Genomic DNA, 124287 nt, shown 5'->3' with positions numbered 1-124287 from the left:
ACCTTCAAGAGACAACTGGGTCTCAAACCTTAGCCACTCTTCATTATTTGCACATCAGTCATCCAAGGCAAATGTTCTTTCCCAGACTAGCTTCTTTGCTGGTTCCTCCCACTGTCCAGCTGGTGTGTGTTCATATAACTCAGACTTGGTCTAAAATTAAGGTGAGCAAAACATGATTAGAGAGGCGAATTTGTGGCAAAAAAAAAAAGTAAAACTGAACCAAAACTAAATATAAATACCTTTAGTTAGCTTCATTCAGAGTACCTGTTCCCTCAATCCATGTAGATACTTAAGAGTTGTCTTCACTCATATGTAGAAGAAACAAACCCAATGAACAAAGAAAAAAAAAGGCAAACCAAAAACCAGATTCTTTTTTTTTTAAGATTTTATTTATTTATTTGACAGAGAGAGACACAGCAAAAGAGGGAACACAAGCTGGGGGAGTGGGAGAGGGAGAAGCAGGCTTCCCGCGGAGCAGGAAGCCCGACGAGGGGCTTGATCCCAGGACCCTGGGATCGTGACCAGAGCCGAAGGCCGACACTTAACGACCGAGCCAGCCAGGTGCTCCCCAGATTCTTTTTTTAAGATTTTATTTTATTTTATTATTTAATTAATTTATTTATTTATAGAGAGAGAACGAGTGGGGGGAGGGGCAGAAGGAGAGAGAGACTCTCAAGCAGACTCCACGCTGAATGTGGAGCCCAAGGCGGGGCTCCATCCCATGACCCGGAGATCATGACATGAGCCAAAATCAAGAGTGGGATGCTCAACCGACTGAGCCACCTAGGTGCCCCCCAAAAACAGATTCTTAAATACAGAGAACAAACTGGTGGCTGCCAGAGGGGAGGCGGGGGGGGGGGGGCAGGAGGATGGAGGGAATAGATAAAGGGAATTAAGAGTACACTGATCATGACGAGCACCATGAAATGCAGACAATTGTTGAATCATATTGTACACCGGAAACTAATATAACACTGTGCGTTAACTCTATTTGAATTTTTTTAAAAAAAGAGTATATGTAAATCCTCCCTCACTCATTCCCCTCCCCGCCCGCCACACTTCCTTCTCCCCAAAGGCAAACAATGTTATTTTTTAAATATGTCCTTCCAGAAATGCACGTATAATCAGATATACACAAATACATACATATGTCATCTCCTTGATTCTGCATTTTGCTTTTATTTTTTTCAATTAGCATCATGTCTGCAAAGAGTTCTCCAAATCAGGGGCGTAAATGCTTTCTCACTCTTTGTTAGGGCTGCGTGGTTTTCCACTGTGTGGCCGCATCTGAGGTCATGGACTCAGTCCCCCACTGACAGGCACCTCATCTGTTTCCACTCTGTTGCTGTCATGTGATCTCAGCCTGAGAGCACTTGAGCGAGCACAGTGACGGATTCCAGAATTTGGCCCTGTGAATGGACGGGTGACAACGGTGGTTCTATTATATTCCGATTGGAGTCTTTGTCTTAGTTTGCAACCTTGCCACATTAAAAACAAACAGAAAATTCCATGAAGACATTCCACTTGGCCTGTGCCCAGCCATTTGGGGAACTTCATGTTCTCTGTGGCCTCCAGAGGAAGCCATATGGGATAGTGGGGAGCCAGGGAGTGAGCAGAATATGATTAAAAATACAGTCGACTCTGTTGCATTTTTAAAGGGCTGTTGAGAACTGTTGAAGGGGAATGCCAGTTTGTTCAAGAATCTCTCTGTGCTTAAGAGCTTTTCCACATTAGCGAGCTCTACTTTGCTCCCATCAGCACTTTCTGAGACGGAGGGCGAGTGGCAGGTGTGCAGGACCAGTGTCCTGAAAAACCTATATGGCCATGGTAAGTGGACACTTAGGGATCCCAGAACACTCCACGTCTTCTAAATGCTACACTTTAAGATTCAGGGAGGCCAAATGAGTTTGTATCTTAATTTGTCCAAAGCTGTGGTGTATACCAATTTTTTCCAAATGCCAACTCCTGCTGCCTCAGACTCACACAGTGCTGGGCCCCACCTCGTGACCCCAGGAACCAGCCTGTCTGGAATCTATAACGAGCTCCCTGGGTAACTCAGAAGCATCGTCAGGACTGGGAGCCCTACCAAGGCAACGGCGCAGATAAACATGCCTGCATTTAGAAACCAGGAAGCTCAGGCCTTACAGACTTGATATGTGGGACACACCAAATGTTCTGCACTCGATCAGCCTGATGCTCAGGCATGGAAAAGACTGAACACTCCCTCTGGCTTCAAAGGCTCCAGAGGGGAAGCTCTATTCCCTCCCAGCTCTTGGTCAGTCAGGTTTCTGACAGGGATCCTGAATGTGATTCTGCAAAGGCGAGCTACAGAGAAACATGTGATAGAGCAATGCTGCCCAGAGCACAAGTCCAATTCTCCCCTTCCGTCTTTTTTTTTTTAAGATTTATTTATTTGAGAAAGAGAGAGAGAGTGCACACGAGCAGGGGGAGGGGCAGAGGGAGAGGGAGAGAGAGAGAATCCTCAAGCAGACACTCTGCTGAGCATGGAGCCCAAAGTGGGGCTCGATCCCAGGACCTGAGCTGAAACCAAGAGTCAGACGCTTAACTGACAGAGCCACCCAGGCGCCCCCCTCCCGCTCTGTCTGATGTTGATGGACACAAGCCATTAGGGTGGGTGGGCAATGGTGCCCTGGGTAAGAGGTAGGAGGTTAGATCAGGCCCCAGGATCTGTCAGGCTGGCAAGAAAGCTAGTCTAAAGAAAGATTCTAGATATACGGCTGGGCCACAGTCCCAGGCAGGTAGGAATTGCTGATATGAGGTGGCCTTGCCCGAGGAAGAACAGCTCCTTTTTCAAGGAAGTTTACACACTTAGGCCATCGGGTAGTGTTAGTGGGAGGGGTGGGAGGTAGGTTCAGGTGCCCTGCACTCTAGGGAGAACTGTCTGGCCTTAAAGCCCAGAATCAATCTGGGCAGCTCTGCTTTTCCTAGGGGAAAACGAGGCCTCCTCACCCACTCAAGATCCTCAGCGTTGGTGGCTGTGGTTGCACCCACATACGTGGCCATGCAGAGGGTCTCAGGTAGGGCCTGTGACTGCAAAAGGAGCTGTTGATTCTGGGGCTGGATTGTCAGGGCTGGCTACTCTGCTCGACCTCACGTGCCCCTTTATGGAGTGAAGGTGGATTTTCCTACTTCTATGTAAGTGCATTGTTTAATTTCTGAGCTCCAACCGGGGTTCTAGAGAAACAGGCAATAACACTTTGCTATTTCAGGATGTAGCTGTGCAAATAAATCCTCTTTTAAAAGTCAAAATCTGTTTCTCAAAATCTTAACCATGCTTTGTACATAGTTGGTTCTCTAGTAAGGGTATAGATAATTATCATCCTGAAATTAAGTGATATCTACATTTAAAAAGATAGCCTCTTCTGTGATGGAAGGACGTGGTAATGTTCTTATATTTTCCGATGCCCTGAATGTACCCTAGAATATTTGCCCATAATGCCTTGCAATCATCCTTTATGCTTTGAAAGTATGCCACTTCCGGGAAGGAATAAATGGATAAAGGATTCACATGAAAATGCCTTCATGGATTAAGGAATTTTAGGTAAATACTTCAGAGAGAACAAAACCCCCTTTCTAAAGCCCCTTTCTCTAAGTATCAATCCACACTTAAACCCAAGGCAACTGGAAGCACCTCTACTCTGCAGTTCCTTATAGCTGACATCAAGCTTCCTCAACTCTTGGGAACTGAGGCTCAAAGCCCAGGCCTGAGCAGTAACTGGTGTAAAGATTTTGATTACTAACAAGCTCTGGTCTTCCCGAGGTGGATAGGAAAGGGATTTGGGGAGATGAGGAAGACAGGCAAAGGAGAGAAAAGACAAAGGAACCCAGAGGGAAGAGAGTTTGAGGGGCCCATGGGCCCCACGCTGCCATTGCCACCAGCAAGCACATCAAGGTTGTCTGGCACTAGGTCATAACAGAACAGAGAAGAAGAAAAAGAAAAACGGACCATTTTCTCCAGCTCCCCACCCGCCCCCCCCAAGCATTCGGATCCCCTTCCTCCTTGTAGAGCCAGAATTAGAGGGCTTCTAGAACTCTCTCTTCCAGTTTTTGGGTGGCTTTGAGTCCAAGCCAGGAAACGTCAAGAGAAAGAAGTGGAAGGTAGGGCATTCAAGCCTGGCTCTGTGGCACTTCGAATTCTGGTCTTTCCCAATCCACCTGCTATCACTTATTTTCCGGAGTCCTCAAATAGCTGCCCTACACATTCTTTTCAGTTTTTAAAGCTGCATTCACCAGGAGAGACTGATAGAGAGTGCTGTTTCATCTTTGCTTTGCAAGGATTCCATGTAGCTCTGCATAACAGACTGTAAACTGATAAACCAGGGTTTAAATTATCGCTTGCTTTCATTCTGAGATGAGTCCACAAAAGGAAAAATTACAAAAGGAGAAGTTTATCTACTAAGGAAAGTAATGTAAGTTTGGTTTCTTAATTTTAGATCACTTTGCTTCCTCCTTAAGATCATGGGCAAGAAAAATCAAAGTGAGAGCCTAATTACCGTGTAATGTGCACCTGCTGAGAAAAATGTCTGTGATGCCCTAAGGTGCTCAGAGCACAAAGTAAGTGTGATGACCTTGAGCTCAGAGTTGTAGTTTAATAGTCTATGGTCCCTTCAGAGGGGTCCTTAATACATGCCTCCAGATTTAACTCCAACTTGCAGAAAAACCCTAACAATCCTGCTCCCTCAGAGCTTTTTGCAAATACTCAGCGAGTTGCCAAGACCAGGATGTTCTTCATCAAGGACTTCCGAGGAGATAAGATTTAATTTGCACTTCTGTTGGCCTTGTTGGGGCGGATGAATTCCAGGGAGTGATGTATGTTTTCTGTAAACTCAGCAAGCCATTGTTGAACGGGATTTCTGCAGATATTGTCAGTGGGAATATAATTTGGGTCAATGAATCATAAATTCTATTTTGGTAATTTGCGAAGACAACATTGAGAACATAGCTATCCCAGTGGGGAAAACTGGAAAGAGACATTCATAACTTTAACAGCATGGCAGTAGGGCAGGGAAGGGGGGATGGGAGAAGGGAGACATTCTGCTCAACAGATTGCAGACTTATTTTCAAGCAATTAGTCACCAAGCGGGGTAAGGATATTCTTTTTCCTCCAAGTGCTGGGGGGTGATTATAAAGTAGTGACGACAGACTAGACAGCCACAAACAAACAGGAACATGACACTCGAGGCAGGTCCCCTAAGATTCTCAGATGGCTACCTCTGTTCAGTTTATCAACCACCCCATGAACTTGTCCCTTGGAACAAACCCAGAGACATTCAATGCAACAGCCTTGTGATGCTCTTGTCCTAGTTTCTGTAGGTTATAGAAAGGAGCTAGTTCATGTACTGGCTTTTCTCTCCTTCCTTTTGCTTCACAAAATTCAGGTGAAGCTATTGGTTCTAGGGGACTCAGCTGGGGCGGGGGGAGGAGGAGGAGAAATGAGTGCAAATAAGGCTGATTTTGTTCGTTAGATGTGGTCTTTCCTCAACACATTTTTATCTGCTTCACATGTGAAGAAATGGGAACAAGAACAAGAACGAAGAAGCCCAAGTCATCGGTATTCATCCCAGGAATTAAATCTAGGACCCTCAACTGCGATGCCCTTCTGATTCGCGCATGGGGTCCTGGAGGAAGAGAAGACTTGTACCTGAAGTTTGTTGTAAAACAAAGGTCAGACAAATCTGGATTTACCCTCTGCTGCCAGCCTCCTCCCCAATCAGTCCTCAGAGCTTTGTTCAAGTGAGAACAGCTGTCCTCTGTTTCTGACAAGGACAAACAAGAGAACTGTAGTCTGATTGCGGTAGGCAGGATTTGGATTAGATGTGACGAAGGATTGTGAGACTCCAAGTATTGTGAGGCAGAAGGATGAGTTATGAGGTGGGGGGGGGGGCGATCCTGCTAAAGGTTTTAGAGACAGCTCTCTTCCTGGGGTGATCGAAGACAGTTCTTCTGGGAGGACCAATACATGGAGAAGGGAAAGACAAACAACCTTCATTCGAAATGAGCCATGGCCTCCCCCTCTTTGGGGAAGACTACTTCAATCCCTCATGGAAGGGGGACAGAAAACCACCTCCCAAAGTTTAAAAGACTCTCTTAGCACCACAGCAACACCGATATCCTGTAGCTGGGCCTCCCAAACCTGGGTGCCCATTAGGATCTCTGGGGACTCTGCAGGCCATCCCAGTCCGATAAGATCAGAAACTTTGGGGGGCAGGGCACGGGCATTGAGATTATTAAAAAGCTTTCCAGGCGACTGGAAAGTGCATCCAGGGTTGAGAAGGGCCCTGTGAGAAGTAGAGTTGATATGTAATACCCTCCTTGGGGTCTTTCTAGTGGTTCCAGCGTTGGTTGGCTGGACCAGGGAAGTACAAAATGTCTACTCGAATGTGTTGTTGCAGTTTCCCCCGCCGTTTGATTGCTGTGTTAGAGGATTAGCACCCCAGGCATGATGCTGTGGAAACAGGAGGCCCGCTGGCTGGCAACCTGAAGGGGAGCCACTTCAATAGCCTGGTTTCGAGAGCCCAGGAAGACAGCACCTGTGACACAATGTCTTCAAGGCTCCCTCCAGAGAAAGGGAGGCTGTGATCTATTGCTTAGAGTCAGGGTCGGCACGCTGCTGATTACAAGCTGTGGATCTGTCTCCAACTATCCCAGGGCAGAATGTGTACAATTTCCCAAACACAGGGAAACAGTTGTCTGCAGTACAAAGCAGACCCATTGTGAAGCCTAGTAAACGCGAATAGAAAGGCAACCGAGCGCAGGGGTTAGGAATCACAGTCCTGCATTTGGACCGCCCTCGGTTCAAGTCCTCCTGTGGATTAGCTTCCGTGCTCAGAGGCATTTCACTTAATTTCGGTTTTGGTTTCCTTATCTGTAAAGTGAGGATAATAAGAGTAACTATCTCATGTGGTTGTGACGATCCAGGAGAAATGATCAATGTAATCGTTGGTATTGCGTTCAATTCGAGCGGCCTCCGTTTATTGTGTGGGGGTGGGCGTTGCAGCGGAGGCCGGGGTGCTAGTGAGGAGATGGGGTTTCCCCGACAGCAGTGCAGGGGCGTGGGGGGCCGAGGAGCAGGTGGGAGGGAAAGGCATCAGCCAGGACCCCAGGCTGGTGCTGAGAGCCGTTGTTTCAAGTCCCCGGGCACACTGTGCCCTTACAGCTCCCATACTTGGTGGGGAAGGAGGGCACCCCTACTCAGGGAAACCCCGTGTCTGCTCCACTTGAAGAGCACGTCAAGTCCTCACCTGGTCTTTGTCCTCGTCATCCCTGGAGATTCTGAGTAAGAAAAGTTGGGGTGGAGCCAAGGAATCTGTATTTTCTTAAGAGTTCTCCCGGTGATTTCACTGCACAGACAGGTTTGAGAACGTTCGTACAATCTTCCCAGGCCAATTAACAGGGGTCATGAAAGAGCCTCTGGCTGAGCCCGCTGGCTCAGTCTGGGTCTCGCTGCTGGAGATCAGCAGCTCAGGAGCCCCAGGAAACAGACAGCTGCGTGATCAAGCATCTTCTTCTAAAGAGCACTTGGGCCTTGATGTGAGATCACAGAGTCCTAGCACTGAAGATCAGATTCACAAGTGTACAGAATTCTTAAGAGGGAGTGAGGCAAGAGGTGATTTGGGGCCAGGGGTGATGGGGAGACAAGAAGGGGGCTTTGGGCAACATAAAAAGAGAGGCCATGTGGGAGTCAGGCAAAGGGAGTTGGTACACCAGGAGGTGGGAGGGAGGGCCCAGGATGAAGGGAGTGAGGATCCCAAAGACAGGCCTGCTTCCTTAACCAGCTAAATACAGCCTGGAAACTGCCGTTGACAGGGCATCTGCTGGTGAACAAGCATTGTGCCAAATATTTTAACACCTATTTGATTTTCCACAGCAGTCCTACAACAAAGGCACTGCTAGTACCCTCTGGCAAGTGCAGAGGTTGAAGTTCAATTACCTTGTCCAATGAGGTGATTGACGGGGGACGGGCATTACGGCCCTAAGGGAGGGTGAGGTTGGGCACGAGGGGCAGGAAGGAGCATCTTCGCAGAAAAGCTCCAGCTGGTGAAAGGGCTCCTGTTGTCTTTGGTCTTGTCTTCCTAGACCTGGCCCACTGCAGGCAGTTTCAGCCCAGCCCAGTCCTGAGGATGGAAGGAGGGAGCTAACCCACGTACTGAGCACTGCGTCTTGGGATATTTTAGAGCGAGGAGCTACCTAAATATTGTCCTCTGCTTCTAGCAATGGCATGTGGTTGTCACCAATGGGAAATCTATTGACTAACCAGCCTGGTCGGCACCACTGGGCTAGTTGCCGGTGATATTTGCGTGCTGTCTTGAGCCTTCCCAGACCCTGCTGGGGCCCTGATGCCATCCTACCTCGTCCCCATCAGCCATCCTCCCTGTAAGTTGGGCTCTGTGCCCTGCACTGCTGCCGCTCCAATAGAATGATGTCACCGCTCTTCTAGCTTTAAATCTGTGTTTCCTGGAACTTTATGCTGCTGTGCCCTGTCCACTGGATTTCATCACCCGGGTTTGCCAAGCTTCCCTAAATAGTACTGACAAGGCTGTAGACTCTTGGGAGACAATCCTACATTCAGTTCATTCATTCATTCATTCATTCATTCATTCCCTCACTCACTCATACATATTCACTGAGCTCTTTCTATGCTTAAGGTGCTAAACCAGCAGTTGGCTAGGACTTGGGAATACAATGGTAAATGAAACAGTCCCACATCCATGAAACTTAGAGTACAGTTGACCCTTGAACAATGTTGGGGTTAGGGACACCGACTTCCATGGAGTAGAAAATCTGCATATAACTTTTTTTTATTTTTAAAGGTTTATTTATTTATTTGAGAGAGAAAGCGAGCACGCGAGCAGGGGGAGGAGCAGAGGGAGAGAATCTCAAGCAGACTCCTCACTGAGTGCAGAGCCCCACATGGGGCTTGATCTCCTGACCCTGAGATCATGACCCAAGCTGAAATCAAGAGTCAGGCGCTTCACTGACTGAGCCACTCAGGTGCCCCGAAAACCTGCATATAACTTTTGGCCTCCCAAGAACATAACTACTAAGAGTCTACTGTTGACAGGAAGCCTACCAATAACATAAATAGGAAATTAACACATATTTTATATGTCATATATTCTATACTGTATTCTTACCATAAAGTCAGCTAGAGGAAAGAAAATGCTTTTAAGAAAATCACAAGGAAGAGAAAATACCTTTACAGTATTGCAGTGTATTTATTGGAAAAAAAGAAATCTGCATAGAAGTGGACCCACAAAGTTCAAACCTGTGTTGTTCAAAGGTCAACCGTATAAGCTCCTGGAGAAGGCGGCCGGGGTACCTAGTCCCATGGATAAGGGTAGATCTCTGCGGGAATGTATCTAAGCTGGGATGGGTTATCCAGACAGAGTTGGGGAGCAAGAGAATTGCAGGCCTAGGGAAGAATGGGAAGAGAATGCGTGATGACTAGAAATAAGATTTGGGGGTGGGGGGTCCACTGAAGAACCTGGAAGAGGAGAAGTGAGAGAGAGACATGGAGCCCAACCAGGGGCTCAATCTCATGACCCTTATATTATGACCTGAGCTGAAATCAAGGGTCAGATGCTTAACCGACTGAGCCACCCAGGCACCCCAATGTGTTACTATTTTTTTTTTAACACGTGTCGCATTTTGGCATGAGAATCTGGCTGCCCCTCTCTCCCCACCAGCCCACGAGTTCTGTGAAGTCCCTGTCTTTACATTTTCAGGGCCCAGCCCAGGACACAGCACGTAGTAAGTGCTCAATAAATGCTGCACTGAGCCCAGGGGAGCCAGGGCCCCTGCCTTGGCCTTGTCTGGTGCCTTAGTCTTCCCCAGCACTCTGGTTCCCAGCTTGTGTCTGGAACTGGCTTGAGTTATAGCAATAATACTCTTCTAGGTAAGAACAAGGCAGCAATACCCGTAAGTACCTCTGAGTGTCTTGATACACCGATCATTCAGACTTTGGTAGCCAAGAAGTGTATCTAGGCAACACTCTGAGGACAAGGTGAGAGTGTGTTGACATCAAAACCTGCTCCCTTTCTTTACTTGCCAGAAAAAACTCTGTAGGTCATCGGTTTTTTAGGTCCTGTGTCCCACGGGATCTAGATGCAATTCATTTTCTAATTGTTCTCTCCTTAAAAAAAAAAAAAAAAAATCTGAGAATTTTAAGACAGATCATCTTTATGAAGCTATTAAGAAAAACCACGTGCTTCATAACTAGCTTCTAAAAATCTGTTTCGGTGTAAGGTTCTCCTTGGCTTTCAGTGGATCCGAGAAAATCTGGGGCAAGGCTGTGTTCAGTGCATCTCGCTGCCCCTGCTACTCTGTAAGTGACGGCCCATGTCAGCTTTTGCTTCTTTAACTTTCCTGCCCTCCCCATGTTGGGGGATCCCCTTATTTTTGGACGGTCTCTGGCTTCAGTTGCCAATGGGCATGCTCAGCGTGTCATTCCGCCCTTCAGGAGAGACAGTCTTGGTCCATCCTTCCCCTTACTACTTTTCCCTTCAGGTGTCCTGTACTTCAGTCACATAAATGACTTACTATTTCACACGCTCGCAGATGGGATCACAATCCTCCTAGACCCCGTCTACCCTTCCCAACCTCCTGATGGACACACACAAAGGAAACTCAGCCTGCCAGGGCTGCCATTACCACCACGACCAGCGGACATTTAATTAGCACTGAGCCATGCAAATTCACTCCGTCTTCATCACCATCCTCCAAGGCAGGTACATCAGCCCTTACTTGAAAGACGAGGAAGCTGAGGCAGTCTGCTTCCAAACTGGGCCCTTAAGCATCCTGTTATGTTGCTTTCTGCAAACAGGCACTGGGCAGAGTGGAAAGAAGGTGACCTTTGAGGTTGGAAATTTCCTCGGCTTTGACATTTATTAGTGGAGTGATCGCAAGCAGTTTACTTGACCTCTCTGAGCCTCCGTTTTATTATCTATAAAATAAGTAGAATTTCTACCTCGTAGTAATGAAGAAATAAAACCAGAGGCTCTCTCATCTCTGTCTCTTGAGTCGGCTATGGGGATTTATTCCTGAATACCTAGGCCTGCGTCTTCTGAACCCTTGCTTGGCCCCATTTGTCTGAAGGTCCTTGGAGGCCCAAGGCCTTAGACTGCAAAGACCACAGATCTGAAAACCCCTGAAGGTTTCCGGAGGACCACTAAAGCCTTGGAACGTTAGTCCAGGGCCTCCAAGAAGGGGAGGTCCAAGGCAGGATTAAATGTGCAAGGACTTTGTTAAGGCAATGTCTGTATGAGAGAAAGGGGGCAGGAGCCTAAGAAGGACTAAGAAGAAGAGTTCTCAGATCACAGGTCAAGTCTGACCAGAGGTAGGAAAGTTGGGGAAGCCATCCTAGACTTCTGTGGACTCTAAGAAAGGTCTGGCAATGCGTCAGGGAGTCTTTGAGCCAACGCTGCTACCAAAGATGGTCAGCATCTCCCAGAAAGGGTCTGCCTTATTATCCTCATTTCACTCAGTCACTACCTGAGAACAAGCCCTGGGAGGCAAGTCCTCTTTGCCCCACTGGATTTCAGAATATGGTAGCTGGGCCCTGGGCAGTGATGCTCAGTGGCCCTCCTAAAGCAAAGTGAGGCAGTGATATAAAGGAAAAGAATATATTTCCTTGTCTTAAGGGTAGAGGATTATTCCACTACTTTTCTAGCAGCTGCGAAGTTTCTGTAAAATAAAAGATTGGGAATCGTTTGGTTTTATGGTGGAGCGGTCCCATCTTTAATGCTATAATACAATCCTCATTGTCGCAGAGAATTCTAGAATGTCAGAGCTGGCATCAGATCTTAGAATTTCCTCTACAATATCTCTGTTAAAGGGAGTCCAAGTGTCAAGAGTCCAATGCACATTTTCACTCTTTCTGGGAATGAAGAGTCGGGGCCACTGAAGCCCTAAATAAGTGGCCTTGGCTATGGTTCTGCCTTTGACTGTGAGCCTCAACTTCCTTCCTGATCACGTCCTACATCCAGTGTGATTCAACCTAGCTGTGGATTAGCTAGAATTTTCCAAGGAGCTTTTTAATAATACACATGCACAGAGCTCTTTAATCAGTGTCTCTGGGGGTGGGGCACAGAAATCCGCATTTTTCAATTCTCATGGTCAGCCAGGTATGCAAACCCTGATGAGGCAAATAAAACCTTCTGTTATGGAGGATGGTGAAGCCCGCAGGAAGAGATTTACTAGCTGCACTTGCATTCCAAACCAGGTTTTCTGCCTTGCTTGGGAACGGCGCTACCTCTTAGCAGCCACCTTCCTTATGTCTGTCCATGTGCCTTTCATGGCTCAGGCTTGTTTGCAGGTGTCATTGCCAGGCCCACGATTACAGAGCTAGATGGTTCCTTCTGCACAGACCTGACTCTTGGCACCCCCAGAGGAAGGCAGTCGAGATGTCTCTCCTGCATGTTTTCAGAGGAACTTTTACTAAAGATCCAAGCATTCGGAAAGCGTGCTACCCTCTCTCAGTAAATGAGACCCATCTTGGTCACAAGGTCAGTAGCGTGTCCAACCCAAACAGACAATCAAAGGAATCTGACACAGAAATGCGTATGGAAGAGGCACAGCTCACCCTCCACGTGCCTTCCTGTGGTTATACTTCCTCCTCTGACAGGTGCCCTGCTGACCTCAGAGAACGGACCCCAGCTCCCTGAGAGCTGGCGGCCTACTGCTAGTTACACAGAACTCTTTTCTGGAAGCCCTCATTCCCCAGGCCCCTTCGAAATCCTTGTAGGTCTGGCTTGGCACCCTCCCCAGCACAGCCCCCTGGACTCTCAGCCCTGTGGCCCTATCCACCTGAATTCTTCCCCTTCCTGGCTCCTCACCTTCCTTCTCAGATCCCCTGGTGGCCCTGTCTTCTCCCTGCCTCGTGGTCTGGAGAAGGTACTGGCCCAGTGAGTTTGGCAGCACGACTGCCTCACTGCTCTATTCCTCTCTTTCCCTGCTGTGGGCCTCATTTCTCTCCCATGTCACAAGCACCGTCAGTTGGTGACCGAGAAGAGAAAGGGCAGTCTTCTCATGGAGTTTAACTTTGTTATTACTCTTCCACTTAGTGACCTTGGAAAGTTCGTTTCTTACAATGCTGTCCTGTCCAAGTAGTAGTTACTGTAATAGAAAACTCTCTTTTTCTCCCTGCTTCCCCCAACTTTGCACAAGTTCCCTCAGGATGATCTGCAGGATCAGGAGATAATATAAACACCTTGTCCATCTCAACACTGAGCCTCTCCACTGGACCCGGTGGGGATCCCTGACTGGGCGGTACACTGTGATGAACTCCTGTCAGGGTGAACCTCCTTTGGTCTCTTAAGGATTGACGATGTCTCATTTCCCTTCTTTGAGAGAGTGTCAGCCCAACCGGAATGCCAGTTGCCTCCCTAGGTCAATCCTTAAGGTGTTGTCACCCAGAAAGTTAGAGAGAGCCAGCTCTCACGAAGGGTGGTGCCACCTGGCCCTCTGGATGAAGATTGAGTAGACAAGGCTGAAGTCCGAGGCCAAGGGCTCAGCTCTCATTGTGCTGGAGAAATGGCAGTGCTATGCCAGGAGGAGTCAGTAATTGTCAACAGGCTTTAGAAAACAGAATTATGGGTCTGGCCAGAGGAAGATGAGGTATTGTGTGCACTGCAGGCGCTGACATTCTGTTGCTGCTGTGCCCTGGACATGCGACCTATCAGTCATTCAGACATGCAGGACTTTGTAGAGATCTCTTCTAAGCCTGGGCAGCCCACCATGAAGGAGATATGCAGGGCCCTGGGCCTCATGGATCCAAGAGTCAGGGGACACTGACTGTCTCTGGGCCACTCTTTGCCCTCCTGAGAATGGTGTTGAATGACGAAAAGCCAAGTAAGTGGCTTTTTCTAAAATGTTTTGAGTATCTGGGAGATAAACTTTGATTTTGCTTTATCACTTATGCCCTCTAGTGCCCTGCAGGCTGGGACAGCACACTGTTGAGATGTGAACGGAGATGCAAAAGGAAAAGGTAAGTAGGTAAAGAGTAGGGCTGACTTGTCCCTGATGTGTTTAGATGGGATTGTTGACATAACCGCCCGGAGCTATGCCATCCTCAAGGTACACTCATTATTCATTCATTCAGTCAGTCATTTATTAAACATTCTCGGTATGCCTACTGTTTGCCAGGCACAGAGCTAAGTGCCAGGAGCTCAAAGTCAAAGAAGACATAAGGCTTGACAGCCTTGACCCCGATAAGCTTGCGTCCAGTAATTGAGCCCGCCATGTTAAAAATAAGCAAGTGCATAGGCAGAGGGAAGGCTGCTGTGATCAAGGCCTGTATAGGATATAGTAGGACACAAAAGAGAAGTTGGCCAGTTCTACCCAAAGAAGTCAGCATCTCTTGAACTGAGTTTTGAAGGGTAGGTACGAATTCACTAGGCAACCAAGAAGTAGGCACAGGGGGAAACCTGAGCAAAGAGCAAGACAGAGTAGAGAAATGACAAGTATGTTTGTGAAGCTGGAATATGAAGAGTGAAGAGAGAGTATGAAGCGTATGGAGTATGATGCAATAGATGTGAAGATAGTGTTTAGAGGCATAAAGATGGCACGAGAGGTAATGATTAATGGTGAGAATGGATGAATCGCCCGCAATCAGAATTTAAGAGACGAACACGCAATGATAAGGAGTTTGGAATTATCCTGTAGATCATGTTGAGTCACTGATATTTCTTAGATAAGGAAATGACACAATCAGGTTTGTATTTCATAAATATCTTATAAATCACAGTACGTTATGTGAAATTCCCTCTGGTAGCACCAAGAAGAGAGTGAAGGAAGTGAGGGTGAGACTAGAAACAGGGACACCGTCTAGAGATGTATTTGTCGATGTCTCCAGTTAACATTCACAAAAGCCCCGTTTAAAGTAGTTTAAGCTGAATATATAGATAAAGAGAGAAAAAGCTCTATAGTCGGTTGTAAAGGCTTCAGGCACAGCTGGATCCAGGAGTACAAACAAGGCCATTGGATTTCTCTCCACCTCTTTACTATGCCAGTTTTCTCTTTTCTTCATGTTATATTCTGTCACACTATAGACAGATTGTGTTCACGTGGCAGGAATGATGGTTGCTGGAACTCTCAAGACTGTATCTTGATTCAGAAGTGAAAGAGACACTCTTTCCCCCAGAATCCTTATATCAAATTTCATGGAAGCACTCTGATTGGCTCTGCATGGAACATATTCTCCCTGTGGGCGCCATGATTGTCCAGGCCCTAGTGATGCACCCCACCCCCATGGATTCAGAAGAAAAGCTGGTTCAGTTATCAAAAGAAGGAGGAACAGAGGGTATATAAGACAGATGAAATTACGTCTGCCACAATCAACTTCATTTAGGTAAAAACTAATGAAGAACTGGGCTTGTGGAGGAAGGGATAGATTCAATAACTTCTTTTTTTAAGATTTTATTTATTTATTTTAGAGAGAGAGAGCATGTGAGGGGAGGAGTAGAGGGGGAAGAAGAGGGAAAGGGAGAGAATCTCAAGCAGACTCCAAGCTGAGTGTCGAGCTGGAAGTGGGGCTCGATCTCACGACCCTGAGATCATGACCTGAGCCAAAACCAAGAGCCAGTTGCTTAACTGATGGAGCCACCCAGGCGCCCCAATAGCTTCCTAAGAACCGATGTTGAAAGAACGGTTTTTCCCGTACATGAGAGTTTCTGTGCAAAGGTGGCTACTTCTGGCCACCAGAGCTCAGGGGCTGGGTTCGCGGAGCCTGTCTGGACCCCTTGCAGCTCAGGCTGCCTGTCAGGTGACCAATTGCCCTGCTAGTAGGTTATTGGGAGGTGCCGATTTCTGGAGCGCAGCTTTCTTGCCAGGCTGGTTGGCAGAGGACATGAGGATGGTGGCAGTCCCCTTGGGCTTGGGGAAGGGCTGGTTGGCAAGGTTACAGGAGGCTCCCAGCTGCTAAAACTCTCTCAACTGGCTTCACGGACTGAGAGAGACTGTGGGGGCTGCCAAGGACATGGCATTTCTCATGCTAATTAGCGAGGGAGGCAACAACCACAGTGCCGCGGATTTATGTTTTTATGCTGAACATCAGGCTTTAGCTGAGGACAGGTGAGAGCAAGGACCTCTGCTTTTGGAATCACTCCCATAGTTTACGCTCCCAGAGCTTTGGTCTTGATCTTCGGTCTTCCAGTGGCTACAGGGTGCCTGACTACAGCCCCTTCTCATGCCGCCCCCAATGGGGTCTCCTGGCCCGTCCTTCCGCCTAGAGCGGCCCGGAGCTGAGACTGGGAGGACCCCGGGAGTCAGAGAAAAAAGGTCATCTTCCTGCTCTTATTAGTGAGTTAAACTCACCCCTGACCCTGAACATCTCGAAGTCTGTGGGCATCTTCCGCAGAAGGAATGTCTTCTATTTGCAAGAGATCCTGAGGCTGCACGTGTGTGTGCATGTGTGTAGGCATACATGAGTGCAGAAGGGTTTATATGGCCTTGGAAAGATGTTCACAACATATTGTTAAATGAAAAAGAAAGTTCCCAAACAGTATACTATGTACCTGATGTTGCAAAATGTGAGTACTTGCATGTGGGTATGTAGTTACATACAAAGTCTAGAAGAAAATACACTAAAAGGTTACTAGTGGTTTTCTCTGTATCGTAAGATTCCATGATGGTTTGTATAGGTAGATTTTGAATTTGGGCTTCTTTTATTTATTCTTTTTTTTTTAATTTTTCTTTAATACAATGTTATTTTTTTAAACACAGGTATTCTATTTTTTTTTCAAAGATTTTATTTATTTATTTGTCAGAGAGAGAGCGCACAAGCAGGGGGAGCGGCTGGCAGAGGGAGAAGCAGGCTCTCCGCTGAGCAGGGAGCCCAATGTGGGGCTCGATCCCTGGGCCCCAAGATCATGACCAGAGCCAAAAGCAGATTCCTTGATGAGCAGAAAGCCTGATGCTGGACTCGATCCCAGGATGCTAGGATCATGACCTGAGCCTAAGGCGGACGCTCAACTGACTGAGCCACCCAGGCGTCCTTTAATAAAATGTTATTATATGATAATAACAATACTACTACTAGTAACAAACACAATCTAGTATCAAATCCTATCCTGATACCTTTTTCAGCATGAGACCTGAAGAGCAGTCAAGATGGAACTAAGAGAAATCAAGACCCTTGCATTGGACTGAATGTTGATGTCCCCACAGAATGTTTATGTTGAAATCCTAACCCCCAGTGTGAAGGTATTAGGAAGCATGCCCTCTGTAGGTGATTCTGTCATGAGGCCATGAATGGGATTTAATGGGCCCTTATAAAAGAGGCCCCTGAGAGCTCTCTCATCCCGTCTGCCACAGTGAGAAGTTGGCCGTCCACGAACCAGGATGTGGGCTCTCACCAGACACTGAATCTGCCTTGATCTTGGACCTCCAGCCTCCAGAACTGTGAGTAAGGAATTTCTGTTGTTTATCAGCCCCTTAGTCTATGGTATTCTGTTATAGCAGCCTGGACAGACTGAGACAAACTTGAATCTAAAAAGATTCAAAGGACCCTGGCTCTCCATCCTACGTGAGCTCTTATGTATGTCTGTGTCTAAGGAGCAAGGAATTCCAAGTGGGTGGCCCCATCTTGAGGATCGGCATTCCCTGAGTCTCTCCATGCAGGGAGTGAGAGAGATAGGGGATACTAAACTGACATGGGGACTTGGGGTGAAGGTGGAGGTGGTTGGTATAGGGCGGTAAATACAAATATGAGAAGAACGTTTGCTGGCTGTGTTGGCTAACTGGAATGAACCCATGAACAATGTCCTTGTGATGGGGCTATGTCACTGGAATAAAATAAATGGAACTCATTCCATTAAAAAAAAATTGTTTTTTTAAGTTAGAAAAACCCTTCTTACACTATAATAGCCATCTACCACCCAACCCCTATTTCAGGATCATAAACCCGACCACAAGACTTTGAGTTGCTAAGTTTTTTGGAGTCTGACACAGTTGGAAGTGTGAAATGCAGCCATCTGGCAGGCCAGAAACCAAGTGGTTTTGAAATATTTATTTCCATGAAGCATTAGTTATGATTTTTAACCATGTATTGGGAGTTCTGAGCATACTCAAAGCTTGGGACTCTGGTCAGCCAGCCAGAAAACTTTGGCTGAGCCATTTTTCCCCTAAAAGAAAGCAGGTCTTAGGCTTAACGGCAAAATAATGGCTCCCCTTCTGCTTTATAGGCCTTTTTGTATTTTTTGTAGGAATCTTGGTTGAGAGAAAAGTGTGCCGACACTGAGATTAATAACCCAGGATACTCTCGTGGGCCGCAGGAGCTTTAAAAATGTTTTAGAGAGCTGGGTGATCAAGAGGAGGGGGGAAAAGTCCATCTTAACCTGTAGCATGAGTTTAAATTTGGGGATCCCTGGCAAAGTACCTACAAGGGCCATTACCTTTTATTAATTACACAATAAACAACTCTTCAGTGAAAAGGGCCCACTGGTTATGGGAGGCAGGCAAGGGAAGGCAGTACGGTACCCTCTGGACAACAGCCACATCCTGGACCCGGAGAGACGGCCTCCCCTTTTGCACCTGCTTGCAGAGATGCTCAGCTCTGAGTGGACCAGCCCCTTTCCCAGGGTGGGCCATGGGTCCGCTTATCTGTATCTGTTAGAGTCATTATGTGCTACTGTTGTTGGGAAAAAATGGAGCAACAAAGGCTGAAAGAACAAAGACTTTTTTTTTTTTTAATATTTCCAGCTGAAGCAGTGAATATTGGATCACTTACATGGGAGATGTTCTTGGGGCTTTTCCAGATCATTTCAAGAAGGGCAGGTGCTTTCTGAAAATGAGCATTCTGCTTCTGGGTTAATTTTTGAAGGCCATCTGTGATTGATTTACTAGAGTGCTAATAATATTTTGCTTTCCTCTGTTTTTTTCCCCAAAGCATCCTAAACTTCTTCCCTAATCCTGTCTACCCAGCTCAGCTGTAGAGAGGCCGAAGTCACAGGCTGCGTGGTATTTACAGTTTTATGGGAAGGTTAACTTATAGGCTGGTGGTTTTCCCCTAACCTTACTGTTGGGTGGGGAGGCAGATCTTCTGTTTAGAACAAAAGTGCACCTGAGATTTCAGGATTTGTATTAGGGGTCTTTTCTCCACCGTGGAAAATAAAATCACACAAGAAAAGAGTGGTAGGTTAGGGCTGCAGAGAAGGTAGTAAGAGGTAGTATGTCAAATACAGCTACAACATAATAGCTGCCAAGGAGTAGTCAGATCCTATGCTAAGCCCTTGTCATGGATGATCTCATTTAATCCACAGAGCTCTGTGAGGAAGCTACTTTTACAACCATACCTATGGTCTAAAAAAAGTTAAGTAACCTGCCCAGGTTTTTTTTTAATTTTAATTTTTTGTTTATTTTATTTATTTTTTAAGATTTATTTATTTTACAGGGGGGAGAGAGAGAGAGAGAGAATCCTCAAGCAGACAGCAGACTCCCCACTGAGTGTGGAGCCTGACTTGGGGCTCGATTCCAGGACCCCAAGATCATGACCTGAGGTGAAATCTAGAGTCAGGAGGCTTAACTGACTGAGCCACCCAGGTGCCCCTGTTTTAATTTTTTAAAGTGAGGTATGACTGACAAAATCGCACATATTTAAAGTATACAATGAGATGGTTTGACATATGTATATATAAATATATATATATATACACACACTGTGAAATGGACACCACAATCAAGTTAATTAACACATCTATCACATCACATGGTTATCTTTTTTTTTAGCAGGGGCAGGGGGGGCAATGCTTAAGATCTACACTCTTAGTAAATTTCAAGTCTACAATACGGTATTACTACCTATAGTCACCATGTATGTTAGATCTACAGAACTTATTCACCTTATAACTAAACATTTGTACCCTTTGACTAGTATCTCCCTGTTTCCCCATCCCCCAGCCTCTGGCCATTCTACTGTCTCTTTCTATGGGCTCTACTTTTTTTTTTTTTTTTTTAAAGATTCCCAATGTAGGTGATACCATATGGTATATGTCTTTGCCCAAGGCTAATGGTAATGTAACAGGTTAATGGTAACAGGATTTGAACCCAGATCATTCTATACAAGAACTTGTGTCCCTATATCCAACACTATATTCTCTAGAAGGAGGTGGGGAGAAGGCATTTGACAATTGACCCATCCTCTTAAGAAATTGTCCTCTGAGTTAAAAGAACCATTTCCTGTCTTTAATCCAACTCCTACCCCAGCTCTGGATCTAGAGTCCACACTCAGTGGTCTAGATGACCTTTGCACTTTGCAGTCTCTTTGCACTGTGGCTTATGGGTGTTCACAGAACTTATTTGCTTAAAGGACTGAGGAATCTCCTGCCAGAGAATTTATCCTGAAAGAAATGGCAGCCAGAGGTGGGGAAACTCTTCATGTGGTGCCAGCCACTGGGATTTGTCCCCTAATCCTATCTGAGTCCTACTGAGAACAAGGAAGGAGCTGATTATCTGATCTATTTCCAGTCTTCTGTTGACATTACTATTGTGTCCACGTGGCTTGTTAGAGAAACTTCTTAGAGCATCACAGAAGACACCTTTAGGGTTGTTTGCCCAACTAGCCCATTTTCCCTGACACTGCCATTTACAGCCACGGGGATGACTCTTGGCAGCCACGGTCTGGCGTTGTGATGGTGCCCACTCCTCGCCTCACCCCACCCCTGCTACCTTGGGAAGTGCAGACGTGGGCAGCTGACTGAAGCTGAACCAGTCAGACTCCCTTCCAGGAACTAGGAACTGGGACTGAGAGAAGGTTAACGGCTGGACCAGCAGCATGTAAACTTGGGAGTGATTTCCACCAAGTGGCTTGATGCACCAAGCAAGCTGGCTTCAGAAAGGGGAAAAAAAAAAAGGGGCAAATAAACTGGTTACAGAGAGAAGAGCAGAGGCAAAGGGAGAGAGCAAATACAGATGGCTTTCCTGTCTCTGCTTTCAGTCCCCTTCCTCTGGCCCTTGGCTCTGGACACACCCAGTTTTGTTTTGTTTTTTAATAATAAATGAATTTTTTAATAAAGATTTTTATTTATTTATTTGAGAGAGAGAGAGCACAAGCGAGGGGAGGGTCAGAGGGAGAGGGAGAAGCAGACTCCCCACTGAGCAGGGAGCCTGATGTGGGGCTCCTTCCCAGGACCCTGAGATCATGACCTGAGCTGAAACCAGTAGTCGCCACTTAACCAACTGAGTCACCCAGGCACCCCAATAAATGAACTTTTTAAAAAGATTTATTTATTATTTGAGAGAGAGCACGAGCAGGGGGAAGGAGCAGAGGCAGAGGGAGAGAGAGAATCCACAGACTTCTCCCTGAGCGTGAGCCCGACAAGAGGCTCGATCCCAGGACTCAGAGATCATGACCTGAGCTGAAACCAAAAGTCGCCGCTTAACCAACTGAGCCACCCAGGTGCCCCAAGAATGAATGAATTTTTTTTTTAAGATTTTATTTATTTATTTGAGAGAGCAAGAATGAGAGAGAGAGAGTACATGGGGGGGGGAGGGTCAGAGGGAGAAGCAGGCTCCCCGCCGAGCAGGGAGCCCAACACGGGACTCGATCCCGGGACTCCAGGATCATGACCCGAGCTGAAGGCAGTCGCCTAACCAACTGAGACACCCAGGAGCCCAAGAATGAATGAAATTTTATCTTAAACCATCTTGAGATGGTTTCTGAACGTGCAACAGAGAATTCAAACTTTTCTGAGTTTTAAGAGTTGGGACATAGTATAATCTATTCATTGAAGCCATGGTGATAACTTTGTTTCCTCTATAGGTACATTAATTTTGCTCAGTCCTGAGGCAACAGTTTATCTTCTTATCTCTTTCCATAAGGTGGGGAAGGAGGTTTGGGGTCAGCACCACTGGGAGAGAAACAGCTTAACAGCAAATGTACGTTTAATAGCGAGCCTGTATTATTCTGGAATATGATTGACAACACATTTTCTCACTCTTTTTTCCCCCTTTATCTAGCCTACAACCCCAAAGATCCTAGGAGAACAAATCTTGCCCACAAAAGCACTTACTTTCCTTTATGTCCCTAAAATGTGAGCCAAGAAGACTGAAGGTCTTTGCTTTCATCACAAATCAAACAGATAAGCAGAGAGTCCTCTGAGGGTCTCACAACAAGCCATGGCGAAGGGAGTGAGCACAAGTGAGGGCCAGGTCTGGGGATAAATAACCCAGCTGTAGGGTCAAAAAGGACTCAAGACTGATGCAAAGTTTCATGAGCCCCACTGCAGTCTCTCTCCTTCCTTCAAGTCCCCTGGAGGGATGGCCGAGAGAGTACCATCACATCTAAATTAGTTTTCTAGAGCTGTCATAGCAAACAACCAGAGACTGGGTGGTTTATAACAACAGAAATGTTTGGCTTCACAGTTCTGGAGGCCAGAAGTCCAAAATCAAAGTGTTGGCAGGACCAGGCTCCCTCTGAAGCCTCTAGGGGAGGATCTTTCCTTGCCTCTTCCAGCTTCCTTGGCTTATGGCTGCCCCATGTCATGTCTGCCTGTGTCAGCTCAGGGCATTCCCCCCGTGTGTCTTCACGATGTCTTTCATCTGCACCTTTGTATCCACTTTCCTTCTCCCTATCACGATATCAGTTGTATCCGATTAGGGGCCCACCGTACTCCAATATGACTTCATCCTAACTAATTATATCTGCGACAACCTTATTTCCAAATGTCACATTCTGAGGTATTGCGGATTAAGACTTTAACATATCATTTTCAGGTAGGGGGAACAATTCAAATCATGACATCATCCATGAGGGTTTGGCAAACTTGAGCTTGACTTGAGGCAGTAAATGTCCCAAGGGTCCTGACACAGTTGGTCTGTTAAGCTAGCTGATGAACCTCAGCAAATTTGGTGAATTGATTGGACAGCTTGTCAGAAGACAACTTTCATGAGGCCCCAAGGATGAGAATTTATCCTAACAGAGGAAATCACTGGGCATGGAGACTTATTTAGTAGTGCTTTTTTTCTTTGTTGTCTATAAAATAATACAGCATTCATAATAGATGGTGACTTAGATTCAGTGAAATACAATCATACAAACTTGCTTGCTTCCCCCTCTTTCTCAAAGTGGTTTATCCCAGTGACCTCAAATCAACTTCCTTAGGAAATGACTCTTCAACTTTCTTTGAATTTATTATAAACAAATGATAGTTTTTGTCAAACGCCTTGATGAAAGAAAAGATACAGCATTTCCAATATCTACCAGTCTAGTGACCGTGCTTTTTTAAAAAAAGGCATTAACGCAATCAGCAACTTTTCATTGAGCACCTATTATATACTAGTTATGGTTCTAAATGGGGATATGTATTTATAGTAAAAAACACAGATAAGGTCTTTGTTCTTAAGCCTCTTTCCCTAGGGCGTTGCTGTCCAATGGAAATAGAACAGAAGCCACATACGTAGTTTTATTTTTTGAGTAGCCACGTTATAAAAAGTAGAAGGAAACAGGTGAAATTAATCTTAATAATGTGTTGTACTTAACATTTGCAAAATATTTTATTAATGAGGCATTTTATATCCCTTTTGATACCAAGTCTTCAAAATCCAATGCATATGTTTACCTGCAGCACATCCCAGTTAGGACCTAGCACACATTCAAGCGCTCGATAACCACCGTGGCTAGTGGCTACTGTGTTGGTCAGCACAGGGGCAGGGAGTGGAGAGATAATAACAATACGTGGAGAGAGATAATGAATAATGAAAAGAAATAAACAAATAAGATTTTTAGATAGGGATATGATCTGTGAAGAAAATAAAATAAGGTCATGGGATCAAGAGTGACTGGATGGAGTTCTTTTATTTTTTATTTATTTATTTATTATTATTTTTTAAAGATTTATTTATTTTAGAGAGAGAGAGAGAGCGTGCCTGCAAGCAGGGGGAGGGGCAGATGGGGAGGGAGAGAGAGAATCTCAAGCAGACTCTCCATTGAGCACAGAGCCCAACCCAGGGCTCGATCTCATGAACCCCCACCCCCACCCCCTGACCTGAGCTGAAATTAAGAGTGCAATGCTTAACCGACTGAGCTACCCAGGCATCCCTGGATGGGGTTCTTTTAATAGAGTCTGTAATCAAATGCATGAGAAGGACCCTGCTATGCTACATTGAGGTGGAAGAGGGTGGGGATAATGAGAACAAAGTCTTCGCAGCAGGAAAGCATTTGGAACAGCGCAGGAACAGAATGAAGGTCAGTGTGGTAGGAGTAGGGTAAATGGGTGTGTGTGCAGTGGGAGGTAGGGGGTGGGAGGGTGAGGGTGGAGAAAGCAGGAGGGGTGGCATGATAAGAGACCGGGAAGGAGAGGTGAGCAGCCATCTTGTAAGCACTGTAAGGATTTTGGAAAAGATGTTGATTTAAACGCCTCGTTTCTATGTGAAATCACACTTGTTTCTGGTGACTATGTTCATTTTTTAAGTATTCACACCCATTTGTTTAATAATCAGCTCTGGAATTTTGCTGGGGTTTGAGATCTAGATTTTCCATGTGAAGTTTTCAAAAGCCATCCCTTTTCCCTTGTTGAACGTTGGGACTTTGTCCTTTGGTGTATCCCTTAATTTCCGTGATTTTCTATAGGTCTCTTGAGTCCACACCTGTAAGTTCCTCCAGTACTCAAGGATGTAATCCAAATAGGTCTGGAGATGTAAGCACGTTTTCACTGAGTTTACTCAGTTTTCTTTTCTTTACCAGACTGTCTCACATTTTTGCTTTCATTTCTCTTTTTAGAGTATTTATACTCTTCAGTTCAAAGATGTCACTTGATGGAGAAGGCAGAAGTACAATAGCAACTGAACTCATTCTGCTTTCTACTGGTTCTTAAAATTGTACCATTTTCCCTACCTTCTTTTTTTGCTCTGAACGTACCAATCTTGGTTGGAGTTTTTTGCATGAGTTTCAGCTCATAGAGCGTATTGCTCTCTAAATATTGGCGTTTTCATTACTTCTTTGTCTTGGTATTTACAATAGTTGATGGTGGTACACCTTCCTCCCATACCCCGACACACCAGGGCATTTTGACTCTTCAATTTTCCTCATGTCCAACATTTGGACAATCCTTACATTAGTGAGGACTGTCCATTGAAAGTTAGTAGAAATACAGCTCAATCAAATTAAGCCAAAAGAAAATGGACGAATTTGTATAATTGGGAAATTGACCAGTTTCAAGCACAGTAGGATCTCAGGTCTCAAAGATGTTAACAGGAGGGGCGCCTGGGTGGCTCAGTTGGTTGAGCGACTGCCTTCGGCTCAGGTCATGATCCTGGAGTCCCGGGATCGAGTCACGCATCGGGCTCCCTGCTCAGTGGGGAATCTGCTTCTCCCTCTGACCCTCTTCCCTCTCGTGCTATCTCTCATTCTCTCTCTCTCTCTCAAATAAATAAATAAAATCTTTAAAAAAAAGATGTTAACAGGACTCTGTTTCTGGCTTTGGTGCTTTTTTTTTTTTTCCTTTGGGTTTTCTATTTATTTTCATCCTCAGGAGGCTCTTCGGCTCTCCCACACCAACAGAAGGAAAAAAAAGTCTCATTTCTGATAGCACCAGCAAAAATCAGTCCACAGGGGGATATGGTGTTCTCATGGGCCAGGTTTGGGGTACAGGTCCCACTCAAGCCAGAAGGCCTGCAAATGGCAAAGGTGGTTCCTTAGGGAAAGATCTATCAGAGTTGTGTTGTGAGAAGAGAGCGTGGATATTATCTAAGCGCAAAATAACAAAGGGTCCCTACGGTCTGGTCACAGTGTGGCTGGTACTTGTTCTCTTCTCCCCATGCTCTTTGCCTGTTTACCTGAGCTACATTAGATTTTTGAAGAAAAGGCTCTTCACTAGCCTTCCTGCTTCTGCTGCTTCAATACAGCCAAATCACGCAATTTCATGGGGGCACACTTAGTAGGAAAATCTATGTGAACACACCACAACACCATGGACCTGACTCCTCCCAACTCCCCCTGCCCAGGTGGTGCCCCCCCAGGATAACACTCTAACGTGTAGTTCTCCATGGGCCAGAATCTGCAGAGCCCACCAGACCAGGAAGAAAGTCAGAAAGCTCATCATTTAGAAGGGGCAGAGAGATACCATATTGAACATGTGGGGGCCTGGAATCTGATAGAACAAGAAAGAAGATCTGCACTGTATTGGACTAACTGATGTGAGGAACACAAAGCGATACAAGAAACACGGGCTAACCACAATGAACTCGCAATATGGTAAAGGGAGAGAACCTCACAAGTATCTGTGATATACACGAGCATATAGGAAGGGCCACATGACAGTCCTGTTCATATGTCATAGATGACTTGTAGCTGGAAGGATGAGGGAGGGCACCATGATAGAGATGACAACTGAGCTGGCCCTTGAGAGATAGGTAGGGTTTTGTTGGCTAGGAGGAGGGGGGAAGGGAGGCGTGCCTGGCAAAGCGGGCGGCTCAAGCAAAGACATGGCAAGTTGATAGGAGGTCAGAGAATGGTGAGTTGCCCGGATTTGCGGTGTCCTGGGTGGCTGGAGACAGACGCTGAGACCAAGTTTAGGCGAGACTGTGGAGGGTGTTGAATGCATTGGATTTGGGGGATTATGGAAATGTGGCACGTGACAAAAAAGAAGCACAATTCAAGGGACAAGCAGATGTTCTCTGGTGGTCTGTAGAGCCTTTTGCCTTTTCTATGCTTTTTTTTTTTTAAAGATTTTATTTATTTGAGAGAGAGAGAGCGAGAGAGAGCATGAGCAGGGGTGGGGTGGGGAAAGCGAGAAGCAAGCTCCTCGCCAAGCAGGGAGCCTAACTTGGGACTCGATCCCAGGACCCTGGGACCATGACCTGAGCCAAAGGCAGACGCTCAACCGACTGAGCCACCCAGGCGTTCCCCTTCTAGGGTTTCAGGAGAGCGAGAAGGAGAGCTCTTGAGATCTGGCGTGGGGAGCCCATCTCCCGACTGCTGTGTGGCTGGTATTCTCCTGCCATCTACGAGAGGGAGCCCGCCTCTACCTTGGCAGCCAGGGCTCATGCCTCAGAACAGATTTGAGAGTCATCCTGATATTGAAGCCTTATTCTTGGCCCCATCTTTGCCCCCTCCAGCCAGGCTGTGTTTATTTGGGGTTTTCTGGTGAAACTGAGGCGGCCCCAGGGGCGAAGCAAGGTCCTGGGGCAGGCAGTGGAGACAGCGTGGGCCCTATTTGCATGCTCGGTGTGTGGTATAATTTCCCAGCTGGCCAGAAAGGTCAGCCAGGGGATCTTGGTTGTGAAAATAGAAAGGAGCATAAGTTGCTGACTATTTCTTTCTTAATCCGTTCTCTCTCCCTTCTACCCTGGGACTGGGAGTTGGGTTATGCTTCTTGCCAGGAGTGTTCCTTCCTTGTCAACTGACTGCCTCTCTTTCTTCCCTTCTCAAAAGGAAGGATGGGTTTCTTGGCTGTATTTCTGGTAGCTTCTGAAAGGCTTTCAATTCTCTGCTGACAGAGGCTAGCTTCAGTGTGACTCGTTCAGCATGACATGTTATGTGCGTCAGGACTTGGCCCCGAGGTGTCCCCAGAAGCACGCTTCAGCAAGGCGGTCCCTGCTGTCCCCCCAGGGGTTGCTGAAACGGGGCAGGGGGCGGGGGGCAAGCCAGGGCAGAGTTAAAATACATCTGCGTGGGGTGAACTGCGTGACCGGTGTGGGCGGCTTCTCATTCTCCGTGATCCCTGGACGTTTGGACGAGGTGACAGATGTCTCTTCTCAGTTCAGAAAGTGCTGGGCAGTGAACAGATGCCCAGATGTCCTGTGGGGAGGATTCATTCCTGTAAGACTTTCCAAGTCCCGGGCTGCAGTTCAAGAGCCTGCCCCTCCTCTTCCTCCTTTTGTTCTTTTGATGGAGTAGGATTCGGGGTCGATCTAAGAAACCAAAGGCAGATGCCTCTCCCCCAGCCCATCAGAAGAACAGGTACTGATCTGTGGGCTGGAAAGATGTCTGGACTTTGGTTGCAATATACTTGAGAAAGCCCCCTGCCCTGCGTGAAGGAAGCCCACCACTGATGTTTGTAAGAAGGAAGCCCACGCTGCCGGTGGAGAGAGCGCCTTACAGTCAGACAGACCCAGGCAAAAATCCCCAGCTCACCCACCGGCCTGTGAAACTGGCAAACCATGTTCAGAGCATCCGTTTCCATATTTGTTAGATAGGATACTAGCAATGCTCATGCCACGATGATAATGGGAGGAATAAACAAGATAAGGCATGTAAAAGGTTTAGCACAGTGCTTGGTGCTTAGTAAGCCCTCAGGAAGTGATAGGTACGGCTGATATGAAGGCAGTGGTTTTGCCTTTTTTGTTTGGCGGTGATTAACCGAAGAGGGGGGAATGGTCCCGAGGCGGGTCTCTGCATGCCCCAGACTACTCTGGCTCCCACAGTCCAGGCAGCTGTTACAAAATAGCATTAACATGGGAGCTAATTTAACACAGTATTAATTTTAAGATGCAGCTGGGTCATCCCCAGGCTCCAGTGCCTTCCCGATCACGTCTGGCACACTGCCCTGGAGAGACAGTCCTCTCTGTGACTTCCAGCTCGACCTCAGAAGGGTGTTGGTGGCTCAGCGATCAAAGGGTTGTTAATTTTATATGCATACCATATTAACACACATTTTAAATGGTCTCATTAGTTTTTCTGCTGATATCCAGCTTTGAAATGATTGCTTTGACTGCAGAGCCCCGGCAGACACGAGCTCTCATTATTTTTAGGGGTACCACCCCCACACACCCATAAATCTAGGACGGCTGCCGTTGGGGTTTTTCTCTGTGGTTTAACTGGTCTATTATATTGGAGAGGTGGGAAGTCAGAAACCACTGCTTTGATGTTTGGTTGGGATAAATGCAGGTAGAGCAAATCAATTGCACAAATGCAGGAAGTGAGCAGGGTGTGTAGGTGAAAAGAATTGGGTGCTACAGTGGACCACAAGCTTGAGAGCAATCGGCACGTAACTCACCTGTGACTAACACTGATTATGGTAAGTGTGTGGGTGTCTGTCCCTTATGCTCAGCCCAGTTAACCCCCCAAAGAAGCAACATTACACAAAGTAAAGACTCAGTACCTCTTACAGAATTTCAAAGGAGATTTTATTTAGGGCCAGCCCAGGGGAATATCTTTGCGACAACCCTTTTAGCTATGAGTGCCAGAATGTTACATTTTTAATTTCGTCTCTCTACAAGTCTTAGACCATTACTTCTCAGGGATTTCTTTTAAAATAAAAGTTAAAAATTACTTTATAAAGCCTTGATTGTTGAAATACCTAGCTGTGCATGGCGCTGTGCTGAGCCCCTTTCAAAAACAAAGGTGGGGGGGGCGGGGTACAAAGCACTTGCACAAGAAGATCCCATAGTTCTGGGGTGCTCTCCCCTATCTGCAGTCAGTGGTAGGCAGCAGCGGGGCTGGTAGTTAGCACTCTCTCTGTGGCTTCCCCCAACCCCTGCTCTAGAGGCACCCAGTCATGCAGGGGCACCCCCAGAACAGGCGTTTACGTTCCTCCGCCGCCGCAGAGCAGCCTGAAAAATGTTCATCTGCCTCTCTTTTGGACCGGTGCCTGGAACAGTGACCAGCTCCTTCGGGGGGCAGGGGAGGAGGCATGAGGGGTGGGAGCTGAGGACACGGGGCCCGCCATCAGAATCAGCCTCCTGTCAGAAACCGAGGCGATTCGAGGTCATTCTGCAAATTTACACAGCTGTCATCCTTGGTGTGGAACCCTTGCCAACGAAGCCACGGCTAACTGTAATCCGTCCTGCGGGCAGATGACCGTGCAAACCCTGCGTGTGTCTCAGGAGCACACCCGACGACAGTCCCGGGACCTTCCACGAGGAGCCCCCCAGCTGCTGAGGCAGAGTGGACACTAAGCCAGTAGGTGCAGGCGCTTTGCGGAGGCGGTTCCCTCTTCTGGGTATTATCTGATCCTCGCAGCAACTCTGTGAAGTCAGTGTCATTATTCCCATTTTACAGACGAGGAAACAATTTGAAAGGTGAAGAGAGCTGCTGTCCTGGGTCTACTCACTAGGTGCGGGGATCGGGATTCAAGCCCAGATTCTCTCCAAAGCAATTCCAAATTTTCTAGATTCGACCCAGGTAGAATCTGACCAGTGGAGAAGCAGATCTGGTGCCACCCTGCAAACTCAGTGTCAGTTGGGAAGTTGGGCCCGCTAGCAGTTTTATTAACAACCGTCTAATATACTCTGGCTTTTGATTTTTCTTCCTAACACGTGTAAACGTTTGATCAAAAAGAGTCATTAATAGCATCTGATTGTGTGTGTGTGTGTTTAAAGATTTATTTATTTATTTATTTGAGAGAGAGAGAGAGAGAGAGAGAGAGAGCGAGCGAGCCCAGAGGAACAGGGGGAGGGGGCAGAGGCAGAAGGAGAAGCAGACTCCCCACTGAGCACAGAGCCCAACGGGGGACTCGATCCCAGGACCCTGAGATCACGACCTGAGCCAAAACCAAGAGTGGGCCGCTTAACCGACTGAGCCACCCAGATGCCCCAAGATAATATGTCTTAAAGTATATCAATGTGTTTGAGGTATCTTATCACAGAAAATTTAAAAATACAAAAAGAAAAAATAAAAGAGAGAAAAAATTACCAGTTGCTTATAATCTTACCAAAATTTAGCATTCTGGTATTTTTTCATTGTATGTGCATATAAACACATGACAAAGTACAAATTAGACTATAAAAAAAATCTTGATTCCTACTATTCCTCTCAACTTTATATAATAAGCATTTTCCATATAATTAAGTGTTTTTTGAGAGTAATATTTCGAAAACTTTCCACAGGTTCTGGGACATAGTATATGTGTAGCTATTACTATTTATGACACAATATTCCTCTAGATGAGTGGACTATAATTTATTTGACTTTCTGATTTTGATGAACATTTAGGTTGCTACCTTCCCCCCACTATAATAAACATTTGTGTCAAGAACTTTTTGGGTATAAAATTGTGTTTAGGGGCGCCTGGGTGGCTCTGTTGGTTGGGTGTCTGACTCTTGGTTTTGGCTCAGGTCATGATCTCAGGGCCCTTTTTGGGCTCTGCACTCAGCTCAGTCTGCTTGAGATTCTCTCTCTCCCTCCCTCTCTCTCGTTCTCTAAAATAAATACATCGTTTAAAAAAAGAAAATATTAAAATTGTGTTTATCACTATGTTGTACACCTGAAACAAATGTAATTTTGCCAACTATACTCAAATAAAAATAAAAATAAAATAAAAATGTTTCTAAGTTAAGCTCCATTGATTTCTTAGGCTAGACCCCTGGTAAAGAATTACGGGGTCAAAGCTTAGGCACTTTTTAATTTATTTGGGACACACACTGCCAAACTACTTTCCTAGAAGGAGGATACCTGTTTAAAATCCCCCCCCTTTTTTTTTCCTTTAAGTAGACTCCACGCTGGGCCCTGAGATCAAGACCTGAGCCAAGATCAAGAGTCAGAAGCTTAACCGACTGAGTCCCCCAGGCGCTCCTACCTGTTTAAATTCTAACAGCATTGTGGGGGAGGGTCCGTTTGTTTCTCCATTTCCTTTCACACTGAAACTGGGTGAGAGTGTGACTTTGGGGGGAAGGGCTATATTTAAAAACAGCCTGACTGGTCCCACGCGCTTCTTACCCCTGGAGGGACTCAGCTAACAGGTGAGTTGACCTTGAGACAATGCCAGTGAGATCTGGGGATTTCCTCTTCAGGTAAACACTTTCAGTAGCTAACACATTTCTGCCCTAACCTGACCCTTGTTATGTATCCCGAGAACCCCTGTGCTTCTTTTTACGGAATGTTCGCCCCACCGGTAATTACTTGCTTAAAATCCATCCTCCCTGCTGGACTGCGAGCTCCACAAGCCCCGGTCTCCTTCAGCACACGGAGGTCCAGCACAGAGCCTGGTAGGCAGGGGGCACCCAGTGACCATTTGCAGTGGGAGAATCGCAGCTGTGTGTAAATATGCCCTCAGTTAAGAGCTTTGAGCTGAATCATCCTCTTGTGGCTGTGGGGGTTTAAAAATCGAAAAAGTATTTCTTATATATGATCAAACAAGATAAGCGAGTTACAGGACATTCTGTACTTTATGATCCCAGGTCTGCAAGAGGGAGGGAGCAAGACAGAGAAAGAGGTAGGGAGGGGTAGCCAGAGAGCCAGAGACCATCACAGAGGTGGGGAGACCCAGGGGAAGACTTAAACCTTGAAATCTTAACAGTGGTCATCACAGGGAGGGTGACAAGGTTTCCTTTTCTGAGTTTGTCTGCATCCAAAGACTTTATAATGCGCGTGAGTTGGAAACGTTTTTTTATCACAATTATTACCGGATCTCAAATACTTTGAAACCTGTGTGGTACGAATGGTGAGTCGGCAAATGTTACTTTATTTACTGAGCCCCTTGCATCAGCTGGAGCCACTTTATTTATGGGCCCTCTTTTCTTCCCAGGGCTGTGACTTTTACTTTTATGTGAAGACCCAGGTGGAGAGGGTACAGAAAAGCTCTCAACGTTCCTAGCCGTCTTCCAGGCTGGGTTTCCCCAAGCCAGCCAATCTCTTCAGGAAGGCGAGGGAATTATCTTACTGAATGAAGAGGGGATCTAAGGTCAGCATTAAATAGATGTGTTGCTTTTCCCAGAGTTGGCTGGAAAGATCAAGTGACTTCCTCTAGCGAGAAGTTACAATTCAATGATTAACAGAAATTCCTCACAGCTTTAAAGGCTCCAGTTCCTATTCCCCCAAGCGCTGGCCTCATTACCATCTCTCCTCTTCAGGGAACAGCAATCAGAGAGCCCAGTCCCCAGGGAAGAACAGCAGACTTGCAGTTTATATGACGACACAGGTACTGAGGGGAGGCGCAGGTGGGGAGGTGGGGGTAGGGGAGAGGAGAGAGGGCGGGAAGGGGAGAAGGGGAGAAATGACAGCCTCTATCTCTGAGGGGCTTCTATTCTGTCCAGTATTTCTTTTACTGCTTGAAAATTCCCCTCCTCCTACCTTCCTCTCCCGCCACCCACAGTGAATGTAGGATCCTATGGAGATAAAAACATAGTCCCTGGAAATACAGAATCCTGGCATTTTCTGAGCTCATATAGAAGAAAAGGTATAATTCTTTTCGTCAGACATGGTTTAGAACGTGTGTTTCTCTTTCTGCCTCAATTTCTGGGCCTGTGTGCATTAAACTCATCAAACACTGCTTCAATGCTCTGGCTAGTTGATCCTGGATCTTTTGCATACTGCCCTTGCTCCTGGTATATAATGACTTACTTACTTGGTTTTGTATGGTAATTCACCTCACAAATGATTATAATCCACCTTAGATGCCCTTTGGGACTAAAGTGTGGTATAGATTCATCTGTTCATTCAATTTTTTTTTTTCCTATGGGTCGGGTAAAGGGTAAGCTGCTCTGACGAAAGCCTAGCCCCTTTCTTTCTAATATACAACCCCCCCCCCCGACATAAAGTGCCACAGGCTGGCAGGTGAGCAGGGGGCTCTGCTCCAGGAGCTCCTTTGAAAAGCCAGTTTCCTGAGTGTTGTGGACCAGCCATCGAATGGGGTGATGTCACTGGGTGATCCAAAGAGGGCCAGAAGCATGTGCATTTCAACCAGGCAAAGTGAAAGAGTGAAACTCCAGAGCAAACTGGTTATCTTTAAAAAAAATAATAATAACTTTATTTTTTAGAGCAATTTTACGTTCACAGCAAAACCGAGCTGAGAGTACAGGAAGTACCCATATACCCCCTCCCCCAACATGTGCATAGATTTCCTACTACCAACACCCTCCGCCAGAGTGGGATATTTGTTACAATTCATGAGCCTACATTGACACGTCATTGTTATCCAAAGTCTATAATTTACATTACAGTTCACTCTTGCTGTCGCACATTCTATGGGTTTGGACAAATGTATAATGACATGTATCCACCATTGTAGTATCATAACAGTCTCACTGGTCCTAACAATCCTCTGTGCTCTGCCTATTCATCCCTCCCTCCCCTCTAATCCCTGGCAACCACTGATCTTTTTACTGTCTCCATAGTTTTGCCTTTTCCAGAATGTAATAAACTGGATCATACACTATCGAGCCTTTTCAGATTGGCTTCTTTCATTTAGTAATAGGCATTCAAGTTTCTCCCTGTCTCCATGAGTCTCCACCTTGCAGATGGTACGTCATGAGACTTCTCAGCTCTCTATAATTGTGTGAGCCAATTCCTCATAATAAATCTCTTTATATACATGTCTTATTTATTCTCTTTCTCTGAAGAACCCTGACTAGTATATCCCGAAATACAAAATTCTCTGTAGAATCCTAGAAATGCAGTATCCCCATTTTGAGCTCCTTTTCTGGACTCTAAGCTCCTTGAGGGTGGGAATTGTACCTTTATTTATTGCTGAATTCATTCAACTACACATTTTTTCCAAATAACATATAATTTACCAATAAGGATAGCAATAAAATAATACTTCTCATTTATTTAGTTTGCATGCTATGCCAAGGACTAATGAGCTATGTAATTTATTTATCTTATTCAATTATCATACCACAAAAGATGAATGGATAATGAAGATGTGGTTCATATACACAATGGAATATTACTCAGCCATCAGAAAGGATGAACACCCACCATTTATGTTGACGTGGACGGAACTCGAGGGTATTATGCTAAGTGAAATAAATTAGAGAAAGACAATTATCATATGGAACCTAAGAAATAGCACAGAGAATCATAGCGGAAGGGAGGGAAAACTGAATGGGAGAAATCAGAGAGGGAGACAAACCATGAGAGACTCTGGACTCTGGGAAACAAACTGAGGGTTGCTGGAGGGGTGGTGGGTGGGGGGATGGGGTAACTGGGTGCTGTGATGAGCACTGGGTGTTATATGCAACTAATGAATCACTGAACACTACATCAAAAACTAATGGTGTACTATATGTTGCTAATTCAATTTAAATTAAAAAAAGAAAAAAGAATAATATCAGACCGAACTGGTGAGAAAGGTAGTAGTATTCTCATTTTGCAGATTAGGAAAAGACAAGTTATTTGAGTAAAGATACACAGCTATAAGTGGTAGATCTAGAATCAGAAACCAAATCTGCCTGACTCCAAGTCTTACTCTTTTTTTATTTTTTTGCTACTAATACCCTCCGTATACAAAACGCAGCTTTTAAAGGTCAATTATCAAACGAAGAGGCTTGTGTAGATGATCTCAGCCAGTGCATCAAGCATTTGTTAAGTACCTACTGTGTATCAGACGATGTGGCGGGCGCTGGGAACACAAGGTTGAAAGGCATGATGTTTCCCTTAAGGGAAGGAGGCCGATTAGTAGACATTAACTGCACTCAGGTGAATGCCCTGGGAGAGACATGGGAGTACACAGGAGGGGCCCCTCCTGGCAATTCATGGAGGGTGTCTGAACAAGGTCCCATCTGACTTGAGTCTTGGAGGAGGAGTAGAAGGTAGATGGGTGGCAAATGTGAGGAGGACACTCTAGGGAGTCCAAGCAGCACGAGGAAGGGCACGCAGACATGAGGGGACGTGGAGGGGACCCTCCTCCTTTCCCGTGGCTTATGTCCATGTGGAGGAAGCTCCCCTATCAATTCCTTCCCTTTCTCTCCCTTTACTAATCAGAGTGGCTTCTGATTAGTAAATCTGAGAAGAGTGATTTGAATATGCCTGAATCAGCTCTCTTGTCTTGTTAATGGTAGTGAGCTCCTTCCTGGGAGCTCATGTTTGCGTCCTTCTGGGGTCCACAAAGAGAAAGCGCCCTTGTTTGCAAATAAAAGCCACTTTCTCTAGGGTAGACTTTATCTGCAATAAAGGGGGTATGTTGGTTTTTCACATGTGGTCTCCTTGTCATTTTACTTAATTGATTCAGAACTCCGGCAGGGAAGAAAGGTGCTATGTAGTGGGCCTTCTGGAACACATGTAACGGGAATGTAAGGTGTAAAGTGAGAAGGGCAGGAGAAGATAGGTTTCAACAGATTTGGAAGAGCCAGCTCATGGACTGCCTTTGTCTTCAAGGCCATGGGTGGGACCCCTCTGACTTTGGTTGTCAGGTGGGGAGTAACCCACTCAGAATTGCATTCTATAGATTAGTCTCTCCGGCAACAGTGTAGAACATGGATGTTGGCAGGACGACAGAAACAAAGTCAAAGGTGGGGAGACCAATCTGTAAGTTACTACAGCTGTGTGTATCAGGGAAGGTGAGTTACGTCAGGGGACAAAGCATAGAGGATGATCCAGTAGATGGCTGGGAGACCACATCGGTGAGATTTAATGATTGTTCACTTGTGGTGGAATGTATTACAATAGTCTGGGATGAGTCCTGGTTTTCTGACTTCAGTAACTGAGTGGATTATAATGCCGGTTACCAAGAGAGGAAATAGGAAAACAGTCTGGTTTGGGGAAAGTGAGGCCATGATGCATGTAGTTTGAGCCATGCTGATTTTTATGTTCGGGATCTCCAGGTGAGATGTCCAGGAGCTTAGAGATGGGAAGGGATCTCAAGCCCAGTGGTGATGTTCGTCAGTCTGGAAGATTTCAGTTTGGAAGCCATCCAGCCTCCCTTCCAGGGAGGGGAAAGTGAGGTAGAGTAGGAAAATAAAACAGTGGGCCAGAAGGAAACCCTTTGGGGAGAGCAAACATTTTAAGAAGTTGGCAGAGGAGCAAGACCCCAGGAAACAGGAGAGAAAGGAATGATCAGACATGCAGGAGGAGAATTATGAGAGATGTCCAAGAAGTAGAGAATTTCAGGAAGAAATGAAGTCAAACTCAGCAGAAAAGCCCAGTTAGACTAGGGGTGTCCAGTGACAATTTGGAGGTAATGCCCTTGAAAGCAGTTTGAGTTGAGTGGCATGGTCAGAAGCCAGGTGCAGTGGGTTGAGAAGTGGGAAGTGAAGACCCCGTGTAGAGGGGCTATTTTCAAGATGCCTGGCTGGGAAGCCCAGGGGATGTCAAGAGAGACTTTCTCCTCTAAAAGTGAATCTTGATGTAGGGCTGAGGGCAAGAAAGTAAATTTATAGAAGAAGGGGCATTATGGATGGAGCAAGGCCCCAAGGAGGAAAGGAGATAATGAACGAAAAGCTGACATGGGGGTAGAGAGTAGGCTGTGTGCATGCGTGCGTGCGTGCATGCCACAGCAGGTGGTGGTACTCTTGAACAGGAGAAGAGATGTCTTCTTCCCTGAGACCCTGAAGATGAGGGAAGGGTGTTTCCAAATGAGGTAAGCATTGTTTTGCTGTTGAATTAGCTTTTGGTGAAGGTTGAAGGAGAGGACAGAAGCAGAAGTTCATGCCCATGGCCTCAGTTTTTTGGTGAAACAGGAGGCAGAGCTATCTGCTGACATGGCATTGGGACTTGAGAAAAGATTGGAGGTTTGTCATGAACACCAGGCAGAATGGGAGAGGAGACTCTAACCAAGGAAACGCTTATCTACACCGGAGTTGGCCTGGCTATAGAGGATCGAAGACAGGAGTTTCCCACAGACTGGGTGCAAATGGCAAGAGTGAGCTCCGTGGTGTCCGAATTATTAGCGGTGGCAGGGAGGGCCTGAAAGAAATGGAAACAAAGGAGGTCGTCAGCAGGTGGTGGTTCTGTTCAGTGACCCGGCTCTGCAACAATAACTATTATTTTTTACCTCCAAAATATTTGAACAGCTCTGTACGTTTGGGGAAATGTCTTTGCAGACAAATTTCATTGGGTTTTCCAAGCAGCGCTGCGAGGCTTATGTTACTGTACTCCTGCTCTTCAGAGACCAAGTGAGCCGCCCAGAAATAGGCCCTTACTCAAGGTCAGCCAAGTAGCAACGGCAGGACTTCAAACCATATTTTTGGTCTCCAGGCCTCATACACACATACAGTTGGATATTTAAAGACGTCGGTGATTCAAGTCAGGAATAAAAACGTATACCGTGGTTTGCTTTTTCTAAGAGTGAGGATGAGTCTTTTCTTCTCTCCTTGTGACCCTAAGTATGGGGCAGCCGAATGGCTCACTGATGTGATCACAGCCCACAGTGGTCCACACGCACCCTGTGCTCGTTCACACCCACCCGCTTCTGGACCGGCTACTCTTCTGCCCACAAGATTCTCCCCGTGATGTCTCCTGGCCAGTTCCTACATCTTTCACAACTCCCCTGCCACCTTTCTTGCCACAGACTAAGCCAAAGATGCTATTTTGTGCTCCTAATATTGCCCTAGGCTCTTCCCTTGTTCCATCACATTGTATGGGCCACATACACCTGTCTCTCTCACTAGACTGAGAGCCTCCTGAGACCAGGAACTGAGTTACGTCTTTTTCCATCTCCATACAAAGTGCCTGGCACAGTGCTTGGTGCAAATATGGGTCGGTCACTTGCAAATATGGAAACTATGACCCTGTGGCATGACTCCCCATGGAAACCAACTAAGAACATCAGTTAGTCCTTCACAGAGTCCAACTTAACCGTTCTTTTGCTGAGAACACAAGATGTGGCAGAAGTATTGAGGGGCAGATAATGAGCAAAGGCTTTCCTTCCTTCCCCCAGACTTGTCTTCTTGTTCACATTTGAAGGTCTAGTATTTACATCTATCCGGAACCTGACCACTTTTCCCCACCTCTACCCACTGCTGCTGGCCCAAACCAACATCATCTCTGGCCTGGAGTATTGCAATAGCCTCCTCATTGGTCTCTCTGCTTTACCCTTCCCAGGGGACAGCCTGTTCCCCACACAGCACCAGAGCGATCCTGTTACGGCGCAGGTCAGATGAAGTCGCTCCCCAGCTCAGGAGCTTCAATGGCTTGTTTTCTCATGCCGGTAAAAGCCAAAAAAATCCTTTCAAATCCTTTCCATGCTCCAGGTGATCTGGCCCTTGCAAACTCGTCGACCCCACCTTCTATTCAGCTACACTTGTATCCTCTGCTATTTTTTAAGGCGCCAGGCCCTCTCCCACCTCAGGCCCTTGCATGGCCTTCCCCTGCCTGGAATTTTCCTTCTCCTGACTTCATCATCCCTCTCTTCTTCTTTGCTCCCTTAGCTCTTTGGACTCGGGCATGTCCTTGGCATCACCACTGGCTCTCCATCACACATTATAACATCTGACTCCTAACCCCTGATAGGGGCATCCATCCCTTGCTTTATTTTTCTACTTAGCGCTCAACACTGACTGGAATACCGCATGTTGTACTTACTTGTTTATTTTCTGCCTCCCCCAGTGGGGCACGACTTAGAACCGTCTGGTCCATTTCTGTATCCCTCACGGGGAACGGCATCTGGCACAGAGTGGGCACTCCATGAATATTGAGTTGAATGAATGATTTCAGATTCCTGTCTGACCCCTTATCTCCTGGTTAAAAAATGGATGATTCTCCAATGGTTTCATACCCATTAATCTGACTTGTTTAATTAAAGTATATTCTTGCCAGAAGTAGAGAGCTGGTTTATACTCTGTGCCCATTGATTAACGTGGAGTGACAGCCCTCATAACTCAGCTGCATCTGTCCTTGGTCCCATCCACTCCTCAGCTTGTCCCCACCCCACCATTCTTCCTTGGCCTCCCTCTGCCTGTCCTGTTGCCTTATCTCGGGACAACCTCATCACTCCTGGAGAAATTCTGCCTTTCTGCCAGCTTCTGCTGATTTCATCCTTGCCTTTTAATCAGATAAAAGGAGGTGGGGGTGGGAGTGGAGAATGTACTCAGACCATCATACATCATTTTATGGAAGAGAAATCCTGACATTTTCATTGGCGAATAAATCCTGGAGTTCTGGGACTGGAGGGGACTTAAGAGGTCAGCTCATCCATCTTCACACCTGTGGGCAGTTCTGTATTGAAGAACCAGCCCCCCCCCACCAAATGCAACTGTCTAGCCTTTTCTCTGACAATTCTCTAAGGAAGCTAGCTACTTCCCTGACCTCCTTTGATAAGCCATTTTACTATCTTAGTGGAAAATACAGAATTATTATGGAAGCACTTGCATAGATAGAGCCCGAGGCAGGAGGCTGGGCTGGGCTCTGAGGCCAGGCCACACTGGGTTTGAATTTTGAATCGACCCCTAATGAACTGGGTGACCTTGTGCAAGTGAACGTCCAAAAGAGAGATACTTATCAAGTCCTGAGGACTTTATATGCTTATGTGTGTATGTGTAAATAATAAGTGTATATGCTCCACAGAGGCTGCTTCTCTTTTTCCTTTCTTCTATTCCTCTCCCCTCGCCTGCCCAAATGCATTTCATGTTTAAGAAACCAGCCAAGTCTTCATTATAGAATTTTCAGGTCCAAGAGAACCTCCCAGCTGGGTGATCTCCCAGACATTTGCAGAGGACTATCCCTAAATCATTCCCTTTTGAACATAAATACAGTCAATTTAGAGAACGGACAATGCAGGCTATGGAGACCGTATTGGAACCCCAGCTGCAAAGTGTATCTGCTGAGGGGGGCACCCGGGTGGCTCAGTCAGTTAAGTGCTTTTGGTTCGGGTCATGGTCTCGGGGTCCTGGGATCGAGCCCATCGTTGGGCTCCCTGCTCTGCGGCAAGTCTGCTTCTCCCTCTGCCTCTGTGATATCTCTCGCTTTCACTCTCTCCCAAATAAATACATAAAATATTTAAAATAAATAAATAAACAAAGTCAATGAGGTGCTTCTAAGTCAGTGGGAGGGGTTGATGTTTATTCTGCGAAAGAGAAGGGGTGAACGGGGCTCAGAGAGGTGGGGGTGGAAGGAACAGTCTGTAGGAGGGGCTGACCACTGCCCTGAGGGGAGCCAGTCCTTACTGTATAAATGCTGGACACTGACGTTCATCTCTCCAGCCTGAAACAGGGCAGGCTCCCCCTCCCCAGGGCGGTGGTGTCCTGGGTGGAAGAGGGGTGACAAGGGGAGCCATAGAACTCGGGGGGCAGTGTCGCTCAGTTTCTGTGGGTCTTCAGTACACGTCTCTCCGGGAGTACAAGGGACAGGGAGGGAGGGCTGTGTGATTTCAGATCTGCGAAAAAGCCATAGCGGGTCACCCGGACCTAACTCAATAAGGAGCTTGATTTGAGCCTAACAATGGCGTTAATAGCGTTGTCAAAGTGCTCCAAAAAAGTTTTCATTTAGCCTGCAGACAGTTTTTTTAATTGTAAAATAAAAATTATAATGACTGTTTTCAAAAACATTAAAGAAGACTGAGCAAGAGAAAAATGTCGGAGACTACGACTGTATTACAATCCACCATGAAAGAGAAAGCCTGCTTCATATTAAAGGTGCCCGTGGCTGCTGAACACCCAGATGATTCTTGACACAGATCTTAGGTGTAATTGTTTTCTACACTAAAAGGTGGTGATGGGCCATTTAAAAATAATAATGTGATTCCAGTTACCAGTTCAGGTGACTGAGCCTGAAAAGTCCTTCCGTGAATTGTTATGCTCTATTGAAACACCCCGTTTGCTTTAATAACGTTTCAACTTTTAGATTATGAAATATGAAGGCTAGCTGCTTTCTGAGAGCATTTCTGAATGGGTTCCTGAAATACTCGTGAGGACAGCAGGAGGAACGGGATCCTCTGGCTCACTCCCCAAGAGCTGACACAGCTCTCTTTCCTTCCACTCCTACAGCCACCCCCAGGACCTGCGAACCTAGCCCCTGCCTCCTGCAGTTTCCTCTTTATGGGACAGTTTCTCCCTCTCCCAGTCTCTTGGTGGTTGGCTTCTTATCCACTAAGTTCAGGGTTAAATATCATCCCTTAAGAGAGCTTTACTGACAACATCGTCTGTGACTCCAGCTTGCAGTATGCTGGTGTTCCAGAGCACACATCAGCTTATTTCATGTTTGTTACCTTGTCGGTGGGAGAGGCTACTAGACTCGAGGGAGGGCAGATGGACAGGGTTCACGCCTGTTTCATTCCTCATTATGGCCCTTAGGATCTAGCACACAGGCTGTCATCTAGTGGAAACCCAGTAAATATTGGTTAAATGAGAGAAATAAAAGTTCAATATTTCCTTTTAATTTATCACACACCTATAGAAAATATACTAGAACATGGGTCCTACATAGATCTATGTAGGAAATTCATGCAACCTATTTAGCTGAAGATGGGTGGCTTTTGACCTTGGGTCATTCAAGACCCAGAATAAGACTGTCAAAATGTATTAGTGACATCAGTCTTAGCAAAAAAAAAAAAAAAATATATATATATATATATATTTGTCATGTCTCTTCAGGCAAGGCAACAGAAGCAACAATAAACAGACAGGACTGCATCAAACTAAAACGATTTTGCACAGCAAAGGAAACCATCAACAAAAACAAAAAGGCCACCTACTGAATGGGAGAAGATATTTGCAAATATCCGATGAAGGGTTGATATCCAAAATATAAAGAACTTGTACACTTAACAACAAAAAAACCCCCAAACAACCTAGTTAAAAAATGGGTAGGGGATCTGAATAGATATTTTTCCAAAGACATACAAATGCCCAACAGGCACATGAAAAGATGTTCAACATCACTCATCATCAGGGAAATGCAAATCAAAACCACAACGAGATACCACCTACATCTGTCAGAATGGGGCTAGTATCAAAAAAGACAAGAAATAACAAGTGTTAGTGAGGATGTGAAAAAAAGGGAACCCTCGTGCACTGTTGGTGGGAATGTAAATTGGTGCATCTACTGTGGAAAATAGCATGGAGGTTCCTCAGAAAAATTAAAAATAGAGCTACTGTACGATCCAGCAATTCCACTTCTGGGTATTTATCCAAAGGAAAGGAAAACACTAATTCAAAAAGATATATGCACCCCTATGTTCATGACAGTATTATTTATAATAGCCAAGATATGGAAGCAATCTAACTGTCCATTGATTGATGAATGAATAAAGAAGATGTGTACACACACACGCACTGGAATATTACTCAGCCGTTAAAGAAAGAAATCTTGCCATTTGTGACATGGGTAGACCTATAGGGTATTATGCTAAGTGAAATAAATCAGACCAGAGAAAGACATACTGTATGATTTCATTTATATGTGGAATCTAGAAAACAAAACAGAATGGAAATGCACTCATAGATACAGAGAACAAACTGGTGGTTGTCAGAGGGGAGGGGGGTAGAGGGATGGCTAAAATGGGTGAAGGGGATTAAGAGGTAAAAAAACTCCAGTAATGAAATGAATAAGTCACAGGGATATAATGTACAGCATAAGGAATACAGTCACTAATATGTAATAACTTTATATGGTGACAGATAGTAACTAGACCTATCATGTTGATCATTATGTAATGTATAAAAATATCAAATCACTGAGTTGTACACCTGAAACTAATATCATATTGCCTGTCAATTATAATTCAATAAAGAGGGTATTACTCAACTAAATACAGTTTGATTTAAGGCTCATCTCCATTTGAGTAGTTGAGGACAGAGCTTTCTTACTTTTAAAAGAGAAATGAGGGACACCTGGGTGGCTCAGTTAGTTAAGCATCTGCCTTCGGCTCAAGTTACGATTTCGGGGTCCTGGGATTGAGCCCCGCATCGGTCTCACTGCTCAGCGGGGAGTCTGCTTCTCCCTCTGCCCCTCCCCCCATTCATGCTCTCTCTCTCCTCTCTCTCAAATAAATAAAACCATAAAAAAAAGAGAGAGCGAAATGAAAATGCCCTCACCTTGGGCCCTTCATATCTACAAAGCCAAAATCTTACACAGCATGGGGACAAAATATCATGGTCCCTTTCCTTTCCTTATAAAACTGAAAGGTAAAGATCAAATCTCAGACTCTTAATAACAGCTGGATTAAGAATCCACTGTGTGCCAGGTACTGGGACAATGCTACAGAGTCCTTGGCATAGTAATTCTCATTTTACTAATGATGAAAATGAGTCCAATCAAAATTAAATAACTTTCCCCAGCCTCCAGACTTAGCAAGTGGCATGGGGCAAGATCCAAAGCCAGGTCTGTCCAATGCCAAAACTCATATACTTAGCCCTATGACAAATAAACAGTCCAGCTGTGAATCGTCTGAGCCTGCACCACACAGAGCCAACAATGAGCATCCTAGGACACAAGTTAAAGAGGAAGAGAGCTGTCTAGGTTGTTACCTTTCCTTGGAATATGTCATCACAACACATACAAAACATCCTGAAAATGCACCCAGCAAAGGCAAGGGTGACCTTTCTGAGTAATTAAATGCAGAAGAACAAGAGAATGAGATAACAGGAGTAGGTAGGCGGATTGGAAAGCCTTTGAAAAGGTGAATATAGTTCACTAGATTTTTAAGGAGAGAAGAAAGAGGGATGGAGGAAGGGAACCCAGGAGCGTGGTTTCCAGGATGGTCCCTCCTGGCGCCTTCAACACCATTAAATGGATGGCCTGAAATAGAGCCAGGAAGGATGAGAAGGATGGTCAGGCTATCATGTGTCCCAAGTATAGCCAACATTGGCTGTGAGCTTCTTGAGGACCCAGGGCAGTAACCTTCAGGAGATGAGTAAACCTTCTTTCCTCTTTGCTGTTGTGAATAATGAGTTCCACTGTGACAAAGGGACATGGGGCTGACGTCAGTAGTTGCTGGCACTTTCTCTGGAGTAGGACTCGTGAGTATGTCCTCCAAGACTGTGCCACCAACGCTGAAGTCATTAGAGTTTATATTTAGAACGAGGTGAAGGAGCTTCTGTGCCCTTATATAACTGTGGGTTCCAGGTTAATCTCCCGAGCTTGCTACAGAGGCCAATGAATATGAGGGACTTTTTTTTGCAAAGAAGTTTCCCAAAGAGCTAATATCTGAAGGAATATCATAATGATTACTTGGGGAATGTTCCTGTGTATGTAGCTGGGTTAGAAATATAGGAAACTGTAGATTGAGTTCTAACAAAGGGAATTTGGTTCCTGTTGCTGAACCATTTGGTTCCTATTGTTCCTCCTATTGGGAAGACTCCATAAGTCTTTCTAGAGGACAAGCGCTTCCTCCTCTCAAAAGTGATACCACAAAAAAAGATCTCAGCTTCAGCTAGGAGGATTAACTCTTTCTGGTTCGGAACATTGGATTCTGCCTGATGTTAAGACAAGGAAACACAAATTTATGCTGCCTCCCTGTGCCCTCCCTTCCTCCCCCAGGGTGGGTTCCAGATGAATGAAAGTATGATTCATTTATTCTGTCAAATTCCTTCAAACTCTATTGGCTCTCTTTGTGTATATTCTTATTGGACCATGCTGTGATATTCAGTATGTGCTTAAGATGGATATCAAAGAAAGCACCTGCTTATTGCCAGCATTTAATACAAGTACCTAATCAAGTTCAGGTTACCGTGCTAATTATCATCCTGTTCTATAAAGTTTAATAGTATTCTACTGCAATTAGTGATTATGTATTCATTTAACTGCTCAGAGGAAAAAAAACATTAAATCTTGATGTGTAAGGTGAATTGTTTTAATTCATCTAGCCGTTAGATTTGATCATAAAATGTTTGCTAGAGTAAGATATACAATTTTGGTTTGAACTAGAATCTTTAGTGAGCCCACCATCCACCATCAATTTTCACAAGTCTCTTACCTTCATAGTCTGTCTTGACCATGAATTACATTTATCTAAATTTGTTGTTAAAAATACAACATTTTAAGAATTTTCTCTCCGCGTCAAGTTCATGGATGCTTTTTGGAACCTTTCTCTTCATAAGGGGAATGTTGAAAAAGGTACCTTTTCTCCCTCACAGAGAAAATGAGAGTGGCCAGATAGGAACACTTTCAAATACTTGCTAGTGAACACACAGATGTCCCAGCATCCACACCCTTCTCTGCTCCTTCCCTCCTGGGACAGCAGAGGCACATTCCTCCTTCCATCCAATGAGACTGCTGTCTGTACTCTGAATCTCAGCCTCGCCACCCTCCAGTGACCTCCACCTGGACTTGCTTCAACTCCCTCCACGCAACCTGTCACTTCCTTCAGTACTTAAATATCCTCCAAGTTTCTTGTGTTTATAAAATACCCCCCACCTTGACCAAGTGCCCAACCATCCACCCCTGGCTCCATCTTTGCCTCACATTTGCTGCTGGACTTCTTGAAAAGCCATCTGTCTCCATGTCCTCACCAACCAGTTGCTGCACACCCCACTGCCCGCTAGCTCTGCTCCTTCCACCCTACTAAGCTGGCTTATACCTTTGACCTCCCTGTGTTAAATGCACTAGAGGCGCCTTAGCCCTGAGTTTCTTGGCTACTTGGCCACATTTGTTACCACTGACAGTTCCTTCCATGTTGAAGCAGTCTCTTACTTTGGTTTCTGCAAAGCAACCTCATGCATGTGCTCCTTCCATGTGTCTTTGTTGGGTCCCCTTCTTCTGCTTGACCTTCCAATGTTATTGAGGTTATTGTGCTTGGTTCTTTTTTCACTCAACACATATTCCCTGAGGCACCTCTATCAGTGTTGTTATTAACATCTATATTCCAAATCTATATCCCCCTACCACCCATCCATTCAAATGTATTTCTCACACACTGATCTTAACCCTTCACTCCACTGAACACACTCTTCAGTGTCTTCCCATCACTCTTAGGATAAAACTGAACCTCCTTGCCTTGCACACTCCAGCCTTGGTCTCTTCCCAGACTCCTCCCAGAATTCCATATTCCCACTGTGTTAGACCTCCTTCCTGGTCTTTAATGGCCCATGCTCCTTCAACTCTCAACTTCCTCCATCCAGTTCTTTCCATCCAGAACCTTCTTCTACTGGCCCACCCCACCTGTCACCTTCAGATCTGTGATGAATGTTGCATCCTTTTGGGAGACCTTTCCTCCCCACCAGGCTAAGTTCGGTCCCACTGCCTTGTGACCCCATCACATTTCTGTATGTTTCCTATGAAAATATTCGCTATACTTTATTGATATTCCTGTTTAATTGCTCACTACTCTATCCCACCTCCTAACCCAATGCCCAATATACACTAGAGTCTCACAACTACTAGTTGAGTGAACAAATTTACCTAAAAGATAGTAATTGCGTGAACATTCATATCTAAGAATTTTCACATTCCTTCTGGAAGGCAGTCCGGGTGCATTCTCCCATTTGCTAATCCACTGCTACTTCCAAACCAACCTGTTCATCCAAAAAGAAGTAGGCTCTTTTATAAAATTGTGGAGGAAAAGGCTGCAACACAAAATGACAGCCGTGTTCTTCTCCTGTTGTTGAAAAGGTGTCTAACATCTGATTTGAATAACTCATGGCTTTTATTCCCTTTCGACTTGCCCGCTAATTTGCGCATATACTCTGCAACCTGCTTGGAGTAGTATGATTAATGGCCGATCATGAAAACACTGTCCTTTAAACATTTAAAAATGACTATACCTCTGGCTTTATTAACTCTTAGACCTAGGTTTTTCCAAAGGAGGGGGAATTACTGTGACTTCTAATGGAAGAGCAGGATTAACTCTGCAGACACTAGAGCTTCCTAGAGAAAAACAATCAGAGGCATACTAGTTTCATATAGTTGAAAAAAAAATCTTTTCATATACCTCCTTCTGGGTGAGACACATGTAATTGGAATAAGTGTCTTCCTGGGGCCAGTCACGATATTCGTCTGTCTAAATAAATCTTGCCCTACTGATTTTTTAGTCCTGCCATTTTGTAAATTTATTTGCCTGATGTTTTCTTTCTATTCATCAGGACCCCACATAGTGGGAAATAGCCTAAGACCAACACGACGCTTTGTGAGAAGCCGCAGATGACATTCAGTAACCCATCAGAATGTGAGGAATCTCTCTGGTACCCCACACCACCGAGAGCGCTATGCTGCCCCACGGGGAAGGGACGTGGGCGTGTGCACATGCTGGATTTTATTTGGGGGATGTTGGTTTGTGTATCTCGTTGTTGAGCCTAAAATAAATGGCCAGGAATGGAGCAGGGGAGATTTAAACTCAGTCAAAAGGAACATTGCAGGCAGGATGCATCACTGCCAGGCTGGTCGAAGGGTGAGATTTTCTAAAGACAAGGGAGGGAGCAGATGACCTTTCCAGAGCCCTCCAGTCGGCAGATTTTATGATTCCGTGCACGTCCTCTGTCTAGACATGAAGTGTGGATGCTCTTGCTTTTATTGCCGTAGCATGGGGAAAAGCATAATCGCTCCACCTACAGTCTGATCTGGGAAATTACTCAGCCTCAGCCAGGACAAACAAAAGCAAACAAACAAAATTGGGGAGAAGAAAACCCACTGGAAAGAAGGTAATTTCAGTCTCTGATAGAGAATATTCCCTCCAAATTACATGTACTTTTACTTCAGCCTTTCAAAATAATTGTCATTTTAATACCTGGGTTTTGCACAGTTATCCGTCTTCGCTCCTATATTTGGCATCTAATCGTAAGACCATTGCAGGAGAAAAGGAAGAGATGGGAAATTTGGCTCTTCCTTTCGCAAGGGAGAAACAGAGACCTGGAGGGGTCAGTTAGCTGCCCCATGTCAAGACCCAAGTGTCTGACTCCCTAGTAGACAGGTGTGCGGGTGTCTACACTTTCGAGACTGAGCCAACATTGCAGTACTGTCATCAAACATTTGACCTCAAGTCCTTTATCCTTCCATTCACATGTCCCGCTACTCACTCCTTTATATTTCAGGCAGCCTGAAAGTACACCTTGTCCCACATCTGGCCACCTCCCCTTCCTTACCTCTGTCTAGAACTTACAAACTTCCTTCCAGTTCCATCACTTTCCAGATCTTACCAGGCTCAGGTCACCGCAGCCCCATTATTCTTTATCAGACACACCGAAGACCTGCCCGGCATGCTTCCCTTTCAGTTGCGCCTATGGGGGCACCCTCTTTCCATCCGGGTCTCTGCTCAAATGTCACCCCCTCACAGAGGGCTTTCTCAGCTACCTAATCTAAAACAGCACCCCGGGAGTTCTTCATTCAATCAATGAAATGTATTTTTAAACTTGTATTTATTCTGAAGGGTAATACATCTACTGAATGTTGCATGAGGCTCAAAGCCTTCCTCAACCTGCTGGGCGACCGGCTCTTGTGCAGACGGTAGCTGACGGGGAGTCTTCCTTGTGTGACACCACCTAGTGGCTGCAGGTCTGAATTACGGAACCAAAGGTGGAAGACTTTCAGAAAGAGGAAGAGAGGAAACACTTCCCTACCACTTTGAGTCCTCATTCTTGGTCCCAGCTAAATTCTAAGATTGAGCCTAACATAAGCCTTTCTCTATCCATAGGCACCGAATTTCTAATTACTAAAGTAGCTGGAAGCTTGGCATCCCTAAGGGAGTGGAAACTTCCCGTGCCAGCTCTTAATCTGGAAGTCTGATAAACAAATTCCTTCATTTCCTATAGGATGGTACTGGGAACAATAGGATTTTGCAAGAATTGCCCATAACTACCCAATAAGTAATTACACACTCATCAAGGGACTACTTTTTCTATAACTCCAGCTCTGCAAGAAAGTTTACATTTGGAGCTGCCCTGCACGATATCATTAGCATAGTTGCTTTAGAAGGAATTTGAACACCTGCTTTAGTGATGGTTTGTCTTCCTCTTAACCTTCTCACCAGAGTTACCATGCTGCCTATGAACTCACAATGTGACATTGAATAATTCAGCTTATCTCTTTGGACTTGTTTCTTCTGCAAATAAAGGGTTGAACTCATGATTCCTAGTGTCCTCCCTAGGCCTAACATTTTGTGATTCCATCTAGAAGAAGGGTTAGGATGTTAGTCATTCACCCCTGCAAGTGAATTCATCCTAGAGGCCTTAACCTAGAGAAAGAGACTGATTGTAGTGGGAGCTGAGCAGTTTTAAGAGCCTCATCACCTGAGGGAAGTAAAAGAAAGGGCTTCGGTTAGCAGGTTTAGAATGAATGATAACAAGGACAACCACTTACTGAGTGCCAACCAGCAGGCACTTTGATCAGTGTTCTGTCAGTTCCTCTTTACCTTGCAGCAGCGTATCCATTAGCGCAGAACCAAAGGCTGTGAAATTAAACAGACCTCGGCTTAAATCCCGGGTTCAAATCCTGACTTTGCCATGTTTGCTCCGTGACTTTGCACAGGTTACCTTCACTTTCCCAGTGGAGGTGGGGTGGAACTGGGGTGCAGAACCCTTTTAAAACCCCTATCTCATTTTCAGAGTTCTACTCTTTCCCCATCATTGCTGCAACTTTAACAGACAAAACTCAGTAAGATGGGGAATTCAACTTGCTGCCAGCACAATTTAGCTTTGACCTGCATTTCAGAAATTTGGCCCTACAACTATAGGAGATAAGAGTTTATTTTAGGGCAATCATAGAAGTATTTGGGTTCCTTAACTGGACCCTGAACTGGGAATTTAAAGTCATGAACTCAGTATCATCTTTGCCTGAGTTCCTTAGCACACTTAGAAGCAATCAACCAACCCCTTTAACCTCAGCTTCCACTAAAATGTTCTGTGCCACAAATACTTGGCCCTCCAGAGCCTTGCCTTCTGCAGGCCCTTGATTACAGGTAACTACAAGTGATCATTTAAGCAACTGTTTTGCTACTGCATGTCATGGACTTCCAATATCCCCCTTCGTTTTTGAAACAGGGTCATTAAAGACTTTAAAGCTAATCAAATCAGAGAAGCAATTGCAGATTAACACAGCACCACTTCGGAGAACGGATTCCTTTTTAAAATTTTTTTAATTGAAATATGGTTGACAACCATTAGCTTCAGGTCTCCCATAGAGTGATTTGAAAAGTCTCTAGAATCCTATTCTTAAGATTCTGGCCGCCAGAACCACTACCAGAGCCAAATCCTTTATCAGGTTTCCATCAAGAAAGCAAGGATTTCACCACAGGTAACCGGGAAAGCTGGTCACACAGTGTGTATGAGGTGACCGATTCTGTGTCTGGTGTTGGGATCTGAAATCTGCGGAGGAGGAAGTCAGGAAGAAAAGGTAAGTGAGGTGGACATCAGGGGGTGCCAGAGGCCAGCCAATAACTTGGGGGGGCTCTGCTGGAAATCGTGGTGGTAGACTGGCACCTCTGTCGTCCCTTCATAACTTTGAGGCGGAGGGCACGTCAGAGGCTTAACCACACATCGGGCCCGGAGAAGCTGAAGGGTCTGAGAGGGGAGCTGCGGCTGCCGTGGGCCCAGATGCTGCCACAGGCCAACCAGGTGAGCCAGCAGGTGAGTTACAACATGACTGGGCAGCAACAGGGCTTCACAGACGGCGCCCTCTTTCCAAGCAGGGAGAGTAACGTAGGTGCCCCTCCCTTTCTGCCTTCTGGATCTGCCGCCGAACGACGTGGGTAGCCAGGCTAACCTAGAACTCTGTAGCAAAGTACTTCCGGGAAACCCAGTTCTGGCTCAGCTAAGCTCACATAATACAAGACCACCGTATCACTGGTCACTGAAGAAATCTCCCTGGAAATAGAAAATACTTGGGATGGAACAATAATGAAAACGCAACATACTGAACTTTGTGGCATACAATCACAGCAGGCCTTAGGGGCAATTTTGTGGCTTTAAATGCTTGTATTTTTAAAGGAAAAAAAATTAAATCAGTGATCTGAGCTTCTGCCTTAAGAAGTTGGAGGAGGGGAGAGGGAGGGGGCAGAAGAAAGAAGAGAGGGAGAGGAGAGTGACAGAGAGATCAACTTAAACCAGGATAAATAAAAGGAAAAAGAGGAAGAAATTAACAAAACTGAAGACAATCGATAGAGAAAAATCAACAGAGCCAAAAGTTGGTTCTTTAAAAATCAATTACATGTATATTCTCTCAGCTATACTGAGCAAGGAAAGGAAGAGAAATTTCCAGTATCAGGAACTAAAAAAGAAACATCAGGACAGATGTATAAGCATTGAAAGCATAATAGGGGAATGGTACAAACAACTTTATGGCAACAAATTTGAAAACTTAAGTGAAAGAGAAGAAATTTCTTGAAAAACAGTGTATCAAAACTGACAAATGGAGAAATAAAAATATGAAAAGCCTTGTATCTATTAAGAATTTGAATTCATCGTCAAAAATCTCCCCACAAAAAGAAGTCCAAGCTTTCTTTGGATAGGCAAAGACTTCTTAGGTGGGACACAAAATGCAATAATTATGAAAGATGTAAATTGATAAACTGGTCCTAATCAAAATTAAGTAATTTTTCTGATTTAAAGACCACAAGGGGGCGCCTGGGTGGCTCAATCCATTAAGTGCCTGCCTTTGGCTCAGGTCATGATCCCGGGGTCCTGGGGTCAAGTACCTCATCAGGCTCTCTGCTCAGCGGGGGGATCTCCTTCTCCCTCTCCCTCCCATTCCCTCTGCTTGTGCTGTCAAATAAATAAATAAAATCTTAAAAAAAACCTCCACAATTAAGGACATGAAAAGGCAAGCTACAGATTGGAATTAACAGTTGTAATACATATATCTGACAAAGGACTTGTGCCAATATGGAAAGAATTCTTATAAATCAATAATGGAAAGAAAAACAACCTGATCTAAAAAGTGGCCAAACAACTTGAACAGATACTTCACAAAAGAAATGCAAAACAGCCAAAAAGCATGAGAAAAGCTATTTAACATCATTAGTCATTGAAAATGCAAATTAAGCACAAGGAGAGACACTACTCCATAAACACTAGAATGGCTACAAATAAGGACCCACAATACAGAGTGTTGGTGAGGATGTGGAGGAAATGGAATTCTCATCATTCGTTGTGGGATTGTAAAATGGTACAACCACTTTGGAGAAGACTTTGACGGTTTCTTATAAAATTAAACATATTATCTCCCCTAGGACCGAGCAATTATACCAACAGATATTTACCAGAAAGAAAGGGAAACATAGATCCATACAAAGACTTGTCTGCTTGTTTGTAGCAGCTTTATTCATAATAACCTCACCTAGAAATAACCCAAATATCCATCAGCAGACACGCGGATAAATGAATTCTAATACATTCAATGGAAGAGCAATAAAAAGGAACGAAGAACAGATATATGCAATACCATGATTTCAAAACATGTAAGCTAAAAAAAAAAAAGCTAAACACAAGAGTACATACTATCTGGTTCAATTTATAAGAAATTCTAGAACAGGCAAAATTAATCTCCAGAAGCAGAAAGTAGGTCAGTGATAACCTAGGGCTGTGGAGAGATTGCAAAGGAAGATAAAACTTTTTCTGGTGAAGAAAAGGTTCTGTATCTTCCTTGGGCTGGTGATTCCGTGGTGTACACATTTGTAGAAGCTCACTGAACCATGCATTGAAAACGAGTACATTTTACTGTCTATCAATTATACTCCCATTAAGTAGACTAAAAGGAAGAAATCCTAATGAAGGGGTGGACAAAAGTCATCATAGCACTTGCTCTCAAATGTTTTGGAATGTGCACTACGTTTCCAGGGTCCTATTTCTTTCCTTGGTTGGGAAGCCAAGGGTTCCTCTAACTAAATGGCTTGGTGTGTAAAACTCTAATTTTAAAATAAAGAGATCACCAAATGCTACAAGAAGTAAATGAAAGTCTATAGTACAAATATTTTTAAAGTTGAGTGATGGACTCTGGATATCATTATGCTATTTTGTGGCTTAAGTATGCTTAAGGATATTTGAATCCTGAGTTGTCAAGGAGCTCAGAAAAATGTGCTGAGTACATAAGTGTGCCTTTTGGGGAGGGGATGAATCAAATACGTTAAATTTCTTAGCAAATGTTTAAGAAAACGTGATTAATCAAATATGTAAACAGTGTTAAGTGTTTAGGAGTACTTAATCCGTCAGACTTGAGTTAATTGTTGATCAAAGAACTTTTGAAAACATAATTTCTCTTACTTTTGTACAAATTTTACTGTACTTCTATTTTAATAAGAGGTGGAGCCTAGATTTGAGAAACACTACGACTTAAGGGTATTTTAATGAAGTATTAAGTATTTATAAGTATTTTTCTTTCCATACCAAAACTCTGCTTTGACAATGAAGCTCAATAACACAGTTCACACACGTCCTTCTTGCCTTGAAGAAATTTAATTTCCAGGGAAGTTAAGTTTCTTCTGCTTTACCTCAAAACCTTGTAAACTGGCCTTATGGTTTACAGCAGTGCATTTTTAAAATAAAATTAGCAACAAATAATTTAGCTCTCTTAAAATTCTTATAAAAAATTTACAGTAGATCATGTATCAATTTTGGTTTTACTTACGATTTTCCTCTGCCCCCTACTTCTAGTTCACCCCGTCTTTCACCCCCCAGTGTTAAGGTTGAAAGGACCCAGGGGCTTTTTTCTCCCAGCAATTGATTTCCACTGAGGGCCTATCCTAGGTGTAATGACAATAATCATTGAACCTAGAAAGCAGAGGCATTAAGCGCAATTTACATGAAGAATGGCCTCTGCTGACATTTAATTGAGTGTTTCTAACCTATTTAATCTTATTAGGTGGGCAGGATTTCCCATCAATTTACAGATAGAGAAACCAAGGTCATGCAATCAGCAAGTGGCAGAGCCAGGACTCAGAACTGTTTAACTCCAAGGCAATTAGTGTCTGTCATTCTTCTCGGGCAAATTACACCCCAGCTGAAGCTATAGCTTTGTCCTGCCTGGTTTGTCATTTCTTGGTGTAATCAACCAATAATTGTGAAGATCTATTTGTTCTTCTTTCTGTATCCAGAGCACTGTTATGTAGTAACCGCGCACAGATTCAATGAATCCTCTGATCAGTACTCATACTACTGATTCCCGAACGGTCAGAATCCAGGGTACTGGTGGGTTTTGTTGGTTCCCAGTGGAGGCGGGACTTTGGGGGAAAAAAAGATAGTCCGTCCTTGGTGAGGACCCATCTGATTCCTCTTTACTTTCCCTTTGACTCCTCCCAGGAACTCAGCAAATGTCAGCTAATGAATAAGTAAGAAGTGAATTATTGGTTAAAAAGGCGGTGATGAAGCGTCTACAGAAGAAGTATTTGCAGCCCCTCATGCAGTGTGGGGCACCTGGTAGGGGTTCATTCAATGTTTCCTGAAGAGAATGACACTTCCATTAGTTCCTTCAGCAAAGTATTTATCAAACCCCAGCCGTGTCTTTTAAGGACACACAGTTTAATACAGTGATGATTCACATACGGTCTCTACTTTGAGGGAATCTGGGGTCTAGAGTAACTAGGGTGCACTTAACAGTGTTGGAGGACAGACAGCAGTAACTCTGATACAAGACTGCCAGTCAAGGTTTTTGACTTTGAAGAAGGTGTGAAGACAGGGAAAGGAAGTTCTTTACCCCTTACATTGGCTTGTTTCTTGGTTATCTTTTTTCACGCTCTCCTCGGCCATCTCATGGCCTCAAACTTTTCGTCTGTCTGGGTCAGTCCCAAATCTTTGTTCTGATTTGTCTCCCTACTTTCCCCCTTCTCCCCAGACACCATCTCTATCTAAATAACCTGCCAGCCCCGCAGACTCCATGCATCAAAACCTGCACTCGGAATTCTCTGCCAGGTCTGTCCCTGACTTCTTGAAGATGGGAAGAGAAAGAAACGTGGGCCAGGGCAATGAGAAGTAGGAAATGCATGGGCATGCAGAGGCAGGCAGATGAGGAACAGACGCAAAGAACAGGACGGCACCCAATCCAAGTGTCTGGGTTTTTGAAATGTGTTCTTGTACCACCTCCTTCCATTTCCTGATTTCTACCGTAAAAGTAGAGAATGTAATCTTGACTTTCCCCTTCTGATCTTGAACTATAAAAGGTTTCCAAGTCAAGGGGAAAAGTCTTTCACTTGATGTTCCTCACTTGCACGAATACTGTCTGAATTCCTCTAATGGAGACCGGGACAATGCAGTAGAGTTCCAGAAACACTGCAGGACCACTTAGCATAATACTGCCTAGTAAGACTAGAATTTAAGAAGAAAGGAGGGAGGGCAGAGACTAGTCGGATTATTACTAACATCTTTAGGAAGCTTTCCTCTCTCTATACATTATGTCCCTTCTTTTCTATTAGCTACACAGTAGTAAGAATCTAGAGGAAACTAACACTCATACTTGGAGTAATGGAATTAAGGCGCCAAGACATCCAGGGGATGGATAACTTGAAGTATTCTGGGGGCTCATTCATCTCTTCAGAGCCTTTACTGGGACCCCCAAAAGAAGAATAAATTATGTGAGCACGGCAAACTGGCTAGCTGTTCCAGGAAGCGGTTGCCCTGTCCTCCCAGGCACAATTAAGACACATTTCCCAGAATCTCTGGTGATCTGAGATGGGCCATTCGACAAAGTTTTGTCCAAAGGAACATGGGTCAGGGATATGCAGGACTTTCGGGCCCTCTCCCCCTGTGGGCTCCTCCAACAAAGAAGACTCTGGAAACTAAGAGACAGGCAGCCCCAAGATGGAAGGAGCCTGGGTCTCAGAATGACCATGGAAAGCTGTCCACTGACGAGAAACATCCACATTGGGCTTTACGGGAGAGAAAAACTTCGGAAAAGTCATGCAACTGCATCCCAATTTCCTCATGTCAAGGACTTGTAACAGTGCCTGATCAAGAGTAAAAGCTCAATAAATATTAGCTGTCATTCAAAACAGTCCAAAACCTCGGCGATGCAGCAGAAGGGGTCCTAAGAGGGAAGTGTATAGCAATACAGGCCTACATCAAGAAGCAAGAAAAATCTCAAATAAACAACCTAAACTTACACCTAAAGAAGCCAGAAAAAGAACAACAAATGAAGCCTGAAGCCAGCAGAAGGAAGGAAATACAGATGAGAGCAGAAACAAATGATCTAGAAACTAAAAGAAACCATACAACAGATGCATGAAGCCAGGAGCTGGTTCTTTGAAAAAATTAATAAAATTGATAAACCTCTAGCCAGACTCATCCAAAAGAAAAGAGAAAGGACCCTAATAAAGAAAATCACAAATAAGAGAGGAGAAATAACAAAACCAACACTATAGAAATACAAGGAAGAAAACATGAAAAACACCAACAAATTAGACAACCTGGAAGAAATGGATAAATTCCTGGAAACATATACACTACACCAAAGATGAGCAGGAGGAAATAGAAAACTTGAATATCAGCTGTCATTATCACAGAAAACAAAGTTTACTTATTAATTTCCTTTTTGGGGGGGGGGCAAAGCAGGGTACTGGAGGCCGGCGGCAGGGGTGGGGGCAGTGGTCAGTGGAAATCACTGGCTGTATCTATCAGTTTCAAAACACCAACTGGTTCTCTAGTATGTTTAAGTAGCCCAACACTGTAATAGTGACTCAGAAAAAAATATTTTCTTCTGGATCCCAAGCATTACATTTTATGACTGGTCTCTTGCTGAAACACTCAAATCTAATAAAGATATGAAATATAAAAAGAATGTGATACCCCCTTCTTTCTCCCCTTGACACCGAACATTTGGGGACATTTAAAAGTTCTGAAAATCCACATCATTTCTGTGATTTCAAATTGACACAAAATTTGTACAAAGAATACTTTGTGCTGTTACAATACTTAACTGATACAGTTTAATAATAGTAATAATCAACTTTTATTGATTTTACATAAATAGCTTATAGAATGCCTTTTTCAACCCACGTTTTTCCAATATACTTATGTTACAACACACAACATTTCCTTATGAAACTATTTGTTAAATCTTTTTGCACAGAAAGTGGGGAAAGGTGAAGGGAGAAGAGGGAAAATAAGATTTCAGAAAACTAATCTTCAGTGATCGGCCTAAATATTTGGCAATTACTTCCTTTTATAGGAAATTATAAGATTGTAATTTTGAACATATCAAAAGTGCAGTGCATCCATTTAATTAAAAAAGCAGTAGTGTCAAATATATTATCTGGGCATCAAATTTCCCTTTCTAAATATATTCAGGTTCACATAATCTTATTAAATAATGGTTTAAAATAATAACCATCAAAATCTTTAAATAAGCCCAGATCTGTATTAAATCGTGGTAGTATCAGTATTTTTTAAAATTCTAATTTATTTTTTCATCAGTAAAATGTTAATATTTGACAATGTCCCCAGAGAATAAGCTTCCTATGTGTAGGAAGATGATAATCTTATTATACCTGCTATTAATTAGGTTATTTACTTGGCCACTAATACGTTATATCAGATTTTTTTTCACATTGATGTATCCACTGGAACAAAATACTACAGGTAGTCATTATCATACCAACATTGAAGACTTAACCATTCCTGAAACAAGGAACCATGTTTATATTAGTATTTCTTTGTTATGATGCTTAGTCTTGGTATTATCAAGCACAATGTATTTTTCTTAATGAATATGGGTGGATTAAGGCAAAAGGACATAACCTAGTCCCCTCAATAATTTATTCTCTATCTTTATAAAAACTGTTGTTGAGGCTATACAAGTTACAGATATGCTGGCTACAGAGACACGACTTGTCCTTGAGACTAACACCTAGCATGGTAAACATGAGGTTAAAATGTCGGTGTTAACAGCATTCCTTCCTTGATCTACATCACGATCATTCCTCAGCAGTACCCACAATACAGACTCTCAAATACCATTTGCTTGCTGTGTCTCTTGGTTGTATGTATGTAGATTATTTTTCCTTATTAAAAATATTTCATAATATTTAATAACAGGGCAACAATCTACTCAGTCTTTGTAAACTCCCCACTGAATAATTTTTCATTTTTACAACCATTTTCTGCATGGCTGTTGCACTTTTCTTCTGTCATCTTCTTCACATAACTAAGTGGTCCTTTCCCTTCAAAGGAGGAAGGATTTTTGAACGAGCCTCCAATTCTATCCCACAAGGTGAAATACTGTCCATAGTTATAGTCAAAGAACATGTGGTGGTCTGTATGATGGGCTGAGCCATTAATAAATGGCCTTAAGACGTGGGGAACACGAAAATCACCATCATGAATGGAAATCGTCCAGATGTTGACCAAGATGTACAAACTTAAGTAGACCACCTTGTGTAATGGGAAGATAAAAGGGTATATATGGTAAGGTAGACTCTGAAGAAAGCCATCCACAGGGTGAAAAGCATGACTTGCAAATGGAGTAGGAATCTTCCAGAGATGATGGGGTTTGTGTATGCGCTATAGAAGAAAAGAACACAGTTAAGAACCACCTTTACTTTTCAACTTGGCTTTTCATGCTCATGTTGTAGAAATGACATAACTAAAAAAGTCTCTTTAAATTCCACAAAATCACTTTATAAAATGCACCCATTTGCCTGAAAACATAACGTGTTAACACAGCCCCTCCAGACCCATAAAGAACATAAACAAAATGAACCCGTATCTGTCAGGACTATGGTTACTCAGGTATTTAATAAGTTAGAGGAAATTCTTGGAAATAGAAAACAGAATTTGGAGACACCTGGGTGGCTCAGTCAGTTAAGCGTCTGCCTTCAGCTCAGGTCATGATCTCAGGGTCCTGGGATCGAGCCCCACATCGGGCTCCCTGCTCAGTGGGGAGTCTGCTTCTCCCTCTGCCCCTTCACCCTGCTTCTGTGTGCTCACTCTCAAATAAATAAAATCTTAAAAACAAACAAACTAGAAAACAGAATTTGTAACCATACACTGCTGAAATGTACATATTTTTTCTCTTTCCCCTAAAAATGACTCTACCTTATACACAAGTCTATGATGAAGGCCTCTGTGAATCCAGTAGATCAGCATGTCAGTGAAAAAGAGGAAGGACAGTATACTGACAAAGAGGCGAACCCAGCCTAGGAGAGATAACACGACGTATCAGAATCAAGATCTGGCTCCCAGGACCAGAATTTATTTGGTACTTGTCCATCTAAGTGCACAAAACGTGAGCTTAGACTCAAACACTATAAACTGTTTTGGCTAATGCAATACATTATAAATTAATCTCCCTTAACTCCCTGGTATCTGCTGCTTTCCTCACTTCCCTCCCATAAAAACTTGAACTTAAACTACGAAGGCAATTTCGAGATAGAAAAAGCATACACTTAAGGCATCTTTATTATTTGAATCTCTGAGCATAAATAACACCATTTATTTTTCCTTCATATTACTTTCCATAAAACATATCTTTACATACTATTTTCCTGCTTAGAATTTTATTTTCCAGTAAATACCGCAAGCCTAGCATTTACTCCATAACCCAACACTTTCTCACCTTTCCAGCCTCACCTGTTCCTGTCCTAAGCAGGCTGGTTTACTCAATGTCTTCCCAACATGTTGAAAGTCATACCTCTGTACCTTGACTTATTCTGTTCCAGGTATCTAGAACACTATTTCTCCTTTTATTTTTACTCATAATCCTATCCACTTTTCAAGGCCTAGCCAATTCATCACCGTACTGTATAATTTTTGTTCCTTCCTTTAAATATCTAACCTCTTACTTGGACAACAGGTGTGCTGGTGCAAGCAGGCCTGGGTTCCAGTCCCAGATCCACCACTTACTTGCTGAATGACCTAGGCAAGTTACTGTACATTAATTTACTCACCTATAAAAGGAACATGTCATAGAATTGATGTGGAATAAAACAGACTGATACATGTGAAAAGCTTAGAACTGTAGCTGGTATGTAATAACACTCAATAAATGTTAACTACTATTCTTACTTTCTAATACTAGATACTAGAGATGTATCTTCAATAAATAATGTCAGAATTTCACAGAAATTTAGTTTAGGTACTGCAGGGCTATCTATAATAGAAAAAAAGGAATAATCTAAAGGTCTAAAAAATTGGGGATCATTTAAATAAACTATGGATATCTACACAATGTGATACTATAATATACTATATAATGTCAATATTTACTGACATGAAAATATGGGCATATATACGACTAAGAAAAAAAAAATCAAAGTCCAAACCAGTTTATATGGTAGGGCTTCATTTTTGTAACAAATAATGAAGTAGATAGGCATAGAAAAGTGGAAAGATATATGTCAAAAGAGGTAGTTTCTAGGTAGCAGGATAGTGGATTTTAAAACTCTGTCTTTTCTGATTTTTTCTAATTATCATGTACGACTTGAGTTTTTTGTTTTGTTTTGTTTTTTAGAGTCTGAATTCAATAAAGAGAATAGTGAATGAATGCAAAGGTCTCTCTGATCATATTCAGCCTTCCCTGGGCACAATTCCATCTACAACCAATACTTTAAAATTGATTAAGATTAGGAAATGTATGTATGTGGCAAGACATAATACATAAAAACAGAGCATTAAAAACAATTAAACAACTTGTGATTATTTTCAAAGAAAAAAAGAGGCAGATCGGTTCTTTAGAGAAACCATTGTGTGCCTGGCGTTCCTATTATTAACTTACCGCTGGGAAACTCTCCTATGTCATCATATAACTTGCTGTAACCTCTCAACTCCAGCAGGAACAGTGACACAGTGGGGATACTAATCCACGGCAACGACTGCACAGTAAACGTAATCTCTCTATAGACTTGATTCTGAAAATGAAATGGCCAGTCCTTAAAAATCACAAAATCTGGGTGAAACAAAAACCAGCCTAAAATTGTCTTGGATTTTTACAATCTCTTTTATATGAAGGAGCTTGCCGCCAAACTGTTTCTGTGAAAATGGTAGTATGTGGGAATGAGTGTGTAAGAACATTCCTTTTGTAAAGAGTAAATGCAACAGATACTTTAAATTCTGAAACTTTCTCTCTTTCCCACAAAATCTGCATGCTAGATTTCTATTTATGGATTAATCATGTCTTTCACAAATAAGGTCCATCCCCAACCCTCCACTGATTTTTTTTTCAGTTTGGGAGTCACTGATAAATACAAATAACTGGAATAGAAAAATGATTATAAACAAATCTACAATCTCCTATCTAGTCAAAAAATGGGTATGTAGTAAAAACATATTTCAGTTTGTGAAAGTCAAACATTAAAACAATTACACAAATGTGTCCATTTATTTATTCATCACTATTAGCAAAGAAATTCATTCCTATGTATCTAGGAAGACACAAGGCTTATAATTTAAAAAAACCAAATAACAAAAAACAAAGTTGGATTCATTTATTTGTTTAAATTAAGAGAAGGAGAGAGGGGATCAGCCCTACCAAAAACATCTAACCCATCTGAGGCTGGTTGCAAAAATTTTTACTTAATGGTTATAACCAGTTTAATTTGAAAATCTCACACACAAATTCCTATTATTTTTACTGTAACAGTAGTTAAAAAGTAGGTAAGAAAATCACTTACCTTTAAAAACTGTGGATGCTTCATTAATGAATGATCATAGACAAAATAATAACTCAGTGTTGCAAAGAAGAAATAAAGGATATAAGCACCAAGATTTGTTACAATCAGGAGACTAATAGTTTGTCGGAAGATGTCATCCTCAGACCATGAGGCTGGATAGAAGTACGGTGTAAAAAAATAATAATCTGCAGCATTGAGTACAAGATCCATCTTAGCCCCTAAAGGATAAACATGTGCAACAATTATTTACCCATGCTGATAGTTCTCAATGCAAAAAACTTGGAATAATTATACAAGAAGTTCCTGCTTTAATAAACACTTACAGTATAATTCTGCGGCTAGCTACCAGAATCCCTGAAATGCCATTGTTAGAGCCAGAAGGGATCTTAAATATCACCTCTAGTCCAATCTCTTCATATTATACACGGGGACATCAAAGCTCAGAGAAACTGAGGCCCACAAAGTTTTTTTTTCTCTAACATCCAGCTGATAAATGGCATCCATGTAGATCTAATGCCATCTCTGTGTTCTTTTCCAACGTCTCCTACGGCAACGTGGCAAGTAGTTAAAGATGTGGAACGCAGGGCAGTAGATACTCAGATGTTTACTCTTTTGGCTACAAGTTTCAGCGGTACATCTCTTCTAAAAGGACTCTGATTTCAGAGAGTTTTCCTTCAGTGCTGAGACTTAAAGATAAATTTGCTAGAAGGATCTATGCCGCCACCTCAGGGACTATCTGTTCTTGTGACAGAAGGAAAGGCCACTCCCTGTTATGCTGAGTGAAATAAGTCAATCAGAGAAAGACAGTATCATATGACCTCGCTGATATGAGGAACTCTTAATCTCAGGAAACAAACTGAGGGTTGCTGGGGTGGTGGGGGTGGGAGGGAGGGGGTGGCTGGGTGATACACATTGGGGAGGGTATGTGCTATCGTGAGCGCTGTGAATTGTGCAAGACTGCTGAATCACAGATCTGTACCTCTGAAACAAATAATGCAATATATGTTAAGGAAAAAAAAAAGATAGCAGGAGGGGAAGAATGAAGGGGGGGAAATCGGAGGGGGAGATGAACCATGAGAGATGATGGACTCTGAAAAACAAACTGAGGGTTCTAGAGGGGAGGGGGGTGGGGGATGGGTTAGCCTGGTGATGGGTATTAAAGAGGGCACGTTCTGCGTGGAGCACTGGGTATTATGCACAAACAATGAATCATGGAACACTACATTAAAAACTAATGATGTAATGTATGGTGATTAACATAACAATAAAATCTACAGAACAAAAGGGGACAGATTCTTGACATTTAAGAACTAGAATACACTTACTCCTCTTCCCCCAGTCAATACTCCAGATTGGGGGCTGGCAACTGCAAACTTGTAACTAACAGTTCCCGGAGAATGCACAAACGAGTTGTCTGGGAATAATTTAAAATTTTCAATTGCTTTCAGTCCAGCCTGCCTGGAGCTTGGCTCACCTATATGTGTTAGTGAATTAGCCTGAAGATTTTTGCCGAGGTATTTTGTGAGGCTCATTCAAACACTGTGGACATGAATATATACTGAGATATCATTTCTTTGCTATTGGATTAATGAACATCCTACAATTTGATGATATTCTCTGCTGGTACGGTTGTAAGGAAATAGGCATGATCCCCTACACTGCTATGGGCTTGCCAAGTGGCGCAGCTCCAATTTAACAATATGCTCCTACCATGGTATTCCACACCGCTGCAAATTTACTCAGCACTCAGGCTGTCATCTGGTATTATCTTAGCTAATTCATCAGGGTTATGTTTAGCTGTTTCATGATCAGCAGAATCGTTTTCACCATACTTTCAGACATTTTTCACTACATGGCTTCCTATTTTTCTGAATCCTCCCGTCTTAACACTAACATTTGTCCTCAGTGGAGCAGTTCTTCATGATATATCCGTGCTTGTTTCCCAATCAACAAAGCAATCAGTGGCACTTATTTACATTCTTGTTGGCAAATCCACTTAATCAAAACATGGTTAAGGGCGCCTAGGTGGCTCCGTTGGTTAAGCAATCCTTCGGCTCAGGTCATGGAGTTCCAGGATCAAGTCTTGCATCAAAATCCCTGTTCAGCAGGGAGTCTGCTCTTCCCTCTGACCCTCCCCCCTCGCATGCTGTCTCTCATTCTCATTCTCTTTCTTTCTCTTTCTCTTTCTTTCTCTCTCTCTCTCTCTCTCTCTCTCTCTCTCGCAAATAAATAAATAAATTAAAAACAAACAAACAAACAAACATGGTTAGGATCTTTATTTTCTCTCCTGGGCTGTGCTTTCCCATTTTTTCATTTGTTCTTGGTCCTCAGCACTGGTGTAAAACTTCAGCAATCTGTTTTTCCAGTCTCTAAGTCACACGGGGTGGTAATGCCCACACTGTCCTCCTCAGCAGGAGAGCTCACAGACAACAGGCACAAGCTCCTACAAGAACTCCATGTCTGTACGGGGCGCCCGGGTGGTTCAGTCGTTAAGCGTCTGCCTTCGGCTCAGGTCATGATCCCAGTGTCCTGGGATCGAGCCCCGCATCCGGTCCCTTGCTCAGCAGGAAGCCTGCTTCTCCCTCTCCCACTCCCCCTGCTGTGTTCCCTCTTTCACTGTGTCTCTCTTTGTCAAATAAATAAAATCTTTAAAAGAAAAGAACTCCATGTCTGTGCCATTCCTAATGACGGATGCTTCCAATCATTCTGTTATTCAGATGGGCTATCTTTAACTATTTAAAACAATATTTCTGTCTGCAATTAAACCCAAAGTAACAAAAATAGTCCCAGAAAAGAGCAGAGGTAGGAATATCTGACAGGTGCACCAACACACAGTGGGCACCTCAGTCAGCTGGAGAAAGCCTGTGCCATCAAATGAGTTTGAGTGCCAGGCTTTAAAAAACAAAAACTTCTAGTTTTTCAGGGCTTTTCAGACTTTGAAACTGTGGCTACGGGACTGTGGACGTGCCTTTGTGTGACTTCATTGCTGTTTAACTCATGTATAAGCATTTGGATAGATTCTCACCTTATGCAATTTAAAACAATGCAACAATGATTAATCCAATATTGCATAAATTTCTACAAGCAGAAGAGCTATGACAAAGATCAGATGCATCAGTAACTTTGGCAGATACTGTTAAATTGCTCTGCATAGGAGCTGCGTCACTTTGCAAGCCCAGAGCAGTGTACGACCGTGCCTATATCCCTACAACCTTACCAAAAGAGAATATCATCAAACTTTAGGATGTTCCTTAATCTGACAGCCAAGAAATTATATCTCAGTATATAATTTATCTTTTTCTTAATATGAGTGAGGTTGAGCATCATTCCATATATTTAGCATAATTTATATATATTTTTCTTTTTTTTAGATTTTATTTATTCATTTTAGAGAGAGTGAGAGAGAGCACAAGCAGGAGGAGAGGCAGAGGGGGAGAGGGAGAGGGAGAAGCAGACTCCCTGCTGAGTCAGGAGCCTGATGCAGGGCTCAATCCCAGGACCTGGAGATCATGACCTGAGCCGAAGGCAGACAATCATCTGAGCAGCCCAGGCTCCCCAATTTATATTTTTTTCAGTGAAATTGTTTTTATCCTTTGCCCACTTTCCCACTGGGTTTTTAGTTTCTTAAATTCTAGAAGTTCTTAATTTATTGTTTATCCTTGTTTGTGATATGAGTTGCATTTTTTTCTCACTTTGTCATGCAAAGTTTTTTTTAAATATTTTTTATTTATTCATTTGAGAGAGAGGGAAAGAGAGCACACAAGCAGGGGGACTGGCAGGCAGAGGGAGAAGCAGGCTCCCTGCCGAGTAAGGAGCCTGATGTAGGACTCCATCCCAGGACCCCGGGATCATGACCTGAGCTGAAGGCAGACACAACCATCTGAGCAACACAGGCGCCCCAATTTATAATTTTTTCTGTGAAATTATGTTTTTATCCTTTGCCCATTTTCCCACTGGGTTTTTAGTTTCTTAAAATCAAATTCTAGAAGTTCTTTATTTATTAAGAGTGTTTATCCTTGTTTGTGATATGAGTTGCAAGCATTTTTTTCCCTCACTTTGTCATGGAAAGTTTTTTTTTAAATATTTTTTATTTATTCATTTGGGAGAGAGGGAAAGAGAAAGTGCACAAGCAGGGGGACTGGCAGGCAGAGGGAGAAGCAGGCTCCCCGCTGAGCAAGGAGCCTGATGTGGGACTCCATCCCAGGACCCCGGGACCATGACCTGAGCCGAAGGCAGTCACTTAACCAACTGAGCCACCCAGGCATCCCTGTCATGGAAAGTTTTAATTAACTAATGTCAAATGCCAGATACTGACATATATCCTTCATTATACATTGTTAATTCATTTAAATAACAAGTATCAAGCACTACACTAGGTAATGAGCATACAAATACTGAAAAGATAGAGTCTAAATCCATCTGAAAGGTAAGGCAACTATAGAAACAATTACATCAATACAAGTGCTATAATAAAGGTATACACACAAATTCTATATAATCGGAAAAGACAACACAACTGCCCCAGCTTATAGTAGAAGGCTTCATAGTGACATCAGCTGACTCTGGCTTTAAAGGACTTTATTAGAAAGAAAAGGTCAGGGATGGCCATTTCAAACAAATAACTTGCAGGGCACCTGGGTGGCTCAGTTGGTTAAGTGTCTAACTCTTGGTTTCGGCTCAGGTCATGATCTCCTGGGTGGTGGGATGGAGCCTCAAGTCAGCCTCCGTGCTCAGCACGGAGTCGGCTTGAAGATTATCTCCCTCTGACTCTTCCCCCGCTAAAATAAATAAATAAATCTTAAATAAATAAATAAATAACAACTTGCAAAGGCATGGAAAAAAGTCATGGTACATTCATGACTCACTGGGTGTTGCTGGTGGGTGCCAAACAGGGAGACAGGGATGAAGTGGGGGGGCGGGGGGAACTGTTCCAGGATAAACCTGGTAAAAGGAAACTGGTGTCAGGCTGTGAAGAGCTGTTGCCCTGCTAGGGAATCTGACCTTCCCCCATACACGATGGGGAGCTACTAAAGGTTGCTGAGCAGGAAAGACGTTCTAATCAGACCTGTATTTCATAGAAACCACTCCATTAGGAATATGAGCATTGATGAGCAGAAGAGAGAGAGACTACTTTGGTTGCTCCTGTGGTAGACTAGCTCAGCAGCTCTGAGAACACACATGCCCGTACACTGGAGATTTAGCACGTAAAACCCCACAGGGTTTGATGACCAATTAAATACTGGAATGTGAACAAGGGATAAATCTAGGATGGCTGTGAGATTTTAGCTGGCCTGAGTAGATGGTGATGTCACCATAATCAAAAGAGGGAATGCTGGGAGAGCTGGTAGCTGGTAGTCCCCACAGGACCAGGGGTGCATAAGGAATGAGGGATTCAGTTTGGGTCTTAAATCTAAGTAAGCATAGACTAATAAGCTTTAAGTCTATGCTTACTCTTAGACATAAGCAGTAGACTACATACAAATATGAATCGGAAGTTCCTGAGCTTGTAGTAGTTGAAATTGAAGTCATAAGGAGTAGAGACTGCCATGAGAGATCATGTAGCAAAGAAAGTAGTCAAAGTAATAGAAGGAAACAAACATTTTGAAACAACCTAACAATTGGAGAAAGATACTGTGACACCACTAAAGATGGATTAAGAGTTTACAGCCTAATCTGGATGTTACCTTGTATCCCATAGCCGGAAATCAATACACTACAGACAAGACAGGCAATGCAGCCAAAACCAACTCAAACAGTAACTAAGACTCTTATTTATTCAACCTTTAATATCAGATGCAAGTAATAACTTTCATTAGATCTCAGTCCTTAACTTTAAGCAACTCTTCAGTTTTGCTTTTATCTGAAGACCATGCTAATTGTGTTAAGTTGTATATTCCCCGGACATAATTGCTGTTACAGTAAACCAGTGCCTGGAAGCGAGGAAGAAATGTACTTCAGTCAATCTAGAGGCAGTTTAGATACTGTGAAATAAAACCTTTTTTAACTGTTTTTAGAATTTTGCTTTCAATTCTATTTGTTGAACATATTAAATATTCATAAATATATCACTATACTTTCTAACATCTAACAAAAAATCTTCTGAAATCAGGAACAATATGACCTCAAAATTGCATTTCAAATTTGAAGTTTATATTCAAACCCACATCTGTAAAATTATAGAACTGTTAAGGTTTAGAGACTAAGTCCCTAGTGTTTGGGCACCATCTGAAAGAGAATTTAGTCAATAAACAGGAGCTATTTATCACTGCTGTTACGGGGCCAAAGCTGAGTCAAAACTACTTTAACCTAAGGGAGAAAAAGGTGTCATCTGATTTTTCTTTGAAAAATGATGATATCTAATATCAATATTTACTATACACTTGGTACCATAAATATTAGCTCCTTTAACACTTTCAAGAAACCCTAAGAGCTAGGTACTAGTGTTATAGGTACTAGTATTACGGATAAAGAAGCTGGGCACAGGAATCTGGGGCACCTGGGTGACTCAGTCAGTTAAGCGTATACCTTTGGCTCAGGTCATGATCCCAGAATCCCAGGATTGAGACCCACGTTGGGCTCCCTGATCAACAGGAAGTCGGCTTCCCCCTTTGCCCCTCGTCCAGCTCGTGCTCTCTCTCTCTCTCTCAAATAAATAAGTATATAAAATCTTTAAAAATTTTCAAGTAATCTGCTTGGGATCATCAAGTAAACAAATGCTGGGGCTGGAACTCAGACACATGCAGTCTGGTTACAAAATCCCACGGTTTGTTTGGTTTTTTTAAGTTTTTATTTATTTGAGAGAGAGAAAAAAAAGAGAGAGAGCACATGCACACACAAGCAGGGGGAGCGGCAGACAGAGAGAGGGAGAAGCAGGCTCTCGGCTGAGCAGGGAGCCCGATATGGGACTCTATCCCCGGATTCTGAGATCATGACCTGAGCCAAAGGCAGATGCCCAACCTAGTGAACCACCCAGGTGCCCCTCAAAGTCCCAAGTTCTTAAACCAAGACTTGAACCGAGTTCGACTGCCTCTTCATCACTATCTCAACTCTTCAGCTCCTTAATTTTTTAAATTCTCAGTGACTACAAACTCACAAAATTTTGCATATAATTTTAAGGCGTTTATACCTCCTTAGGTCAGGGGCTCCACAGACCCTAAGTTAAATATCCCTGACTAAAACAGAAGCTTGTATTATTTTACCTTTATAGAAACAAAGAAAACTTTTTCACAAAACACAGTTATTAATTAAACACAATCAGGCTAGAATAACTGAGTCTACTATTACTTTGGCTTTACTTTAAAAGTATTGATAATACTAGTTAACATTTGTTGAGAACCAGGTATTATTTAAAAGCATTTTTAATGTATCACCTTGCTTAATTCCCACAACCCTATGAAGTAGGTATTTCTATAACACCTACTTTATAAATAGGGAAACGAAACTGAAGGCAGGAGTTTTCAAATAACTTGTCAAGTACCAAGTTACTCCTGAGACGTATATTCCAGAGTCTGTTCTCTCAGCTTCTACATTGTTATCTCTCAACTTGTATACATACAGATGGGGAATTCTGAGTATCTCATGCTAATTACATTACATAATGAATGGAAAAGCATTCCCTAAGTGATCAAGGATCATGTATTTATCTTTTTTTTAGATGCTTATCATTAGAAACCTAAACACACACACACACACACAACGACGGTGATATAAAGACATAACCTGCTGGAAGGTTTTGGTTAAAAATATCTGGCTACCACAAGCTTTCCAGGTTGGAAAATTTTCGTACTGACATTTGGAACTTCACCCATCTATACTACCTCCAAATCCATTCTGCTATAACATATGGATGCCAGCAGACATGATGTGTTCCTTTTACGATGCTAACCTAATAGATTAGTCCTCTTCCCTTTTAGTCTTCTCAAACCGTGGATTGTTGCCCTCCCATCTTAATTACGTTGCAGTAACTGGGCTTTGCGCTGTAATGGTCAGGAGGTCACAGCCTAATTTCTTTGCCCCTTTAGAAAAGAAAAATCCCTCCAACACCGAGGGATATCCGTTCCAAAGTAAAGCATTAGCGTTCGCTAGACGGATTTCCTCGGATGAGCGATCTGCAACAGCCAACATCAGACAAAAATCCCCCCAACACAGAGGGATATCCGTCTCAATGTAAAGCATTAGGGTTCGCTGGACGGACTTCCTTGCATGAGCGATCTGCAATAGCCAACATCAGACATTTCGTTTTCTGCACGCCTATCTTTGTGCCTGTTGCTTTCACGTGCAGGCCTCCTCGGAGCCCTGAAACCTCCCCTGGCCCGGCAGAGCCCCCCCCCCAACAGATCTCCGGGACAGCGGGTGTCCCCCGAGCCCCGCACTCGACGCCTTACGGCCCGCGCCGGCTTCCAGGACGCCCGGCTGCCTGCCAATCCCTGCTGCGGATCACCGAGATAGCCCAGCGCCCGCCCAGAGCCTGACACTCAGGCGGCGTTCCACGCACGCCTGCCGCTAGTCGGAAAAAAAAGGGCTGGGCGCACCTGTACCCATCCTGCTGATTGCTCCCCACCCACTTTCCTCCCCGCTCCTCGCCCGTCCCGCTCAGGTGTATTCCATCTCCTCCTCCTGCCCTCCAGCCATTCCTACCTCCAGAGGGTTTGTGGCCGATTCGGCCTCCGCGGGGTCCTAGGCTGCCGGGGCCACTGGGCGGCCGGCGGTGGTCAGCCAGCGGGCCAAGCCTGGAGGGGCGGAGCCAGGTACGAGCTCCTAGCGGCAGCAGGCGCCAGCCAATCAGGGACCGGCGGCATAAGCTGATATGACGGCAGATCGCGCGACTTGGCTGCGCGCGGCTCTCAGTGGTCACGTGGGCGCCGCGCGCTCGGCCACGCCCCCATCGTCCTCCCGTTGGAAGGGAGGGCGGGACCCTGGTTCAGGTACCCGAGCGGCGGAGGATGGAGTTTCAGGTTTTGTTTTTGTTTCCCTTTCAGCTGCCACTACGGGTGTAGTTCGGAGTCTTGCACGAAGCAGGCTTACTGTATTTATGCAGACATTCCTAAAACCGATGCTCTACCTTGAGGGAAATAGGTATTTCCTTTGAGTTGAATGTCAGAGGCATTTTCGTACTCTAGTGAAGGAAGTTCAGTATCTGTAAAACAATTACTAATATTTCTCAATCGGGAGCCTGCCCTTTTATATAGCATTGAATGGCTGGAATTTGGCTGAACTCGTTTAGGTAGGTATTTAAATGATAGGAACCTTTTCATAGAACGGACAAAGCAAATCTATGCAGACTAAACGGGAATATTGTGTGGCTTCCTAGAGGTCGGCTTTGGTCTGGGAGTGTGTAGGGTTTTTTTGTGTGTGTGTGTGGGTGGTGTTTTTTTGTTTTGTTTTGTGGTTGTTTGCTTTTCTAAACGTAAATTGAGGTGGTCACACTTGTAGATCAAATTCCTGGAAGCCTCAGTGTAGTGCTTCTCAAAGGCCAACCAGCTGTGTCAGCACCATCTGGGAGTTGCTTGGAAATACAAATTCTTGGGAGCCACTCAGACCTCCTGGATCAGAATCTCCCGGAGGGTCCCAGGAATTTGTATTTTAACAAACCCAAAGTGAGTCTAAACGTTTGTTAAAGTTAGTAAACCACTGTTCTAATGAATTTGACCAGTCAGAAGAAAATTTAGTCCTTCAGTTTTGCTCCTTCCAGAGTGATAAGTAGAAGAAAATACAGGAAAGTGGGAGATGACTAAATTTGGTAAAGATCCATCTCTGTTTCCTTATAGGACCATCAGAAGTACTACCATGTTAAGGGGAGAAATTATTACACTCCAATCATAAAAACTTTTTATATGAATATTGTTTTAAATATCTGTGGCTTGCCTCCTAATTTCTTTTTTTTTAAATTGGCCTGTAACAGTATATTAGTTTCAGGTGTACAAAATGACTTGCTAACAGTGTATTTGTTTCAGGTGTACAACCTAATGTGAAACTGGCTCTTACTTTCCAAGTCACATTTCTTGTTTCCTTTGTTACTGTTTTCATTTAATCCTTAGTTTTGGAGATTAAGATTTTTATGTATCATTTCTGAGGAACATAAAAATGTGGTTTGTCAACCTTAAAAATAAAACAGCCAGTTATTTTGCCAGCAAAAATGGGTTTATTTGAGAATAGTAGAGGAATTTAATTCGGGACAAGCAAGCTATGGCAAAATCATAGGCAAATACACAGAACAAAAGAGAGAAACTCTAGTTTATAGAGGAAAAGGGGAAGTTGGGAAGGCTGTTGTAAATAAAAAGTCCATTGGAATAAACTGGGAGTTGGAAGTAGAATGGCTTTTTTGGCTGGGTTGTTGCCAGGGCAGAGGGAAAACTTCCTCTTACGGGGTAGTAAAGTTAATAGCAAAATTAAAAAAAAAAAAAAAGCAAATGGACTTGCAAGGTTAGGCTCTTCCTGTTGGGTCTGCAATTGACTAGGAGTGGTGGGGTGTGAGAGCTCCCCCTGCTGGCCTCTCAACTCCATTTTAGTGAGATTTCCTTTCATTCTCACAGATTTAGAAGGTATTTATCTAGTACAAAGGTTCCACATTTGTGGCTGCTGTAGGCTTGCCTATGTGGTTTGTTTAGTCCACAAGTCTATTTTTCCCTTTACTTGAATTAAGTAATTTCACATTTTAGAAAAATGATCTATCGTGAAAGATTGGGAAATCTGGCATTGAAATTATAAGCAACCCTCAAATACAATATCCTGAATAGCTAGAATTTTATCATTGAATATGTACTAGGTAATACAACACCACCAGATGGTGACACATGCTATGAAGAAAACAAAAGGGTGAAAGGATCAAAATTGATGATGGCTGTTTTTTTAGACAGCATGGTCAGAGTCCGTTTCTCTGTGGGGAACATTTGACCAGAGTGAAGTTAGGGAGCCTCATTTGCTTGGAAGATTCTAAACTGAGATTTAGAGTCTGAGTGTTTTTGATGAGCTGATAGGGCCATTGGCTCACAAAAATCTATTTGTATGAATTTAGTTTTTAGATAGGAGTATTCAAGAAAAAGGTAGGTGCGCAAGTATCCAAAAACAGAGGACGAGGAGATATTTGTTCCTCAACCTGGTGCCATGGGTTAGATTTTAACTTCCAGTATGGTACTTAATATTTTAGGGATCAGAGATCACTCTGAAAATTAGATGAAATCTGTGATCTCTGTCCCCCCCGCAAAGTACACATTGCATACAGTAGAAGCTCTTCCTAACCAGTGTCCAGTTAACTAATGTTCTCAATAGCCTTTCTGAAATATGCCAGCTGATCCCTGGAAAATACTAAAGACTCACAGCTGGTAGCCTTCACTTTGGTTCACTCCTGCGTATCTGGTTCCACCAATTGAGTGGAATGCTTAGCAAGAGTAAGTTATGCTTGTTACCAATGTATTGATTTCCGTTGTACTCCTCATAATTATGTAATTAAATTACACAAATTGACAAAATTTGAGTCTGCAAAGAAAAAGAATTTGGGTTTTTTTAAGATAGATTTATTTGAGAGAGAGAAAGTGCGCGCGCTCACTCTCACGCACAAGCAGGAGGGGCAGAGGGACAGAGAATCTGAAGCAAACTCCGTGTGAGTGTGGAGCCCATCAAGGGGCTTGATCTCAGGACCCCAAGATCACAACCTGTGCTTGGGGCTTACCTGACTGTGCCACCCAGGCACCCCAAGACTTGTTTCTATGAAAACCAAGAATGCTTTGGAAAGACAGCATAAAGATGAGTGCTGATAAAAATTGCTATTGAATTGGGTGTAGGCAAGGTGGTTATGAGAGACTAGAAAGACTTTTTCAAGCCCCAAATCTGGTAGGATTCTGCATTCAGTTTGATTTGCAAGAGTCTTTAACTTGTCTCTACTGTAAACAAATTAAAACTGAAAATCAAATGCAAAGCACTAGGCATATAGTTTAGGCAATAAAGACTGCCCACAATCCCAGTCAGAGGGACCATACTCAAAAGAAAGGCCTTGGGGAAAGACTGGAGAAAAAATTGGTAAAAATAAAATTCTTAAGGTATATATATATAGATGAGGATGTAGGTTAGGCTTCTTGTGACAGACACCCAAAATAATAGTGGTTTACTCCAGAGAAAAGTTTTTCTTTCACATAAAAGTGTTAATTAACATTCTTGTCTGATGGTAACAAAAATTATATAAATTATAATGACCCCAACACAATATAAATTTATTTTTCACTCGAAAAACAGTTCAAATGGATGATCCTGGTCATTGGGTAGCCCTCCTCTAAATGGCATCCAAATTTTTCCATCTTGTAGTTCTACCATTATCATAACTTTCTGTGTCTTATCTAGAGAAATGGGAAAGAGGGAATGGAACCTGCATACTCACTCTTTTAAAGCCTTGGTCTGAAAATTCCATACATCATCTCTCACATTCTGTTGGCTACAACTCAGTGACATGGCTACATCTAACTATTAGGGGGGCTGAGAAACGTAGCCTGCATTCTGGTAGTCTGTTCAGCTAAAATCAGAGGGGCGCCTGCCTTCAGCTCAGGTCACGATCTCATGGATTCTGGGATTGAGCCCCGAGTCGGGCTCCTTGCTCAGTGGGGAGTCTGCTTCTTGCTCGAATGTATGCTCTCTCTCTCTCAAATAAATTAAAGCTTACAAAAAATAAAATCAGAGTTTCTATTGCTGTAATAGTTACCTCTTGCTTCGTAACAAATCACCCCAAAATAATAATGGCTTAAAACAAGAAACATTTACTTCATGGTTTCTGTGGATCAGGAATCCGGATGTAGCTTAGCTGGGTCCTCTGGCTCTGGCTTGCTCAGAAGGCTGCAGTGAAGGTATTGGCCACAGCTCTATTTTGAGAGGGTTGCTTCCAAGCTCACTCAGTTGTCTGTCAGCAGCCTCAGAAGATCCACTTCCAAGTTCACTCACAAGGCCACTGGCAGCCATCGAGTCCTTGTTGGCTATTGCCAGAGAAACTGACTTCTTGCCATGTGGGCCTCTCCATAGGGCAGCTCATAATGTGGAAGCTGGAACAGAGCAGGAAGGGGAGAAAGCAAGAGAATGAACTAGATAGAAGCCGGAATCTTTTTGTAACCTAATCTCAGAAGTGATTTCTGTATTCTTTTTGTTAGAAGCAAGTCATAGGTCCAGCCCACATTCAGGGGAGTGGATTTCACAAGGTGAGAACACCAGGAGGCAGAGATCAAAGGCAAAGAATTTAAATAAGTTAGCCAAGGGCACAAAACTTGTGAGAATTAGAGGAAGAATTATGAGCTTTTTGTAGCTGGCTGGTGGGTAGATTGGCCCTCTGTGAGTGTTGGGCCCTTTTCCCCTGGATCATCAGTGCTCACCAAGGACCCTCTGCAGGTCTCTGGTGTTCTCTCTGTGCAGCTGTCTCCTCTCTGGCACTCTATCCATGAACTTGAACTGCCTTGGTATCTCCACACTCTTCACTCCATCTCCTCAGCTCCGGGAGCCAGCTGGCCTCCACCTTAGTTCTGTCCCTATCCCACAGCCTAGAAACTCTCTCTGAGCAGAAAACTGGGGCAGTCACTGGACTCATTCGTTTTCTGTTTTTCAGGCCACACTGTCCTTTGTTACCTGACATCCCGTGTCTTGAAAGCCGTTCTTTGGTTGTTGTTTCAGGCAGAAGGGTAAATCTGGTCCCTCTTCCTCCATCTTGTCTACAAGCAAAAGTCAGAGCTCATGCTTTAAGCGATTCCCTGTATCATCTTCTACAGCATGTAGAAAAGTGCATAACATTTTCGAGAAATTTGTGGCCGTCCTTATCGCCATCCTGGGACGGCAATCCCATGTTATGGGGCTACAGGCAGTAACTGAAGGAGTTTTTGTAAAGACTTCTGTGAATCACAGAGAACAGAAGCAAGGCCTCTTTAGGACCAGATGACAAAACAAGACACACAGTGAGGAGAGGGGCAGCCTCCTCATTTCTTCATGGAACACAGCCTGACTGCAGTCCAGTAAGGACTAGAGGGTATGCTATGTCATTTTAAACAATCTAGTCTATTTTCATCAAAAATGTGGGTGTGTATTGTTTAAAAACAATATATAATAGCTTATAAAGGGGAAAAAAAAAAGCTGTCTCTGCCTCTTAATCTTGCTCTGGCCAGGTAACTATTCTTTACAATTCCAGCTATATTTTATGCCATGTACCCATGTATTCAAACAAACCTTAATCATGCTTGCTGTGCCATTTAGGGATATCTATATTTCTCACTTTGGAGCCTGGGATTAGGACTCTGAGCAAGAAACAATGTTTTTACAGAAAGCTGGCCATGTGTCTCCTGTTAAAAACCAAAATTCAACTGAGTAGATCTGAAGATCTATTTGGCTTTATCCAACCACTCATGAATCATGCAGCTCCCATCTAGCAAGTAGAGAGGAGCTCCAAGGAGGTGTACAAAATGGAAGTTTTATAGGCAGGAGGAGTGTGAAACAAGGAAGTTAAGAGTAGATTGTTTCAGGCAAGGTCTCCTTCCCTTAGGGGAAAGCAGGGGATCTTCTGAGGCAGATCACCTCACCAGTGCTGATGAGGAAATCCCAGACTGATTGGCTTCAAATTCCACTCCTGGGAGGCTGAAACTGAAGTTTAGTTAGGAAGTCCTGGTGGGGCTTAGCAAAAGTGACTCCATTTTGGGTCTGTTGTTTCTTTTTAGCACTCCCTCAGATGGGTTCCATAATAACAGCAGAACATAGGATCATTCACACGCACCAATGAGGCACACCCATGCGTTTCCAGAAATAACAAAGGGAGAGATTTTGTCTGAGACTGTGGGTGAAGGAGCAATCGGTCTGTGGCATTTGAACTGTTTAGTGTTGATGTGTTGTCATTCATAACTGTGGGCTGGTGGGTCCTGAGGAAATTTGAGTTATAAATAAAAAATATATGCTGGAATAGAATAGTGCACAGATAGGATATTGACTTTCTCTAAGGAACTCCAAGCAGCTTCAGAGGTCAAGTTAAGACTTGAAGGGGAAATGGGAGTTCACTAGTGTCAGGTGATTGGTAGGACTGGAAGAGCAGGGAGTTGTCTGTACTGTGGGTGACAACATCGAAGAGCATAGCATGTTCTGGAACGTGACCATGGTACTATAAACGCTCAAGTTGAAAATTGTCTTATAAACGAGGCCTTGAAGGATGGACTGATGAATGAGTTCTATTTGTTGGAATTCTTTTGAAGCCTGGGATGAATTTCTTTATGGGAGAATTTAATTAGCATCTGCCAAGCTTCTGGGGATTCTACTAATCCAAGATCTCTCTAACTTAAATTCTCACTTTGAGGTCTTTAATACTCCCAAGACAACAAGAATTTGGCCCGAGGGCTGGCTTTCAGCTCTAAATTCCCCCTTTTTTTGTTTTTTAAGATTTTACTTTTAAGTGATCTCTACCTCCAACGTAGGGCTCAAACCTACAACCCTGAGACTGAGACTTGCACGCTCTACTGACTGAGCCAGCCAGGCGCTCCTCAGTTCTAAATTCTTGTCTGTGATTTCCTCCCTTTGCTCAGCAACAACATTTGAATTTATTTATTGACTCCTATAGTCCCCTGGAGCCAGCAGTGGAAATTTTTTAGTGATGAACTTTATCCAGACACCTAGGTCACCAAATAACCAGAAACAGAATGAAAACCATCTTGCTGATGAAAGAGGCTAGCATTTTATTTACGGGCATCTTACCTGCTGAGAAAATGATTTCCAAATTTCTGTGCTTTATAAAATTTGAAGAAAGGGAAGAACATGGAAAAGGCTAGTCCAAATGACTGAGAGCTGGACTTTCCCAAACGTCTTTTATCTGCTTACTGCTTTGCTTATCACCAGTGGACTTTGAATGCCAGAGCTAATTTATTCTGATCCCAAGGTTAGGGTCAAGAACAATCGTTTTGAAGACTTGGGTCCAGTGCGGCATGGTTACACATAAAGTTTGTAACTTTGGGGATTCGTTCCTCCTCTGTAAAACGCAGAACGCTAATCCATCCTGTACCTAGTAGTTTGCTAGGGCTACCATAACAAAGTACCACGAACCGGGCGGCTTAACCGAAATTTATTGTCTAACAGCTTCCGGAGGCTGAAAGTCCAAAATCAAGGTGCCGGCATGTCCCCCTGAAATGTTTAGGGAAGAATCCTTCCTTGCCTCTTCCTACTTGGAAGTAATGGCTCTCAGTCCTTGCTTTTCCTTGCCTTGCAATTGCCTTACCTCAGCCTCTGCCTCTGTCAGTTACGTGGTGTTCTCCCTGTGTGTATGTCCAAATTTCTCTTATTAAGGACAGCGGTTACTTGGTGGGGTTAGGTATTAGGGCACATACTATGCCAGTAGGACCTGATTTTCATTAACTGATTATTTCCACAACAATGCTATTTCCAAATAAGATTACATCCTGAAACACTGGGAACTAGAACTCCAACATCACTTTTTGTGGAATTCAGTTCAATTCATAACAACTATCTTCTAGGTTCCTCCCTTCTCTGTGTTCCTCAAAATACGTCGTAGGTACTGTATATACTTTCGTTATAGCACTTATCCTTGTTTTAAAGGCTGCTAACCTTTTTAAAAAAAATCCAGTATAATTAACATACAATGTTATATTAGTTGTACAATATTATATTAGGTTACAATATAGTGATTCAATAATTCTAAATGTTATTCAGCAATATATATGTACTCCAAATCCACTTCCCCTATTTCCCCATCCCCCCGCCCACCTTCCCTCTCGTAATCATCTGTTTGTTCTCTGTAGTTAAGACTCTGTTTTTTGGTTTATTTCTTTTTAAATGTGTCAGTTTTGTTTCTTAAATTTCACATATGAGTGAAATTATATGGTATTTGTCTTTCTCTGACTTACTCCACTTAGCATTATACCCTTTAGATCCATACATGTTGTTGCAAATGGTAGGATTTCATTCCTTTTTATGGATGAATAATATTCCACTGTGTGTGTGTGTGTGTGTGTGTGTGTGTGTGTGAGACATCTCTTTTTTTTTAAGATTTTATTTATTTGACAGAGCACAAACACGGGGAGCGGGAGAAGGAGAAGCAGACTCCCCACTGAGCAGGGAGCCCGATGTGGGGCTTGATCCCAGCACCCTGGGATCATGACCTGAGCTGAAGACAGATGCCTGACCAACTGAGCCACCCAAGTGCCCCTACATACGATCTTCTTTATCTATTCATCTACCGATGGACACTTGGACTGCTTCTATAATTTGCCTGTTGTAAATAATACAATAAATATAAGGGTACCTATATCTTTTCAATTTGGTGTATTCTTATTCTTTGATTAAATACCCAGTAGTGGAATCCTGGATCATATGGTGACTCTATTTTTCACTTTTTGAGGAACCTCCTCCATACTGTCTTCCACAGTGGCTAGAGCATTTTGCATTCCCACTGACAGTACGCAAGGGTTCCTTTTTCTCAACATCCTCACCAACACTTGTTGTTTCTTATATATTTGATTTTAGCCATTCTGACAGGTGTGAGGTGATATCTCATTGTGGTTTGATTTGCATTTCCCTGATGCTGAGTGCTGTTGAGTATCATCTCATGTGTCTGTTGGCCATCTGGATGTCTTCTTTGGAAAAATATCTATTCATATCTCCTGCCCATTTTTAAACTGAATTTTTTTTTAGTATTGAGGTGTATCAGTTCTTTATATATTTTGAACACTACCCTTTTATTGGCTGTGTCATGGGCAAATACCTTTTGCCATTCAGTAGGTTGTCTTTTTGCTTTGATTCTTTCCTTTGCTGTGTAGAAGCTTTTTATTTTGATGTAGTGCCCCCAATAGTTTATTTTTGCTTTTATTTCCCTTGCCTCAAGAGCTATATCTAGAAGTTGCTGTGGCCAGTGTCAGAGAAATTACTGCCTGTGCTCTCTTCTAGGAATTTTATGGTTTCAGTTCTCACATTTAAATCTTTAATCTGTTTTGAGTTTATTTTTGCGTATGGTGTAAGAAAGCAATTTTTTAAAATTTCCTCTTTGATTTTTTGGTTGACCCATTCATTGTTTAGTAACATGTTGTTTAACCTCCATGTATTTGTTATTCCAGGTTTTTTCTTGTGGTTGATTTCTAGTTTCGTAGCATTGTGGTCAGAGAAGATGCATGGTATGACTTCAGTTTTTTTGAATTTGTTGAGACTTGTTTTGTGATCTGTTCTGGAGAATATTCCATGTGTGCTTGAAAAAGAATGTGTATTTTGCTCTTTTAGGATGGAATATTCTGAATATATCTGTTAGATCCATCGGGTCCAATATGTCATTCAAAGCCACTATTTTCTTGTTGATTTTCTGTTTGGATGATCTATCCATTGGTGTAAGTGGGGCGTTAATGTCCCCTATGATTATTGTATTACTATCAATTACTTCCTTTATGTTTATCATTAGGTGCTTTATATATTTGGGTGCTCCCATGTTCAGTGCATAAATACTTACAATTATTATATTTTCTTGTTTGTTCATTTTGATTATGCAGTGTCCTTCTTTGTCTCTTGTTACAGTCTTTATTCTAAAGTCTATGTTGTCTCATGTAAGTATTTCTACCCCAGCCTTCTTTTCACTTCCATTTGCATGATAAATACTTTTTCATCCCTTCACTTTCAATCTGCATGTACTTTTAGGTCTGAAATGAGACCCTTGTAAGCAGCATATAGATGGGTCTTACCTTTTTATCCACTCTGTCACCCTGTGTCTTTTGATTGGAGCATTTGGTCCATTTACACTTAAAGTACTTATTGATAGGTATGTGTATATTGCCATTTTATTACTTGTCTTATAGTTGTTTTTGTAGTTCTTCTCTGTTCCTTCTCTTGCTCTCTTCTCTTACAATTAGTTCCCTTTCTTAGGGTTATACTTGGATTCCCTTTTTTTTTTTTCATATTTATTAGCATTTTTTTGATTTTTGGTTACCATTGGGTTTATATTTAATATTTTCTGCATATAGCAGCCTATATTAAGTTGAGGGTCACTTAAGTTTGAACCTATTCTAAAAGCATTAAATTTTTACTCCTCCAACCCCCCCTGAAATTTTAGGCATATGGTGTCATACTTTACATCCTTTTATTTTGTGAATCCCTTGACTGATTGTTATAGATATACTTAATTTTGCTGCCTTTCTGCTTTCCTTACTCTCACGTACGGTCTTTCCTTTCCACCACAAGAGTCCCCTTTAACATTTCTTGTAAGGCTGGTTTAGTGGTGATGAATTCCTTCAACTTTTATTTGTCTGGGAAACTTTATCTCTCCTTCTATTCTGAATGGTAGCCTTGCCAGACAGAGTATTTTTGGTTGCAGGTTTTGTTTTGTTTTGTTTTGTTTCTTTTAGCACTTTGAATATATCTTGCCACTTTCTTCTGGTTTGCATAGTTTCTGTGAGAAATCAGCTCATAGTCTTATGGGGTTTCTGTAGTGTGTAGCTATTTTTTTCTTGCTGCTTAAAAATTCTTTATTACTCCTTTTTGCTATGTGTCTTGGTATGGACATCCTTGGTTTGATTTTGTTGGGAGCTCTCAGTGCTTCCTGGATCTGGATTTCTGTTTCCTTCCCCAGGTTTGGGTAGTTTTCAGCTATTATTTCTTCAAATGAATTTTCTGCCCTCATGTTCTCTCTCTTCTCTTGCTGAGATCCCTATAATGTGAATGTTATTATGCTTGATGGTGCTGCTGAGTTCCCTAAGTCTATTTTCATTTTGTATCATTCTTGTTTCTCTCTCCCATTCAACTTGATTGCTTTCCATTACTCTGTTCTCGGGGTTGCTGATACATTTTTCTGCTTCCTCTAGTCTACTATTTATTCCATCTAGTGTATTTTTAATTTCGGTGTTGTTGAGTTCTTCATCTGTGATTGGTTCTTTTTTTATGATTTCTATCTTTGTTGAGGATCTCACTCTACTCTTTTGTCAAGTCCAGTGAGTATCTTTACGACCATTCCTTTAAATTCTCTATCAGGCGTATGGCTTATCTCCATTTTGTTTAGCTCTCTTGCTGGGACTTTGCCCTGGTCTTTCATTTGGGACATCCTCTTCTGTCTCTTCATTTTGTCTAACTCTCCATATGTTTCTGTGTGTTAGGAAAGTCGTGAATGTCTTCTGTTCTTGAGAGTGGTCGCCTTATAAAGAAGAGGTCCTGTAATGCAGTGTCCCCTGTTCACCAGAACCCGACACTTCAGGGGCATTTTCTGTGTGTATTGCATGGGCCCTACTGTTATGGCTGAGCTTCTTTTCCCTATGGTCCAGTTGGCTATAATAGCTCTCTCTGCCTGTTGTGGGCATGGTTTGGTCCCTGTGTTGTTAGTGGGCCAGTCTGGGGCCACCCTGGACTTGAGTTGAGTCAGACCAGGCATTTGCCAGAGCTGTGTTAGCACCAAACTGCAGGGCACTCTCCCTGTGTTGTCTCCTGAGAAGCTTTCATTGGTGGGATTGCGCCTATAGTCGGACCAGATATCTGGGGCTGCAGTCAGACTGGTGTGTGTGGTTATCTTCCCTCTCTGGGGCAGGGGTCACTCTAGGGTGGTGCTGGCCCCTGATGGGGCTGTTTGTACATTGGCAGTCTGTGGCACGGTTTTGGATAGACTCCTGCCAAGGGTGTGTTAGAGCAAGTATGTCTGCAGGAGAATGCTGGGGTGGGAGTGTGCCAGTCCACTGTGGGAGCAGAACTGCAGCCACCCTGGAAAACTTCTGCCCAGGCCAGGATGGGGGGGGGGTAGGTCCACAGGAGAGCACAGGGGTGGGGTGTACTGTTAGCAAGCTAGGTGGAGAATATTCACTCTGAGCTGGTTCCCACAGGTATCCATGTATTTAAGCTGGAGGATAGGGGAAGGAAATGGTGCCCAACCACTCTTTTGTTCTTGGAGAAGTCTCTCAAAGATCCCTGCACATGCTCTGAGATTAGTAAATAAATCTCCTTCCCATATTCCCCAGGCATTTTTCAAACTACTGCTTCTATGCTGTATCTCAGCAGGGCTGTTTGTTGTACTTTTTAAGGGCAGGGACTCCATTTTCTATCACCCTCTCGGCTCTTTCAGAGCCAGGCTTGCTGATTTTTAAAGTTCTAGGTGTTAAGCCCCACTGATTATAAGAACTCATGAGTTCAATGCTTTGACCCACGATTTTAAAGAAATGAGCTTGATATTTTACTTCTGTGGGATCTCCAGTGTGGTCTGAAGCAGCTAGCCCACCCATACAGTTATTATAGTCCTCATCTCCACCTTAGTTTCTATTGCTTCAACTATGGGTAATGATTTTTAATATTGTTATTTTTCACTGAATTCCATGGATTACTAATGTCATTTTCTACTAGGAAGGTCATCCCTGATTACATGTGTAACCAGGAAAGAAAACCAATTCTTCATGATGTTCAAGTCTTAAGGATCTGTTTGTTGGAACCCATACCGACCTCAAACTCTTTATCAGTTAGGATTCAGATGGGAAATCAGGAAACAGATATTTGACAAGAAGGGATTTAATACATGTATTTAGATGCCCGAAAAATTACAGGAAGACCTGGAAGGAGTGAAGGTCAGGGAGAATGGCTGTGAGCTTACAGAAAAGTAGACTGTAGAAGCACAGGAAGCTGTCATAGATGATACCAGGTACCTACAGTACTGCAACAGGAAATTCACAGAACAGCTTCCTGGAAGCCAACCTTATATCTGCCCTCTGCCTACAAGTCTACCTGCCAGGGCTGGTAAATAATGGCTTTCCCATCTCTTCTGTTCTTTACATGTCCTACAAGTGCCTTACACTGGCCAATTCTAAACCCCACCCTAGAAAGAGATTCTTGGGAATGTAATGAATATGCTTCCAAATTTTATAGGAAAAATGATGATTTCTCCATCAATAAAGCACATTCAACTGCTAGGGAATATTAGAGGCAAGAAGGAGAAGAAAGATTCTAAAACATGCTCAGAGGCCTTTGAACTAACAACATAAAAGATGAAGGAAATGGTCCTCAGTTGACAGCAGACAATCCAGCACACTGCATAAATAGTTCCCAGAATATTCCATGGGATGCTGGTGCTATGATGTGATTTGTCAATAAAGGATTTTGTAGCCAAATACATTTGGAAAAAAAAAAATCCTAAAACACTAATTCATTCTTAGAGAGTTACAGGATGTATAGTTATATTAAAGAATCTGAGAAAACCTGCATCCTTTTGAATCCATGGAATTCAGAAACCATCCTTTTGCCTAATCCAGCATTCCTCAATATTGTTAACTACTCTGGTTTCTCCCCAGGTATCTGTAGAACATTCTGAAAAACATACTTAGGGAAAGGCCAACAATGAACCATTTCTTTGGTTAGTTTTGTTGGCTTGTGTTAGGTCACCATTGACTAAGAATGTTAGAGTGAAATAGGAAATTGCAAATATAGAAATCCTAAGCCACCATATTTGAAGTAGGCTGAAGCAGTATTAAAAACATGTAGCAGAAAGACTTCTTCATATTGCAACAATTTGTATGCACGAAGTAATATGGTGGGATATGTATGCCTGTCTGCAAGCAAAAGTTGAAGGAGCTCTTTACATTCTTTGAGGCATAAGAAACACTATAATACATGGCATCAACATTTTCTAGACAAAGAGTGTTGTATAATGTTGTATAAAACAATGGGAATATCTGAAAAGCATTCCTCCTGATCAAGGGATGGATACTAGTTCAATGTGTTTCATTACTTGCTACCAAAAAGTAATAGCTAATACAAAATCAATACTTGAGATGGGCCATATAATATAGAGCTGAATCTAAGTGAAAGAAGCTAAACACAAGCGGTCACATATTGTAGATTTCATTTATATAAAATATAAAAGTAAAGTTTATATAAAATAAAAGTCCACAGAGACAAAGCAGATGAGCAGTTGCCAGGGGCTACAAGAAGGAGAAAATAGGGGGGGCTACTTGGTGGGTAGGAGGTCCCTTTTGGGGTGATAGAAGTGTTTTTGGAACTAGGTAAAAGTGATGGTTGCACAGTGTTGTGAATGTACTAAATGTCACTGAATTGTACACTTAAAATGGTTAATCTTATATGAATTCTATGTTGATTTTTAAGAAAAAAATACAAAACTGATCAAGTCAAAGTGGGATGAGAGGAATGCAAGGAAGAACCCTCCATCCAAGGTAGGAAAGCTATCAGAGTTTGTTTTATGCCCAGAAGTTAGTTAAAACATTGTCGTCTTTTCTTGGTGGTTCTAGACTGAGTATCCGCCAAGCTAGAGCACTTGGTGATGTGCTAGTGAAGTAACATGGTGCTGGAATGCTAGCTCTTTCTTTCAGTCTATAGTAAACACCCAAGAGAGAGACAGAGATGAGTGACTGATATGTTGAGAAAGTTGCAGACTAAGCATATAGGCAACAGCAGTACGAGTATTTAATTTCGATAAGGAAGACGTTTCTGCTCATAATGATTGATCTGAGGTTGCTGGCTAAGAATCAGGAAAACAAGTATCTTATTGAATTTCAGCAGTAAATTGTGACACCCTAAAATTAGCATGCTGATTGTAAGTAAACTATGGGATATTAGTAAACTGGAAAAGGGACATCCATGTGTATTAATGATCTATTGCTGCTGTGTACTCACAGCCCCTGGCCACCCTGCCCATTGCACCCAGCCCCCACCCATCATTCATTGAAGCAATCATTGCTCTGCAGCTGGCACGGGACTTTCTGCCTTCTTTTATTTTTATTTTTTTAATTAAAGATTTTATTTATTTGTCAGAGAGAGAGAGGGAGAATGAGTGCACAAGCAGGGGGAGTGGCAAGCAGAGGAAGAAGAAGGCTCCCTGCTGAGCAAGGAGCCCGATGCAGGACTTGATCCTAGGACTCTGGGACCATGACCTGAGCCAAAGGCAGACGCTCAACTGACTGAGCTACCCAGGTGTCCCTCTGCCTTCTCTAGAATTTTATTTACCTTCTCTAGCTTATACCTATTTGAGGAAATTTTAGTGGTGTATTAAAGATTACAATATACATCTTTAACTTATTATGGCTTATTTTTAAATAGTATTATACTATGTTGTAAGCAATCTAAGAACCTTACAACAATGTGATTTTATTTCACACCCCTTTTACATATTGCACTCTGTTGTGTATTTTACTTCTACATGTGCTATAAACACCATAAAACGCTATTGTTTGTGCTTTAAATAATGCATGGTCTTTTTTTTTTTTAACTCTTTGCATATTGATGCCAGTATAGTTAACATACAATGTTATATTAGTTTCAGGTGTACAATAGAGTGATTCAACAATTCCATATATTACTCAATGCTCAATAATAGAAGTATACTCTTGGGTCACCTGGGTGGCTCAGTTGGTTAAGTGTGCAACTCTTGGTTTCAGCTCAGGTCATAATCTCAGGGTTGTGAGATTGAGCCCTGTGTGGGCTCCTGTTCAGTGGGGAGTCTGCTTCTCTGTCTTCCTCCTTCTGCCCGCCCCCCACTCGTGCACACTCTCTCAAAAAGTAAATGAATATTTTTTAAAAATAGGTATACTCTTAATCCCCTTCACCTTATTTCATCCTTCCCCCCACTACCCACCACCCCTCTGGTAACCATCTGTTTGTTCTCTATAGTTGAGAATCTATTTTTTGGCTTATCTCCCCTTGGTTCATTTGTTTTGTTTCTAAAATTCCACATGAGTGAAATCATATGGCATTTATCTTTCTCTGACTTATTTTGCTCAGCATTATACTCTCTAACTTCATCCATGTTGTCGCAAAAGGCAAGATTTCAGTCTTTTTATGGCTGAATAATATTCCATTGTGTATATACACCACATCTTTTTTATCCATTCATCAATTGATGGACACTTGGTCGGCTTCCATAGTTTGGCTATTGTAAATAATACTGCAGTAAACATAGTGGAGCATATATCCTTTTGAATTCGTGTTTTCATATTCTTTGGGCAAATGCCCAGTAGTGGAATTACTGGATCATATGGTAATTCTATCTTTAATTTTTTGGGGGACCTCCATACTGTTTTCCAGAGTGGCTGTACCAGTTTGCATTCCCACCAACAGTGCATGAGGGTTCCGTTTACTCCGCATCCTTGTGAACACCTGTTGTTTCTTGTGTTTTTTATTTTAGTCATTTAGCAGGTGTGAGGTGATACCTCATTGTAGTTTTGATTTGTATTTCCCTGATGCTGAGTGATGTTGAGCCTCTTTTCATGTGTCTGTTGGCCATCTGGAGGTTTTCTTTGGAGAAATGACTGTTTATGTCTTCTGCCCATCTTTTAATTGAATTATTTGATTTTTGGTGTTGAGTTGTATAGTTCTTTATATATTTTGGGACTAGCCCTTTATCAGAAGCAAAAATAAACTATTAGGACTACATTACAATATTTGCCGAGTATCTTCTCCTATTTGGTAGGCTGTCTTTTTGTTTTGTTGTTGTTTCCTTTGCCGTGCAGGAACTTTTTTATTGTGATGTAATCCTAATAGTTTATTTTTGCTTTTGTTTTCTTTGCCTGAGCAGACATAGCTAGAAAAATGTTGCTATGGCCAATGTCAGAGAAATTACTGCCTGTGCTCTCTTCTAGGATTTTTATGGTTTCAGGACTCACTTTAGGTCTTTAATACATTTTGAGTTTATTTTTGTGTATGATGTAAGAAAGTGATCCAGTTTCATTCTTTTGCATGTTGCTGTCCAGTTTTCCCAGCATCGTTTGTGGAAGAGACTGTTTCTCCCATTGCATATTCTTGCCTCCTTGGTCAAAGATTAATTGACCATATAATCATGGGTTTATTTCTGTGCTTTCTATTCTGTTCCATTGATCTGTGTGTCTGTTTTTGTGCCAGTTCCATACTGTTTTCATTATTATAGTTTTGTAGTGTATCTTGAAATCTGGAGTTGTGATTCCTCCAGCTTTTTTTTTTTTTCTTTTTCATGATTGCTTTGGTTATTTGGGGTCTTTTGTGGTTCCATACAAATTTTAGGATTATTTATTTTAATTCTGTGAAAAATGCTGTTGGTATTTTGATAGGAATTGCATTAAGTCTATAGATTGCTTTGGGTAGTATGGATATTTTAACAACATTTGTTCTCCCAATCTGTGAACATGGAATGTCTTTCCATTTGTTTTTGTTGTCTTCAATTTCTTTCATCAGTGTTTTATGGTTTTTCAGGGTATAGGTTTTTCACCTCCTTGGTTAAGTTTATTCCTAGGTATTTTATTATTTTGCTGCAATTATAAAATGGATTGTTTTCTTAATTTCTCTGCTGCTTCATTATTAGTGTATAGAAATGCAACAGACTTCTGTATATTGATTTTGTATCCTATGACCTTATTGAATTCATTTATCAGTTCTAGTAGTTTTTTGTTTTTTTTTTTGATGAGTCTTTAGGGTTTTCTACTTAAAGTGTCATGTGTTCTGCAAGTAGTGAGTTTTACTTCTTCCTTACCAATTCGGATGCTACCTATCTATCTATCATCTATTTATTTATTTCAGTACTATGCTGAATGAAAGTGAGAGTGGATATCCTTTTCTTGTTCCTGACTTATTGAAATGATCATATGGTTCTTATCCTTTCTCGTATTGATGTGATGTATCATGTTGATTGATTTACAAATATTGAACCATCTAGGCATACTGGGAATAAATCCCACTTGATCATGGTGAATGATTTTGTTAATGTATCATTAGATTTGGTTTGCTAGTATTTTGTTGAAGAGTTTTGCATCTATATTCATTGGAGATATTGGCCTGTAGTTTTCTTTTTTTTTGTGGTGTCTTTATCTGGTTTTGGTATCAGGGTGATACTAGCCTCATAAAATGAATTTGAGAATAGATACTAACTTTTCTTTAAATATTGGGTAGAATTACCCGTGAAGCCATCTGGTCCTGGACTTTTTTTTTTTTTTTAAGATTTTATTTATTTGTCAGAGAGAGAGCAAGCATAAGCAGGGAGAGTGGCAGGCAGAGGGAGAAGCAGGCTCCCTGCTGAGCAAGGAGCCCAACGCAAGATTTGATCCCAGGACCCCGGGATCACAACCCAAGCGAAAGGCAGACGCCTAGCCGACTGAGCCACCCAGGTGTCCTTGGTCCTGGACTTTAGTTTGTTGGGCGTTTTTTTGATTACTGATTCACTTTCATTGCTGATAATTCATCTGTTTAAATTTCCTATTTCTTCCTAATTCAGTTTTGGGAGGTTATAGTTTTCTAGGAATTTATCCATATCTTGTCAGTTGTCCAATTTGTTGGCATATAATTTTTCATAACACTCTCTTAAAATCCTTTGTATTTCTGTGGTGTTGATTGTTATTTCTCCTCCTTCGTTTCTGATTTTGCTTGAGTTCTCTCTCTCTCTCTCTTTCTCTCTTGATGAGTCTGGCTAGAGGTTTATCAATTGTTTTGAACTTTCAAAGAACCTGCTCCTGGTTTCATTTATCTGTTCTATTGGTTTTTTTGTTTCTATTTCATTAATTTCTACTCTAATCTTGATTATTTCCTTCCTTCTACTGGTTTTGGGCTTTGTTCTTCTTTTTCTAGATCCTTTATGTGTAAAGTTATGTTGTTTGTTTGAGATTTTTCTTCTTGAGGTAGGCCTGTACTGCTAAAACTTCCCACTTAGAACAGCTTTTGTTGCATCCCAAAGATTTTGGACAATTGTTTTCATTTTCATTTGTCTCCATGTATTTTTTTATTTCCTCTTTGATTTCATGGTTGAGCCATTCATTGTTTAGTAGCATGTATTTGTGTTATTCCACATTTTTTCTTGTCGTTGATTTCTAGTTTCATAGCATTGTGGTCAGAGAAGATGCATGGTATGACTTCAGTCTTTTTAAATTTTGTTGAGACTTGTTTTGTGGACTAATATGTGATCTTTTCTGGAGAATGTTCCAGAATGTTCACTTGAAAAGAATGTGTATTCCCGTTTTAGGATGGAATGATCTGAATATATCTGTTAAATACATCTGGTCCAAAGTGTCATTAAAAGTTACTGTTTCCTTGTTGATTTTCTGTTTGGATGATCTGTCCATTATTGTAAGTGGAGTGTTAATGTCCCTTCCTATATTGTATTACTATCAGTTACTTCCATTATGTTTGTTATTAACTGATTTAAGTATATGGGTCCACCCATGTTGGGTACAGATATATTTACAATTGTTATATCTTCTTGTTGGATTGTTCCATTTATTATTCTATTGTGTCCTTGGTCTCTTGTTGCTGTCTTTGTTTTAAAGTCTATTTTGTCTGATACCAGTATTTCTACCCTGGCATTCTTTTCACATCTGTTTTCATGATAAATGCTTCTCCATCCTTTCACTTTCAATCTGCATGCATCTCTGCGTGCGTCTCTTTGTAGGGAGCGTATAGATGGATCTTGCTTTTTTATCCACTCTGTCACCCTGTGTCTTTTGATTGGAGCATTTAGTCCTTTTACATTCAAAGTAATTATTTATAGGTAGGTATTTATTGCCATGTTGTTACTTGTTTTATGGTTGTTTTTGTAGTTCTCTTCCTTTCTTCCCTGTTCTCTTCTCTCCCGATTAGTTGGCTTTTTAGTGATATACTTGGATTCCTTTCTCCCTATTTTTTTCATATCTACTACTGGTTTCTGATTTGTGGTTACCATTCAGTTTGTATATAAAAATCTTCTACATAGAGCAGTCTATACTAAGTTGATGGTTGCTTAACTCCTCCCCCTGCCAATGTTTTAGGTGTATGGTGTCATACTTTACATCCTTTCATTTTGAGTCCTTTGACTTTTTACAGATATGCTTATTTTTACTGCTTTTGTGCTTTCCTTATTCTTACTTATAGCCTTTCCTTTCCACTTGAAGTATCTCCTTTAACATTTCTTGTAGGGCTAGTTTATTGGTCATGAATTCCTTTAACTTCCATTTGCCTGGCAAATTCTTTCTCTCTCCTTCTATTCTGAATGATAGCCTTGCTGGATAGAGTGTTCTTGGTTGCAGATATTTTCCTTTCAGCACTTTGAATATATTATGCCAATCCCTTCTGGCCTGCAAAATGTCTGCTAAAAAATCAAACGGTAGCCTTAAGGAGTTTCCCTTGTATGTAACTGTTTTCTTTTCTATTTCTGATTAAAAACTCTTTATCATTACTTTTTGCCATTTTCATTACTGTGTGTCTTGGTGTGGACCTCCTTGGGCTGATTTTGTTGGGGGCACTCTGTTCCTCCTGGATCTGGATTTCTGTTTCCCTCCGGGTTTGGGAAATTTTCAGCTATTTCTTCAAATAAATTTTCTGCCCCCATTTTCTCTCTTCCTTCTAGGATCCCTATAAGGCAAATGTTATTATGCTTGATGGTGGCACTGAGTTCTCTAAGGCTATTTTTGCTTTTTATAATTCTGTCTCCTCTCAACCTGATTTCTTCCATTGTTCTGTCCTCCATGTCACTCATCTGTTCTTCTGGCTCTAGTCTACTATTTATTCCACCTCCTACACACACACACACACACACACACACACACACACACGTATTACATATATATGTGTGTATATATACATTTTTAAAGATTTTATTTATTTGAGAGGGAGAGAGAGAAAGAGAATGTGAGTGGGGGGAGGAGCCGAGGGAGAGGGACAAGCAGACTGTGCTGAGCAGAGCCCAGTGCAGGGCTTGATTTCACAACCCTAAGATCATGACCTGAGCCAAAACCAAGAGTTGGACACCTAGCCGACTGAGCCACCCAGGCGCCCCTCCACCTCATATATTTTTAATTTCATTTATTGAGTTCTTCATCTCTGATTGGTTCTTTTTTTATGTTTTCTCTTTTCTCATGTCCAGTGAGTATCTTCATGATCATTACTTTAAATTCTTGATCAGGCATATTATGTATGTCCATTTCACTTAGGTCTCTTGCTGTGATTTTGTCCTTTTCTTTCATTTGGGACATATTCCTCTCTCTCCTCATTTGTTTCTGTCTCTGTGTCATAGGAAAGTCAGCTATGTCTCCTGCTCCTGAAAGCTAGTGGCCTCATGAAGAAGAGGCCCTGTAGTGTCCTGTAGTACAGTGCCCCCTGTTCACCAGAACCTGGTTCTTCAGGGGTGTCTCCTATGTGTGTTGCATGCACCCTACTCTTGTGGCTTGGCCACTTTTTCCTTCAGTCTACTCATCTGTGATGGCTCTCTTTTCCTGTTGTGTGCAGTGTTTGGTCTCTGTGGTGTTAGTGGGCCAGACAACGGCTGCCTTGAGCTTGAGTTGAGTCAGACCAGGCGTTTACCAGAGATGCAGTAGTACCAAAGTTCAGGGTACTTTCCATGTGTTGTCCCTTAAGAAGCTTTCGCTGATGCATGGGGCTTGCAGTCAGACTAGATGTCTGCCTCCAACGCACTGCCAAGGCAACAGCTGGGCTCTTGTGTGTGGTTATCTTCCCCTCTTTCCGGGGAAGGAGTCACTTTGGAGTGGTGCCAGCCCCTATTGGGGCTGCTTGCACACTGCCAGACCTATGGCATTACCCTGGATGGGCTCCAGGCGCAGCATTGAAAGGCTCGGATTTGCCTTGTGGGCAGGGGAGCAGGGTGGCAAGTGTGGTGGTGTTAGCAAGGCTTGTGTGCCTCTTGTCCTCTGTAGGAAGGGCACTTGCAACACTGGGCCTGAAATAGGACTGGCTGGAGGGGTCACATCCACCAAAGGGCAGGGGCAGTACACGTGGTGTTAGCAAATTAGGCTGCGAGTATAGGCATTGCACTGGTTCCCACAGGTGGCCGTGTGTTTATGCTGGGGGGTGGGGGAGGGAAATGTTGCTTGCCAGTTCCTTTGTTCCCGGAGGAGCCTCCCAGCCATCTCTGTCTCTCTGGGGACATGCTCTGAGATTAGTAAGTAACCCTTCCGTATGTCCCAGGTGTTTTTGAAACTGCTGTTTATAATCTTCATCTCCATAGGGCTGTTTGTTGTGTTGTTTCTTTAAGGGTGGGGACTCAGTTTTCTGTCCATTTTCCCAATCCTCCCAGAGCCAAGCCCTCTGATTTTTAAAATTCCAGGGTTTGGGTGATGGGTATTAAGGAAGGCACTTGTTATAATGAGCACTGGGTGTTGTTATCTAAGTGATGAATCACTAAATTCTACTCCTGAAACCAATATTACACTATATGTTAACTAATTAGAATTTAAATAAAAATTTGGAAAGTTGGGGCGCCTAGGTGGCTCAGTCAGTTAAGCGTCTGCTTTCGGCTCAGGTCATGATCCCAGGGTCATGGGATCGAGCCCCAAGTCGGGCTCCCTGCTTGGCCGGGAGCCTGCTTCTCCCTCTGCCTGCAGCTCTCCCTGCTTGTGCTCTCTCTCCCTCTCGCTCTCTCTGACAAATAAATAAATAAAATTTTTAAAAAATTTGGAAAGAAAAAAATAAAATGAAATTCCTGGGTTTAAGTCCCACTGGTTGTAAGAACTCGTGAAAATTCATCCCCTCTTATTTTTAAAGCCAGATGTTATGGGGACTCATCTTCCTTGTGTGGGCTGCACTGTGTAAGGATCTGTTTCTCTCCCCTCCCTGCCTGTGGGTCCCCACCCCCCAACAGACAGTCCTGTGGTCTGTTTAACTCCCCACTGCATCTCTACCCTTCCTTCCTCCTTCAATGTGGCCTCTTCTCTGTCTTTAGTTGTGAAGTTTGTTCTGCCAATCTTCGGGTCATTTTCTCTGGGTTATTACACTGATGTGAGTGTTGATCTGTTTGTTATCTGTGGGAGGAGGTGAGCTTAGGGTCCTCATACTCTGTCATCTTCCCTGGAAGTCCATTCCATAGTCTTTTAAAGAAATGTAGCTATAAATGTATAATTCTCTCTTTAAAAAGATTAAATTTGTCTTTACTTACCCACATAATTTTCTTGTGTTCATTCCTTTCTTCAGCTCTGAGCTTCCATCTGGTATCATTTCCCTGTCGCCTGAATTACTCTTTTAGTGTTTATTGCAATGCAGCTCTTCTGGAGCTGAAATCCCTCCACTTTAGTCTATCTTAAAATGTATTTTTCATTTGTTTTTGAATGATATATTTTGCTGCATATAGAATTCTAGGTTATCTTTTTTTCTTCTTCAAGCACTTAAACACTTTCCATTGTCTTCTGGACCATCTGGTCAGCAGTAATTCTCACTGTTGTTTCCCTGTATGTAATATATGTGACTGCTTTTAAATTTTATCTTGGTTTTCAGCAGTTTGAGTCTGATGTGCCTAGGTATGCAGGGTACTGTGTGTGTGTTTACACACACACTAATGTTGCTTGGAGTTTGCTAATTAACATCTTTCAACAGTTTTGGAAAACTCTCAGCCATTGTCTCGTCAACAATTTCTTCTACCCCATTCTCTCTTTTTCCTGGTATTTGAATTACATACATGTGTCTCATAGATCTCAGATATTTCATTGCATTTTCTGTCTTTCTAATTTTTGTGTTTTGGTTTATATAATTTCTACTCGCTTTGTTATAGATCATTTTCTTCCTCTGTGCCCAGGCTGCTTCTGATCCTATTGAATGAATTCTTCACTTAGGATATTTTCCATTTCTAGCACTTCCATTTCATCATTTTTATCATTTCAGTCTCTGCTGACATTCACCATATGTTTGTGAATGTTGTCTAGCTTTCCTATTAGATCCTCTAACATTTTCATGGTTATTTTAGAGTCCCTGTCTCATAATTCCAATGGCCAATCCATCTCTTGGTCTGCTTCTTCCCTCTCATGATCATGAGTTGCATTTTCTTCTTTGTATGTCTCATAGTTTTAATTGTACATTGCACACAGTGTATAAAAGAATAGTAGAGGTTAAAGGAAATAGTATTTTCCTTGGAAAATTAATCAGCCCTTCTTCTGTCAGAATGCCTAGAATCCCTAGCTCTACAGAGGCACCAAGTAAGTACCAATAAGACCTCAGGAATTTCTTTCTTAATTTACAGACTAGACACCAGCTTTTTGAACCATGAGAGCTCTCTCTCTGCTTCACAGCCTATTTTCTAGATTTTTGAGTCACTAGAAATTTCTGTTGGCTCTTCAGTTCCATCCTTATCTTTATATGCCCAAGGAGAGCTCTCTCTGTTCTACTAGTCTGCTTTCGGTCTTTGGAATTTGCTGCTTTGCCCTCAGTAAAAGCCCAGAGTGCCTGAGACAGAGTTCTCTCCTCTTTCCGCCTCGCTCATATGCTTCACTGAGCATTATATTTACTTGGCAGAGGTCTGAGCACCTTGTACGGGGTCACTCTGAGCTCTTCTGCTCTTCTCTCAGCCGTTAGCATGTTATCCACGTGCCCTCCGTGAGGGCCTATGGTAAATAGCAGGCAGGTGCACACTCTGTGGTTGGGGCTCCTTGGGGTTCTAGTTCATCATGCTCGTTCACATGCAGTCATTAAGCATTCATTAAAACATGGCTGGCTTCTCCTTATCACCTGCTATGACAATTCTTTCATCTTTCAGTGTCTCTACTAGGATGGAAACAGCTGTAGTTTTCTACTCTTAAAGGAAGGACTCTTTACTTTCTTTTCATTTAGTTAGATTTATTTTCTGTCCTCAGGTCTCTGTTGGGTTTAAAAACTATGATTTTGTAACTTATCAGGTTTGTAATAATTAGGGTAGCACCAATAATCTTTTGTGACTCGAAGTTGGAAGGTCTGGATTTTGCATTTTAATGGCCTCTAATAGACAGGAGGCAAAGTCTGGATCCAAAGAAAGGTAGGAAGTAGAATCCAAGATTCTAGTATAAGCCAGAACTCTAGAAAGGGTTGATGTAGAAACTAACCACTCAAAGGGAAACTTACCTGTTTAGGTTGGTTCTAGAATGAGTAAGAAAAGAAAAAAATAATCTACTTTGGAATTTTGAACCATAAGCCCACACTCATGCTGTTTTGGGGACAAAATTCATGCTAACTATGTGGTCTGAATACTATCAAGCCAGATTTCATTTTAAAGTAGCTATAGATTGGTATTGTCCCTCTGCTTCTGGCCTGGCAGGAGCAAAGCAAATCTTCCCTGTATGATTGATGGGTGGATTTCAGCTCTTTCTGTACTTAGAACAGTCATGATTCATGGTCCTGAAGCATATAGCAGCTCCAAAGCATTAGATACTAAACATACTAATGTTTTTGTCCTTTGTGCATCCACTGGGCCCTCTCATTATTTTACTAAAGAACAGACTCAGGTGTGCTCTGAGAGGAGAGAAAGTAGATCTGCATCCAATGATTCCTTAAGCTTGATGGCAGGCTGCATACCAAGATAGGATACCCTGCCAGTTTTATGAATGTCTTCAACATTGACAAGAGTGGTTAGGATTTCCATTTTAATCTGTGACCCAAGGGTCACTTTGCTGTTCATCATTATGCCTGAGGAGGCCAAGTAGAAGTTCTGTGATATAAAGAAGGATCTTTGTGGGCACCACCCAGATTGACAATCCTCTAGATTGATTTGGAGCTTGGCCAAATCAATTAGGCATTCCATCAAGTTTCACTAGTCTGTGTATGTTGGCTGAATGCGGTGACGTGGGCCACAGAGAGAGAGCGAGACAAGCTGTTCTTGATGGGGCTCATGTAAAAGATGGCAGTAGCTTTGCCACCAGGCTTTCCAAAATATTCATCTTTGGAAAAGACAACAAATCATGGATTTCCCTGCCCAAAAGAAAGAGTAATTGCCCCACAGACAGAGACTGTTATTCAGACAGAGCAATGGGTGAAATGATTTCCAGATAAGAGAAATGGAGACCTCCTTGCAGTTAATTAAGGATATACCAATGGGGGGGGGGGGTGGCGGGCACAAAACATTTTGAGAGAACTGCCACCTAGGGAACAGGCACTCACAATTTTTTCTTACTTACTAAAGCACATGAAGAAACAATCCCGAGTAAATGAAAGTCAGCAGGAAAAACAAAACAAAAAAAAACCCTGAAGGGTCAGACTCCCAAGACTGATATTAGAATTATTAGATACAGATTACATATCAACAATGTTTAGTCTGTCTAAATTTTAGCTGCATAATGAAAATGAGAATCTTAAAAATCACAGTACTGAATGAAAAAAAGCAAGTCTAAAATTGGAAACACAGATAAAAGAATTTTAGTCTATTCGTACAGCACCGTATCATAGAGCAGTTTGAAAAAAATGCACTGGAGCTATCTCTACATACCAACGTGGATGAATCTCAGAAGTAGAATGAAGAGTGAGAAAAGCATTTGAAAATACATATAATAGTTTTGGATAAGTTTCAAAACCTAGAAAAATTAAACCTATTGTTTAGTGATACATCATATATTGTAAAACTATTAAAGGTATCTGCTAATTTATAGTTCAGAATATTGGCCTCATATCGATGGAAGGAAAGGGAGAAGATCAGAGAGGGAGCTCAGTTAGCTTAAAAGATTTATTGGGTTGTGTTTTATTTCTTAATCCAGGCGGTTTAACACACAGGTGTTTGTTTTTATTAACATTATTTAAGTATGTGAGTATATTTTATTCATTATTTTGTATGAATGGTTTACTTTTTAAAACTCAAATCTTGTTTTAAGATCAGTGATCTAAATCTTCTTTGGGAAGATTTCACTGAATGTAGAACTGCTTTTTCTCTGAAGACAAAATATCAAATAGGTCCATCTAGTGGTAGATTGCAGAATCTCAAACAGGGACACTCCCGCTTAAAGGAATACATGAGGATGTGAGGCTTTTGCTCAAAAATAGCACCTTCACCAAATAATTCAGTTAAAAAATGGGCAGAAGACATGAATAGACATTTCTGAAAAGAAGACAGCCAGATGACTAACACACATGAAAAATACTTAACATCACTCATCAGGGAAATACAAATCACAACTACAATGAGATATCACCTCACACCTGTCAGGATGGCTAAAATTAACAACACAGGAGACGACAGGTATTGGTGAGGATGCAGAGAAAGGGGACCCCTCCTACACTGTGGGTGGGAATGCAAACTGGGGTAGCCACTCTGGAAAACAGCATAGATGTTCCTCAATACGTTAAAAATAGAGCTACCCTACAATCCAGCAATTGCACTACTACGTATTTACCCAAGGAATATAAAATACTGACTCGAAGGGATACATGGACCCTGATGTTTATAGCAGCATTATCAACAATAGCCAAATTATAGAAAGAGCCCAAATGTGCATCAACTGATAAATGGGTAAAGAAGGTGTAGTAAATATATACAATGGAATATTACCCATTCATAAAAAATGCAATCTTGCCATTTGCAATGCCGTGGATGGAGTTGAGAGTATTATACCAAGTGAAATAAGTGAGAGAAAGATAAATACCAGATGATTTCATTCATATATGGAATTTAAGAAACAAAACAGATGAACATGGGGCAGGGGGAGAGAGACGCAAATGGGGAAACAGACTCTTGACTATAGGGAACAAACTGAGGTTTACTGGAGAGGAGGTGGCTGGGGGGTGGGCTAAATGGGTGATGTACATTAAGGAGGGCACTTGTGATGAGCACTGGGTGTTGTATGGAAGTGATGAATCACTAGACTGTACATCTGAAACATACACTGTATGTTAACTACCTGGAATTTAAATAAAAACTTGAAAAAATAGCCATGAGTACAAATAGAAAAAAAAATCATGAATCAAGTGACGAACTCTTTGTTTTCAGAAGCATGGTAAAACTTTCAGTTTCTCTCTAACTTGAAAGATTAAAAATCAACTTTAGGCAACTTATGGGGCTCCAACCTCCCATTTGCATCACTTTTATCCCTCGTTGGCAGATTTTCCCCCTTAGTTCCCAGTGCTGTGGCCCTTTCCTCCAGACCTTTATTGCATCTTCCTTGCCTGAGCATCGGAGAACTCCTTCCCACCCCATTTTTTTGCCTAAGCTCAAATGCTGCCCTCACCTGTTCTTTAAGGTCATGAGATATATTCCTGCAGCTATTCAAGATTCAGGACACTCTATGTGTGTGAATAAATTCTCAAATGAAAATGCACAGAGGACAGAACTGTTTGCAGCACATGTTCCCATTTTTTAAAAAGATTTATTTGAGAGGGAGAGAGTACACAAGCGGGTGGAGGGGCAGAGGCAGAGGGAGAGGGAAAAGCCGTCTCACCACTGAGCAGGGAGCCCAATGTGAGGCTGGGTCCCAGGATCCTGAGATCATGACCTGAGTCGAAGGCAGACGTTTACCGGACTGAGCCTCCCAGGCGATCCCCCCATTTGTATTTTTTAAAAAGATACATATGTATTTTCATATATAGAAACTATCTGGGGAAGAACACACAAGAAACTGATAACCTAGGCCTTTGGGGTGGTGGGGGGAGGACTCTGGGGAAATTGAGAAAGAGACTTTGTTTTTCTTTTACTGTCTGTTGAGGCTGATTGAGTTTTTTTGGAATGTGCATTTATTCCTCATACAAATTTTAAAGGGAGGAAATGCTGTGTATTCTATACATGTAGATGCTATGACACTGATAAACTTCCTACAGATAAAATACATTGATACTGTCTAACGGATTTTATTTATATCTTCTGCACTGGATATATTTGTGTAAACATGTATATATTCATGCACTGTGGCTGGAGTGTAAGACAGACTTGGGTTGCGAGGGGAATGGTCTTGCTTGGATTGAAAGGCTCTCTCTTGTGTGTCTTTGGACATATTCATTGCATTTAATATTTAGCTGTGACTTTTAGTTTAGAATGATTTATCTTACAATCTTTTTTCCAATTAGGTCGAAAAAAATTAGTTTACACTTTTTATTTACGTTTGAGGCTTGATACTTTATCAACTGCGTGAGATCTAACAGCAAACTCAGACTGGCACATAACTTTGCAAAGATCTTATTTTAGACACTAACTGGAAGACACACCATAATTCCTTTTATCTTCGCAAACTCCAAAATGAATGTACAACCAAATGTCACCAGTGAAAATGCAAGTGTTTCTGAGCAAATATTTTGCAGTAGATGGAGTGCTTGATTCTTCAACATTCACTCTCCCCTTCCCATTGTATGGCAGCAGTAAGCTTTGAGGGACTTCCCTGAGCCCCACTGATAGGCCCTGGTTAGGAGGCCAGTGACTGTTTCAAGGACCTAGCCCTACCATTGTTTGGGGGAAATGTAAATTGGCCCCCAAAGACTGAAGATAAAGACTTCCTTTTGGTGGCTTAGGGAGAGGCAATTTCTCTCCTCTGCTGGCTGTCAACAAAGGCCTAAGCAGGCCTCACTGTAACTGATGACTGTCCTACAGCCTGGAGGGGAAACAGTCGTGGATTGGTACAGATCCTATGGTTCTAGAGCAAAGAGAGGGAAAGAAGCTATATTCTTGATGATACAAGCCCCTCGACCAACCAGCCCTGGAGCCTGCCCCATCTCTGGGCTTCATGTAAAACCCAGCTGGTCAGTTTTTTATTGTTTGAGTCAGATTGCTTTGGTGGTTTTTTCCTATTCCAACTGAAAGCATTCTGATGCATATTTCAGTAGAACAGTTAAGAAAAACTCTCAGTAAGTAAAGGACACAGGATCAAGGCTAGATTTTGAGTACCATTCTCCTGTTGAATTACTTGAATATTTTAATTATAAAAGCACAAATATATTTCAGAGCATGGGTACTTATATGAAGGATTGGATTGTACATTCTCGCACTAGCATGGTGGAGTGTCTTCCAGCCGCCAGAACTATGAGAAATAAAGGTCTGCTGTTGGAGCAGTCTGAACAGACTAAGACACCCCACCCTGCGTGGGTGCCAGCAGGGCCAAGTTCTTGGTGAGGACCTCTTCCTGGTTTACAATGGCCACTTTCTTTATTGCATCCTCACATGGCAGAGAGACATCATTTCTTTCATGGCTCTTTTTATAAGAGCACTGATCTCCTTCACGAGGGCTCCACCCTCATGACCTTATTATTTCCCACGGTCCTACCTCCCAATCTCATTCCATTTGGGATTAGGACTTCAACATATGAATTTTGGGTAGTCCTAGACTTTCAGTGCACAGCATGGAGTGTAACATGGGTTACATGGATAGGATTAAACGTTAAACCAGATATTCTATTGTGAGAGAGAAGGAACCCTAGATTAACCATTTAAGCCAAAGCAGTGCATGCTTAGGTGTTCTAACAAAACAATTATAACATAATACCATATTATTATGCTATAAAAAAATACCATAAACTGGATGGCTTATAAACAACAAATATTTATGTCTGACAGTTCTGGAGGCTAGGAAGTCCAAGGTCAAGGTACCAGCAGATTCAGTATCTGGTGAGTCCCCTCTTCCTGGTTCATAGATGGCCATCGTTTTGTTTTTTGTTTGGTTTTCCCTATGTTCTCATATGGAGAAAGAGGTAAGGGAGCTCTCTGGGGCCTCTTTTATAAGGGCACTAATTCCATTCACAAGAGCTCCACCCTCAAGACCTGTTCACCTCCCAAAGGCCCCTCCTTTTCATATCCTCACATTAGGGTTCAGCATATGAATTTTGGGAGGATGTATTTAGTCTGTAGCAGTAGGGCACTAGGGAAAGAAGGTCATCATGGAACTTTTCCAAATTGTAATAAAGTCAGTTTTAGATCAGGTTTTAGGAATTCAGTGTGTCCTGATGCTTAAACTAGAAATCAGCTTAAACTAGTAATTCAGAAGCTCCATATAAGTTGGCTGGTTTTTCATCCACGTATCTAGCCACTCGAGTGATTGTAGATGGTGAACTCCTAATTCAGCCGCTTTCATGGTTTTAGATACATTCAAGCTTTCTGTTTTCCTTTGAGTCAGTTTTAACAAATACCATTTGTATCTGTAGGAAATGGTCCATTTTGTCTGCATTTTCTAATTTAATGGCAGAAAAGTTGTTCACAGTGTTCTCTTATTTTTAAAAACTCCGCAGGACGTGTTATGACCCCTTTTCTCTTCCAACAATTTTGAATTTTTTCCTTGTCTTTTTCTTTACCGGTCATGTCAGGGTTTTTATTTTCTCCCATTTTACTAGTCTTTCTAAGCAGCTGTCTTGATGGTGTTAAATAATCTTAAAAAAGAGTAAAGAAAAAGGAATATTTCTTCCACACATTAGAACATGTTTTAAATCTAGGACTGATACAAAAACAGAAACTTCCAAGACTATGACAGTGTAGAAAATCTATTAATAATAATAAAAAAAAGAAAATCTATTAATATATGAAATTACACGTAAAATTTTATCTATAATGAGTGTCATAAATGAGATTAATATGTATACATGTTTGTGTACGTATATGCATATACTTGATAAACCTCATCAATAAAGTATGAACAGGGCGCCTGGGTGGCTCAGTTGGTTAAGCGACTGCCTTCGGCTCAGGTCATGATCCTGAAGTCCAGGGATCGAGTTCCGCATTGGGCTCCCTGCTTGGCGGGGAGTCTGCTTCTCCCTCTGACCCTCTTCCCTCTCGTGCTCTCTATCTCTCATTCTCTCTCTCTCAAATAAATAAATAAAATCTTTAAAAAAAAAAGTATGAACAATTCATTCACACAGAAGGAATATCAACTCATAACATTTTAAAATCTAATATTGTTGATCATAACACAAATCCAAATGGTAATAAAATACCATTTACACCTAATGAGAGAAAAAGAAAAAGTAAAAAAGTAAGTGTAATATCCTAATTTATATATGTCTTCAAGATAACGGGTTAGCTCAACATTTGTAAGAATGGTAATTCATTTTGGATCCCTATTTGACAATATGCATTAGAACCCATAGAAATAATATCCACATCTATTGTTCTAATGAGGCGCATAAGGATTTATCTTAAAATGATTCAAAAGATAAAACTATATTCATGATGATGTTTAATGCAGCATTAATCATAAAATTGAAAATGGAGGGAAAAAACTAAATGTTCAACAGTAGAGGGAGTGGTTAGGAAAAGCATCATCTATAGACTGGGTTAAACATGTGCTTCTTAAAAACTACAAATGTAGAGCTTGATGTGTATGTATCACCATTTATTGAGCACTTGCTACGAAGCAGGAAGCAGATAGTTGATATAGATTACCTCTAAATCTCATAATCACTCTGTAAATTAAGTACTTTTCGTTCTCAGTTTAAAGGTTCTAGGTCTGGTGCTCTATGACATTAAGTCACTTGTTCAAGGCTTGATCCCATGCCAGTGCAGTCCCTGCCACACCCATGGCCCAGTGAAGGGGGAAAAGGCCCTGCTCACAATCCCTACTATGTGATTTCTGCACCTGTACCCCAGCCACCCTTCCTACTGCCATCAGGGTTCGGGTCTTGCCCAAGGGCAGCCAACCCGAGGTCAGGCTAGTATCTTGTGGTATGGTCTGTCATGGAATGTTCTGCTAGAGAGGAGAAGCATTATCTCCATTCTTGCTCTTTGTTTACTTTTAGGAATAATGAGCAAATCAGGCAGTTGTTGGGAACTGAAACGAGGAGAATGTGAGAGCAGCTTAGAGGGCATTTGTAACTGGGTGCTACAGAACTGGACTGCTGGGTCACCCATGCCAGAAAGACTCGGTGGGTTCAAATGGTGCAGAAAAAAACTAATCAAAATATGAAGTAAAGGGAAATGGTCGTCAACCACACTAAATTCTGCAAACAGTGCCTACCCCTATAAAATCATGCTCATTACGTAGTCTAGTCCCTTCACAATCTTGTCGCTTCTCCAGGCTCATCTCTTAACTCCAGCTAGGTCAGACAACTCATGCTAGGTCTATAAGCACACTGTGCCGGTTATCAGGTTATTGCTTCTCAGCTCCAGATTTACCCTTTGCCTGAATTAGTAAGTACTCTGTGCAGTCCTCTCCCTAGAATGCATTTTCGTTTGCCTAGTTTATTCCTTTGCATCTTCCAAGACTTGGTTCAAGAGAAACTTACTCTAAAAAGTTTTCCATGATCTTCTCCATCACACTGAATCCACCTGAGCATAACTCCATGGAGACCCTCTTGGCTGTAAAGGCTTTATACCAGGAGAAGCTCATTTGAGTAATGATCAGATGTGCAATAAGCAGGAAACAGAAGAGAGGATTAAGTAGCAGCTGTTGCAAGGACTGACTCAGGAATGAACATAATATCAGCCTCTAAAAGTGCTTCCTCAAGAGAGGGAGGCAGACATATGAGTTATAATGGTTTACACATCCTTATTTTACCTCCTAAGTTAAAGTAGATATATAGTATATATGGACATATGTATTGTATGTATGTATATATAAAATATTAATTATTATACTTCAATATATATGTATATATAATTGAAAGCCTTAAATGGACAGACTTTTTTTTTTTTAATCCATTTGTAACTGGGGCAAAACTGATCTGGGTCTAAATTAATGAGAATGACACACTATAATAGCAATTTGTGTTACAAACTGTTCTTGAGGCAACCATCTGTACTACACAAATAAATTTGCCTCTGAAACTGCAAGGCAACACTGTCCCAGAGTCCTACAGAGAATCCAGATGCAAATTTGCCTGGCTTGCTGCCTTTGCTATATCTCTTTGGCTCACCACTTTGTGAGCAAATTTATATAGAAAATTTACAAAGCTGGCTCAGGACTCTAGTGTGAGGCAGAAACATAATAACAGCAATTTGTATTTATGTAAGTAGAATATTTGTCCTAAATGATCAGATCATTTCAAAATATGCTCTCATTCATTTACACCATATTATCAAAAGCTGAGAAGGCTTAAATAAATATTTTAAAGTGATTTAAAGTAAGGGGTCTTTTCAACAGTCTACATTAGTTTGAACCAGTCATGAGTGTTGTAATTTGTATGTTCCTTAGGGAATGTTCCTATGGAGTAGTTATTTCAACCCAGAAATTTTCTCACCAGCTAATTGTTTGAAGTCCCATAAGGTTTTATTTCTTCATCTGTAATGCCTATGATCTACCAAACACTGAGCTCAGAACTAGAAATAAGCGAAATCATAAGACCCAAACTTTGGAACCCATAAAACTTACAGCTTAATTATTCTTTTCTTCCCCCAGCTTTATGGAGATATAATTACATAGAATGTATATAAATTTAAGGTGTACAGTTGTGATGGTTTGATAGGTATATCTGTTGTGAACCACAGAAAGGTTGGTGAACACATCTTTTACCTCACATAATTACCATTGTTGTTGTTAACCTAAGAACCCTCCAAATCTACTCTTATGGCAACTTTTAATATTCAGTATGGTATTGTTAACCATGGTCACCATGCTGTGCATTAGATTCCTGGAACATATTCCTTGTATAACTTGGAAGTTTGTACTCTGACCAACATCTCCTCAATTCCCCACCTCCAGTCCCTGGCAACCAAGGTTCTACTCTTTGCTTCTGTCAGTTCACCTTTTTAAAATTCTACATTTAAGAGGAGATCATATAGTATTTGTCTTTCTCTTTCTGTCTGACCTAATTCATTTAGCATAATGCCCTCAAGGTCCATCCATGTTGTTACAATGGTAGGATTTCCTTCTTTTTAAAGGCTGAATAAACATTCTGTTGTGTGTTTGTGTGTGTATGTGTGTGTGTGTGTATAGTATATATATAATTTATTAATCTGTTGATGGACACTTTGGTTGTTTTCACATCCTGGCTATTGTGAATGCTACTGCAGTGAACACAAGGGTGCAGATACCTCTCGAGATAGTGATTTCATTTCCTTTGAATATATAGCCAGAAGTGAAATTGTTGGATCGTATGATAGTTACATTTAAAAAAATTTTTTTCCCATTTTTGATTTTTGAGTAATCGCTACAATTTTCCACAGTGGTTGACACCAAGTTACATTCCCATCAACAATGCTCAAGGGTCCCCTTTTCTTCACATTCTTGCCAACACTTCTTATCTCTTGTCTTTTTGGTGCTAGCCATTGTAACAGGTGTGAAGTGGTTTCTCATTGTGGTTTTGATTTGAATTTCCCTGATGACTAGTGAAGCTGAGCACTTTTTCATGTACCTGCTGGCCATTTGTACGTCGTCTGTGGAAAAATGTCTATTCAGGTCCTTTGCCCATTTTTTAATTGGATTGTGTGTGTTTGTGTCTTTTGTTTTACAATTAAGTTGTATGATGTTTTATATTTTAGATACTAACTCCTTGTTAGGTGGTTTGCAAATATTTTCTCCCATTCCATAGATTGCCTGTTCATTTTATTCCTTGTTTCTTTTGCTGTGCAGAGCTATTTATTTTTATTTTTATCATTTTATTTTATCATAAGTGTAGTCTTTAATTCCCATCCTCTCTACCCACCTCACCTCTGGTAGCCATCAGTTCTCTATAGTTAACAGTCTGTTTCTTGGTTTGTGTCTGTCTCTTCTTTTTCTTTGCTCATTTGTTCTGTCTCTTAAACTCCACATATGAGTGAAATCATATGGTATTTGTCTTTCTCTGCTGACTTATTTCACTCAGCATTGATACTCTCTAGCTCCATCCATGTTGCAAATGACAAGATTTCATTCTTTTTTTTTTTTTTAAAGATTTTATTTATTTGACAGAGCACAAGCAGAGGGAGAGAGAGGGAGATGCAGGCTCCCCGCTGAGCAAGGAGCCCGATGTGGGACTCGATCCCAGGACCCTGGGATCATGACCTGGGCCGAAGGCAGCCACTTAACTGACTGAGCCACCCAGGCATCCCAAGATTTCATTCTTTTTTATGGCTGAGTAATATTCCATGGTGTGTGTGTGTGTGTGTATGTATGTATGTGTATCACATCTTCTTTATCCATTCATTTATTGGTGGACAATAATGAATGTAGAAGTGTCCCCACCTCTTCAATTTCTTGGAAGAGTTTAATAGGGATTAATATTAATTCTTTAAATGTTCGATGGAATTCATCCATGAAGCCGTCTGGTCATGGATGTTTCTTTGTTGGGAGGTTTGGTTTGGTTTGGTTTGGTTTTTTTAAGTACCATGCCCATTGTGGAGCCCAACACAGGGCTTGAACCCACAGGGCTTGAGATCAAGACCTGAGCTGAAATCAAGAGTCAGACACTTAACCAACTGAGCCACCCAGGTGTCCCTGTTGGGAAGTTTTTTTGTTTTGTTTTTTTTATTATTTTTTATTTTTAATTTTTTTATTGTTATGTTATTCACCATACATTACATCATTAGTTTTGGATGTAGTGTTCCATGTTTGTGCATAACACCCAGTGCTCCACGCAGAACGTGCCCTCTTTAATACCCATCACCAGGCTAACCCATCCCCCCCCAAAACCCTCAGTTTGTTTTTCAGAGTCCATCGTCTCTCATGGTTTGTCTCCCCCTCCGATTTCCCTCCCTTCATTCTTCCCCTCCTGCTATCTTCTTCTCTCACATCCTGGCTATTGTGAGAGGCTTTTTTAAATTTTTTATTGTTATGTTAATCACCATACATTACATCATTAGTTTTTGATGTAGTGTTCCATGATTCATTGTTTGTGCATAACACCCAGTGCTCCATGCAGAATGTGCCCTCTTTAATACCCATCACCAGGCTAACCCAACCCCCCACCCCCCTCCCCTCTAGAACCCTCAGTTTGTTTTTCAGAGTCCATCGTCTCTAATGGTTCGTCTCCCCCTCCGACTTACTCCCCTTCATTCTTCCCCTCCTGCTATCTTCTTCTTTTTTTTTTTCTTAACATATATTGCATTATTTGTTTCAGAGGTACAGATCTGTGATTCAACAGTCTTGCACAATTCACAGCACTCGCCATAGCACATACCCTCCCCAATGTTGTTGGGAGGTTTTTGATTACTGATTCAATCTTGCTCAGTATTGGTATGTTCAGATTTTTGATTTCTTCCTGATTCAGTCTTGGTAGGTTGTATGTTTCTAGGAATTTATTTATTTCTTCTAGGTTGTCCAGTTTGTTGGCATAATTGTTCATAATTGCTTCTTAGGATCTTTTGTATTTCTATGTATCTGCTGTGATGTCACCTCTTTCATTTATAGTATTATTTGAGTCCTCCTTTTTTGTTGGTAAGTCTAGCCAAAGGTTTATCAATTTTACCATTTCATAACACCAATTCCTAATTTTGTTGATCTTTTCTATTTTTCTGTTCTTTATTTCTGCTCTGATCTTTATTTCCTTTTTTCTGTTAATTTTGGACTCTGGGCTTAGTGTGTTCTTTTTCTGATTCCTTGATGTGTAAAGTTAGGTTGTTTGAGATCTTTCTTTTTTCTTAATTTAGGCATTTATCACTATAAACTTTCCTCTTAGAACTGTTTTTGCTACATCTCAAGTTTTGTTTCATTGTTTCCTTTTTTTGTTTGGAGATAGTTTTTTTTCATTTCCCTTTTGATTTCTTCTTCACTAGCTGTTCAGAAGTGTGTTGTTTAACTTTCACATGTTTGTGAATTTCCCAGTGTTCCTTTTTTTATTGATTTCTAGTTTCATACCATTGTGGTTGGAAAAGTTACTTGGTATGATTTCAATATTTTTTTAAATTGCTAAGGCTTGTTTTGTGGTCTCACATATCCATCCTGGAGGATGTTCCATGTGCACTTGAGAAGAATGTGTATTCTGCTGCTGTTGGATGGGATGTTTTGTATATTTGTATATTTCTGTTAGATCCATTTGGTCTAAAATATAGTTCAAGTCCAGTGTTTCCTTATTAATTTTCTGTCTGGATGCTCTTTCCATTGTTAAAAATGGGGTATTGAAGTTCCCTATCATAATTGTATTGTTGTCTATATCTCCCTTTATATCTATTGGCATATACTTAATACATTTATATATAAGTTTATGTATATTAACTTTATAGGTTTACTATGTTCCTTTGGTGGCGGTATGTTTCCCTGATTTCTTCACCATCCCTCTAGCCTTGTATTAGATGTCTGTGCATTTGAAGACACAATCATCTCTTCCAGACTTTATGGACTGATTTTGGTTAGGAAAGACCTTTACCCCTGTTGGTAGGGACATGCCAGAGCATGTTGGAACCCTGGGTCTAGCAGTATAGAGCACCACATGTGGGGACTTGTGATGGTCCAGCTCAGGCTTCTGGGGTCCATGATATCAACAGCTACATGGTTCTAGACAAGGACTGCACAGGGATTGCAGTGACTACAAGGCATATTGGAGTCCTCAGTGGTGCCTCCAGGTCCAGTGGCCAGGGACCAGGGTGAACAGAGCTGGTGATGTGCAGATACTCGGTTGTGGGGACCAGCTATAAATGCCTTGTAGCGGCAGGGGTTGGATCAGGCACAGAGGTGGTGGCCAGGGCCAGCGGCATGGTACCACAGCTAACTGTGGGTGCACTAGCAGCTGTAGGGGGTCCTGGCCGTCAGCGTGCACCCTGTAGTTACAGACTCACCCTACAGGCACAGCACAGCAGTCTAAGCCAGGGACGGGAGTCAGCCTGGGGGCATGCTCAGGCATCATGGGGTGGGGGGCTAGCTGCAGGGGAGCCCCGTGGTGCAGACCAGTGCCAGCGACACAAGCAGCTGTAAGGGCCCTGGCTTTTGGTGGTCACTGTTGTGGCTGCAGGATCTGTCCGGGGTGTGCATGTGCTGGTGGAGACTGGCAATGGGAATCAGGCCAGGGGCATGTAGGTGCCCAGCTGGGGGGGCTAGTTAGCCCCAGATGTGCACGCAGGGGTGGGGTGTCAGCTGCCAGCATCTTGGCTGGCATCTTGTGCTCATGCAGCCGCAGAGGCCAGGGCTGGCTGCCTGCATAGATACTAGTTCCAGGAGGGGGGCCGGATTGGGCACAGGGCAAGGAGGGCATCAGGTCGGCGTCGGCTGTGATGGGGAAAACCTTTGGGGGAAACCCTCAGTGGTGAACTCTGTAGGGGTCCACATTGGCTGTGTTGGTCATTGGTTTCTTCAGTGGCAAAAGCTACTGCTGTCCCCAGTTCACTGGGGACCACAGTCCCTCCTGCTGTGTGGCTGCTACTGGTAGCCCTACTCTTCTTCCTTGCTCCTAGCTACCGCTATATGTCACAGCCTTTCCGCCTCTGGGTGGGTTGAGACCAAAGTGGGTCCCTTGTGCAGTGCTCCCAAAGGCTCGGGGAGCTGGTCACTCTCCCTGTTCTCCCTTTGCCAGCGAGGGAACTCCTGGTACTGTGCAGTATTGGCCTGGGGGGTGGCATGATGCAGGCAAAGCAGTCCTGTTCTTCCTTCCTCTTTTGCGTGGTGGTTCTCAGGTTTTTTTGTTCTGTTGTGGTGCTTGCTGAAGTTTAAGTAGACCCTGAACTCTATCAGAGCTATTTTTTTTGCTTGTGGATAGCTGTCTAATTGTTGATCTCTGTGGGTGGATGGAGGCTTGGGGTCCCCTACTCTGCCACAGTGGTGATGACACCCAGCTTAATTATTCTTAGCAGTAACTTGGCACCTCTTCTAAAAATAGGATGTTTGCTTTCTAGCATGCTTTTTAAAGTATTATAGATTTAATACAGACTTATTTTAAAAATTTGAAAATATAAAAAAGCAAAGGGAAGAATATGAAGCCATCTGCAATCTTAACATTTAGGAATAGCTACTGTTAAAAATTTGGTACATCTTGGGGTGCCTGGGTGCCTCAGTCAGTTGAGCATCCCACTCTTAATTTTGGCTCAGGTCATGATCTCAGGATCCTGGGATCGAGCCCCATGTTGGGCTCCCTGCTCAGTGGGGAGTCTGTTTGTCTCCCTGTCCCTCTGCCCCCCTCCCTGCTCTCTCTCTCTCTAAAATAAATAGATAAATCTTTCTTTAATTTTATTTATTCTTAAAGATTTTATTTATTTGAGTGAGAGAGAGAGTATGAGCGGGGAGAGGGGCAGAGGCAGAGTGAGAAGCAGACTCCCCGCTGAGCAGGGAGCCTGATGTGAGGCTCGATCCCAGGACGCTGAGATCGTGACCTGAGCCAAAGACAGACACTTAACAGACTGAACCACCCAGGCGCCGTGGTAAATCGTTTTTTAAAAAATTGGTACATCTTGTAGTCTTTTAAAGTACTCACATTAAAATATAAATTTTATGTAGTTTATACAGATCTTGTTTTCCAAATGAAACATAATGTGAATTTTCAAAAGTGGCAAAGTACCCTTCACAAATTTTATTTTAATGACTGCATGGTCATTTACACAACCATTAAATATTTTTATACATCTTATTATGTCATTTCCTCATTTCTTGCAGGTTTAAGTACAAACTTGGCATTGCCTCCCAGACTATTATTAAACTTTGCCTTGCCTCGTCTCATGCTTTCCTCCTTCACATTCTATACTAGCTGTACTTAGGTTCCATGTGTCATATTCTGTCTCATCTCCTGGACTCTATATACGTGTGTCATTCTAAGACATTTTTATTCTTTTTCCTCCTCATTCCCTCTCTCCATGTCTCCCACTCCTTTTTTCTAGTTAACACCTACCAATCTGATGGCAGGAGAGTGTGTAGATAGAGAAATAGAGGGAGGTCTAAGACTAACTCCTTGGTACCTCACTTATAAAAGAGAACCAGGAGAAGGCTGAAGAAAAAAAATGAACGAGAACTGGCCAAAGAAGAGAACCAGGAGAATACAGTATCACAGAAAGAAAGCAAGGAAAAGAAATGTCACAATTTATAGGCCAACAGAACAGAATAGAGTCCATAAATAGACCCATGCCATATATTGTCATATTGCATATATATTGTCATGTATTGCATATATTGTCAATTGATTTTGACAAAAGAAATAAGGTAACTAAATGAGGGACAAAACTAGCCTTTTCAACAAAGGGGGCTGGAACAACCAGATATCCATATAGAAAGGGAGAACTTTAAACTTGACCTCACACCGTATACAAAATTAACTCAAATCATGTACCAAAATGTAAGGATTAAACTACAAAATTTCTAGATGAAAGCATAAAATATAATCTTTGAGATTTTGGAGTAGGCAAATAATTCTTAGGACATAAAAGCATGAATCATAAGAAAAAATTTCATGAAATGAACATCAAAATTAAAATATTCTCAAACACCATTAAGAAAATGAAAAGACAAGCCATAAAGTGGGGGGAAAATGTATGAATGTATGATTTATTTAGAATATAAAGAACACTTGCATCTCAATAAGACAAACAGCCCATAAAAACATAAGCCAAAGCTTTGAACACTTTATAAAAAAGATATGCAAATAGTTAATGAGCACAAGAGATGTTCAGCATCATTAGTCATCAGGGAAATGTAAGTTATAACTACAAGATACCACAAAACATCTATTAGACCAATTAAAATTTTGAAAAGTGACCATGACAAGTGTTGGTGAGGTGTGGAGTAACTGGAACTCTCATCATTGCTAGTGAGACTGTAAAATGGTACAACCACTTTGGAAATAGCTTGGTATTTCTTATAAATTAAAATATGCACTTTATGACCCCGCAATTCCATCCTAAGTATTTATCCAAGTGAAGTGAAAATATATGTCCACACAAATACTGATACATGAATGTTCACGACAGCTTTATTTGTAAAAGCCCCAGACCAGAAACATCCCAGATGTCTATCAACAGGTGGATAAACAAATTGTAGCTTGTCTATACAATCTCCATATTACTCATAATAAAAAGGAATGAGCCGCTAATACATGCAGTAACAGATAAATCTCAAAAACATAGTGAGCAAAATAAGTCAAAAAAAGAATACATCATGTATAATTCCATTAATATGAAGCTCTAAGAAAAATCTAAAATACAGTAGCAGCATTATCAGTTGTTGTTTAGGGTCAGGATGATTGTGGGGATGGAGTGGAATGGGCACAAGGGTCCCTTTTGTGGTAGTGGTTGGTATAGAGATGAATATATTTGTCAAAATTCATCAAATTGTACACTTAATATGTGTATGTTTTATTGGAAATTACACATCAATAAACTTGATTTTAAAAAATTGTTTCAATTGCTCTTGAGACTTCAGCTAAATCAAGGACAGAAAAGGGGCTTTGGAAATGGCAATATTAGAAGTCATGGGTAATGTCATTAAGAAGACTTTCAGTGAAGGGGGGGTGAGGACCAAAACCTAATTGAAGTGGGTTTATTTCGTTTAACATTTTTTTAATTTCAATATAGTTAAAGTACAGTGTTATATTAGTTTCAGGTGTACAATAGTCATTCAATTCTGTACCTTTCTCAGTACTATTTAATCCCATCACCTATATCACTTACCCTTCCCTCTCCCCCCCATAACCACCTGTTTGTTCTCTCTTGTTAAGAGTCTGTTTCTTGGTTTGTCTCTTTTTTCCCCCTTTGCTCATTTGTTTCTGAAATTCCACATATACATGAAATCATATGGTATTTGTCTTTCCTGACTTATTTCGCTTAGCATTATTTGCTCTAGCTCCATCCACTTCTTTATCCATTCATCTGTCGATAGACATTTGGGCTGCTTCCGTAATTTACCGATTGTAAATAATGCTGAAATAAACAGAGGGGTACATGTATCCCTTTGAATTAATGTTTTTGTATTCTTTGGGTAAATCCCCAGTAGTGCGATAATTGGATCATAGGGTAGTTCTATTTTTAACTTGAGGAACCCCCATACTGTCTTCCAGACTGGCTGCACCAGTTTGCATTTCCACCAACAGTGTAGGAGGGTTCCTTTTTCTCCACATCCTTGCCATCACCTGTTGTTTCTTGTGTTGTTGACTTTAGCCATTCTGACAGGTGGGAGGTGACAGCTCATTGTACTTTTAATTGCATTTCCCTGATGATGAGTGATGTTGAGCATCTTTTCATGTGCCTGTGGGCCATCTGTTTGCCTTCTTTGGAGAAATGTCTTTTCATGCCTTCTGCCCGTTTTTTAATTGGATTAGTTGTTGTTTGGGTGTTAAGTTGTATTAACTCTTTATATTTCTTGGGTACTAACCCTTTGTTGGATATGTCATTTGCAAATCTCTCCTCCCACTCAGTAGGTTGCCTTTTAGTTGATTGTTTCCTTCACTGTGCAGAAGCTTTTTATTTTGATGTAGTTCCAACAGATTATTTTTGCTTGTTTCCCTTGTCTCAGGAGACCTCTAGAAAAATATTATGGCTAATGGCAGAGAAATGACTGCGTGTGCTCTCTTCTAGGATTTTTATGTTTCAGGTCTCACATTTAGATCCCTAATCCATTTTGGGTTTTTGTGTACGGTATAAGAAAGTGGTCTAGTTTCTTTCTGTTGTATGTAGCTGTCCAGTTTTCCCAACAGCATTTGTTGAAGAGAACTGTGCCATTGCATATTCTTGCCTTTGTTGCATAGTTTCAGATCTCACACTGAAGTCCTCAGTCTATCTTGAGGGTTTTTTTTGTGTGTATGGTGTAAGAAAGTGGTCCAGTTTCATTCCTTTGCATGTAGCTGTCCAGTTATCCCTGCACCGTTTGTTGAAAACGCTTTTTCTCTTTGTATATTCTTGCCTCCTTTGTTGTAGATTAATTGACCATGTAATTGTGGGTTTATTTTTGGGCTGTCTGTTCTGTTCCATTGATCTATGGGTCTATTTTTGTGTTAGTACCATACTGTTTTGGATTACTACAGTTTTGTAGTATATCTTGAAATCTGGAATTGTGATACCTCCAGTTTTGTTTTTCTTTTACAAGATTGCTTTGGCTATTCAGGGTCTTTTGTGGTCCCATACAAATTTTAGGATTGTTTGTTCTAGTTCTGTGAAAAATGCTGTTAGTATTTTGCTAGGGATTGCATTATATCTGTAGATTGCTATGGGTAGCATGGACAAGTTAATATTTTTTCTCCCAATCCATGAGCATGGAATATCTTTCCATTTGTTACCTTCAGTTTCTCTCATCAGTATTTTATAGTTTTCAGACCACAGGTCTTTCACCTCTTTGGTTAAGTTTATTCCTAGGTATCTTACTGTTTTTTGGAGCAATTGCAAATGGGATTGCTTTCTTAATTCCACTTTCTGCTGCTTCATTATTAGTTTGCAGGAATACAACAGATGTCTGTATATTGATTTTGTATCCTGCAACTTTACTGAATTCATTTATCAGTTTTAGTAGTTTTTTTGGTGGAGTCTTTAGGGTTTTCTATATATAGTATGTCATCTGCAAATAGTGAAAAGTTTTACTTCTTCCTTACCAATTTGGATGCCGTTTATTTCTTTTTGTTGTCTGATTGTTGTGGCTAGGACTTCAGGTAATAGGTTGAATAAAAGTAGTGAGAGTGGCCATCCTTGTCTAGTTCCTGACCTTAGAGGAAAGGCTCTCAGTTTTTCCACATTGTTAGATGTGAGTTTTTCCGTATAAGGCCTTTATTCAGACCTACTTTGTTGAGGGTTTTTATCATGAATGGATGTTATATTTTGTCAAATGCCTTTTCTACATCTCCTGAAAGGATCAAATGTTGATTGACTTGCAAATATTGGACCATTCTTGCAGGCCAGGAATCCCTCTTGATTGTGGTGAGTGTTTTTTTTTTTTTTTTTTTTTAATGTGGTGTTGGATTCGATTTGCTAGTATTTTGTTGAGGATTTCTGCATCTATGTTCATCAGAGATATTGGCCTGTAGTTCTTTTTTTCTGGTGTCTTTATCTGGTTTTGGTATCAGGGTGGTACTGGCCTCATAGATTTAATTTAGAAGTGTTCCTTCCTCTTCTATGTTTTGCAGTAGTTTGAGACAAATAGGTATTAACTCTTTTTTAAATGTTTGGTAGAATTTGCTTGTGAAGCTACCTGGTCCTAGACTTTTGTTCGTAGGGAGTTTTTGATTACGGATTCAGTTTCATTGCTGGTTATCAGTCTGTTCAAATTTTCTATTTCTTCCTGTTTCAGTTTTAGTAGGTTATATGTCTTGGAATTTATTTCTTTTAGGTTGTCCAATTTGTTGGCATATAAGGTTTTTCATGATCTTCTCTTAGAATCCTTTGTATTTCTGTGGTGTTGGTTTTTTCTCTTCTCTCATCTGTGATTTTACTTGGGCCTTTTTTCTTTTGATGAGTCTGGCTAGTGGTTTATCAATTTTGTTGACCTTTTCAAAGAAAAAGCTCCAGGTTTAATCTGTTCTATTGTTTTTTGTTTGTTTCTGTATCATTTATTTCTGCTCTAATCTTTATTATTTCCTTCCTTCTACTGGTTTGGGGCTTTGTTTGTTCTTTTTCTACCTCCGTTAGGTGTAAGGTTAGGTTGTTTGAGATTTTTCCTCTTGACGTAGGCCTGTATTACTATAAAATTCCTCTTAGAACAGATTTTGTTGCATCCCAAAGATTTTGGACCATTGTATTTTCATCTTCATTTGTCTCCATATATTTTTTTATTCCTCTTTTTCGGTTGACCCATTCGTTGTTTAATAGCATGTTATTTAACATTCATGTATTTGTGCTCTTTCCAGATTTTTTTCCTGTGGTTGATTTCTAGTTTTACACCATTGTGATCAGAAAAGCTGCATGGAGGACTTCAGCCTTTGAATTTGTTGAGACTTATTTTGTGGTCTAAGCTGTGAACTCTTCTGGAGAATGTTTTGTGTGCACTTAGAAAGAATGTGTGTTCTGCTGTTTTGGGATGGAATGTTCTGAATATATCTGTTAGATCCATCTGGTCCAGTGTGTCATTCAAAGTCATTGTTTCCTTGTTGATTTTGTTTGGAAGATTTATCCACTGATACATGTGGAGTGTTACAGCCCCCTGCTTTATTCTGTCAGTATCAAATACCTTGGTACTAACTGCTTTATAGATTTGGATGCTCCCATGTCCATGTTGTGTGTGTAAATATTTACAATTGATATATCTTCTTGTTCTGTCACTCCCTTTGATTATGCAGTGTCCTTTATCTCGTCTTTTTTTTAATTTTGTCTGATCTATTTCTATGCTGGCTTCTCACTTCCATTTGCATGATAAATGCTTTTCCATCCTTTCACTTGTAATCTGCATGTGCCTTTAGGTCTGAAATTATAGATGGGTCTTGCTTTTTTATCCATTCCATCATCCTGTGTCTTTTGATTGGAGCCATTTAGTCCATTTACAGAAAAAATGGCATTTAAAATAACATAATGTAGCCATTCTGGAAAACGGATTCTCCTCACTCCTGGAGTTTCCTATATATCTAGGGTTTTTCTGAATTATGTAGTCTAATCTTTGTGTGGCTGAATTCTCTGATTAGCTTAGTGGTGAGCCAATAATTGGATACAGAGTTCCTTAGATGCCTAGAACCATTGTCTTCCAGTCTTTGCAGAAGGGCTGTGTATGTGTATGGGGGCAGGTCTTCAACATCCAGCCAAGCTGTTTACAACTCTGTTTTAGCCTTTACTTTCTGCTTGAGTGGAGCCTCAATGTTACCCAGAAGTGAGGTCCTAGGACCTTCTCAGCTCTTTCCTGAGCATGTGCATGGTGCTGGCCTTGCACACAACTTTATGCATCCGTATTGCCTTCTAGAGTCCTAGGAACAGGTCACAGCATTTCAGAGACTATCAATCAGTAGATATCTTATTCATTTTTCTTCTATCCCCCCGATTTTTGGTTATCCTATTGTGTTTTGAACAAACAACTCCTTTCTGCATCTCTAGTAGTTGCCAGGCTGCTGGCTTTAGCTGTGATTGTGGGCTATGGTTTTCATGGCCCCCATAGAGTTGGAGGAGGGGGTGGTGGTGGAATGGGAATAGGGCAAGTTAGAATGCCACAAGGCTTATTGTTCTTGCCAAGATTTGGCCCTTTTTTCCTGAAAATGTTTCCCGATTACTTGACAGTTTCTCCCAGTGTTCTCATGGCTTTTATAGAGAACTTTTAGATGTCCTGACTGCCATTTTTACTATCACCTGTATCATCTTATTTTTTTAAACTGAAAATGTCAAATAGATTAAATAAGAGGTCTATTTATACTGTAAAGAACAGTGATGTAGTCTTCTAATAGTCAAATTTTTGTTTATTTGACAGAGACACAGCGAAAGGGAACACAGGCAGGGGAAGTGGGAGAGGGAGAGGCAGGCTTCCCGTGGAGCAGGGAGCCCGATGCAGGGCTTGATCCCAGGACCCCGGGACCATGACCTGAGCCAAAGACAGACCCTTAACAACTGAGCCACCCAGGTGCCCCAGAATAGTCAAATATTTTATTGTGGAAAGAGATGTTGGGGAAAAAGGCAATGAGGAAAGGATGAATTTTACATCCTGATTCTGTAAGTGCTCTACCTGGTTAGGAGGTACATGTAAATATCAGCTTGGAGGGAAGGTTATGTATTAAGTGGAAATAGCCATATTCCTCAAGATTCATTAATAAAAAATCGGGAATGTTATTAGGAATTAAGGTGGTCTCTGGCTATGTTAAACATGGAGGAATATTTTACTCTGGAAAATTCAACCTCCCTAAGCACTTGAAAAAATAGAAGGGCTTCCTTTTTTCCAACAAATCACAAGTTAGAACAAAATCTCTCATACAGTGTCTCTTTAAGACTCTAAACTGTCAGGCATTTAATCTTAAAAAGGTGTACTGGGTCACACCATTATCGGGCTGGTAGATAACAAGCACTGAAATGCAATGTCTACCCTCTAAAGCAGTGGTTAGTTCTGAGCCTTTTGCTACCATGACATGCTTGATAAATGATGCTCTTATGTGGGAAACACTCTCAAGGGCACATTCATATTTTGACAAACATCTCCCAAATTTGGAAGTCATGCGCTGTGATAATTTGTAATCATCAGAACAGTTAACTGCCCATCTGTAGTGGTGGCCTTTTGTGATCAATTGCAGAGATGAACCTGCCCTACAGCCCAGGTTCATTTCTCAGCATTCTGTCTATAATGCCTTTCTCTTGTGTCCCAGAATTCATAGATATGTAATTTCAGCACTTTGGGCTCCAAAGACTTCAAGAAGATGACACCTGTTCACCACACTCTTGCCTAGAAGACAGTCAAATATTTGGTAGGTTTTAGATTTTGAAATATGAAAGTTAACTACAAGCATATACCATCATGCCATTGAGTCTAAAATTCAGTTCTGTCTTTTTGTATTTACTATTCAAGAACTAAGACAAGTTTCTGGTGAAGCATGACCCTTTGTATAAGCAGATGTGGAAAGGGGAATGCTTGTTTTCCATGCTTGAACAGCAAGAACAGTAATAGAAGTTCCTGTAAATGGTTTTCATTTCTGTTCCTTTTAAAGTGTCATTAGAATGACTGGTCTATCATGTAGGTTACAATATTTGCTGGTAAACAACTTAGTCACATGTTTCTTCTGAAATGATAAGAGTGATTAAAATGCATGAGACTGTTTCCTGGAATGAATCATTCAAGCATCCTTTCTGGTGATGGGAACTGAATTAGAAAAGTGAGCTTATACAACTTAAGTATACTTAAGTATCTTCATGTGGTGTTTTTTATGTAAGAGGATTTTTTCCCCACCTCAAACATTTGCTAACACCAATAATTTGTTTTATGTAACATACATTTTGAAAAGTAAAAACCATTTCCTGACCAGTGCATCATGGCCCTTAGTGTAGCATTATATCCTTGGCTTTCTCCTACCTTTTCCCGATTTTTAATTTAGGTGGAAAAAAGAGTGGAGGGTGAAGGATTTGGGAACTGTGGAGAAGGGAATTCTAATAGCTTGTGTACTGAGAATATATACTATAGAACTTTGCTCAAATTGCATGAAAAGTGAGGATTCCCTTTCTGCTTGGCAATGCAACAGAGCCTAGCTGACCTCCAGGTGTCTACCATACAGTATCTATTCTGTGGAGGGAAGGCACTTTACCACAGAATGACTAGACTATGTATCTTTCATCTTTACTGTGTAATAGATCAATGTTTTTAATTCCAAGGCCTCATAATAGAAAAGTCTTACCCCTCTCAGATTGCAGCAATTCTCAAGAGGAATGCACATTACATCCTTTGCAAATTTCTACCAGTCAAGATGTCAGTCTTGTAGAGTCTACATTATAAAAGAAAAAGATAAAATTATACATTTGGAAAACAAAAGTCATCTTAAATATGCTTTTATTCTATAAACAGTGCCCCTTCCCCCAAAATGACAAAATGCATTGGGGGATGATGTCTTATTATCCGTGGATGAGAATTACTGCTACAAATGAGTGGTCTCCAAATTCACTGGGGGTGGGCAGAACCTGTTAAACTTGTATTAATATTTTTAGCTAACAAGGGAACCAAATTAGACTTTACTAATAGTGAAAGTTAACACTGATACCACTCAGTTGAGAGTAAGTCGACACTTACCTGTGACACACTGAACCTGAGTGTTCTGAGGAAAGAAAGAGAATTTGAGTGTGGAAGGTTTAACAGTGGTACTTTCCTTCCTTTGCTACTTTTTATCACATTGTGACTTAGGCAGTTTAATTTAAGTGGAATTTATAAGCCTAAACACAACACAATAATTAGATTAAAATTAAGCATCTTTAATGTGAAAATACCTGTACCATTGAGTTTTTAGAGCCATGGAGTATTTAATGAAAAAAACTTAGGATCAAGCTAAAGCAGTTCTTAAAAACTTATGTTAGAAAACAATAAAGCAAAATTAGCTAAGCCTACACTTTGAGGAGATAGGAAAAATAAACTCAAAGCATGTAATAAGAACAAGCCAAAGCTAATAAAATAGAACACAAATTAGAAAAGCCTTACAAAAGGTTGATTATTTGAAACAATTGACAAAACTGCCAAGGTGGATTTAAAAAAGTAGTCTAATAAACCTCAGGAATGAAAAGATTGCTGCAGATGCAGACATTTAGAAAGAGATAAGCAATTTAATGCCCATATTTGAGAGAAAGTGAGCACAAGCAGGGGGAGTGACAGGGAGAGGGAGAAGCAGGCTCCCCACTGAGCAGGGAGCCCAATGTGGGGCTCCTGGGATCATGACCTGAGCTGAAGGCAGATGCTTAACGATGGAGCCACCCAGGCACCCCTAATGGCAATATTTAAAATTTAAATATGATGGAAAAATCTCTAGAACAATAACTGCTAAAAGTCAGTTCTATTAAAAGTAAAATTAGAGAACCGAAATAGTAAAAACTATTAAGGGAATTGAAACAATAGTTAAAAATTCTTCCACAAAGAAAACTCTGGGGCTATATGGTCTATAAAACATCAAAGGAAAATTTCTAATCTTCTAAAAATAATAGCAGAGAATTTTTAAAAATAGGAACTATTCTGGAACTCATGAAGATAGCATGATTTTGGTATACAATTCCAATGAGGACAGTGTAAGAAAATGTATAGGCCATTATAAACTTAGCAATAGTGTTCAAAAAGATTAATATTTCACAAGCAAGTTTTATGTAACCAAGGAATGCAAAATTGGCATAATACTAGGACATGCACAATAAGGAGAAAACCCATATAGAATTCTATAGATGATGGGAAAGCATTTGAGAAAATTCAGCATCCAGATGTAAAACACAGTAAAAATAAGGGGCCTTCCATAAACTAAGAATAGTCACAAAGTTTGGAAGCAAATTTCATAACTTAATGGAGACAAAGTTTTCATTTGTATCAGCAACAAGACAAAAGCACCTGCCATCACTCCTATTGAAGAGTGTCCTTGATATCCTACCTAACAGTAAAATAAGAAAAAAGGACTGGAATGAAAACAATTTTAATAGACAAAAGGCAATCGTATTTCAACATAGCACCAGTTAGACGGATCTATTTAGAAACAAATACTACTTACGTTAAAGAAAAAATTAGGAACTTTTTTTTTTTTTTGAAGATAAGAAACCTCAGGAGGGGAACGAAACTGCATTATTTGGAAAGATTTAAAACCTAAATAGAACATACTATGATCATGGCTAGGAAATCTCATAAAGCTAGCAGTTTTCAAATGGATCTTTGGATTCTTTCATTGCACCTCCAATCAAAAACCCAACAGAAATTTCCCAAAACAACACAACAAACCTAAGTCTTGTTTATATGAATGCCACAACTTCTATGGAACAGCAAAGGCCAAAGAACGGCCAAGACACTCTGGATGGAAACGGTCAGGGAACAAGAAGTTCTGTCCCCTTCAGGGTTCCAGGTGGACTAAGAATCAAAGTGGACATGAGACAGATGAACAGAAAAAAAAATTTAATAGTGTCCATATGGGGGACCCTACCCGGACATGGAAAGCCTAGAGACAGGCAAAATGAGGTGACTAAGGTCATTTGAACTAAGGAGAAAAGGGTAGGGGGTCTGGGATTTCAGGGGAAAGGACTGTACTTCACAGGGTGATGAATTGTTTGGTCATTAGAGGTTTACCCTGCCATACAGATGGTTCACTCAGATAAAATTAATCTCTGCCCGTAACTCTTGTTCTGGGGAAGACCACCAATTTAGACTCTTACATGTAGTTAAGGGAGGAGCAAAAATTTATCCTGATCTCATAGGGTCTTGATTGCCTTCAGCTCGGAATAAGCTTTATGCCAAAGTGGTTCATTTTGGGGCAGCCTGCCCTGGGCCCCTACAGTTACCTTCTTTGAAACTTCCATGAATTTTTACACATAAAAGTCGAGCTGGTAGCAGATATACCGAGGTAACAGCCACATCAGCATAACCCAGAAAATCATGGCGGCCGCGTTGAAAATGGGAGGAAGGGTGGAGGTGCCGTGAGCAACCGAACTAATCTGCAAGGCTGACCACCAGTGGGCGGGACCCTGCAGCCAGGCACCCCAGACAGAGGGGTACCTACACTGGGAAGACGAGTCCTCGTTTGGCTTTAAAAACCAGAGGGGCTTCACTTTGTGGGTATTTCATAAGTGGGGCTTAACATCGGGAACCTTAAAAATCAGTGGGCTCAACTCAGAGCTGGAAAGCAGTAGGAAATGAAGTCCCCACCCTTAAAGAGAACAGCATAACAAACTACCCCACCCAGATACAGCATAGAAGCAGCAATTTGAAGAGCCTAGGGTCTATGGGGAAGGAGTTGTATTCACTCATCTCAGAACTGGTGGTGAAGGGGCAGGGATCTTTAGGAGATGTCTCAAGAACAAAAGAGCTGATGGTGTCTCTTCTCTCCCCTGTCCGCCCCCCCGCCCCCCACCAGCCTAGATGCACAGACACCAGCGGGAACCAGTGTGGAACACTCACCACCTAGCTTTTGCTAACAGCATGCCTTGCTCCTGAGTTCTCCTGAAGACTGTCCCATCCAACTTGCCTCACTCCAAAGGCCTCCCTCCAAAGTGATACCACAAGGGCCTCATTGCACAGCCTCAACAGGGGTCAGCGCCACTCCGATGTGACTCGTGCCCCGGGGAGAGGAGGAGATAACCACACACACAGTAGTTCAATGGCAGCCCCAGCAAGGGGCAGCAGGCAGACATCTGCCTGCCTGCCCCACCCGCCAACAGAAACCTTATAGGGTGGGGACAGCACAAAGAGAACCCAGTAGTTTAGGGTCACTGCAGCCACCACAGAAGACTGGGGACAGACATCTGCTCTGACTCATGACCTTGCCCACCAATGAAAGCCTCTTGGGGACAACAGAAGCAGAAAACCCTGTAGTTTGATGCAGTCACAGTTCCAGCAAGTGGGCTGAAGGCAAACATCTGGTCTGACCTAAGCCAAGCCCAGAGTGGCCCCAGACTGGCACCGTAACAGCACAGGGACCAAACCCTGATGACAACAACTGGCCTAAAGGCAAATGTGGCTCAACCACAACAGTAGGGTGCATGCAACACACATAGGAGACACCCCTGAAACACCAGGTTCTAGTGAGGAGGGGACATTGCACTACAGGGCATTTCAGGATCTTTTCATAAGGCCACTTCTTTCAAGATCAGGAGACAGAGCTTACTTTAATACATAGAAGCAGAGTTAGGAATTATGTCCCAAATGAAACAACAGGACAAAAAAGAGAATTTAATGTAATTGTCATAAAGATACTCACTGGACTTAAAGATCTCCATGTGACCTTCAACAAAGACAGAAAATATAAAAAAGAGGGGCACCTGGGTGTCTCAGTCGGTTAAGCGTCTGCCTTCGGCTCAGGTCATGATCCCAGGGTCCTGGGATCGAGCCCCACGTCAGGCTCCTTGCTCAGCAGGGGGCAAAGAGTTCTGAAATTAAAAATATGCCAGTGTGAATAAGTAGACTAGAGGAAGCAGAAAAACAGACAAGAAGCTAGAAGACCATAATGGAGAGTAACCAAGCTGAATAGGAGAAAAAAAAAAAAAAAAAAGGTTAAGAGAACTCAGCAACATCATGTGTAATAACATTCACATTCTAGGGATCCCAGAAGGAGAAGAGAGAGAAAAGGGGGAAGAAATTTTGATTAAGTATCTGAAAGCTTTCCTAATCTGGGGAAGTATCTAAAACTTTCCAAAATCTAGGTCCAGGAGGCACAGAGAGCCACCAAAAAGAAAACAAAAATCAACCCCAGGAGGTCTACACCAAGACACATAATTAAAATGGCAAAAAGTAGTGAGAAATTTAAAAGCAGCAAGAGAAAAAACAATTACATACGTACAAGAGAACCTCCAGAAAGCGGTGAGCAGATTTTTCAGCAGAAACTTTGAACATATCATCCCACTCCCCTCTGGACTGCAAAGTGCTGAAAGAAAAAAAGCCGC

The 124287-nt window shown here is 42.1% G+C and overlaps 1 protein-coding gene and 2 long non-coding RNA genes across 4 annotated transcripts; 2 read left to right on the top strand and 1 right to left on the bottom strand.

The window, feature by feature from the left end:
• The first annotated feature begins 31803 nt into the window (after positions 1-31803).
• On the top strand, positions 31804-48222 carry LOC113914201. The gene is made up of 3 exons (XR_003517407.1): positions 31804-31878; positions 32743-32810; positions 47566-48222. It is a non-coding gene; the product is annotated as an uncharacterized LOC113914201 (long non-coding RNA).
• A 9105-nt stretch (positions 48223-57327) lies between these two features.
• Positions 57328-70768, bottom strand: SC5D (sterol-C5-desaturase). Of its 2 annotated transcripts, none has more exons than XM_027579202.1 (5): positions 70641-70768; positions 62004-62221; positions 61109-61241; positions 59431-59531; positions 57328-58896 (listed from the first exon to the last, which is right to left on the bottom strand). In XM_027579202.1, exons 2-5 carry the CDS (start codon positions 62211-62213, stop codon positions 58441-58443), a joined length of 900 nt encoding a protein of 299 aa, XP_027435003.1. In that variant the 5' UTR covers positions 62214-62221; positions 70641-70768; the 3' UTR covers positions 57328-58440. The 2 variants fall into 2 exon arrangements, with proteins under 2 accessions (XP_027435003.1, XP_027435004.1); XM_027579203.2 differs by lacking the exon at positions 70641-70768 and adding an exon at positions 62327-62736.
• A 171-nt stretch (positions 70769-70939) lies between these two features.
• LOC113914202 lies at positions 70940-123684 on the top strand. The gene is made up of 3 exons (XR_003517408.1): positions 70940-71226; positions 118557-118655; positions 122763-123684. It is a non-coding gene; the product is annotated as an uncharacterized LOC113914202 (long non-coding RNA).
• Positions 123685-124287: the final 603 nt, after the last annotated feature.

This window comes from Zalophus californianus, chromosome 11 (genome assembly GCF_009762305.2).
Source record: "Zalophus californianus isolate mZalCal1 chromosome 11, mZalCal1.pri.v2, whole genome shotgun sequence".
Lineage (NCBI taxonomy): Eukaryota > Metazoa > Chordata > Mammalia > Carnivora > Otariidae > Zalophus > Zalophus californianus.
Note: the sequence above shows the minus strand (reverse complement) of the source record. Positions and strands in the feature narration are given on the sequence as shown.

What these genes read in the sequence shown, in the direction of transcription:
- SC5D (XM_027579202.1), bottom strand. Translation starts at nt 62,213, where the DNA reads ATGGATCTTGTACTCAATGCTGCAGATTATTATTTTTTTACACCGTAC. An exon ending in AGCATCCACAGTTTTTAAAG is followed by an intron (nt 61,242 to 62,003) that starts GTAAGTGATTTT and finishes TTTCATTTTCAG; the next exon opens with AATCAAGTCTATAGAGAGAT. An exon ending in CATAGGAGAGTTTCCCAGCG is followed by an intron (nt 59,532 to 61,108) that starts GTAAGTTAATAA and finishes TATCTCTCCTAG; the next exon opens with GCTGGGTTCGCCTCTTTGTC.